The sequence below is a fragment of the Nelumbo lutea genome, chromosome 1 (genome assembly GCF_056320005.1).
Source record: "Nelumbo lutea isolate HS-2025 chromosome 1, American lotus-T2T, whole genome shotgun sequence".
NCBI lineage: Eukaryota > Viridiplantae > Streptophyta > Magnoliopsida > Proteales > Nelumbonaceae > Nelumbo > Nelumbo lutea.
In genome coordinates this window covers 65,995,397-66,112,456 of record NC_142684.1, presented here as the reverse complement: position 1 = coordinate 66,112,456, position 117,060 = coordinate 65,995,397, and the positions used below count along the sequence as shown (strand labels likewise).

Sequence of the window (117,060 nt, the reverse complement as noted above, 5' to 3'; positions counted from 1 at the left end):
ACTAGCATGCTATTACTAGACTATTGAAATGTCTTAAAGGAACTATGGATATGGTTAATTTTATGGTGGCTATTCTTATGTGTTAAAAGGATACAGCGATGCAAATTTGATTTCTGATTATAATCAAATTCTACCAATGGTTATATTTTTATACTTGGTGGGGATGTTGTGTCATGGAATTCTTCTAAATAAACATGCACAATCAAATCCACCATGGAATTTGAATTTATAACCTCGAAAAAGGCTAAGCTTCAACTAAATAGCTAAGAAATCTCTTAGTTGATATTCCTTTATGTGAAAAGCCAATTCCCTATATTTTACTACATTGTGATTGATAGGTTGTTATTGCTCAAACAAAGAATAAGACCTCTAATGGTAAAAAAAAATATATCAAATTGAGACATTATGTAGTTAAAAGATTAATTTCCAATGGTTCATAGGCATAATCCACCAAGCTTTTGTATGCTCTAATTTGCATATCCTAAATGTATGTTCATAGTCTAAAAGACACATACATTGGGGATTGTTGTAGTTTTATGTGTGTGATTCAAAAGTTTAGGAATGTTAGTTTTGTCTTTTTCCATTCAATTGCACACCCACACATGTCTCATGCTCACATAATCCAATTGACTTTTGCCAAAATTCAAATTTTGTTTCCCTCCACTCTTTGAACACATTTTTTCTCTCCCAGTTTTGCTTGAATCCCACATGGAAAAGTTACAAGAAAAACGTTGAGTTTATTACTAGGTGATGGCCTTTCCCTTATGGGGACCCATATGGGGTGCATATACATATGGTCTCTCATGGCTTGGTGGGAAGATGGAAATGTTGTGCAAGAACAAGGATTCTACTGTGTTTTAACATAAGTCTTCTAACTCTATTTTTTTCTATTTTTGGCATCATTCAAGCGACGAATGGATTAGTGAAATTCTGTTAATTAACCATAAATGTAATTAATAGTAAGTTTTAGTGTAAATACATAATTTCACTGATTGATCCTTAAATGATGTTAATATACATATGGTCTCTCATGGCTTGGTGGGAAGATGGAAATGTTGTGCAAGAACAAGGATTCTACTGTGTTTTAACATAAGTCTTCTAACTCTATTTTTTTCTATTTTTGGCATCATTCAAGCGACGAATGGATTAGTGAAATTCTGTTAATTAACCATAAATGTAATTAATAGTAAGTTTTAGTGTAAATACATAATTTCACTGATTGATCCTTAAATGATGTTAATTGTTGATAATTTCTAGATTTAGTGAAATTTACATTTGATCCTATTTAGTTACTAATATATGATTAGATGTATTATAATAGTGGTGTGAATGAAAATACTATTATAAATTAAAATGATGTGTATTAGTTTAATCCCAAAAATAATAATAAATCAATATATTATTATATGTATTAGAATTTGAAAATAAGTAAACAATTATATCAATAAATTGATTTATGGAAGGGTTAAAACAACTAAAGTTAAGCTATAATATTAATATAAATAAATTTAAAGCATTTGTTCTCTCCAAATTTCAGTATTGTTGATTCAATACTAAGTATTTTTAACTATTGAATCCAAGTTTCAAAATACCGATATGCCTGATACACTGGTATGGGCATATCGGGCGAATCAATTCTGTTTCTTTTTTAGTTTTTTCTATTTTCTTCTAAAACCTATTTAGGGGGGCCGGTTAGGTCTCCTCCACCCCCTGAACCATTCAGACCTCTGATACGCTGTATCGAAGGGGTCCCGGAATTATACGTATCGACCAATATGGGCCGATACATGTCGACACTTTGAACCTTGATTGAATCTAATAATTGATTAAAAATGTAATAATTTGAGAAAATATTGAATAGCATAAAGCACTAAATAAATCAACTAATTTCAAATATATGAAAGCGAAAGTATAAAAATACTTCACATTATTGGATATACTAATTAAATAGTCCACTTATTAGATTAGAAAATTTATTCTACTAAAAACATATAATAACTAGGAAAATACAAACCACCTGATGGTGGCTCAATTAGATTCTCTAGATATCGGTGGCAGCAAATACTGGCTCAGTGTGGAAGCAGTACAAATGCAAATATATATAGATATAACGTTTTGCACTCTACATATTTGCATTTGTACTCTTTCCAAACTCAGCTTAGGATCAAATCCTATAGCCATAAGGATTGCGCCCTCCCCTCCAATGTAACGGTTTCCATTTCCGTTTAACCCCTTTTATCGCCATACTAAATATCAGGTTTTTGCCCATACATTGCACAGGGCCCCACTAAATTCCTTATTTTTTTAAAGATTCGTAGACTGCACTCCACCTCAGAATTCTGTATTCCACTACAGACCTACAACCATTCAAAATATGAAACCTCCACCAAAATCCCAATAACCACCCGTGTATTAGCATCAATTCCAAACTAACACCTACCCCAACTGTACGATAGAGCTAAGATTTGTGGGATGCACTTAACAGTAAAAAAAAAAACCCTATTTTTTTACACCGTTTCGCAAGACAGGAAGCACACATCTGAGTGGAATTAATGCAAAATGCCCTGTAAAAAGCTAGTAATCTGATGGCTGCTGCGTACCGGCAACACAAATCGAGTTTATTCAAGTGCTTGATGGAGACTTTAGTAATAGAAGCTTCAAGACGTGATACAAATTAAAATTAACCAGGTTCGACTTGATGAAGGACCTTGGTTATAGTGAAAAAGTAACGCACATAAAAACACTCTTCAATCTCAAAATACATATAGAAAAAGTGCAAAAACATACGAAATAAATACAATGGGCCGTGTAACCAGTCTTAATTCCTCGGGAACAGTCTTAATTCAAGAACTACAGAAGGACAAGCCGGAAGGCCCGAAACATCCGCGTCCGTTGCGAAAAACGTGCAAAACTTGACCTCGTTTGGCATCATCCATTCGCCCCGTACCTTTCTCTGAATAAGGAAAGAGCCAATCCCCCTCACGATCTCACGAGTCTCACCTTTTATTTTCAAATAAGCGTTCCCCATTTTAAAGAATAGAGAATTTTCTTATTTTTATCAATGTTCCAACTTGCAAACACCAAAAAGACCAAAGAGAAATTGTAGATAGGGGGGATCATAGAAATAAAAGCACTCTTCTTCCGGCCATATTGCGGAGTTTTGTCCGTTCAATGCAAGACATGACAAGCTGCCAAGCAAGGTTCAAAATTTCCATAGGCTGGCATGGGCAGGCGTATCGGGCAAAAATCGATAGAATTTTTTTTGGTTTTTCTAGATTTTTCCGAAACCAATTCAGGGACCAGTTTAAGTCTCCTCCACCCACTTTAACAAGTCAGAACCCCGATATACCCACCATATGAGCATATTGGAGGGGTCCCAGAATGATACATATCGATACATATTGCTGTTGTCCCTCAATTAATTATCATTGATACCGTCGATGACTCAGGTGGAAGAATTTTGTCAGGTGTCGCTGATCATTCCGATGGTTTGTGAAAAATACGTGGATGGAGTATAAAGATGTTTTAAGTTATTTAGTGAATTCCTTTTGATATAATAATCAAAAACATTAGATGGTGGAAGGACAGAGGCATATGGATAAAGATTGCGAAACTGCATCATCAATTTCAAACTTGCCAAATGTATGGGCATTGGTCTAATAAAAAGTTAGTGGGTCAGGAAGTTCAAAATATAGGATGATGACCACGAGAAGATGGAAGGACATGACCTTGAGTGACAAACCAATGTTACAACCGAATTTGACATACGGCCCAAACCAAAAAGCTTTCAGGGAAAAATAAAAACCACTCCATAGCAAGGTTCAAAATATCACGCTCGATACGGCAATAGAGGTATTTCGGGTGAATCGATACACATTGAAATGTTTTTTTAATTTTTTTGCTACCAGTTCAAACGTACCGATTTAGGTCTCATTTACCCCTAAGCCGGTCACACCTCCAATACACCCACTGTAGGAGAATATCAGAGGGGTCCCACATATCAACCGATACAGGCGGACAAATGTCAATACTTTGAACCTTGCCTCCATAGAGACCCAATGATAAAAAAAAAGTGTAGATAAAATTATGCAAATGTATCCAAAATTGGCTTAAGCTTGAACGATAACCGAATATCGACAGATCACAAATCAGATTTCAATATAGGTAAGGTACATCTTAATTAACAGATAGTAAGAGAAACAAAACAAGCGAATTGAATATATATATATATATATGATCTTTATCCAATGCACTAGAGACGAGAATATAGCCACTATAGCTATGGCGCTATGTATTATGCTAAAACCTGATTATAATTTATTATTAGTCATGAAATGGGACTCATGAGGAAGGGGAATGAATGGTTTTAAACCCCACCCAGATCAGGGGCTTCCGTCTGTTTAGACTTGCAGAGTCCTACACCTCGGTGAGTCACATACCCCTCCAACCACAGAACGAATTTGAAATTTACAAGTTATACAAGTCCCGATCAAATACACCTCTGCAGTCAGCTCTCTAAACGTTAATCACCACCGCCAGAGGGTGGATGGTTGGTTAGGCAATAATTGAATGTATGGAGAGAGGTTGGGAAGTCGTTAAGACGAACCAGCGCCTCTGGAGCCTGGATAATTCTGGCTGTATTAATTATTAGATGCAGCACACTTCCTTAGGCCTTGGCACACCTAGAAAGCAGAAGAAACGAACACGTAACTCGCTACCATACTAATTAGCAATGAGGTGCAACTCCTGCCATGTCCTGGTCCTGAGCTTTCATAAAATACCACAGCCCACTTGCCAATGCAAAGCATTAGCAAGTCCTAGTGCTTGCAATGATAAAAATATTCCTTTGCTACAGCTAATTGTAAAAGAAAATATATCTATCTAGTATTCTCGTCTACATTTCGTCTACATCAAGCTAAACCCACAAATTTATCTAACATGTCTAACAAGCAGACACAAATCACTAAATAGAAGACAGTCTAAAATGGTGGTCTAAGTCATACAGCACAAGCCTCTATCGAGCCATAAGAGAGATGAAGAAAAATATCTAACAATACTTCCTCTGATCTTCTAGACCTTTCCTTTTAATTGAAGACACTTCTAGCACCTGCAAGCCTCTATCGAGCCATAAGAGAAGAATTATGCTGAAATCTAGAGATACCCGTGCGGAACCGCTAAAATGAAGCTTAAGCACTTGCAACAAGATGCATCTCTTTCTACCTTGCATAAGGATGGTATCGACTACTGCCACTATAGCCTGCCCTACTTCCATAAAAACCACCTGCACCACCATAGCTGGCACCGGGGCCAGAATCGTAACTACCTCCGTAGTCTGAACCTCCATAACTTCCATAGCCTTCACCTCCTCGGCCGTAGCCACCTAGTCCGCTTCCACCATAACCTCCTCCAAATCCTCCACTGTATGGTCCAAGACGACTAGAATAACCAAGGGATGACTCTCCTCGGTAACCACCTAGGCCATTGCTGCCAAAACCACCCCCATAACCACCACCAAAATCACTAGCACCACCATAACCACCATACCCACCAAGCCTACCACCAAGACCTCCAGGATTCCTATATGAAGCAGCACCAAACCCACCGCCACCAAAACCACTATAAGAGTCACCAAATCCACCAAGACCGTCACCAAATGGACGGCCCCTAGAATCACTACCAAATGCAGGAGCAGGTGGTGGATTTGAGGGCTTCTTTGGTTCAGCTTTCTTGATCTCAACCTACAACAAAGCAAGCAAGTTAACCTAAATTCTGGGACCTGTAAAAATTTATCTTGGCAACATGGCCTTGAAAGACCTATGGCATCTGTCTCGATATCTGCCTAAGGTGAAACAAAACCACTGGATTTGTGATAAGTACAATAGAAAGAGGCAAAAGTTATTACACCAAAAATCCGATAATATATGCCATCGAAAATAATTAGAAGCCACATGTTGCAATATGAAGTAAAACCATATAGGTGTACATAACAATTTCCTGAATAACTGTTTCATTAAACTCACCTTGGTGCCTGCCATATCAATCATATTACCGTTGGATAATATATCATCTACAACTTGTTCATTGTCAAATATTATGAATCCAAAGCCTCGAGAACGATTGGTTGCATGATCTCGAATGATCTGATGATCCACCACCTTCCCATACTTGGAGAAGAAATTTTTGAACTCATCTAATATAATTGAAAATGCAAAAAAAATAACTAAATTAATATATTATTGCCATCTAAATAAAGAAACTACATGCATATGCAAGACAGATGCATTTAAAATGCAAAAAAATAACAAATGATTGGCGTATAGATGAGAAGAAACTATACCTTCAGTAACAGTTGTTGGCACCCCACCAACAAAGATCTTCTTTGTTTTAAAATCCTTGGATTGTACAGAGCCCTTAGGTATGGTTCTTTTAATTTCAACCTGTCAGCTCCAAAAACAATAGCATAAGTTAACATTTTTCATTGTTTATCCATGTAAGTTGACAACTATGAAATACTCGAGTCTTCTCAGGTATGTACTTTTCATTCAGCATGAAGTTTCAGCCGTAACATAGAAAAAAAACACCGTCGAAATAATAATTCCAAGCTATAAAACGTTAGGTAAAACAAACAACATACAGGTTACATTTCCAAAAGCACTTAAAATTCAGAAAGCATCAGGCTTGCAAGTAGTTAATATATTTTCTTACCAAAAGGAGACCTGTTTAAGTTATTAATCTCATGGGTAAAGAGAACCCCACTTTTAATGGTCCATCTAACAGAATTCCCATGTTATTTCACCATCTCCCAGAATAACGAACCCATAACCATACTAACGTGAATATAACACATTAACATAAAATATAAAACAATAACAAAATGAAGAAAAAGAAGCATAACAAGATACTTACTTGTTTTCCATTGATAACATGGGTCTCTTCGATAACCTTGTCAACAACTGATGGATCAGCATAGGTAATAAACCCAAAACCCCTTGGTTGCCCGGTGTATCGATCTTTCATTATAACTGAATCGGTTATCTCTCCATATTTTCCGAAATACTTTGTGAATGTAGCTAATTTCATCACAAAAACAAGTCGAAAAGCAACGGAGGTTAAGACGAATGGTGGGCAAGTATAAAATAACCTTATCAGATCAATCCCTAGCCCTCAAAATTAACTCTCTAGCCAAATTCACTAAGCATTAGAAGATGACAGAAATAAATACTACTAAGATTGCAGAAACTAATAGCAGCAATAAGGACATATTCACTACAGCTAATGAGCTGAGAAACAACTTGTTTTTTAAATAAGCAACGACATTCAAATTATTTAAAGAGACAAAACCCAAGTGAGAAGAAAAATAACCAAAAAAAAAAAACCACGAGACAAGAAATAGCAATTTGAAAGCTCACCTAAGCTCGTGTCTTTCGCTAATCCACCGATAAAAATCTTTCTGTGGTGGATATGACATACAACTCAAAATCAGAAAAGACACATTTAAATAGCAAAGAAAAAAATAGATCCAACTATGAAAGAAAAATGAATATCAATGAAAACATCATCAAAACAAACCCAGGACTCGCTCCCTCTCCCGTGTGCTGGCCGTCGGAGGGCTTTGAATCGTTTTCCAATGATGCACCCTTAGATTTCGAACCCATAACCTTTTACCTTTCCGGAATATCTAACGACCCAGAGATTTGATAGAGAACAAAGATCAGGAAATTAAGTTAAGTAAAATGGGGTTTAGGACTTGCGAAGACTTTGCGACCGCAGAGAAACGATAAAACTAGGGTTAGGGTTTCGCAGATGCAGAATAGAAGGGGGAGGCAACAATAAGAGAATCACGGATATATATAGATGGCACGGCACGAGAGGGAAAGGAACAAAGAAAGAAATAAAAAGATAAAAAATAAAATAAAAAACTAAAAAAAAGTCACGTGCTTAGCGAGATCGAGATGTTTTCGGAACAGAGAGAATTCGAGTTGCAACTTGGACTGGTCCAACCCAAATTCTAATGGGCCAAAACATGGTCCAGACTCCCATCTTTTGGCGTGCTAATTTTAACCCGGCCCGGGTCATCATCACCCCTACAGTTTTGCACCGGAATTCCAGGCTAGGTTGAACATTGAACATGCTCTAACCTATGTTTCCGGAACTGAGAAAGCAATTTGGACTGGCCCAGCCTAAATTCCAATGGACCAAAACCAGATGCTTTTGCCCTTGAATTCATTTCAAGCTGCTGGGTATGAATATTGAATATGCTATGTCCTATCTGAAATCTGACCTGATTTAATTAACATGGTGTTTGGAAGTGTAGGTGCTTTTTGGCACCAATTTTTAAGAAAAAATGTTGATGCTTCTAAGACTTGTTTTTTACAAAAAAAAAAAAAAAAAGCTTCTAGTGAGTAACACTATGTTGTTTAGTAAGGTGATTTTCATCATTGTTTTTTATGTATGTGCTAACAGGTAAGCACCACATAGGATATACATCAGTCAATCGTTGGGAAAACGGTTCATCGATGCATGAAATGTCAAATTTTTTGGGCATGAAACGCCTCAATGGGATCCCGATTTTTGACGCATGTCCGATTTTTTAATAATCGGTTGAACCAAACAATGAGATACATGGGTGTTTGTTGAAACACCTATGTGGATTTGACATGGCACCTTTTTTTTGAAAAACGGGCATGGTTCCAAATATCTCCTATAATTTTGGGTCATTTTGGTTTGCAGTTGGAATCGGAATCAAAATCATAATGGTTTATTTCTCTTACCTGTCCGATTCACACGGGAATTGGAATTGGAGTCCGAATCAATTCAAATGGCTTCTCATTCCCAAGTGAGGGGGAGGGAATCGTCATTTCTTCGAATCAGAATCAAGTGTAATTCCACCATAAATGGGAATGGGACTTCGATACCACCAAACCAAATGGTTAGAATATAATTGGACATTTTCATATATTCTATATTTATATCTATATATCTCTACAAAGTGTATATTTAACTTGGTTTTTGTGCAGATCATAAAATTAAATTTGAATATATAATGTGAATTTGTATCTTTATGCTTTCCTTGAACATGTATATAGCATAACGTTTTAAAAAATGACCCGGACGGTCTATTCTGATAGCAAAATTAAAAAAATAATAAAAATGGTCAAAATTGTTGAACGAGTCAATGGGTTGACTTTTTCAACGTTTTTTTACCAGATTCTGGGTTTATGGTAAAATGGAACCAATTGCCAGGACAGTTTCCGAGCCAAACAACCCAACCGTCCGGATCAATGGCGGTTCAAAAATGTTGATATAGCACATACCCATATATGTAAGTATAAAAATGAAAACTATTAGCATGAATATTATTTTAATTTTCAAGAAAAAAACCTTGACCACAAGTGTAGACACCCCATTTTTGCATCCATTCATACTTTCTACAGCACTTCAAGCTTCAGGCATGCTTTAACTAACCTCTCAATCGACTTGGGGTATTTGGGGAATTTTATAAAAGTTGGGGCCCCAAGGATCCAAGAACATGGGTACGTAACTAAACCCCACAACACTAAATCGATTCTAATCGTCCGATCTAGTCATTTTGATCCTAAAACTCATTTAACGTCAAATCAGAAATCTAAGACCATAAGTATGTAAAGCCCAGAAAGCCAAACCCAATGGCACCAAGATCACCCGAATCCGACACCGTCTATCCCTTCATCTTAACACCCAGAGCCGAAACTGGTTCCAGTTGTCCAATCGAAATCATTTTGATCCTAAACATCATTTCACATCAAATAAAAAATCAGATACCATAGGTACGTAAATCCAAACATTTATCTCAAGCTTTAGAACCTAAGGCATTCTACGACCAAAACTTTCTCCCAAGCTTTAGAACCATCTTAAAATCCAAGACTTGGCCAACTAAGAGCATCCAATCAATCAAGCCAATCACCTAAATTTGGAAAGTCCAATTTAAGGTAAATTGGTGAAATCTTCCGTTTATTGTCTTAATTGATTGAGATGATCTATCCTAAAGCTGTCTTGATAACCCATCAATCTCCCTTCAAAAACCCTTTCAATCTCATCCATTGATCTCCCTTGTCTCCTATCTCAGCCCTCTATACCCCTCTCAAAAAATCTATAAATACCCCCCCCCCTTCTCACATTCTAGACAAATAAAGTAACTTAGGAAGAGAACTCTATTCCCATTAACCTATAGAAAAACCACCTTCAGCACGCCCTACACTCTTTCCCCACCATCTCTCACATCATCAAAGTCCCCCATACCCATATTACAGTAAAAGAATTCGTAAGTCATGATTACATCCAATGTAGTGGTTACGAAGCACTCTCGAAGTCAATATGTTGCAACAGAAAAATTACCATCATCCAGCACGTTTCTCAACACTTGGATTACATATCAAACACCGCGAGTAGCTTATAAGCAGAAGAAGAAGTTGTTCAAGACATCAAGAACACACCGGCAAAGGGACAAGATCATTTAGGTTAATTAAACAGTAGTGTTAAAGCCTTCAATAAGAATTCAAGCGTTGTTGAATGTATCGAGGAAGGAATAAGGCATTATAAATCCATCATGAAGTCGTCTTTGGTGAGTTATTAGTTTGTTTTTATCTCAAATTCAATTGGCAAATAGTTGGCCCCACCATTCTCTTATTCAGTTTTGACTGTTTTGATTTTGTTGTTTTTTGTACTAGTTGTGTTATTTGACCTTTCTTAACTATATAGTATAATTACTCCATGGATACATTAATCCATTCTACTTAACTTTTTGGTATACTTTAAATTCTATCTTTTTTGTGCCTTTACATTTCAACATCCAAAAGCATGTTGTTTTTTGAAAGAAAATTTCTTTTTCAGTTAGTTTTTTTAGTCTAAGTAACACCGATGTAACCAGTAGTCAAACATCTTTCTCATCCCACTTTTTATTTGCATCCCTAATTCAATAAACAAATTCATGACTTAGGATGTGATTAATCTTTATTTATTTTTTTATAACCTTTCGGGTTTACTTTCTCAGATATCATCCCTCACTGGTTATGCTTTAAATAAATCTATCACACCACCAAACCATCTTCTATTAGATTCTCCGTAGCACCTTTCATCAACTCCAAGCTCGGCTCATACCCCAACCACCTAGGCATTGGCCAATCTTTAGATCGCACCGTTTTAGTTATTTTTTTCCTTTTTCTATTTTAATTTGCATTCTCAATTTAGTTAAATTATTAATCATCATGAGTGTTATTAGTTAGTGGGTCACTTAATTTATTTATTGTTTCAGCTTTTTAGTTGCATTAATCATTGCCTTAAATCCCTTTAATATAATGTTTGACTATTCTAGTCTCTCTTTGATTTTCTATTTTTAATCCTTGATCTTTCTTGGAAGTTTCATTTAGAAATCAATTTATTCTTTTATTTAGCTATGCATTTTTCTTTTCGTCTTTAATGATTTATCTTGCCTAGTTGTTAATTAAATACTTAGATTTTTTTTCTCTTGTTATTAGTGTGGTATTTATCTCTTTTGAGCCAAAAAAAAAATACTAAATGTTCCTGAGAATATTGGTGAAGTAGAGGTCGGTTTAACCGGGCATGTGTAAGGTGCCTAAAACCTTCCCACACTGTACCTTGGTCCTCATACCTTAAGAATTTCTATCCCATTGGGAAACGAGTCACCAAGAAAACAAATTATATTTTCCTAAAAATTCTTGGGTTTTCCTAAATTCCCATTTCCCAAAAATTTAGGTGGCGACTCCAATCCATTCCGTCCTCCCTTTAAGTCGAGTAGCCACGGATAACAACTCCAATGGGGATTTTCTAAGAGGACCAAACTCAAAAAACTGAGTTCCAAGGATATTTAATTAATTTTGGGCATATACACATTTTGCACACACCTCACTCATGTTGCATTGCATTTTGTCCTTCCGACTCAACTATACTACTATATGCGATCATTGGTATAATTGCTTAGTGATAACCGTCCTAAAAAGAGGATGACCCTTCTCTCTTATCTCCGGTATATCCAGCCACTGCTTGAATAAGGTTGGTGGCTCTGAATTGATAAGGTGAGGCCTCAACAACATACCCAAAACTTGTTTTAAGGTATATGGACAGTCCGACCCGACTGAGTTTCTCCTACACCCCTTAAGAGCTTATAGAAACAAAGCCAAGCCCTTGCATCTAGAGCCTTAACAACTATCCTTAAGAGTCCCAATTAGGCATTTTAGAGCATTGTTACTTGTTTGCATTTGTCTTTTACTTGCACTTACTAATCTTATTGTCTTGCATCTCTTTTTGTTTGCATTTGTATTCTTGTTTTTGCCTTTGCTTAAGCAAGCAGGTAGGAGTAGTTGCGGGTCCATGTAGGTACAATTCTTCATTTCTTTTAAATAAAAGTCTATATAACTGAAACCCATGGTTACAGCCCAAGGTCAACCTAACCCAAGTATGGACTTCTTCCAATACATAAGGGTTATCGAGCAAATGTGCCATAACCAAATGGATAAATTCCAAAATCAAATAGATTTGTTCAAGAGTCAAGTCAAATAGCTCTGACCCAATGACCAAACCCAACCCAACCAGGGGCAATACAACCAAGCCCAAACTTCATGATTCACATGCTTGTCAATTCAACCTAGCTAGGGGGCAAATCACTCAAGCCCAACCTTCATGGGCTTTATCTATGCCAATCCAGCCAGGCCCAGCCATCATAGGCCACATCTATGCTTGTCCAGCCCAACCAAGGGCAATACAACCAGGCCCAACCATTATGGGCCACATCTATGCTAGTTCAATCCAACCAAGGACAAAATACACAGGTTCAACCATCATGGACCTAAGTTTAGCCAAACCGAGGGCAATACACCCAAGTCCAAATTTCATGGACCATAACCATGCCAACTCAGCCCAACCAGGGGCAATATAATCAAGTTCAACCTTCATAAGCCCCTCATATGCTAGTGCAATCCATTCAAGGCCATCCAAGGTAGGCCTAAGTATCAAGGGCCACAGTTCCAATGCGACCCATCCAATGGTGTTCTTGCCCAAACCAACCCTCACCAGTGCTAGTCTAGTCAAACCAATCTCAGTTCAATCAAGCTTAGGTCCCTATGCAAGGAGCAACAATAGCCCAACCAATACAAACCCAAACACCTTGGTCCTCTACACTGACACACCCATCAACCCAAAAATTCCATGCAAGGGGCAATGTTCTTGCCCGTAACCCCAATTGATCCAAGGTTTAACCAACAGTTAGAACACCTAGAGCAAAGACATAGCAAATTGCAAGGCAAAAACTTGAACTTAGCAAACCTTAACTCGACTATTGGACATAGGTTACCCCAGGCTTCAAGTTGCTTGACATGGATAAATACGATGAGACAAGATGTCCAAGGGCCCAAATCATGATGTATCAACAAATACTAAGGCCCATGGGCTTAACTAATGAGATTTTAGCTCAGTTGTTCTTAAAAAACCCAATTGGACATGTTGCGACTTGGTTAATGAACACCGGCTCTAGCCGAGTGCAGACTTGGCCAATTCTAGTTGACGTATTTGTAATCACTATTCATATAACACAGACATCTTATTGTTAAGGCGTAAATCCTTAAGAGGCCTAGTGAGGAAGACCAGAAGAATCATTCACAGACTTCACAACTAGGTGGAGGGACCAAGTAGCCCAAATCCTTAAGAGGCCTAGTGAGGAAAACCAAATTTCAGTGGTCTTAAAGAGAATGAATATAGAACATGCAAGCAGATTGGCATTACCTTATTATCCTACTTTTCAAGCCCTAGTTTGTGCAAGTTGCTAAGTGAAAGACTCCTTGATAATTGGTAATGCATTCACCCTCGAAGTACCATCAACAACAAACATCTCATCTAATAACAAACACATTACAGGGGTTGAATCTTTAGAAATCGAGGTGGACCAACTAGGAAATTAGCTTCAAATATAAGCAATGATCTACAATGCAATCAATCAAACAATAAGAACTTTGTGAGAATTAGTCTACCCAAGCTCTATAAGAGCAACATCAAATCAATCCTTAAGGCTCTGAGAAAGAGAAACAAGCCCTACCAAATTATCAAGTCAACACCATGCAACAAAAAAACCAGCCATTTAGCCCCACTAAGTACATTAAGCCCATCCAATCTATGAAGGTATTATCAACAACTAAGGAAGATAAAGCTTTTGATCCGATTCGACTCACTAAGTCGATCCAAAGGTCAGGAAAGGAGCCCCCAAAATGGAAACGCACATTATCACTATGGTAGCCGAAGACTGAAGAAGATTAGCCATTCGGTCCAACTCAGTTCATCAAGCCCATAAAGAAAATACACATTAATGAACTGGTTCAAAAAGAAGATCATAATGTGCAAACCAAGCATCTAGACTTAAAACGGGATTCTATTTCCTCAAGTCAAGTGATTCCCTTAAACCAAGGGCAAGAAAACCCTAGTATAGGTCTAGACTAGGGACAAAGTTAGGGGTGTAAATGGTATTCAAAAATTTGAAATCGAAATTCACATAATCTAATCGAATCGAATCGAATTCGAATTATTCGAATGCCATTGGCGGTCGAATTCGAATGAAGTGCTTTTACTGATTAATTAATCGAATCGAATTCGAATAGGAGTCGATCCGATTAATATATTATTTTGTTGGAGTACAATGAATGATGACTTTTGAAGTTTTCTTTTATAATATTATTTTAACAATAAAGAATTGAATGAAGAAAGAGACACTATGATTATTTTCGATCAAATAAAGTAATATTTTAATACTTGTTATATTTGAATAACAAAAAGTTGAACAAATACAGATGTCATGATGATTTTTGGAACAAACAAAATAATATTTTAATGTTTTTTATCAAAAGGCCTACATTTCATTAATTATTTTGTACTTTTCATTTATTATTCATCTTTTCTTTCTCGATTCTTATCTGCAACATTTCTTCTTCGCAAGTTCTCTTGTTTTGGTCTGCAACTTGTAAGTTTTAACGTTAATCTCGCTTTCTTCATTCCATTTTTTTAATTTTTTACATACAAGTGTTTTTTTATTCTCTGTTCCTTAGTCGCTTTCTCTCTCTTCATTTCTCCCTATCTCTTACTCTCTTTCTCTCTTGATGTTGCAGAGCACATGAACATGGTGGACAATCTCTTCGTTGCAGACCACACTAATGACGACGCTTGTTGCAGTGACACCAAATAGATGGCTATGATTCAACAAAATTTTTAATTTCTTCTTTTTTTTTTTTTTTTGAATATTAGATGACAGAGAATGAAAAAAACAACTTCAAATCAGGTTTCTTCTTCTTCCCCTGGTGAAGAGGTTGGTGTTAAAAATGTATTTTGAATTCGAATATTTGATTATTTAGATGAATTCAAATTCGATATATTGCTTTAAGAATCCCCATATATCAAACCGAATTCGAATATTCATCTATTTAATCGGTTTCGAATTCGAACCAAGCATGATTCGATTCTAATTTGCTCCCCTTATAGCCCTAGGCAAAGTTATACCCTAGAATTTCTACAACCCACCTATGGATTTCACTAAGACTGACATGGTACATGGTAGGAAAAACTAGAGCCTAAGCAAGTTGACCTAGAGCTCATCTTAAACACATGAACAGAAGACTGGCATGACATAAGGCAGTTAAAACAAGAGCATTGACATAACAATCTAGAGCCAACCCCATCATTGGTATAGAACAAAAAAATAAGCAACATCAAGAGCAAATTAACTAAGACTTTGGTCGACCCAACTTAGGGGTAACGTTCAACTAGAGTCTATGGATGCATCATGGAACCTATCGGGATGCATAACGGGTTAGCCAAGACTTGAATTGGCCCAATGTCGAGCCCATTTATGACTCAAATGTAGAAGAAATGACCCCAGATCTTCTACAAGAAGTTAAGCATATCAAGCTTCTCCTAGGTTGGACCGATTCAAGTCTTGTCATAAACTTGGACATCAAGGTAGAACTCTTAAACCTCCAACAAGGTATGCCTCTCGAACCTCCTGACCCACTATGGGTGATTCCTAAGTTCATCTTTGATTAAAGCCCAAATCTGAGACCTCAAAACTCTTTACAATTATTTGAGCAAGACCCAACTTTGGGTAACCTTTCATTAAGCACCAATCTACAATGGGCTAGTCTTAAGCTCACATTTGGCATTTGCTCAATCAAAAGGCTTCACAATATTTCACAATTGCTTGACCCACCATGGCTAATCTTCAGCCCATCTCTGGCATAGGCCCAAATCCAAGGCTACGTAGCTTTCAATTACATCAAACTTCAAACTATACTCATTTTGTTCAAACATGAAGCAGTCCAACCAAAGGCCCGTTACTAACTTAGGCCCAAGCTTGGAGCCTTTACACTTTTTACAAGATGAAAACACTACCAATCAAAGAGAAGATCATGGTCTAACGAGATTAGCATCACCCAATAAAAACATATCAACACTTTCAATCAATCAAAATACAAAATCATGTATGAATCTTTTTTTTTTTTTTGTGGTTGTTTCTCATCTTTACTTTCATCCCTTTATGTGGCCTAGTCAACAACTTTCATATTCAACTTGTTTTTGCATTTCTTTACTTTTTTTTCTCTATCCCCTATGCATTTATGTCAACATTGACCCCCATTGGATGTAATGAGTCAATTATTCCTCCAACTACATTCATCTTCAACCATAGAGACTCATTTCTTAATTCAAAGTGCCTAAATTTTCTCAAGCATCCCCCAACAGGATTCTTTATCTTAATCTTTGATCCAAGTGGTTACCATGTTTCAAAAGGGCATAGCTTTTCTTAGCATTAGTTTTTTCTTATTCAAAAAATCAAATATTTTTCTTAAAAACAAAACAAAATAAAAGTTTCATAATACAAAAATATCAGAAATTTTCAAAATACAAAAAAATCCTAAGAAACAAAAAATAAAAAACTCCATAAATTAAAAAAAAAAAGGAGTTTTCATTCATGCATCTATTTTCAAAAAAGAAGTTGGCATTTCATTGTTTATAGAAGCAAGGTTCAAGTAAGGTTATGTTTGATTTAAAGGAAAAGGTAGATAAAGGAAGGGAAAGATATGGAAACTTTTACAACCCTTGTATTGGTTTCCCTATCTTTCCCTTCTTTTCCCTACATTTTCCTTCAAACCAAACATAGCTTAAAGGAATTCATTAGCATTGAAATACATTGAAAAGGATTCAACCTATTGACATGGGAAGATAAACTATACAATAAGATCAAAGGGATCCTAGAAATGTTGAACTCTATGACTCTCTATCATGGAAAGTTGGTCAAGTGTTGGAATCATGACAAGAACAAAAGTGCATCATCGTCAATCACCCTTAGCACACTCATCATCTGATCAACACTTGACATATTGTCAATCATTAGTCTAGACCACAACATGGCAAGTCACTAGCATGACAAGGCACCATGATCCGCATCATGCCAAGACATTTGATCAGAATGACAAAATCAACATCGTGAGATCTTTAACGTGACAAGTCAACCTATCAACTCTTAGTGTAACTGCTCAGCATGACATCTGAATAGAGCCATATCCAACAAGTGCTAAGCGTGTTATCAATTGTGGTATAAATAGACTTCCTAAGCTCAAAGTGCCTTAAAAAAAGAAAAAAAAAAGTAAAAAGAGCAAAAAAAAAAGAAGAATGGAACATGTCCTTTCCATCCATTCCCAACTCTTTTGAGACTAGGAGCAAAGTTGTTGATTAAGGTTCATCAGAAGACCACATTTGGCCAATTGTCACCCCACTGAGCCACTTATGTTCACACATTCATCACTTGAAACCCACAAATGGACCACGAAATTTGACCCCTAAACCCTTTCCTAAGTGAATAGCTCACATTTTCAATTTCTTTGAGCAATATGAAAAAAAAATAAAAATAAAAAAAACAAAAATTAAGTGAGACAAGGATTCTTTAAGCTAACCACCTATCTCTAGACAATGGGCAATGAAAGCCCCAAGGGATCCATAAAAAAAGGAGGCCATCTTTGCACAACACTTACTCCAAACCACCCATGATCACGTCTTAACCCCTTGCAAGTCACTTTGGACCTCACTTTCATTTCTAGAACCTCAAAATTTTCAAAAGAAAATCCAAAAAATATTTCCCTTTCTACACCCTTCCTTAGGGTCCTTTTGAGGATTATTCACCCACCTCCATCCAAAATAGGGGAAACATGGTCATGAAAAAAAAAAATTGACAACAATTTACTAAAAAAAGGTAAACATTCAAAGAAAAATCCAAGCAAAAAGCTAAATCAAAAGTTGTAATCCATCATGACCCCAACCATCCAGTCACTCAAGTGAGGTAATACAATTTGCTCATAACCCCTCAACAGGCCCTTAGGTGACACATTCAATTATAACCATTTATCCATTCCTTTCTTCACCCAATATTTGAGCCACATTTCACCCTAAGGAAAAGTCCTCCTCAGTCCCATAGGCGATAAAAGCCTCAAATCAAAGGAGATAGGTGGTACAACTTTGAAAAACTCCTTTACTCGAAAAAAAATTGGCCCTACAATTTTCAACAAGAAGGTGACTCTTGAACACTTATACTCTATCGTCATTTTCACAAATCTACAAACCATCAAAGCAAACTTATGTCCCCTATTCTTGAGACCTTTTATCCTTCATTTTCCTATTCTAATTGCCAAACCAAATTTTGTCCCAAACAAAGTCCTCTCTGAATCTTAAAAAGCTACCAAACACCTATTATTATAATCAACTTCCTAGAACTATGCTGACTTGATCCCACATTGGGTATGTAAGCAATATAGACCCTTGATCTATATGCAACCATTTTAAATGAAGGACATATCCCTAGCCCGTTAAGTTGAAAACCTGAATGGGTGATTCAGGCAAAAAATAGGGCACAAAAATTAACAAAAAGAAGCAATGAAAAAGAAAAATATTTCTACTAGATGAACATCTAAAGGGCATTTAGAAAAAATCAAAAAATAAATGGCATGAGCAATGAATCCCATATCCTTTCAAGTTGAGCTTACAAACTGCACATATATGAGAATAAAGGAAATTCAAGCCAAGGGCGTGACTTATGTTGAGTTTTGCTACAAGACCCAAAATTGGAGAGATCTTGAGAAAATGGCTAAGCATTTAAGTCAGTAGTTTGGATCAATTGTTTATGTACAATGTGTCGATAACAACTCAATAACTCAAGTAATGCTTTTAAGGCAAGAAAGTTTCAACAACAAAAAAAGTGTTTTCACCAAATTATGTATTAACATTTCTCTAAACAAAAAATGTGTTCTCATAATCTCATATAGTCCATTACCACTTTCTACTCCATCATACATCTCCAAGGCATATCGGCTATAGTCAACAACATTAACACCAACCATTGATCTTCAACACAGGTAAGCACTAGGTATGTAATCATCAACTCAAGCATTTCCTCATTGCAATCACGCTGTTTCATCTTACATCATCATCATCAACATCATTATCATTATAGCAATGCATCCACTAGGGGAGCTCTGAGTCCCATACGATCATAATCCTCATATTAGGTGGCTAACCCAACTCCCAACATTAGAGCATATTTTGGACTTCAAATCCAAATGCCCAAAGAGCCATACATATTGACTTGCCCACACTAGAATGACCTATTGGATATCTTTCAATTGTTCTTAACAAGGAAATACACTAGAATGACTTTCCCACACTCAACATTTTTTTGCAAAAAAGATTTTCTCATTGACAAATGTTATCTTTCTTTTTTTCATCACCTATTTATCAAATCATACATCTCGAAAAATTTTAGGGAATTGGCCAACAAGAGATTCCACAATTCCTCTGTTGCAGGGCCGACCATAGTCCTAGATAGCCATACAAATGTTGTGGGTGAGAGATTTCATTTCAAAAACCCCTTCGGGAAGATCCGGGGATTGGCCTATGTATGAAAATCCTTTTGTCAACAATCAAACGAGTGCTAGACAGCTATGTGAGCATACCATAGGAGGAAATTCTAGAATAATCATTTTTAGTAAAAAACAATCACCTTTTTTCAATCATAGCACTTTTGTTGTGAAAAAGTTTTTCAAGTAGCATTCTTTTGAACATGACAGTCATTCCATCGCATTTCTGCACAAAAATGGATTGTCTCCTCAAGCTTTTTTGTTCGAGTTATCATCTTCGAACAAAGAGGAGCAATATGTAGACACCCCGTTTTTGTGCCTCTTCATACTTTTTGTAGCACATCGAGCTTCAGGCATTGTTCAACTAACCTCTCAACCAACTTGGGGGTATTTTTGGAATTTTATACAAATTGAGGCCTCAAGGATCCAAGACCATGGGTATGTAGAACCCAGAAAATCAAACCCAATGACACTAAAATCACTCAAATCTAACATTGTTTACCCATTCATCCTAAGACCCAAAGTCAGAACCGATTTCGATCGTTCAGTTGGAGTCATTTTGATCCTAAAGTTCATTTGACATCAAATCAAAAATCTAAACCATAGGTATGTAGAGCCTAGAAAACCAAACCCAATGACACCAAGATCACTCGAATTCGACACCGTTTACCCCTTCGACCTGAAGCCGGAACCGATTCTAATTGTTCGGTTGAAGTCATTTTGATCATAAACCCCATTTCACATCAAATCAAAAATTTGAGACTAGAGGTGGCCACGAGCCAAGCTTCTCATGAGTTATTCAATCTTGGCTCGACTCTATTTAAATTAAGATTATATAGGTTCGTTTTCTAATCGAGCCGAGTTCGAGCCCAATGAAGCTCGACTCATGAGGCTCAGGAGACTAGTATAATAAATAGATAATTTTTTATTATATACATAAATACATGCATACATATACATATGCATATAAATATATAATAAATATTTTTATTATATATAATAATATTTTTATTTTTTATGTATAATAGTAAATAATTTGTATAACTCTTATTATTTGTATGTAAAATAAAACATTTTTATATGTATGTTTTTTTATTTTTTATATGCATAATATTAAATACTTTTTATAATTCATAATTTTTATATATAAAATAAAAAACTATTTTTATATGTATACTTTTTTATTTTTTAGAAAACAACTTGGCTTGTAGTCAAGCTCAAGTCTCTAGCTAGAATCGAGCTCGAGCTAGAGCCTAACACAGTTTCGTCGAGCCGAGCTCGAATAGTCAAGTATACGGCTCAGCTCGGCTCGAATCCACCCCTAACCGAGACCATAGGTACATAGATCCCAAAAATCCAAATCCGATGACACCAATATAAATATAACCCAAATCTGACACCATCTAACACTTCATCTTATCACTCAAAGTTGGAACCGATTCCGAACGTCTATTCAAGTTATTTTGATCCTGAATCTCATTTCACATCAAATCAGAAATCCAACACCATAGGTATGAAAAACCCAAAAATCCAAGTCTAAGGACACAAAGATCACCCGAATCCAACACCATTACCCCATTCATCTCAAGACTTGAAAACATAACTAATTCCAATCGTCTGATTAGGATCACTTTTGATCTTGAACCATATACCATATGAAATCTGAAATCCAATGTCATATATGGATAGAGCTCAAAATTCCAAGTCTAACGATACAAAGATTGTCCAATTCCGATACCGTTAACCCCTTCATCTTGAGACCCGAAGCTTGACTCAATCTGGGCTTTCCATTTGGGATCCTTTTCACTACAACTTCAAATCTAGGGCATCCCACGACCAAACATTTCTCCCATGCTCTAGAACCATCTTAAAATCCAAGATTTGACCACCTATTTTATTTAAAAAAAATGAAAAAAAAAACTTAAAATTTTAATTTTATATGATATTTGATGTATGCAATTGCTTATGTATACAATAATTAAATAAATTAGTATAATAAAATTGAAAGCAATTGTTTATTTTATTAATATATTATATACTATATTATTATATAATTATAATTTATTTAATATATTATATGCTATATATATATATATATATATATATATATATATATATATATAAATTATATATATGGGTCGTGTTGCAGGCCATGGACGGCATGGCCCGCTAGTGACACGGCTTGATTTACACCTCTAGAACCCATCGTAGGAACGTTTCCAAGGAGAAGAAGTTATTAGTTTGTTTTAATTTCAAATTCAATTAGCAAATAGTTGTCCCCACCATTCTCTTATTCGTTTTTGAATGTTTTGATTTTTTTTTTTTTTTTTTTTGTACTAGTTGTGTTCTTTGATTTTTTGTATTACTTGGGCCAGGGTGAGCCAGGGGAGCCATAGCCCCCCCTATGGTTAAGAAAATATTTGCAGTAAAACAACTTTTTATGTAAATTTTCACCTCCCCTCCACTTCAATAGTTGGCTCCCCCTATGGGTCCATCTGTAATAAAAAATTTTCAAGCTCTGCCCCTATAGTAGTCTTTTCGTTTTTTTTTTCTTACACTCATTAGATTAGGAGATGGCCGCGTGTATGCATAATAAGATACTTAGCTTTTTTTGGTATACTTGTAAGATTTCCTCCAACAGAGCTTTAATCAACACTAAGGAATCCCCTTCAACTTGCAGCCTGCATGTCATTGATTTCTAAACATTGGGCAAATTTCAGTCCCTCAAGGAAAGCAAGAAATTACGTCCCAATTGAGAATACGTCCAAAGCAAAAGGCTCGAGAAGAATTGCAAAATACAATCCTTATACTTGACGTGGCACCATCGAAGTTAAGTTTTAACGTATCGCCCAAAGGTCTTGACTACCGCACCCTTCTAGCCTACGTATCCTCTCCATTACTTCTTAACAGACCCCACCTTCTATTCGTAGATACAAAATGTTGTATTTCCTCTATTTAATTTTGAGAGCTTTCCAGATGTGCTATAAAATTATAGCTCTTGCTACTTCTGGGTTGTAATTGCAAATAGGACAAATATTTTCTATCTTTTTGGATCTTTTGGCAAGGGCCTCCCTTGTAGGGAGCATGTTATGGATGCACTGCCAAATTAACATGTGGGTTATTGGTGGTAAACGATAAATTCGCCAGAATTTGCTCCAAGACATTGATAAAAAAGCATTACCCACTGAAAGAAGATTGAGATTTAGCAAGTCTTAATGCCATATAAGCCCCGATTGTCGTTAAAATTCCTCTAGGGGAAGCTGTCCAAACGAGCTTGTCTTTTCAGCTATTTTCATAGGATAGGATCCGAATACGACGATTGGCTTCACAATCTAGTTCACCTCCTTATTTCAATGCCCATTCGGTAAATCCATTAATTATGCCACTTTCAAATGACAATTTTGTTCATTTTCTTCCGGAAATGAAGAAACACCATCTAAGGTGGCGCTTGATAAATCTAAAAATCCAAATCTGAAAGGTAAAAAATATATTAAAATTGTCTGAAATATGAAAAGAGATATAAATGCTTTTTTACTTTTTAAAGGCTTTGAATCCATAAGCTTGTTTGTGTTGGATCAACCCTTTACCATATGAGATTTATTGATTTTACTATTCTACCCCTATATCATACTATTTGTAAATGTTGAGTTTAATTTGCATTATCTCATGAAAAATAATTTTCAACCTCAAAATAACATTGAAACAATACAAATAAATAATTAATAATTAATAATTAAAACAATTAAAATTAAAAAATAATTAATAATTTACACAAAAAAATAAAATAATTTTTAAAAATTAATGAAACAATTAAAATTACTATTTAATAAAAAATAATTATTAAATATTAATAATTTATGTAATAAAAATAATTTATAATTAATAATAATAATATTATTTCTACTCACCGAATTGTCGCCCAAGAGAGATAGAAGGAACTACCACTGACGGGAAGACAAGGGGAGAGAGAGAGAGAGAGAGAGAGAGCGAGAGAGAACCACCACCGCTGCAACTTGTAGTGACGGTGACAGGAAGATAGGAGGGGGAGAGAGAGAGAAAGCGAAAGAGAAGGAACCGCTACCGCTACAACTGATAGGGGGGAGAGAGAGCGAGAGCGAGAGAGATAGAAGGAATTGCCCCTGTTGCAACTTGCAGCAGCGGAGATGGAAATACGGGGGAGAGAGCGAGAGAGAAGGACCCGTTGCACTGCAACTTGCAACGACAATGGCGAGAATATAGGAGAGAGAGGAAAGACAGAGAGAGTGCAACGGAAGTGGTGATGGCGGAGCTTCGTAGGTCGCAATGAGGGTTCGTTTCGAGTTACATGAAGGATAAAAACATGTAATAGTAAAATTTCTTTGAGGGCATTTATGTCTTTTATACACCTCTCAATTACGTCTGAACGCATAAGTGCCAGGCTACTAACTTAAAATTTCATATTTGAAAAAAGATTTCAGATCGATTTTCTAACGCAACACCAAATGAGTCTGGTGTCTAAAAAGCAATTTTTTTCAGACACCAAACCTCTGAAAAGTGTTATCAAACGAAGCCTAAGAGTCATTCCCTTATCACATGTGTTTACATGTTAAATATTATAAATTCTTCATACTATTTCCTACCCAACATTTTTACTACCATATTTATGATGCATGTATATTTAATAATTGAATTTTACAATTTTTTTTTAATGTAGTAAGTGCATCAACAACAAAATGGGGCCAAAGAAAATGGATAAACATCATTAAAGTTTGAGTTATTTTATGTAATAAATGTTTGAAAATGAACTCACTTAATAAATGACGGTGAGTCCTAATTTTTATGTAACCATCATGTGTCATATGCACTTATATCTGAAAAGTACTTTTAATGTCATTATATATTTTCATATAATACTTGATACTTATTTATTTTCAATGGCATTGCATTGTTGGTATATAATGGCAATATTTGCCTTGGGCCTCATGTCCAAACCATCAATTTAAACATTTAAACCCCCTCCTCTCTCCCTCTCTCTCTCTCTCTACGTGTGTGTAGATAGCTATGCTCTTGATTATTTTGTTATAAATAATTATTTTTATCCACTAAAAGATGAAACAATGAGTTTTTCATAGCAACATTAGATGTTATCAAATGGCCCCTGAAAATTTCAATGTGACAATGTTGTATTTACAACCCAAAATGACACAACGCATTCATTTCATAATTTTCATTAATATTCAGAGTTATAGTCACGTGTTAAGCCTTTATAAATGTCTGTAATTCCATAATTAAAACCATGAAATAATATCACATCAATAAAAAAGCTCTCAACACAATGTTGGTTGAAAGTGAATGTAATAATAAAGACTGAAGATATCTGTAATTAATCTAAACATATCTCACTTTAATATATGATTGGGACAAAACAGGTAAAACATCATTCCACCTAAAATTTAATAAGGTAGGTTAACGATGAAAGTTGGTATACCATTTTTTGATATTAATTATCGGGGAAAATTTATGATGTGAGAAAGATATGGTATGAAAAGAGTTTTGATCAATCAAAATCCATTCATGAATTTTGATAAATAACACCTCATTGGCTATCCCGTTTATAGTTCTAATTGACTAATCATAAGTTTTTTAGATATTATATCTTTTCCATATCTGAGTCGAACCCAAAACATCAAGCTCAGTTTTAAAAGGGCACAAATGCAATTATATACAATATAATTACATATAAAATAATATGAAATATACGATTTTACACTCTACAAAGATATGGTATGAAAAGAGTTTTGATCAATCAAAATCCATTCATGAATTTTGATAAATAACACCTGATTGGTTATCCCGTTTATGATTCTAATTGATTAGTCAGAGGTTTTTAAGATATTATATCTTTCCCATATTTTAGTCGAACCCAAAAAATCAAGTTCAGTTTGAAAAGAGCACAAATGCAATTATGTAAAATATAAATACATATAAAATAATACGAAATATACGGTTTTACACTCTACATCCTCCCAAACTGAGCCGAAATGCTTTTAATACAAAGGCAACTATTTGGTAAAGAGATTTAAAAGTAGAAATATGGTATATAAAATTAAATTGAAAAAATAAAAAGGCAATATATAGTTTCGCAGGCCTTAGGAAGAGCCGAAGAGGATCCGACGGCGGTGCGAGTCCCATAAAATCGTGATCTGGGTAGCACGAATCGCCCATGATCCCCGTTTAATTGGACTAGTTCCACGTTTATTCCAATCCTAGGGCCAATGATCTGACATCGTATTTATGCATGTATATATAAGAATAATATAATAATAATATTAACATAGTACTTGTACTTCATACTATCAAGAGCTGACTAAGGAAAATGTGAAATAAATATTAGTGATCACTATTTTGCAACTCTCTTCCATGTCTATTTGTATTTTTTTTTTCCTTTCCTTTTTTATTTTGATCCTTCTTCTTCCTTATTGCTTCCTTTACTTTCCACAAATCAATTCAAAGCCCCAAGCTTTATTTCTCTTTCATCTCCCTTATATTTCATCTTTGTCTGTGTGCGTCTGAATTCTTGTTGTTCGGTCGTGCTACCTTCTCCCCCTCTCCCTTGCTTCATCTGTATCTGTACCTCTGTCTCTCTATAAACATGAGTGGCGGTTCTAGGGTTTCAATCCCTAACAATGTGCGCAAAACAATCCAGAATATCAAAGAGATCGCGGGGAACCACAGCGAGGAGGAGGTATATGCAATGCTCAAGGAGTGCTCGATGGATCCCAATGAAACTGCACAGAAGCTCTTGTTTCAAGGTATTTCTGTACTCTGTTGCCTGCGGTGAGCTCGTCTATTTCTTTATTGGGTTATTTATGTTTCGTCTCGATTTCATTTATCTGGCTTGCGATCATGCTCCTTGGGGGTTTGATTTGGTGTCGGTGTCGTCGCTCTTCTGGAGACATAGGACCGTTTGGGTTGTGAAATTTGAGGTGTTTTTTTTTTATGGGCTTCAATTGGTTCTAAGTGTTCATGTAATTTTGCAAGGATGAGCTAGTTCATGTTGGTTATTGTAATATCTTTCTTCAGAAGAAAAGCTGGGATTATGACCACTTAAGTTTTACCGGCGTTGAGAACTTACTTTTTAGTATAAAGGTTTTTAATGCAAACCTGTTTCCTAATCCATGTTTCCGTGGGGGAATTGTGTTCTAGGTGTGAACAGGAAGTCATATTGTCTTAAGAGTCGAGACTCATTTCCCATCATTGACATACGGTTCCTTTTTTTGGTTTTAAGTAAATTTTCTTCGTATTTTTTTTCCCTTTTAATTGCTTTTCGCATGAGTGAGCTATGGAATTGGGATACCAGGGCGTCGGAATTCTCCCTGTCCCTGCCATTTCTTTCTTTCTTTCTTTATTTATTTTTTCTCAATGATAAAATCATGGAACAGGATATTGACTAGGGGGACTGCGATAAGATTGATCAATAATTCTTACCGTGGATCTGTTTATATTCATTTCACAGTGTGGTTCCAGTTGATACAGTGACGATAATCAAGTGCTACTAACAAACTTTTGGTTATTGGTTCTGGGGTAGTTATTGACTTTCAGTATCCATAAGAGGTTTCTGGAGTTGACTTTGAAAAATTGATGAAGTTGTTGAACCACGTGATTCATTACTGACTAAAAGTTACATGTTATTTATGATCATCTCTCCGTCTTTCAATAATGTGGTGTTATGCAATAACAGTGACATTGAGCTTGGTTCCTTCAAATTTATGGAGTTTGTAATCAAAGACTAGTCAACCTTCATTTTCGTTTTGGTAAAAAGTTAAAGGGTTGTTATCAGTTGTTAATATTGAAGCCTATGAATTATACCTACATACAACAAGTGCTTCTTTTCCGCTTATGGTGGTTGGCAAAAGAAAATTTTTAGGATGTCTGGGACCGTTAGGTGGTTGAGCATTTTTTTACAATGAATTAGCCATTTGCTGGTATTTACTCCTAGTCCTTTGTAGGCTGTTAGTTTTCAAAATGGGGTTTCTTTATACACATTTAGTAATGATACTTGTTCTCACTAGTCAAGCAATTGATATGAAGTTAACATTATGACTTAGCTTGCAAAACAGTAAGTTATATGACATACCTCAATAAGTTGTTACATTTTTACATGAATCATCATTTGTGTTTAAAGTGAAATATCATGTTGTTTTGTCTATGAGTTTCCTTAATTTTATTCCTCGCTCTTCCTTTTTCCTCTTCTTTCTTTTCATGAATAAGGTATTCTATTAATGCCATTGGATTGTTTATTATTTCTGATATTCTGACTGGCCTTGTTGTTCTACAAAGTGATGCAAGTATTTGTTTTTATAACAGATACATTTCATGAAGTCAGAAGGAAACGTGACAAGAGAAAAGAGGTAAACTTTTTTTATCAAGTTACTAATAAACCCTTAAAATGCTTATCCCTTTTCTTTTTTTCTTCATTTTCTTTGCTATTTCAAACACAAATAATAACCACAAGACTATTACAGTTTTTTAAAAGTTTCTACGACTTTTATTCCAATGCTATCTTGCCAGTTTTTTTTTTTTTAAATGATATATATTTTGCTGGACATGAATGGTGTAGACATCACTTATTTCCTTTATTTCAGATATGATTGGTGTAAAGTATAAACATAGTGTATGCTTTATGAAAAAGTACACAAAACATGGAAGACTGATTAATTTTGAGTTAGTTTTGTTTGATGAATGGGGTTAAAATTTACCATTTGAATGGGGATGTGGAGCTGTGATAATCAATGTCTTTCTTTTCTTTTCTCTTCTCAAAACCCTTGTGTAAGTACAAAACATAGGGTGTACGTGTATCAACACACATACTAATAGGATGCAGCCATGTCAATAATACTACAATTAGGTGACTGCCTTGTGATTTTTGTTGCGTAGGTGGGTGTTTAGTTGCCTAGATGAACACCTTTGGTCACAAGTCAGGGTTTTTAGCTTTGGTGCCCTGCCAAGGATGCCTAGGTGATGCCATGACAACTATGGCGGAATACAATTCCTACTTACTACTTTGTAAGTTGTAACAGTTGTGAAAGATAATAGTTTTTGCTCTTCCTTCTCTTTCTTTCCTTTTTTCTTTTGATAGGACACAGTAACTTTCATTTATGATTTAAAAAAATGTGTACAGTTTTCACCACCCACAAGATGGCTGGAAAAACCCAGAACAAGAAAGCCTTACAAACAAGCCCAAAACAAAGCCTCCCTAATAACTCCTTGCTTAGCTAAAGCATCAGCCATTCCATTTGTGTCCTTCTTACCCATTTAAATTGCACCCGAAGCTCCCTTTCTAAGCTAATAGTCTCTCTTAGAGGCTGTCTAAGTGACCATACTCCCAGGTTTCTAAATTGCATCCACCCCATTGTTTCACCAATCTCAGGCCTTGGAGTAAAGCCATGACTTCTGCCCTTAAGGAATCTCCCACTCCAATCGGGCCCGAGTAAAGGGATAAAACTCTTCCTTCCTCATTTCTGAAGACGCCCGCAACTCCAGACGGACCTGGATTACCTAAGGAGCTTCCATCAAAATTTAATTTCACCCTGAACTGAGGTGGTGGTGACCAACTCTCTTGAACTACAGGGGAGTAGAGAGAGGAAATAACTATAGAACTCCAATTACAAGGGAGTAGGCGGTGGTGATCAACTCTCTTTGTTTCCTTTTTTCTTTAACCAGCTTTTGCCTGTGAATATTATTATTGATCCCCATGACCTTTACTCATGGGTATGAGGCTTTCTTTCATGATTTAATATAAATTTCCATGTGCCTCTAGTTAAAAAAATGGGGCTGGAAACTGAGAGGTTTGAGTCAAAGACGAAGGGTGGGTGACACCCTTAGCTGTGATTTGGACCATGTGGTCTGAAAGGAATTCAAGACTTTCTGAAAACAAATATGACTCAGAAGATTCAGTTATGAAGTTTGTTTTGGGAACAATTCATTCTTGGGAAGTCATTAATATTCCATGCGCACAAGTTTATTGTGCTGGGCATTGTAAATGTTTTGACTATACTTAATGCAATACCTTACTTTTTCTCAAAAAAAAAAAAAAAAGAAAGATTTAATTATGGTAACAAATTTCTGAAGAAACGAATGTAAACAAGGTTAGAGAAATAAGTAAGATTTGGTAAACTTTTTCAGAACGCTTTTTACTTGATTCATTTGTGATTTTGATAGTTCTGTGTCTCAAATCTGGTGTCATTATTGAAGATTGTTTTATGTGTTTTTTACTATTCAATTTTTTGGAATTTGTTATGTGGCTTTGTGCATAATTTGATGTTTTTTCCCAAATAAGCACATCAAGGAAATTAGGGATCTTTGTTGTCCTTGAATCTGCTTTTCCATTTCTCAAAATTGTTATTTAATTTGATACTCCACTGGTTGTTTTAATTATATTTTATTTGTGTGTAATTTTGCAGAATGTGAATAGAGAGCCTGCTTATTCTAGATGGAGACCAAGCATGCAAGGGCGAGGGGGTAGGGGGGTTGGTCGGGGGAATTATTCTCCTCGTTACATCTCACATGGTATACATTTTATAATTAGGATTTCATATTTGTTCAGGAAATCATCCATGATGGACTGATCTTGTGGTATTTGATTTCCTGGTTTCTTTAACATGATTATATGTATGTTTGTAACATCCTGGAAATGTGCACCCAACTATCCATATCATAGATTCATTGCATTAAATATTGTGAGCCTTGATAACAATGCCATTGTTGTGTTTCTTTGGCACAATGCCATAACTGCTTTGCTGTCCACTTGGGGGGGGTGCTAGCCATTACCTTTTGCTAGTCTTTAGTTTCCAATACAGAAAATTTTCCCCAGAACATCTGGATTTTATCCTTTACTAAAAAAAGGATCTGGTTGATGATGGGGGGAAGACCGGTATTTCTCTCTGTAGTGACTTATTCATGGTGCATGATGGATATCATTCACTTATGTTTTGTTTAACCATTTTGTCAGATGCTGGTGGTGGGAAGAGCACTATTACTGGGAAGGAAAATGGTGTCAATCAAGGCACAGAGAGAGGTTTAGGTGTTACATCCTCTTCAGTGCCTCCATCTCAGGAGACAGAAAGCAAAACAGTAACTCCTGGGTCAAGGTAGCCATCATCAATTGAGTTCTGTTAAATCTTGATTGCTAACATCTGTAGAATTCAGTCATGTTATCAAAATTATCAAATTTATTCATATGTCAACTTTGATAATTTGGGTTTTGTGTATTGTTGTCTGTCACTGTATATGTGGGGTGGGTATATATTTAAAGTTTCTATTTTTGTTCTGCAGCTCTGTGAATATCATGGCAAATGGCTCTGCCGATATAACTGTCAGGGATCCCAGTCATGGCCATGCCTCCCAATTGCCCCCAGGCAGTGGAATCAACTCACCTGAAGAAAGTTCAGTAATTGATGCTAATAAGTTAGTTAGTGCACCACCAGCACTGCATGGTGATTCAAAAATCATCCCTGTGTCTGGAATTGGAGTTGAATGTGTGCACCCTGCACCAAGTCCTGACATGTCTCTAGCATCTGGGTCAGTGGTATATTCCTCAGATTCAGATCCTGTACTGATTCCATCCTTTGAATCACGACTTCCTGGTGCACCGGGTACAATTAAATGTGAAGTAGGGAGTCAGTGTGCAGTAACCGAACAGAGTGCTAAAGATCCTGCTGAGAGCAAATCAAGTGCCTCTCAGGACTTCACCAACCATCTTCTGATGAACAAACTTGTATCTTGTGAGACGACTGACCCCGAGTTGTCTTCATCCATAGATGAAAAAACAACTTCAATTGGGAACACCATACCTGTAAAGATTTCAAGCAAGCACCAGGGAGCTGAAAGGAATCAACTACCGGAGTCATTGGAACCTTCATCTTCATCTACCTATTGTGGCTCTTCGTCTAGTAGGCCCTCTTCTAACTACAATAACCGGCCACAGCAACTTATTGGGTCTCAGAAAGGTAATGCATCATCATTGCCTGTTTCTGTGGTTTGGTTTGTGTGAACCTAGATCAAGATACTAATGAGAATTGGAGTTTGAACTTTGATTCATATCTCAGTCTTCTATGATGCATAGAGTTTTTCTAATTAGCTTTTGGGCTATTAGTGAATTCTAATGCCATGTTTATCGAATTTGGTTCTTCTTCATTTAGAAACTGATTAACCATTGGATGATATGTAAAAAGAATTTTCAACCGAAACTTTAACATTCTGTGTCCTTTTTTGATATGTATGCATGAATATCATAGTCCAAAATTAAATATTCTGCAGGGATGTTTTTGTAGTCATATATATGGGGCAAGTTACTTGTCTAGGACTTGAACTGAACTTTATGATATATGTAGCTTGTACTTCCATTCATATGGCTTTACAATTTTCCATGTGTATGAGCTGTTTATGTATATCAAATTGATCACAAGAGGTAGTGTTTTAAAAGGTGTGCCTAGGAGCACAGGCAAAGCACATGAATGTGCCTTGCTTGAACCCAGGCATAGCCCATTTAAAGCACCTTATGCCTCAGCCGAAGGCCCCAAGCACACAAATCTTTTAAAATGCCTTTTTTGCCAACATTTCTTTGTGCGGACATTGCTCCTTAGCCTCGCTCTCTTATCTCCTCTTTGATAGTAACCCCCCTTTTAGTGGTGTTGTTTTCTCATCCTTCTTAATACAAGATATGCTTCATTGAATGGTATCTAATTCCTAATTCGAAAATGGAATAAACTGCAATTAAAATTACAAAACCATATATATGAGTCAATCTCTTTGCTTAGGAACTCCCCTTGCATGGACTTGTTTGGGCTTTGCCTCAAGGGGCCTATATAGAGGCAGAGGAACAATATTCTAGAATTAGGAATGCAAGATGTTTAACATCACACTAATTACTTGAAGCGGTGCTACCAAGAGATAAATAAAAAATAAACAAATTGAATGCTTTACATGCTTGAATTGTTGAGTGCTTGAAGCACTTTTGTACATTTCACATATATTTGGTCTTACTTCTATATTTTCATGTTGAATGCGTTTTACATGTTTATGTATTTTAATTTGAGCCAATAGTTTTTTTTAAATATTTAATTTCTTTTAAAATTGAACCTTTCATTTTTATCTATATATATTTGATTTTTTAATCATCATCATCATTCATTCATTCAAGCCTTATCTCAACTGTATGGGATTGGCTACATGAATCGTATGTTGCCATTCTGTTCTGTTTAATGTCATCCCCATAATTAATTTATGGGCATTTTAGTCATTTCTTACTACTTTAACCCATGCCCTTTTTGGTCTACGTCTAGCCCTTCTAGCCCCTTCAACTTGTAACAGATCATTTCTTCTTACGGGTGATGCTGATGGTCTTTTATGCATGTGACCAAACCATCTAATTTTTTGATTTTTTTGAATATTTTAAAAAAATTGCACTTTGCTCGGAAAAGGTGTGTGCCTTGGGTTCTAAAAGGCATTTGCCCTTTTTCATGTGCATTTTGCTCTTAAAACACTGAGAAGTGGTCTATTCCTTCCACAGCCTGCATTTTTTTTGATCAATAACTCTGAAAAATTTCATTAATTAAGAAGCTTTAATATATAACAAGAAGTTACAAAGAAATCAGCTTAGAAGCTGACCCAAGACAGAATTACAAAAGTGCCCAAAACATATCTGTTCTTTGAACCCCTTGCTTTTCTAAGCTATCAGCCAAGCTGTTGGCCGATCTCCTAATCCAACCCACCTGAATAGACATATTTCTTGGCATCACCTTCTGAAATCATTCTTCAGCTGCTAGGTCACTCCTTCCCCTTTTTGCAACCATTTTATCACAGTTTTTGAGTCTCCCTTGATGATCAGTCTATTAATCCCCAGCTCTTTGGCCTTCTCAACTCCATATACTGCAGCTAGAAACTCTGCCCTAGCTACATCACCCTCCTCTACAGGACCGGAGAACAAAGCAATAATGGAGCCATTTTGTTCCAGACCTATTTGTATATTTTTGTGAGCTGGTTAATTTCAACTGCTGCTGTCTGAAGAGAATAGTGGAATTGTTAGCTAGGTGGAGGTTGAGGGATCTAAACAAGAGAGCTGGGATCCTCTGAAGTGTCATATTGCTGCTGTTATATGGACTGTTTGGTGGAAGCCTTTTTTTATAGACACGAGGGGAATGGTGTAGGTTGATTTCACCGATGCGAATGAATCTTTTCTCATTATGTGGCTTCTTATTGTACATAAGCTATATTTGTACATGTTTATGAAGTTATTCTAATGCAATATCTTACCATAGTTGTCATGGCAATGCCTAGGCAAGGTGCCCACGGAGGATCACCCCCGTCTCATTTTTTTGTCCTCTATTTTTTTCATGAATATGTTGATTTTCAATATTTTAAATGAAGCTTATACATTTTTATGAAGATTTTGTTATTCTAATATGCATTATGAACATATATACATTTTTATGTATGTATGTATGTATGTATAAATTTATCACTCTGCTAGTAATTAAGCACATGCATTGCACATGGAAATTTTAAATTACAATAGTAGTAGTAGTAGCAGTAGTAGTAGTAGTTTCATCTGCATTATTTAAATAATTTTTTATTTTTTGTAAATATATAACAATAAATATGTGCCCAATTTTTTTATTTTTTATTTTTTGATTCTTTGTATCTTTATTTTTATTTGACTATGACATTATTTCATTTCTAGGTTGATTTTAAATTTGGCATTCCATTTTCATCATTAATATAATTACTTCTTAGAGGTATGCCCAATTTTTTTTTAATTTTTTGTATTATATATTTTATATATTTTAATTTTTATTATTTAATTATGGCATTATTTATTAACCCATTTGACCCCAAATGGTTGAATTTCTTACCTACCACCGGGAGGGGAGAAAATGATTTTATTTTCAAATTATTTATTTTTGTACTATTAAAATTAATGTTGTGGATTTAATTAGTAGAATTTAATGATGAGAAAATATATCTTAAATATAGGATTTAATGAGAGAATATACCTTAGATATGAGATTTAATGAGAGAGAATAGGAAAATAGTTTTATTTCCAATTGGTTTTAAATTTTAGATTCCATTTCTATCATTAATAAAAGCATTTCTATATTCAACATTTATAAAAAAAAAACATTTCTATATTCAAAGCACCCTTATTTATAGGCTGGCTTTTGCTACCTATCTTGACTAGATTTGCAATCCTTTACAACTGACCTGGAACATGTTAGCCCTTTCTGCTCCTTATTTCACTATTGTATTAGCCAATGCGTTAGCTTCTCTTTTTACGCATGAGTGATTAATTATCACATTGTTTTCCAGCTCTCTCCTCTCATAGTGTGTCTATATTCCAAAGCACATTCTTGACATTCTCACAGCCATCCAGATGTGACATGTTTGACATTTTCAAGTAGAAGATGACAATGGGTGGCTGACTCTGCTATAGCCAAAGTTTTCAATAGGGCCATTTAATGGTCCCACCTTAAACTGGTGCTTACAGGCTATATTTTGATCACTGCAGTTTGGTTTAATCCTGGTCTATGAGGCATTTGAGGAGTTATTAGAGACATCAATGGGTGTGTCAAAGCTATTTTCTCAGGAATGGTTGGCTCTGGAAACTCCACAATTGCAGAATTTGTAGCATTACTACATGGTATAAGATTGGGAAGATTACTGGGCACATTACTATGGTCATAGAAGGGAATTCTAGAGTACTAGTGGGATGGATAAGAAATGGCAGTAAAGGACCTTGGCATAATAGAAATTAAATCAATAGCAAGAACATTGAACACCACACGTTCCTGGGTTCATAGATCACTAAATGGTTTTGCTGATACCTTGGTCAAGGAAAATGTCAATAGAAATCAATTTTTTTTTTACTCATAAAAGAAAGAAACCCTTCTTTTATCGTAAATTTGCAATGAATGTATAAATTGGGATTAGGTTTACTGCCTACCCTTCTTGTAAAATGAAATGGTGATGCTATCACCTTCTGGGCTGTCTGGTAGTTGTCTCAACATGATAAAAACTTGCTGGCTAGAATTGTGAGCAAGACATAGTTATCTTTTGATAGTCTTAACTAAGTAAATATTTCCTATGGCAAAAGATTGCCCTTTATATATGCATCAGAACTGGATTTTCCTATGACCTTTCACACATTCATGTTACATGCTCTCTCTCATTAAAAAAATGAGAGATTCCTAAGCTACTTCTTTTTTTGATCAGCAAGAGAAATTCATTCATTAATAAACTTAGTACAACTGTTATTTGCAATCCCGCCAGTTCATATTACATCAGATAACAATTTTGCCCAAAATAAAAGAGGTTTATCAACTCCTTGTTTTGCTCATACATCTGCCATCCCATTTGCAGTCCTTAAGCTACTTCTTTTTCTTTACTATCCTTTTCTACAATCTCAGTTGAGCTTCTGTAAAATTATTTGACTCAATAATCAGTAAAATGTCTGCAATGAATAGCAGAAACATCACCATGTCATTGAAAACCTCAAATTCCTTGTTGTCTATTGTTTTGTTTGTGTTTTTTTCTTGGAAACAGCTTTATGTTGTCTTTGTGTTGGTATTCAACTCGTTAGTTCTGTTTCTTTGATTGTAAAAAGAATATTTGTTGAGTACACTTGCCATTGCCGACCTTTAGAGCAATCTAGTATACTTGTATCTATCTTGACTTTGAACTTTGAAGTCAACACACAGATGCTTTGAATGCATATATGCATAGAAATCTTGAGTTTGAAAAGATATATCTTCTTCCTTGTTAGCACTCTTGGACTTGGATAAGCAATTACTCTTATGTATAAATATGTATAATTAGTTTACTTGGTATTCTAACACCTCTTGTCCAGATTCATAGTATGCACATAATTTTATTGATGCTGATTACTACTATGCTGGAATTTTGTTTCTCATTACACATTAGACTACCTTTGGCGGTGTTTGGTATTGTGGTGTTCCATTTCCATTTCAACCACATGTAACTGCCACATAGGCCATTTATTATTATTATTATTATTATTATTATGGTTGTTGTTGTTGTTGTTGTTTTTGTGGTAAGATAGGCCATTCAACTTTAACATTAAAAAAACTTATTTGGTAGAACAGATTTAACTTGGAGCAAGAACACCACAGTTTGCATTGGTTTCCCACACAAGGGGCATTGGAAGAAATTCTGGAGGTGTTCCTACTTCACTTTCTTATGTGTTTGACACAATAATAAAACATTTTGCTCCATGTTCTGTGCCAAAATGTCTCTAGCTTGGAACACTTGAGCTTGAACACCATGGTACCAAAAAAATTATCTTTGTTTATGGGTTTGTGTTTGAAGCTATTATGTGTAACTTGACAAAATTAGCCAATGGAGATCATTTGGTAGTAACTGCTTTTTAATCTTTAGCAGTTGGCACCAATAAGGAGTGGAAACCAAAGCCTATAAATTCTGCTCAATCATCTGGAGCTGTTGGAACAAGTGAGATTCAGTCCATCACAGTTGAAGCTGTTTCTTGTTCACTGCCTGCAATGTGTTCCTCTGCCTCAGAGGATCAAACTTCAAAATTACAGCAGAAGATAGGAGAGTTGCATCTGTCAGATAGTCAACATGTTATCATTCCACACCATCTACAAGTCCCCGAAGATCAAAGAAGTGGGTTGAGTTTTGGAAGCTTTGGTGCTGGTTTTTGCCTGAGCACAAGCTATGCCAATGGCCCTGAGAGCAATAAAAGTTCCACACCTCCATCTGAATCCTCTCAGGGGATTGAGGAAACTGTTGAGGAGCCTTCCTCAAGGTCTGTGCGATGTGGCAGTAATTCTATTTATATCAAATAGGTCTTTCAATTCTTCCATCTTGTACAAGGTGGTTTTGGGTTTTCTTTATTTTATCTTCCATGGCTAGGAGGTTGCCCAAGTACCATTGTCTGCCAAATGGTAGTAATCCTTCAGTATTGGTTTTGGGTTTCTGTTCTTATTATTGTTTTTATCACTCTTATGTTCTTACTATAATTGTTATTATTTTTTGTTGTTAAGATTGATATGATGTTAATTTGATTATAAGGATGATGAAGTAATGGCTTAGTAGCATTTGTTATGGATCGACATGCAAGGGGATTGGGGTTTTTTCATTGTAATAGCCCTAATTGCAAAACTATGCAACTGTAGCCATCAATTTTGTTGCATTTTGTTAGATAACCAAAAAAAAGAAAAATTTCAAAGGGGAGGCAGTGAAAAAGGAGGTAAACGGGATGGTTAGGTCATCTGAGCTGCTCCATTCATAATGCTATGCATTCAAAATGTAACATACAAGGAGGGTCCACCATCCTATAAATTCCGCAAATGCTTTGCTAAGTTCTTCTTTGCACTCAAGGAAGGTCCACCATCCTATACATTTACTACTTGCTGAGGATGATATATGGAGGGTTCTGTTTTTCCTTTCTTTTTGTCTAGTTATTTACTAGTGTCTGTTAAAGTAACATGTTGATTGATGGTGTTTCTTGCTGAATCATTTATTGGGTGTTAATTCTGGTTGTGGATTAGGGTTCTCCTTGTATTTTGTTGCAGCTGAAGAAGTTAGGTTTTGGGGATTGGATTCATGAATGGATTGTTGGACTGTCTGGTTGGGTGTGGAGGGTGTTATTTGTATTTTTCTTTTTCCTTGGGGATTCCTTCTTACCTGTTTTGTGTTCTTTTTTAATGAAAATATGTCTTTATTATTAAAAAATGTTTCTGATTTTCAATGTCTTACATAATGAGGTCTTCTATTTGGCACGTTAACTTTCCTCCTTTACAATCTGAGATATTTATTAGTATTATTATAATTGGCTGCAGCAATCAGAATGCGTCTTCAACTGTTCAACAGGAAGATTATCTTGATAATCCACAGTCACCTAGACACATGCCAGAAAATCAATGTTCGCGGGAAGCTGAAGTATCATCTACTGCAGTCACAGAATATGATCAGTCAAAGCCAGAGACAGCTTTGCCATCTAGTGGTCCTCAATATTCAGTTGTTCACACTACCCCAACCTACAGCTTTGGGTTCATGCCATCCATGCTAGGGAACCAGCTTGCACCATTTGAAAGCTCTGAGTCTCAGGCATGTGATGTCCCTCAACTTCCAATCATTATTATAAGCTTTCAATTCTTTGGTTCTATATGTCCCTGTTAATTGAGATTCCAAATTACAGTCTTTTGCCCACCCATATATGCCATACATTCTTTATCCAGATATTAAATATACAGTTTCAATGTTTTTGAGATTCAGCTGCTTTGTCCCCCTTTTTTGACTTCTAGGCCTTCATTTCTTTTCCCATCATGTTTCTCCTTTGTTTTTTTGATCAATAAATGTTTCTCCTTTGTCTTTGCTACCCTTATGGAAAAATCCATCTGTTATTTTAATAAAGGTAAATCAGTAACAGTATGTTTATTGGCACTGAACATAGCAGAATGGCGGAGCAGGATTCACATAGCTGATCCCCTGTAGTTGTGATAAGGCTTAGTTGAGTTGAGTTGATGTTTGTTGGCATTAAAAGGCCACCATGTTGATGCTTTTGCCAACCCAAGCTCCTATTGTATGATTACTCTGTTGAATTGAGCATTGTGCTTTTTTGAATTTTTTTTTAGCTGAAAGATAACAGATTTCATTAAAAAAGAAAGGGGTACATGAGAGTATGTACAAAAAGAGGCGTGCTTTATTGAAAATTTCTCTTTCGTAATAGTTTTTTCCCACTACCAATTTGGGTTCAAATTGAAATACCTAGTTTTGAGATTAACCCCCATTAGATCTTGTTTTTAGTTCGTACTTTCATTTAAGAATTGTTTGGTAATAACAATTTTCCATTCAGGTTCAGCAGCCATTTGATCCGTCAACAAGCTATTATACCCAATTTTACCGGCCAGGTGCAGATATTGATGGCAGATTCTCTCCCTTTCTTGCACCTGGAGCTGTGACCAAGTACAATGGGAATATTACAGTGTTATCCCCGCAGACTGGTCAATGTCCACAAGAGGTTTGCTCTTTTGAAGAACCGTAACTTTTCCCCTAGTACATGTTAAAGTTTTGATACATATATATTTTTTTGAAAAGAAAATTACAACTTTGACATGCGTTGGAGGTGTATTTTAAAATTTTATTTGTAACTTATTTTATCAGGAACTGTGTTTATAACTCAAGGTGATTTGAAGCAGGCCATTGCCCATACTGATATGTAATAAACGGGGAAAAGTAATGTATATGTATACAGAACATTTTTTATTGATAAGTAAAACATGTGCACATAGCCATATATACATTTGAAAGTGCTGATCATGCCTGTCAAATATGTACACCAAGAATGGGTAATTGGGCATGATATGTTTCTATGGAGAAATAAGAATAGGTAACTGGGCATTGTTAGGAAGATAAACCATTTTAATCATCATTACTTGTGCTTGCAAAATACACATGGGACTCAAGCTAATAAATAATTGTATGAATCCTTTTGTTTTTGATGAACATAATTGTGCGAATCTTGTTGGACACATTATTTTTAGGAAATAGGACGAGATTTTTCTTAGAGTCAGAGGAAAACATAGAGGTCTCTAGCTTGTATGTATGGTGGACCCTTGCAAATATATCAAGTTTGGAAAAGGACTCCTATTTCTTGGAGTTTTTTTTTTTTTTTTTCTTTTTCTTTTCTTTGGGGGGGGGGTAGGGTTCCTTAATAGATGTGTGCATATGTACAGAAACTCTTTGTACAGAGGACCGTGTATACTTTTTGTTCTTTAGTACAACTAGTAAGTGCGCACGTGGTAATTCTAGATGATGGTAGTGATAGTAATAATGCATCCATAAACTTTGTATATTTTTATTTTTATTTTTTATATTTTTTGTTTTTTATTATTAATCAAATGTAGATTGAAAACCTAAATCTGATTACATAAACACCTCATCCATCGGATCGAGTTGTGAAGTTTCAAGTATCATTGCTAGGCATACTTGCTTTGCCAAGTTCTTCTTTCTTTTTTGTAATATTTAATATTATTGGTGTATCCTGTTTTTTGTTCATTTATCAAAAAAATGTAAGATTTGTATAGAGGGAATTGAATGGGGGTGAAAAGTAGTATTTAATTTACAATTTAAATCTCATAATTAAATAGGGATTAAATTCAAAAATGAGTATTTTAGTCAAAAGAAAGTTCCACAATCTTATTCATGTAGTGTAAATATAGAATTATAGATGTGTTTAATTTTTTCTGTAACTTTTTTGTATTTTTGTGTGTAAAAATAATTCTAATATGTTACACTTACTTTTTGTTTAATGTGATAAGTATATGATATTATACATGTCCCTAAATGTTTTTTTTTTGCAAAATTTATGTATTTTTATATTTTATTAACCTTTTTTATTTATTTATGACATTTTAACATGTTTGAACCAAAATTTGAACTATTGATCTTTGCCAAACAGTAAAATAATTTTATTTTTGGTCAATTTTAATTTATGTATTTCATTTTCAATACTAATAAAAATAATTCTTGTTTATTACACTTATTTTTTAATTTGATTAATAAAAATATCATAAATGTGTTTAATTTTTTCTACATTTTTTTTGTAAGTTTCTATATTTACTTCTATTTTAAAAAAATTATTACCTAACTATGACTTTGTAGGTTGTCATTTTGATTCGGATGGTTGAATTGCTTAGCCACCACTTGGATTAAAAATTGTTTTGTTTTTGAGTCAATTTTAAAATATATGGGTTTATATTGTTAAAAATATTGACAGATCTAATTTAATAAGAGAAAATGGGAGTTAATAATTTAAGTATAAGACTTAATGAGACAGGATTAAATGAGGTGGGAAGTAATAATTGAAGTTACATTTTCAACCTTACCATTAGAGATGGACTAAATACACAATTATGGGTATTTTAGTATCTATTAAAGTTGGCATTAAAGTTGTAATAAAATGGCTTTTATACCACTTTCTCAAACAAAGAAGTAGAGGATAATTTTAGTCCAAAAAAGTTTCACATTGCATTCACACTTTTATATATAGAATAGATTATACTTCACATTTTTTTATCAAAAAATGTTTAGAAAAGGACTTTGGGGATGGAAATTCACTTCTTTTCAATAATATTCTAGGCCCTGTTTGGTGCGTTCTTTCTGCGTGGTTTTCGGCTGTTTACAAGCTGGGCAGACTGCGCTGTGGTCTTTTTATGTTTGGTTCGTAATAGATCTAGCTGCCAAAAGTTGGTGCGCCAAAAAGGCGCGAGAAGCCCGTTTTGGGCCGATTTTGGGAAGCTCCAAATGGAGCTTTTCGCATCTTTCTCGCTTTATTCTCGTGTGGAATGACATGGAAAGACGCGCGCGCAGTTGCCAAACTAGCTCTGGGCTGTTCAGATCTTCATGCAAAAGCTCAATGTGTCTTTTGACTGTCAGAGCTACCAGAAGGTCTTCCCAAAAAGACTTGCCAAATGGCCCCTTAGATTTCCTATGTGTATACAAGCAACAAAGGCATAATATTTTCTTTAATCTCTCCTCTCTAAGATGCTTGGAGAGGAAGGCAAAATCATATCTCAATAGCAATTGGCTGATGGCCTCAACTAATCCAAAGCACAAAACAGATTACAGATGTCCCCCTGGGATCGGAACCTTCCATTCTAATTCTTTTTTTGTTAACCCTCAACCTGGCTAGACTATCTTCTAGTGCTAGGCAGTTAGCTGACTTGGGAATCTGAATGGATGAGATAGCCAATGCTTCTTGTTTGACATTTTAAGCACCGAGATCCTTCAGCCTTGGATAGAAACCATCTAATCACAACTTGACTATCTCCTTAAATAAAGGAGCTACTTCAATCTCTCACCCATGTAAATCTTAGTCCAGAATAAAGGGCAAACGTATCTGCCCTTGGAGAGCTAAAAGTCCAGCTGGACCCAAATAGCAATAGCTAAACAACATATTGTCATTGGTATCTGTGGAAACTCGTATGCCTGATTGGCCTGGGTTCCCAAGAGAGCTGCAATCAATATTCGGCTTAATTTCTCCTTGTTCAGGTCCATAGCATAGAATTAATCAGTCTTGTAGATGCTGCTGCTTCTTTCCATGTAGCTGACTCTGTGTGGTTGGCATAACCATAAGACTGTTGGGTTTATTATGTTATATGAATATGCTGAAAGGCATCATAAAACTTGTTTTTGGAGCCTATGATCTTTTTTTTATTTTTTTTTATTTTGAACCATAATCTTTTTCCGGATAATATAGCTTTATTTTTTATTAAATATAAAACAACTTGATGGGGCTAAAATCAATGACAAACAAATGATGGGGATGAAATTGCTACAACATAGCCACTATTGTTGGCATCAATTCAAATACTGTTTCCCTTTCTTTAGCACGTTTTTGGTTTAAAAAAGAATTTAGAACAAAATAATATTTATAATGATGTCATTATCAGTAATAATAGTTCTTGCAGCCGTGATTCTGAGATCCTCTTGTGTGTGCTAGTTACTCTGTCATGTTTGCTGGTATTGAATTACTGTTGGTGTCCTGTCTTTTCTTTAAAAAGCTTGCTATTTGTCTTTTCATTTTAAGGATTTCTAGGAAAGTTCTTAATTAGTAATTTTTCATAGCTCTGCCTTTGTATATTCACTGTTTGATTGTTTAACATTGTAAAAACATTTCTTATTTCTTTTTCTTTCCTCTAACACTTAAAAAATGTTTCTTATTTCAGAGCGGGAATTCTCTTGTATTGTCTACAGGGGGTCCTACCCCCATTGTGACACAAGCTGCAGGAGTTATGCAGAGCTCTATTTCTGTGACTCAGCAACCAGTTCCTGTTTTCCGGCAGCCTGCTGGGGTACACATATCCCATTATCCTCCTAGCTACCTGCCATACAGCCAGTACTTCTCTCCATTCTATGTACCACCTCCTATTCACCATTTTTTAAGCAACACTGCTTTCCCTCAACAGCCACCATCAGGAAATTTATATCCACCTCCTGCAGTGGCAGCAGCAGCTGCGACAAGTGTCAAATACTCCTTTTCACAATACAAGCCTGGAGCTAATACAGGCAACTCAATGCACATTGCAATGCCAACTGAATATGGACCATACAGCTCCTCCCCAGCTGGTTACAGTCCCAGTCCAGCTGTGACTACTGGAAACTCAACCGGAAATGAGGACCTTGGAGGCTCACAGTTCAAGGAAAATAGTGTCTACATGACTGGACAGCAGGTTTATTTTCCTCTTTTTTGAATCTCAGTCTAATAGGATGGCAAATATGGCCTTCTATAATGTCGCCCTATAATATTTACCATGATTTTTTTTCCGAAAGAAATATTTTAAGTTAAATCTGTGAAAAGAATGACAAGGAATTACTTAACGATCGGTAAACTGAAGAAAATAAGAGGATTTATAATAATCTTGGCGATGGTTATTATTGTTTTCTATGATCTGTGTATACAAGCATCACAAGCCCTCAAAATATAGAAACATGGACATGGCTATGCATATGCATATATGCATGTATATATCATAGAATGCATACTTGTGTGCTTCGTGTTTAGCCAACTATAAGGAAAGAATAAATGTAGGGGGTCGCAATTGTGCTGCAGATTTTTTTTTTGATAGGTAACAGAAAATATTTCATTATATAAACAAGAATGTACAATTGAGCTGCAGATAACACTTTTATTTACATTTTGTTTTAGAAGTAAATAAAGGTTGACAAGTTTATTTATGCCAGAATCCTACATATCTAGCTTATCCTCTTAGTTTTTATTTTATTTTATTTTTATTTTAGATCTTTCATTCCGCTCCTTCCTTAGCCCTTTCTTCCTTCCAACTTTTCCTGTATGCCACTATATGATCCTCTTTCTGCCCTCTGTAAACTTGATTGTTTTTTGGTTCCAGGTGTTGGTGTTGGATAATATATAAATATTCATTGAATGTTTTTTATGGTTTAGTGTGCTGTTTCAAGTAAACTCCCATCCTTATTTACTAATCCAGAAAGAAGTAAGCCCCCACTCTGGCACCCTCTGTGCATGTGTATGTGTAGGCTTTGCTATATTTCTGAATTTTCTGGTTATCCAAGTCCCAGATTAATGTCATTGAGCTTTCATCTGTTCAACTCTGTAATATTTGACCAAAGTTTGACAGTGGATGTGATTGCCATATGATAGCTTTGGTGTAAATATTGGAAACAGATAGAATTTGAATAGAACATTTTTTTGGCTAACATGTTTACATTTGAGCCTGTGGACTGGTGCTGCACTTATCACCTTGGGATTGTAGATTTAGTTTCATAGTGGGAATTTTATCTCCTAAAGAATTAGAGCATGAGGTTGATGCAGCAGGCTTCACCTCAGTGTTTTAAAAGTGAAAGGCACAAAAAAAGCGCAAGGGCCATTTTGTGCCCGAGGCGCAAGGCGAGGCACATGCCTTTTTAAAGCAACACGCAAAATGCAAAAAAAAAAAAAAATCCAGAAAATTCAAAAAATGCCAAACAGTTCAAAAAATGCAAATTATTAAAATATTAAACACATTATTTATTAAAATTATGAACTTAGATTTTAAAATAAATGCGTTACAAAACATATTATCTCAAATTAAAAGATAAACATAACAAGTAAAACATATTTAAAATAAAAATTTAAAAATAAAATCAAGCATAACATATAAAACATATTCAATCATGTGAACTCTTAATCTCTTTATCCTTTTCCCAATTGCATTACTTCAAATAGCTAATGTGATGTTAAACATTATGCATTCTTGATTCTACAAGCTATCTTTGTACCAAGCCCCCCGAGGCAAGCTCAAACAAGTCCATATTATGGTCTAAAATTCTTAATCCCTATAAAAAAAGAAAGGTTTTATAACTTTAAATGTCTTTTAAAAATATCTTTTATTAGGATAAATGAATGAGCAACATTAGCAAATATGGGGTTTTTAGAGCTCAGAGTGGATAGAACCCCATATATGCTAATGTTGCTCATTCATATATCCTAATAAAAGATAATTTTAGAAGACATTTAAAGTTATAAAACCTTTCTTTTGTACAGGGGTTAAGAATTTTAGACCCAAATATGGATTTGTTTGGGCTTGCCTTGGGGGGCTTGGTCGGGTACCCTAAAATGCACATTGCCTATGCGCCTGAGGCACACCTTTTAAATCATTGGTTCACCTTCCTCAAGTTGTTGAGTGGCTCAAGCCTGAAGAGTCCCACTTTTTGCCCATGAACCGTGGGATATATGTTAGGATCACAAGGCTATTTGATTGATCTATTTCTTTTTCTGAAGAGTTTAACCGTAACTAGCGAAATTTCCCCAGATATTTTGCATTTTAATTACTTTCAGAGTTTTGCTTTATTAGGTTATGCATTTTATAAGTTGGGTCTCTTTATTAGGCTTGTTGGATACATTTTCTAAAAAGGCATGGTCCTATTTCCTTTTAGCCACACATAAGCAATCTGCCCCCCAGACACAGACACCAACTAAAGTAGGGAAATTCTTGAGAACTTTGTTTACTTTCTTCAGGTAGTTGGATTCTTCCCATATTGGTGAAGAAACCATCATTCTCTTCCTTTGGGTTGGTATGACTCCATTCCAATTGAAGGGTGGCACAACTATACCAAGATTGTACTGGTAGTTTTTCTTTTTTATTGCCTTTCTTTTCTTTTGCAAATACAGATTAGAACTATGACTTTAAAACCTTGCAACCCTGGTACAGAAGCTGCTCTCCCTTTCCCCTCACTTCTCTTCTAGTTTTTGCCTTCCTCTTGCTTATTTTTTGTGTAAAACAAAGTTAGGCTTTATATCCTAAGTACAATATTCCATCTTTTCCTTAGGCTCTGTTTGGAAAGAGTACATATACAAATATGTACAGTACAAATACATACAAAATACAAGGTTTTGCACTCTACATATTTGTATGTGTACTCCTTCCATACTGAGCCTTAGTTTGGGAAGAGCGCAAATGCAAATATGTACGTGCAAATACAAGGTTTAGAAGTACTGTATGCAAGGTTTTGCATTCAACAATTTTGTATTTGAACTCTTCCCAAACTGAGCCTTACTGTTGGGTTATCTTTGCATCGGGTACCTTTTCTACCTTGTTTTTATTGAAAAGCCTACAGAGGTTCTTTGTGGCCTTTATAAACATGTATATTCTGTTATTTTATGGGCATTTAACATCTTATGCTACCCAGTGTTTAAAAAGCGCAAGGCGCAATGTGCAAAGCGAATTGCACGCCTTTTTCAAAAGGGCGCACAAAATTTTCAGGAAATTCAAAAAAATTGAAAAAGTATATAAAAATTTTAAAAAATCAGAAAAATACAAAAATAATACAACATAAATTTCTAAGAGTTAAGAGTTAAGAGTTAAGAAATGAATATGACAATGCAATCTAAAGTTCTATTCATAAAAAATGCAATCTAAAGTTCTAATTTCTATTCTAAAGTCTAAAGTTTTAAACAATTAAATAATTAAAATAGCATACTAAGTTACTAACATAGTATCAATTATCAATGATTCAAATACTGAAATAATCATATTATAAAAAGATGTTAAAGCAATGCCACCAATGTGCTTATAAATTACAAAGAATTTAAATATCATGAGTAAGATAAGATACAAAAATACAAATATAAAAGAAGTTAAAAAGACACTTACCTCTCTAAGTCTCCAATATCCATGGCTCACACATATGAGTTATGTCATATAATAAAAATTAATCATTTACAATGAACAAGAAAATGAGGATTGGCAAAGTATTTAATATCATAATTTCATAAATAATGAACAAGAATACAAACATAAAAGAAGTTATTAAAAGAAAACTTACCTCTCCAAGTCCAAGTCTCCACTCTCCATGGTGTTAAAGTTAAACAATTAAACCTCAATAGTCAATACCACTTATGACTTAGGGCCTATTCGTTTCCTCTTAACTCTTATCTTTTAAGAGGAATCTTTTAACTTTAAGAGAAAAATGGTTGTTCGTTTCCTCTTATCACTTATCTCTTAAAGTGCAATCATACAACTTTTTGTTTTCTAATGATACCCCCAAAAAGACAAACAAAAACTCTAATATATGGTGTCAAAATGGATATTTGATAATTTTTGGAATTCAGAATTCAGAACGTTCTCTGCATTCAGAGTTAAGAGGAAAGAAAAGTTCACCAATACTAATATACCTCTTAATGTAGTTATTGCACTTTCAGATGTCAGATTTCAGAGCAAATGAACATGCCCTTAGTGACTTACCACAATCACTAAATCTGAAATCACTACATCTAATATCTAGTAAGTGGTATTCAATAAATTCACACATGACCCAAAATTCACATTCACATCATTGATGATTGGTCAAGATTCAAGATCAATAGTCAATATTAACAAAAAACAAGTATGGCGTGATGTGACCGGCGTCAAAAAAAAAAAAACACAAGTTAGTCTTAAACAAAACAAGCAAAAAAAGAATAGATCTTCATTCTTCAAGCCTTCAAAACAATCTGGCTGAAATAAATTACTCTCCAAGTGTCACCCATTCACTCTTCATTTCCATAATTTTCTTCCTCATCATCTTTTTCATTTGGAAGTTCAACTTCATCCTCCTCATCAGAATTATAGTATCCCAATGCCTCTTCCGATTCTTCTTCCTTGAACTCTTCATCTTCCAAACGAAGTTGAGAAACTGAACCCCCTCTAGACCTTCTTGCATTGGCTGATGTTGCTGCTCTTGCATGAGAAGTTGAAGCTACACTTGAACCTCTATTTCTTGTGCTCCTTATTGGCTCTTTGACTCCCGAAGCAAGAGCCACATCTCCCCATGTTAAAGAATCATCATTGAATACCAAATCATTTTCAGCTCCACCATCTTCACATGCCATCTCCCCTAATAACCATTCGTTACTTTATCTTCCAAAGATATATGGTCAGCGACACTACGTGAATCAAAGTTCTCTTTAAGCAATTGGTTAAACTTATGAAGACTAAAGTCATTCAAGTGCTTTTGATCCAACTGATTCCTTTTTTAGGTTTGGATTTGCATAAACTCGTAAAACATAAGATTGATTAATAAAATAAAAAGTTTAAAACTAAAAGTATTAACATATAATGGATTATAAAATGTATAAATATAATGTTAAAATCTTAAGTGGAGTTTCAATTACATGCTCAAATACATTCTAGTTTCTCTCACATCCAGATGCACTGCATGTCAAACTAAGAACTTTAATTGCAATCTTTTGTAAATTTGGAGCCAAAACACCATATGAAACCCACCAATCAGCTGTAAAAAAATTAAATAATAACAAAATATTAATTAAAATTTTATTTAAATACTTAAAAAATATACTAAATAATTAAATAAACAAACTATGAAGTCAATGTTACTTACCTACTGCTTTCACCTTTCTTTGCCAAATAGCCATATCAAGACTAAAAATACCCTTTGCATTTTTATATTTGTTTATCTCATCAGTGATTACATTGATCTTGTTTTTGTCATTCTCAAACAATTCAATTGCTTTATAGAGCTCAGTGATGACTTCTTCATCTGAATCAATCCTTTCAGCATCATCATAGTAAAACTCCGGATTTAAATAGAAGCTTGCTGCGTGCAATGGTTGGTGGAGTTGACACTCCCACCTCTTATCAATGATTTCAAGAATGTGTTTGTATTTTCCTCATGTCCACTAAATGCACTTGCAATGGCTTCCTTTGCCCTATCCATGGCTTCATAAATGTAACCTATTGAAGGCTTGTTCCCATGGTTCACCAATCTCAAGACCCGCACAAGTGGACTACACACCTTAAGTGTGAAGATGATGCTGTTCCAAAAAGTGGGCATCATCACCGTCTCCCCTACCCTTTTCCCCTTTTTTTCCTTCACCCACTTGCTTTCATTCCAATCCTTTGAATTAAAAAGATCTCTCAAGTTCTTCTGTTTATAAATGCTTTGTAGAGTGAGAAAGGAAGTGGCAAAGCAGGTCTTTACTGGCTGGAGTAATTCTCTTTGGTTTGTGTACTTCCTCATTAAATTTAACAACCCCGGGTGATTATAAATATATCTTGTTAGTGCAATAGCCCTTTCAATTGTTTTCCTTATAACCGACAACTTTCCAATATCTTCCAAAATCAAATCCAAATAGTGGGTAGCAAACGGGGTCCAAGTTAAATGAGGGTGTTTTTCCATAAAAAAATTCCCTAAAAGGCAATGGCACAATAAAATAATCAAACATGTATAAATTGAAAAGATAAAGACTACAAAAAATAATAACAAATAACAATAAAGAAATTATAAAAGTAAAAAAAATTACTAGCTAAAACATAGTTTGAAGCATTGTTTGTGATCACTTGAAGAACATTCTTTGCCCCTATTTTCTCCACCATCTTGCCAAGTAATAAAAGCAATCTTTTAGTTGTTTTCACCTCATTTGAAGCATCAATTCTTTCTATAAACATGGTCCTGGCACGACTATGGACCAAAAAGTTTATGAGGGTCCTGTCTTTTTTGTTCATCCACCCATCAGACATTAAAGAACAGCCCCACTTTTCCCATGCCTCCTTGTAGTGCTGCAGTAATGTCTCTGTGTGTTCCACTTCTTTTTTCAAAAGAGGAACTCACATCTCATAATAGCTTGGGGCTTCGTATCCTGGCCCATATTGTCCAACTGCCTCTAACATTGCCTCAAAACTTTTTAAACAAATGGTATTCAGAGAAATACCTGCTTGGTAGAACCATCTAGCAATGCATATAGAAACTTGTTCTCTTGCTTCTTTGTTATATGAATCGCTAATGGTTGTTTGCTTCAATCTTTTCTGTTCCATTCTCATTTTCATAACTTGTTCTGGGCTAGGTGTAGAAATAAATTTATCTCTGGGGCCCCTTTGTCGTTTTATGGGTAGTGGCCTATTGGGTTTAGAACTTGATTCCTTAGTCATAGACCCCAAAGGCCTAGTCTTTGAAGGTGCATTTACACTACTAGATCTCCTTTGGCCAATAACTCTAAGTATGTGAACATCATCTCCCAAATCATCTTCATCTTCAACCATATTTTCGAAGTTATCAAAATCTAAAATGCGAGTGCCCTCTTCTTCCCCATTCATACTTTCTTTCACATGTTTCTTTTTGTTCATATAAGCCAAGATCTCTTCCCTCACATCTTTAGGACATTTAGAACAAGTTTTTGTATTCCTCCTATCACCAATGATCTGCTCCTTGTCTATAAATTCCTCAATTAGTAATTTTTCCACAAAAATTACATGCCCCTGCATTGGTGTTCTTGAGATCTTGCAAGTGACAATATTTCCAAGCTGGATCCCTTCTATTTCCTTGAGTTCCTTGGCTTTCTTCCTGATTAGCACTCATATCAGCTGTTTTTTTATTAAATATTCTTGCACGGAACTATGGAAGCACCTTAACCCTAAATCAATGAAAACAATTAAATTAACTATTAAGTTACAACTATGACTGAATTGAAAAATATATAAAAAAATAAAAACTAAACAAAGATACAACAGAACTATAGAAGCTGAGTGTGTTTACCTGAACTGAATGTGATGTCAAGATCACAAGATTCACAACAAAACACTGATAATAAAACTAAAATAAATCAGTAGAAGAAATAAATAAATAATGTGTAAAATGATAAAATCAGTGGAAACCAGTGAAAAGAAAAAAAAAAAAAAACAAGAAAGAAAGAAATAAAGCAGAGAGGAAGAAGAAGAAGGGGACTGGGGGCGGAGCCCCTGTTTTCCGTGCAATTGTGCAAACTAGTGAGGAAAAAAAAAAAAACAGAACAGGGAAGAAGAGGGAAGAAGGAGGAGGATGGGCGGAGCTCCTGTTTTCGATGCAAATACAGTGAAGAAGGGGCGGAGCCCCTGTTTTTGGTGCAAACCAGTGATGAAAGAAAAGAAATGAATAAGGAAGGAGGAGGGGTGGAGCTCCTGTTTTCAGTGCAAAACAGTGAGCCGAAAGAAAAAAAAAAGTATACAGTGTAGAAGAAGGGGCGGAGCCCCTGTTTTCGGTGCAAATGAGTCCACATCTGTGCCCCACAAAAGGGGTGCCCTACAACATCCCACAGCACATCCCCGCCGTGCATTGGGAACATCTCCCAATGATAATACCAGTCCTGATGATGTCATCATCTGGAGATGTTCTCAATACACGACAGAGATGTGCTGTGGGACACTGTGGAGTGCCCCCTTGTGGGGCGCAGATCTGAACTCCAAACCAGTGAGGAAAAAAACAGAAACGAACTAGGGTGGAGCCCCTGTTTCACATTTCAAAACAGTTTTGGAAGAAGAGTCTGAATCTGCTGCTGTTCCTCTTGGAGTTCGAATGAAGAAGGGTTTGCAATTGTTGTTGTTCCTTCCTCTTCCAGCCTTGAGTTGAGTTTGAAGACAACTGTTCGTCTCCCTCTTTTGCTTCTTTACTTGTTTAGGAAGTTTTTGATATTTTCCCACTACATTTCTTTTTTCTATTATTTTTACTATATGGTATGCAATAAGTGTAAAAAAATAAAAGAGAAACACCTTTTATATATGATAACAGTTATCTATAAACTAAAAATACAAAATTAACCCAAAAATTTCGAAAACATTCATTCATAAGGCGCTCATCTGGACCACCTGGCACCTGGCCTGAGGCGCATGCCTTGGCGCCGAGACGAGTGCCTATGCGCCTCGGCCCCTAGGCGTGCCTGAGGCGTGACTTTTAAAACACTGATACTACCCTTGTTTAAACAGATTATCAAGAGAGCCTCTATTTTACTTTTTTATTATTAACTGCATAACTTTATTAATATGTGAAAAAGAATGCGTACAAGTACAAAAAAAAGGTTAGGTGAGCATTGCCACCTAGCCCAGTAGTTCCCATCTTGCATTCAAGTATTCCAACTCTCTAGTTTGACAACTCCCCAATACAACTGATTTCTTCTTACCCCTTGCCTTTTCAGTGCTTTGCAGTTACAACTAGGTTGTGAACTTGTTTGAGCTTACAGTTTGGCCAATTGGTTTACCCACTCTATTTAGTCAATTGTCTGGGTTGATATATGCCTGTTCATTTTCTAGTCTAGAGTCTCTATGCAGTTCCAAGTGGGACATATTAGATGCTCTTTTACTGTCTTTATTTGGGAAAAATGCTTGCATTAGGTTTTTGGTGGTTATTTGTTTCCTAAACAAATTCTTTTGGGGACCACATTAATGTCTCTTTTGGTTGTACATGTGTAAAGAACATATGCAAAGACAAGATGACATGTCCATATTTTGTATAATAGATTCCTGTCTTCTACTTGGGAGTTCCTCACTTAATTTTGTGGATCACTTGTATAATAGTTTGTAATGCATTTTTTTTGGTATGTGGATCTTATTCTATATTTGTTCCTTGCAATATGTTAGATACAAAATACCGAAAAGTTTGTGGATGGAGGGGTAGTATTAGCAATCTTACCAATTTACCATGTTGCAAAATGGATATTATTACAGAATAAAGGAATCTTTCACGTTAATCAAGTTTAATGTGATACATATGTCTAAACCCAATTAATCAAGTTTAAACATATTACAGGCACTCGGGTATCTTTCACTAAATGCAAGATGATTGAGTATGCTGTTACATGCATGAAAGATACTGTGTTATGTGGATGAATTTAGTTGCACTGTCATATATGGTTGGAATTGATCCCTTCAAAATGTTTTTACATGTCATTTGCCTTGTCATTTTCTGTTTTTTTTTTTTGTTTTTTTTTTGTTTTTTTTTTTTTGGGTGTGTACTCACTGTTATTGTCAAATGGGTACAATTTTCACACCCCAAAAATAATAACTTATAAGCTTTGAGCATATTGGAAAAGGATTTTTTAAATGACAAGGTGGCTTTGTTTTTACAGAGTGAAGGTTCGGCTGTCTGGATTCCTGCACCAGGTAGAGACATTCCCAGCTTGCAGCCAAGTTCTTTCTACAACCTTCCTCCTCAGGGGCAGCATGTGACATTTGCTCCCACACAGGGAGGCCATGGTGCTTTTGCTGGAATGTTTCATGCTGCACCGGCAGTGGCCACCGCAACTGTTCACCCACTGTTACAACAGTCTCAGACAATGGCTGGAGCTGTGGAAATGGTAGGACCCCCAACTGGTGTTTATCAACCTCAACGTGCACAGATCAATTGGACCAATAATTACTGAGATTAGAGAAACTCCTATTGGCGGCTGATAAAACAAAAATATAAATCAATCTCAGGATATTTTTGAGAGAGCTCTGATGGAGGTAATCGGGAAGAATGTAGGACTCACCCTAATTTGAGTGTACATATATATATGAAATGTGGTTATGGAATTATGGGCAATTGTTGTGCTGGAGGATTGGATGGTGATTTTCACTTGACTGATATTGACCATTTAAAGCTAGTTCTGGGAGGTTATGTGTAGGTCCTTGCGTTGTTGGTATTCTTTTCCTTGTCTTGCCCCTTCGTTTTTGGCTTATTATCTTCCTAAATTAGGTGAAAAGTTCACTTAGGCTCTTTTTTTGTTCTCTTTTTTCTTTGAGGTGATCTCTTAGGATATTGGAAGGTAAGATACATATTTTTTCTTTTTTGTTGTCCACTTTCTTACCTGTAAAGTAAATTTTGATAGTAAGGAGTGATCAACGATGTATTTTATTACACTGTTGTAATGGGTATTAGAGAAAGTAGCACTTGCATTTCTTTCAACTCATTGATCCAGTTTCATTATTCTGATACCTGGAAAAAGGTTTTTAGGAAAAAATTGATTGTTGGACTGTTGCAGTCCCAAATGTGTACTTACCGTTCATACATACATACATACATATATGTATTTATGTACGTTTCTGTGTGTATATGTTAAGCTTTGGTCAATATTGAAGAGAGAACTTTAGAATTTTGTTTTTTCCGGTGATATTTTTCTTACATATAATCTTCTTAAGGTTCAAAATATCGTTGCACCTTGATGTAGCCGAAGGGGTGTATCATTACTTTGAACCCTGTACAACCTTATATTTTAGTCTTTTTTTTAGAAATGGGTTAGGGGGTAGGGCTTAGGCCTTCTACCCCCTGGAATAGATCAAAACTCCATAGTTTATTATTTGACGTATTGTTGATCCACCAACATGATACAGCCGATATGTAACAAAATTTTGAACCTTTAAATGTAGTTTATAAAAGACTAGCAAAAGGTATTCGGGTAAAAGCAAGGTTCTAAATATTGATACAGGTAGGGCGTATCGGCTACTCGTATTGTGCTTTTTTATAGTTTATTTATTTATTTTTAAATCGGTACACCCCATGTAAGGGTGTATCGGAAAGGCCCCGATATGATACGTATAGATTGATACTGATGAATACATAACGATATTTTGAATCTTGGATAAACGTAATGAAAAATGATTTAAGTACTTGCATTCTAACAATGGATATGGAACTAGATAGAACAAATGATAAACGGGATTGATGGAGCGCGATCCGACCGGTCTTAGCTATCCGCTGCCTTGCTTCCGAACGGGGTAGTAGGGAACCTGAAACGGAGGAGATGGGAAAGTTCCGGGGGGAACCCGGTGTAGAGGCTCCGAAGCTCAAGTTAGAATCTTTCAAAAGCAATGTAATACCAGATAGCGCAAAGTTTGCATACCTCCGTTGTCGGGGGGCAGGGGGCTCTTATAGTCACTTCGTGTACTCGTCCCGAGGCCCTTGTCAGATCGGGTATGATTACCCTTGCGCTTGTCAACTCGGCCGTCGTCCCTTCTGCTGAGATAGAACCGTCACTGCCTAACCGTCTAACTGGAGATGGCGGCGTCAGTGGCGGTGGCAGGTGGCAGGTGGCCGTTTAGAGTGCTGCTACCAAACGTCAGATCCCAAGTCAGTCAGGCGTAGCGCCTTCGGGCACGGACTTCTCTGGTGTCAGGCATGGTACGACTTGTTTGGCTTTGGTGCCTAGAAGATGATGCGAAGTGCTGAGCGAGGCGGTCTTGAGCTCGGAGGTATTCCGAGCTGTTACAAGGTGGGTCAGTTCGGCGAAGTGTATCCCGATCTGTCGTTTCTGCCACGTGTCACATAATGAAGAGGTCGGGCCAAATCTTCCTTCATCAGGGATTAATGTAGCTAACTTCATATGGTTGGGACGAGGCTTAGATGAGATGATAAAACCAAATGATCAAATGTTAAGAAACTTAGAACCGCTACATGACACCGTTATGGCAACCAAGAATGGTTTATTTGTTGCCTGGTTTTTAAAATGTTGACTTCGCCGAATTTACTGCATTTGCATGTGCTTATGGGCCATAATTTTTATTGTTCTATCTTGTATTGTTATATATTGACGTGGAATAGTTAAAAAATCTATAATTGTTTCAATGTTTTAATATTCTTTTTATCAAAAAGGTTTTGTTCTGTCCGAATCCTGAACATTCTATAGAATAATGTTAATATATATTTCTTCTCATGGGATGCCATTAAAAATTTAAAATGCATAGCTGATGCTAACACGTTTGGGAGGGCTTTCTTACCTTTCACCATTCTTTTTAGACATGGAAAGGTGCAAAGCAATGTGTCGCTGTTTGGTGAGGCAATGGTCGTTTGTTAAGGCTATGTTTGGCTTGAAGGAAAAGATAGGGAAAGGTAGGGAAACCTGTACAACCTTGTATAGGTTTTTCTACCTTTCTCTTCCTTTCCTTGCATTTTCCTTCAAACCAAACATAGCTTTATATTGAAGTACCTAAATGCATGCTCTCCGATGCAGCAATGCTTGACTCTTTTCAGCTGCTGTTATGAAGCCGCTTTAACTCAATCTCTGATTCCAAATGGTTAATTGCCTTGGTTCATTCAAGTCTGGGTGATACTCGGTGCTTATAGAGAAATGGTCTGAGGTCTATATATTAAGGCTCCGTTTGGTTCGTGGGAATAGGGGTCTGGAATCGTAATTGGAATGGGATATTCTGATTCCAACTGTTTGGTTGGGTGGAATCGGAATCCCATTTTCATTCCTGCTGGAATGACATTTCCCCATTTAAAGGAATGGCAATTCCTTGCCCCTCCTTTGGAAATAAAATCCCATTTCTTTTGATTTTAATTCCCATTCTCATTCTTGTCTGAACCAAACAGATTATAAGAATGGGCCATTCCGATTTCAATTCTGAAGATTTCGAATTCGAACTAAATGGGACCTAAATATTAAATTCTACCATGGAATTCAGCTAGTGCCAACTAATTGAAATCGGATGGCCAATATGATGGCAATAATATGGTTTTGAAAACCGGACCGGACCGGTTGACCCAGAAATCAGTCAGATAACCAGTTCTGTTTTACTTTAAAATCACTTTTTGGTCAAAAACTGTTGATTTAATCAGTGATCTGTTGACATGTGCTGTCCAATCTGATTTTTTTAGCTGTTTTTTATTTTATTTATTTTTTAAGTAGAATGGGCCATCTGTTCGAACCAGATGGTCAGACCATTCAACCCAGAAACGGATCCCCAAAATGGTTCCGTGTCTGGTTTGATTTTTAAAACCATGGGTAGAATGCATGAGGGAGGGTCAGCTTACATGATTCTTAACCTGTTATCCTGTAACCCTTGTTGCTCACGAGTGGCTTGAGGTGTTTGAGTGGGCAAAGACGGGGAGAACGTTGGCTGTCCACATCCAGACAGCTTGGGCTGTCAACAAGGCTTTCCCTGTTAATTCAGTACTGATTCTGTTTGGAAAGAATCTGTGTGAACTAATCTACACTTCAGGGAGAGCCCTATTGACAGTCCAGGCTGTCGAACTTACAGCAGCCGCATGGCAGCCATGGTGGTCAGTGGTCACAATCTCTCTCTGAGTTCTTAATGAATTGTACTCTCCATAATAATCCAAATATTGACAAAAATGAAGAACATCAAAGTTGATTTCCAAAAAATTGTGGACAGTCACGTCTGTACATGATTCTTTTTCTATCCAGAAGCCAACAAAATAATACTACGGAGTAACTAATAGCTAGGAAAATGACAAAAAATTTTACAAGCCTCAGTTTCCTCCCCCCTTTCGAGAGTCTCAGCTTACAATCTTAGACAGTACTCATGGTAGTGCTTTTTACATCTGGTTTCTCAGTGGAGCCTCCAATACTGGTCTTGGGTTTTGAAGACGATGAATCCAGCTGTTTTGCCAGTTGCTTACTACTACTCTCCTTTGACTCCCGCAAGTTGAGTGAGGTGTAGACTGCCATTCCACAGAGTGCAACAGTAGCCCCACAAGTGCTCATCAATCCTGGGTCCGAATTGAAGATTAGGTAGCCTCCGAGCATGATCACACAAGTCTTGAACTGGCCCAAAACAACATGAGAGGTTGCAGATGTTGCACTGGATACACATTACAGTAATAGTTAGAGTTCATGACATGATGCAGAGCTGTTTGTATTAATGTTTAAAATAAGAAAGTGATCGATTAATAGGCTAAAAAGTAGAAAAACGTCTATGCTTCTTTTCAGATTTCAGATTTATTGAACACCACCAACAGAACAGAGTCTCACCCAAGTGCCAAAGCTCCAGACCATTGAAGGAGAAAACCAAGGCCAGCAGATATAATGATAACAGATGTATTAGTGAGATCCCAATTGAAAGACAAAACTCCTGGTGGGTCAAGCCACGGCATTAACACCAACAAGAAGAAAATAGTCACAGGTGTCGTCTTCCACATCAACCTACACTTAAAGATATGCCACTTCATTTACTACTACATAGATGATGTATAATCCTTATATATCCTACTGTAAACAATGGGAATGGAGATATTATTCACTCACGCTAGGGCTGTCCAGTTGCCTTTTTGTTGCATATTAGACCATAGAATTTTGTTCATAGCACTGGGGATTATCCATGCTAACGAAATACAAGCGCCAAAGAAATTGAATTCTAAATCCGTTACGGTTGCCACTGCTACACCTACTGAGACAATGGAAAGAGCAATAACCTGCAACATTGAGTGCAGAAGTAATTTATACCTCTATATGTATGTATTAATGGTTTATTTGATTTATGTTTTTAGACTCTCTCCCTCTCTCTCTCTCTCTCTCAACTAAGATAAAGTCTAGGCAAAACAAAAATCCATACCCACCTTATTGAAAGAAACCATTTTTCTAAAGAGAAGGAACTCTGCCAAAACAATGGTTGGAGTAACAGATATCTTGGCCATTTGATAGAAACCAACACTGCATGCAAACACGTGATAATAAGAAAGTTTAGTGATGGAATAAAAAAAACATAAAAAAAGGAAAAGTAATGCGGTTTAATTTCATTAGGAAGCTGCAAAAGAGAGGCATTTCTAATATATATCTTGCCTGTTATGCTTCAAGCTGACATTGGCAAGGCCAGTGGACAGTGCCATGACTGTGCCCAAGGAAAAGAGAGAAGAGAATGGTGTGGATTTGGCAGGAGGAGAGGTCGGAAGTAATGAAAGTGCTTTGAAGATGGCCAGTAGAACCCATGAAGAAAAGTAGTGGATTAGTGTGAGAAAGATTGGGAAATTAAATCCAATCTTCCCCATCACCTACAAACAGAATTTTAACAAATAATTCGATCAGAACAAGCCAAAACAGAAAGAGATCTTGAATCTTGATCTACATGGGACGATGGAGTAGTTAATTATTAAGAACCACTGGTCGTCCCAGAGTCCCCCTTCTTTATTAAGCTATGTTTGGTTTGAAGGAAAAGGTAAGGAAAGGAAGAGAAATGTATGAAAACCTATATAAAGTTTGTAAAGATTTTCCTACCTTTCCTTTCCTTTCCCTAAAAAGAATGATCAGAAATAGAAATCAATGAAAATAAAATATACAAACCAATTTGTTAGCCATGATTATCCCAACAGCAACCAAAAAATTGAAGGTCATTGCCACAGTGGGTCCACAAAGCCGTTGTTGTTGTCGCTTGGCCCCTTCTGATGTTCGAAGCTCATTGTAGAGGGAGCTTCGCAGTTCCTCCATTGCTCGACCTGGAATATCGGATTTTTGTCCAACAAAATCAAATTTAGAATTCCAAGACATCAAAAGAATCAATGTAAGGCGTATATGATATTAGAAATATAGTTATAGTTATAGAAAACTGGTCTGAGACATGTCTAAAGAAAATCCAAGTGAGACATGGCTATTGCCTTGATATGGAGATAGAAGAAATGGCATATAAATGTAAGTTAAGTTAGAAAACAAAAGAAAAGAAAATCATATACAGATCATTTTATAAGATTCCACACAGCCTTCCTATATTTTTTGATAGATAAAATCAAATGAAAAGATGAAGCTGGGGTATTAAATGGTTTAACATTATTCCATGCAATTAAGTAAGAAAATCAATGGTGATTTGAAGCAACCCAGAACAAGAAGATAAATGGAAATGAAGATAATGAGTCCTACAAAGAATCAGTATATTGGTAGCAAATAGTATATATCAATTAATTAAACCATAGTTCATCAATAGCCATCAATAGCTCAATCATACATTAATTGCATCAAAGCAGAGTAAAAGGAAACAACGACAAACCAGGTACACGATGAACTTCCATGGAGAAGAAGTACAACACAACATTATTAAAACTAAATCATCAAAGAAGATTTCGTGAACATGTCTGTCTGTCTGTCTTGAAGAAACATTAAATGTGCCAACAACGAACATGAACACAAAACAATATTAAATCTGGAAACTAGATCACCATAAAAAATTCGTCTATTTCAATGAATAATAAAACATTAAATATGATAACCAGCAGCATGAATAGCCCAACTGAGTATAAATAATAACCAAATGGAATCATCAAAAAGGAGAAAAAAAAATTGAAACTCAAATACCCACATAGAAAATTGAAATTGAATCTATAATAGTAAATAAGTAGTAATTATATGGAAAAAAAAGTCGTAATAAATTCCAGCCGAAGGTCGAATAAAAACCTGCTTCGCCTGCATCACTGTCTTTCCGTTTGATGAACTTTCTTGCATCTCTCCCGATCAAAAAATCCAAAATCCCCATATCCATAAAAGCTAAGCGTCAGCTTGACAAATATATATATATATATCAATTAGCAACGACGTACTCAAAACACTAAACTAGAAATAAATATAAATAATAAAAAAGAAACAAAAGAAGAGAAGAAGAAGCTTTGTGGATTTGTTTTTATCTCGATCAGTCATTAATGATGAACGTGAATCATATCACACAGTAATTAAACAGTAACAAAACAAAGAGAGATAGATAGAAACTCTAACCTACCTATAACGTTAATTATATGAAATAAAATTAATGGGAGTTCAAATTAATTTATACATTAATTATACGCAAGGATTAAGTGGACCTATGTTGGCCGTAGATTTATCAATATCTTTGATCTTTCATAATATAATATAAACTATAGCCGTGGGTGGGGCTTGACCTGAAACCAATGATATCTGAACCATCATTAAAATGGACCCCTTGATAGACTTGGATAGGATGATTGATATAATATCAATATCCAGTCACATTGAACACTTGATAGTGTTTCACCTTTTTAATTCTGAATGAATGAATGAATGAACGAAATACTATTAATCCTCATAGCAATCTTCGTATTGTAGATTTGGATTAATTCAAATTTTGAAAGAGGAGGCGAGATATGAGGAGGAGATTGAGCTCAAAGATAGTACGAATCGAACAATTAATGCAAGTTTAATCGGAAAATTTAGTTAAGAGAGAATACATCATTCATTGGATCAGTGGAAATTGACTCATCATCATGAATTTGTCAAAATATCAATAGAAGATTCAGTCATGGTAGGGGTGCAAATGGATCCGATCCGATCCAATCCTATTTGGTTGAATTTAGATCACTCCTGATTTGATCGGATCTTCGGATAAGATAATAGGATTTGATTAGAAATCCGATCAGATTTGGATTACCCCTATCAAATCCGATATATATTATATATTTATAAATATATATAATATGCTATTTATTGATTTATAAATTTGTTATATTATTTACTTATAATAATTTAAATTAGTAAATAATAGGATTGGATATTTTATTTACTTATAAATTGATTATATTTTATTTAAATTAGTATATTTTATTTTTATTTTAATAATTTATTAAATTTTAAAGAAAAGAAGTTGGATTGGATCAGATCCGAAGATCAACTTACCAATAGGATTCAAATTCAAATTGAGTCCTATCAGATTAGATCGGACCGGATCCAACATGAAAGTGTCAGATCGGATTCGAATATACCCTAATTTGAATCCAATCCAATCCGTTTGCATCCTTAAGTCATCGTGTTATTGTTGCAACTAGTGAATGACCCCATACTTAGTAATGTTAAATTTACATTATGGAATCAATAATGTTAAATTTATATTTATCAATATTTTAAATAATTATTAATATTTTAAGAAATATTTATTTCAAAAAATAGTTTTTCAATCATTATTAGAATATGGATAGTTTTCTTTTGTTATGATAAGTAGAGGGTTAATGATTAATTGAGATTGATAAAATGTAGTCAGAAATGATTGTGGATAATCACTTTTGCATTTTCTTCATTTTTTTTTAGGAATGAATTTAAAATAGTGGTAGTGAGTTGAGGATTTTAATTGCAATTTCTGAGAAAATGCCACATGTGACATGTCTATTTTTTCAGAAAATAAAATACCACTTGTCTGAATGGTAATAGTGGATTGTGGACTTTAAAACAACTTCTCAAAAAATGACGTGTCTAAATTTGAAAAAACCATGTGTCTGAATTGTGAGAGGGTTGTAGCCTGAAAACCTTCCTTTAATATGTATACTAGCGGGGACCCGTATGATGCACGGTATTTGTTAAGCGAAAGGTGAAACACTATCAAGTGTTTTATATCATAAAAAGTTTTATATCATAAATTTAATTTTTAAATTTCTTTTGGACCAACTGACCAAACCAAAAAATCGACCCAAATTGATACAACTTGAGCGGGTCGGTTTTCACAAATGGTCAGTCAGTTTCAACTGACCAGGTCAATTTGGTTGGCAAAACAACCTGCAACTAAATTGAACCAACTCATGAACACTCATAGTTTCAAATAAATTAATAGTCCCATCATTGATAAATAACAATATTTTAATGTCCAACAATTGTTGAAAATTTATAGCGAAAATATACAATTATTGAATAATATATTGATAATAAAAAATACAATAAGTACTAAAAATATATTAAATTATTTAATAAATAGTATAATCTCTAATAAATATTAATCAATAAATTATATAAAAATACAATAAATACAATAAGTACAACAAGCAAAATTTAAAAATTTCAGTAATGGTAGTTTAATCTCTAATAATTATTGAAAGTTTTTTGATAAATAACAAAACAAAAATAAATTTATACATAATTATATTGAAAATAAATTTATCACAAAAAATAATAAATAATTACTGAAATACAATAAATATTAATATTAGAATATATAATTATATAATAAATATATATTAAGAGTTTAAAATTATTATTAATAAATATTAATTTTTATGACTGCTATTTTCTTGAATTATTAATTGATATAAGTGAAATTAGTTACTTACAATATTATGTAAAAATATTAAATTATTGTTAAAGTTGTTTAATTATTAATTTTGTAAAATATTAAATTATTATTAATTTCAATATTATGTTATAATAATTTTTCTACTTTTCATATATATATTTTTAAATTTATTACATAACTTCTTTATTTTAACTAATTTAAAATCTAGTTATGTTAAATATTTTGTCATTTAAAATATTTAGTTACTTAACTACATAAATAATATGTACAATATTTAAATTTTAAAATATGAATAAATTATTTAATTTAATAATCCATAAAATTATAATTTATATTATTATTACATAATTTTATTATTTAGTTTGTAATATATTGAATATTATTAATTTCAATAATATGCTATAATTAGGTTTTTACTTTTAATTTTTTTTTTAAATTTATTACATAATTTTGTTAGTTTAACTATTTAAAATCTAGTTATGTTAAATATTTAGTTATTTAAATATTTAAATAATATGTAAATTATTTAAAGTTTTTTGTTATTTACTGAATTTAATAATCCATTAAATTATAATTTATACTATTAATACATAATTTCATTGTTACTTTGAAATATATTAAATTATTCTTAATTTCAACATTTTGTTATAATTATTTTTCTACTTTTATGATTTTTTTTTAAATTTATTACATATTTTCGTTATTTTAACTATTTAAAGTCTAGTTATTTAAATATTCATTTAAATATTTAAGTAATAATTAAAATTTTTAATTTTTTTTGTTACTTGAATTTTATTTATTTAAAGCTATTAGAAATTACTAAATATTTTAATACATAGTTATTTATATATTTATAGTATTTATTATTTATGATATTTATTTATTGAAATATTTAAATAATATTTTTTTTAATGTTATGCTTTTATTATTTGAATAACATTTAAATTGATAATCCAGAAAAACAGAATTTAAATTTTTAGTATATAATTTCGTGATATATTTTGAAAAAATATAAAAATATTTTTTTATATTTTTAATAAATATTTTAAAGCTATTATATAATTTTATTAGAATATTTAAATAATTCTTAAATTTTTTAATCCAAACTTTCTTTAGATAGATATAGATAAAAAGTTGGAGAGAGGATAAATAGGAATTAGAGATAATTTAGGATAGAAACGCTCTACTGAATTAGAGATAATTCTTGAGATAAATAGGAATTAGAGATAATTTAGAAGATAAATAAGAATTAGGGATAATTTTGGAGAAAGTGGGGGAGGTAGTTTAGGAGAAATTTTAGGAGAAGAGATTATTTAGGTTATTGGGAAAGTGCATCTCATTGGTTGTTTCAAAAATGACATGGAATAAAAAATAAAAAATTCAAAAAAAGGAGAAAATTTCTTGACCACTTTGTTTTAATATATAATAGCAGGGACCCGTGTGATGCACGGTAAAATCTGAAAGATTTAATAATTTTATTTTTCATTTAATGTTGATTTATGAAAAATAATTATTGTTAATTGAATATGAACAAATATTTTTTTAATAAATTTATTTTTATTAATAATTTGTAGTAATTTTAATAAATTAAAATAAATTAAAATAATTATAAAAGCTAACATTTTTATTAACTCCATTATTAATTAACAATTATATAGGAATGACAACGGGGTGGGTTCAGGGCATGACACCCCATCCCTTCCCCTGCCCCATTGTCAAGACACTCTACCCCATTCTTGCTCCGTCCCCAGTGACATGTGAGTTCAGAGCAAGGTAACCATTCAATGTCGGGCGAGTTCAGGGGCAAGGCATCCCACACCTCATCAAGGATGGAGAATCCTTGAATTTCCCTACCCAATTCCTAGTATTGGGTAGGTTCGAAAGATGTGTAAATTGGGTCATGCTGGGTCGACACTACACGATTTGTATGTGGCCCGCACAAAGTGCAAGTCATGCTGTGCTGGCCCATGAGGTGTCCCGGGCCATGCCTCCCTTCTCTAGGATAATTTGGGGGGTCGGTTCGATACGGCCCATGACTTGAGTCTGCACGAGCTCGTGCCATGTCGTGGGTCGGGCTGGTACATGGGCTAGACCATGCCACACACCTAGCCAAGCTCAAGACAAGGCACCCACTCCCCATCCAAGGTTTTTAAAATTGGATTAGATAGAGAACCGTTATGGGGTCGAATGGTCTGTCTATCGAATGGATGATCTGCTTTGACAAAAAAAAAAAAAAGAAAAACAAAAAAAAGGCCAAAAACTGTTGTCCGAGTTGACAGTTCAACTGCCCATGTCAGCGGTTCACTAACCAACTAAATGGTTTTTGGACAAAAAGCGGTTTTGAGGTGAAATGGTGTCTGATTCCTAATTTTTTGGTCTAACCATCTGGTTTGGTCAAGTTTTGAAAACACTGTCCCCGTTAACCCAATATTCAATTTGAAGATAGAAATGATCAAAATGATATATTGAGTATCAACCACATGGTAAATTTCTAAAATTACACTATTGTCTTTAATATTGAAAAATGTAATTTTATGAAAATTTTGAAAAATTTATTGTACTTGTGCAATTTTGAAAATTTATTCAAATTTATTTAAATTTTATTAAATGATTTATTTTCTTTTTAAATGGTTTACTTACAGAATTATACTAATTTATCTTATAATTTCTAATATAAACTAACCAATAATTTCCTTTTTCCAATATTATACTAATTTATCTTAATAATTTGTGTAATTATTTGTTCAAATTATAGTTTTCCATTTCCCATAGTCATTTATCTTTAATAATTTTCAATAATTTGCAATGAAAATTACATAATTTTTCAATGGTTTTCCAAAATCTATCAAATGTAATAAATTTTCCTAAAATTTCCAGAATATTCTAATAATTTTCAATAATTATTTAATGCATTTTAAATAAACTTTCAAGTACTTTATATCTTTTAATTTCAAAAATGTTATTTTACAAAAATGTAGTTTTATGAAAATTTTATTACATTTTGATAATTGTTAAATATAATTCTCAATTTTATAGAAATTTGTTAAAGAACTTTCAATTTCTATAAATGTTGTTAATGAGTTAATTAATAACAATATTTATTAACTTTTGGTAATTTACTAACCGTATTTATTAACTTTTGTTTGCCAAATAGCCTATGACATGTCCAAACCAACTTATAAACACTTATAGTTTTAGCTAAATTAATAGTCATATACTCAATAAATAACAATAGTTTAATCTCCAATAATTATTAAAAATTTATAGCGAAAACACACTAATTGAAAATATATTGATAACGAAAAATACAATAATTCCAAAAATTACAAAAATACAATAAGTACTAAAAGTATATTAACTTATTTAATAAATAGTATAATCTCAAATAATAGTTTAATCTCTAATAAATATTAATTAATGAATAAATTATAACAAAAATACAATAAATACAATAAGTACAATAAGTACAATAAATTAAATTAAAAAAATCCAATTTTAGTAGTTTAATCTCCAATAATTATTGAAAGTTTTCTATTAAATCAAAACAAAATAATTTTATACATAATCATTGAAAATACATTTATCACAAAGAAACAATAAATAATTACTGGAATACAATAAGTATTAATTTTAGTATATATAATTATATTATAAATACAGATTAAGAGTTAAAATTATTATTAATAAATATTAATGTTTTTGAAAGTTATTTTCTTGAATTATTAGTTGATATAAGTGAAATTAGTTATTTACAATATTAAGTAAAAAAATTAAATAAATAATTTCAATATTATGCTATAATTATTTTTTTTACTTTTCAGAATGTTTTTAAATTTATTACATAATTTATTTATTTTAACTATTTAGATTTTAGTTATGTTAAATATTTTTTTATTTAAATATTTAAATAATATGTAAAATATTTAAATAAATTTTATAATATCATTCATTTATTGAATTTAATTATCCACCAAATCATAATTTATACTATTATTACATAATTTCATATTAATTTTGTAATATATTAAATTGTTATTAATTTCAATCTTATGTTATAATTATTTTTCTACTTTGAAGAAATTTTTTAAATTTATTACAAAATTCTGTTATTTTAACTATTTAAAATCTAGTTATGATAAATATTTAAATAATCTAAAAAATATTTAAATTTTTTTGTTATTTGAATTTTATTTATTTAAAGCTATTACATATTATTAAATATTTGAATAACATTTAAATTGAAAATCCAGAAAAAACATAATTTAAATTGTTAGTACATAATTTTGTGATATATTTTGTAAAAATATAAAATTAATTTTTGTGTTTTCAATAAATATTTTAGAGTTATTATATAATTTTGTTAGAATATTTAAATAATTCTTCAAATTTTTAATCCAAAATTTCTTTAGATAGATATAGATAAAAAGTAGAGGAGAGGATAAATAGGAATTAGAGATAATTTAGGAGAGAAACTCTCTACTAAATTAGAGATAATTTTGGAGATAAATAGGATTTTGAGATAATTTTGGAGAAAGTGGGGTAGGTAGTTTAGGAGAAATTTTAGGAAAAGAGATTATTTAAGTTGTGGGAAAGTGCATCTCATTGGTTGTTTAATCTAATCATGATAAGCAATGATTATTGTTTTATATTTTTAGAACAAAAGAAAATAAGAAAATATATAAAATAGAAAAATAGATAAATAGTTTCTTTCATAACCACGGATACATTATAACAGTGGCTATAAATATCTTTTAGCCACGGACAAATAACTTTTAACCACGGACAAATTGTTTGTAGCTAAAGCTAATTTTTTTTGCCACAGACATCAAATTGTCCATGGTTATATCCCATGTTTTAGCTACGGTTTTTTGACCGTAACTATAGCCCCATTTTATTGTAGTATACCCTTGCTGTCATCTTCGGTAGCATCAACTTCTTTTTAAGAATCTCCATATGAACATTCTTCAATGTTGGTGGAAACATTTTGAGATCTCTCTGGTTCTCAATGAGTCATTAAATTCTCACTTTGTTGATAAGAAATTTAAATGTTTTGCATTTTTTGGTAGCTTCTAGCATTGGTTCATGTTCCTTTGGAAATTTTGGAATTCAGGCTAGATTTCTATTAAATCTGAGAATCAGAGGAAGCCGAAAATAGATACGGAAAGTCGAGAATACTTACTTGTGTTTGGAAGAAAGCATGACCAGCCATAGAAGCTACAAAGTGGTGAAAGATTCAAGTTAAGCAAGGTTGAAACAAAGATAGAGGGTAAGTTGCAAAGGGGATTCTAAAAATGGCAACATTGTAAGAGATTCAAAGGATTTTCTTCAGGAGAAGTCTCAAATGGTAGAAACAAAACTATTGTAATGAACAGTTTCGCCTGGTATGACTAATGAAAAGGGAGTCTAGAAGAATAGTAGATTTGTAGTGAGCTCTTGAGGCATCACAATTCATGAGCTCTAGTAGAGGAAGAGTAATTGGCTGTTGGAAAATTCTTCTCTTATAGATAACTTTAATCATAAGGGAACAATTGTTAACCAACTAAAGTGTGATATGGAAAAGTCAAGGAGGAAATTAAGACCCATCTATTGGAACTTGAGTTTTTAAGTTGGTCGTCTTCTTGTGAGCTTTTGTGCTGCTATTAACGAGTTCTTTTTGATTGCATGATATGGGAAAAGTTGGGATTTATAATAAAGGGAAAATTTAGAATAGTAACCTATACTTTAGGGGTAGTGTCAAGTTAGTACCCCAACTTCAAATGGTGTCGTTGCAGTACCTAAACTTTCAAAAACTGTCAAATTGGTTCAAACCATTATTGGAGTCAAGTATCATATAAAAGTACAAAAATGTCCTTCCCCTATCATCTAATTTTCTTTTGATTTTCCGCTGGTGGCACCTCCGAATTTGAGAATGACCTACTCACCATGGAGATGTACAACCTCAATTCACGCAAGTGGGAGATATACCAATTCATGCCTGGCATCCTCATGGGCTTTGCCGCCACCACTTGGCTCTCGATCATCGTCTCCAAGGGAAAACTCTTTGTGTTGGAGAAGACCTCTAGCATCATTCACACTTTTGACCCGAAGAAGAAAATGTGGGGAGGTTTGTTCAATTTACACTTTCGACACGGAGAAGAAGCAGAAGTCACTTGAAGGTTTGGTCTCACCATATGAAAGACTGGTTGTTGGGCTTATTATTAGAGATTGTAATGAAGAAATCCTCCCTCCATTTTTTCTATCTTAGGGCTTATTATTAGAGTCTGATAAGAAAGAGAATGAATAAGTGATGAAAGTGTTAGTGATGCTCCAAGTACATGCAGAGGCGAACGACTGAGATCTTTATAAGTCAAACCTGCATGTAAAGAGAATAGTAGCAGCTGCACAGTATAGGATCTGAGACACCAACCTCTCAAACAAGGTGTAAGAGAGAACTGCTTAATCCGATCAGAGTTGAGGCTGAGAGGATATTTTTCCTTTCTCAATAAAGAACTTATTTCATGTTTTTGAAGCACTTGGGAGTGATCCCTTATATAGTTGCTTCTCCAATGTGAAGTTCCTTGATATTAGGAACAAACAATTACCAGAATAACCAATTGAGATAAGTGTTCCTTAACATTAGAATTCATGCTCCATCAGATTTGAGACAAGTGTCTCATGTTGACCAAGGATCTAACCACTTGGTCATCCAATCTACACTTGGTCAAATGGATATCCATTGACCCAATAAGAACTGGAATATGGATCCAAATAATCCAACAACATCGGTATCTCCATGTATGAAAATATTTTCAAATAAACAATCAAATAATTTTGTTTTTATAGAAAATAAATAAATAGGTAATTATTTAAAATGAATGATTGTGTGTGAGAGTGTTGCATGGAGATAACCATAAAACAATCATCAACCATCAACATGTGGCTTGTCACATGGCCATTGGATATTCCAACATGTTGGAGATTAAACGAGGGCCTATGGCCACTCTACCATCATCTCCCACTTGGCCAGTTAGGCCTGAGATGAATAGGTGCCAACCAACCCCATCACTTTAACGTGCCTTACATAATCTATAATTGCAATGGGTTTAGTCAAAGGGTCAGCAGTCATATTTTTTATAGGCACATATTCTACTAGGATCTCATTCCGTTGGTAAACATCATATAAATACCGGTAATGGAGACCTATGTGTTTCCCTTTAGGGCCGATCTCACCCTTTTTAATTGTCTTAATGGTAGCTTGGTTGTCATTGAAGATCTTCATAGGTCCTATTGACACATCAGGAATTCGGAGTTCTTCCAAGAATCTCCTAATCCAGATTACTTTAGATGTTGCAGAGCTACAAGAGATAAACTCAACTTCCATGGTGAATTTAGTTACACAACTTTGTTTATTGCTTGTCCATGAGACAACACCTCCTCATAAGAGAAATAAGTACCCGGTTGTGGATTTCTTATCATCTGCATCACAATAACCCAGTAACTCTAAATCGTTTGCATGGTAGGTTAATTTGAAGTGTTTTGTTAACTGCAAATATCTAAATACTCTTTTAACAGTCTTCCAATATATTTTACATGGGTTACTTTGATATCTACTAACGAGACCTAATGCATATGAGATATCTGATCTTGTGCAAAGCATGACATACATCAAGCTACCAATAGCTTGAGCATAGGGTCTATACTTCATTTTCTATATTTCTTCATCATTAGTGGGGGCCATATCTCTACTTATTTTGGTTCCTTTACAAATTGGAGTTTCAAATCCATTACACTCTTTTATATTGAATTTTCTTAGGATTTTTTCCAAGTAATGCTATTGTGAAAGAGTTAAGGTTTTAGTGTTCCTATCTCTTTCTATTTTAATTCTAAGTACATGACTTGCATCACCCATGACCTTCATTTCAAAATTGGTTTTTTAACCAATCTTTAGTTTCATTAATCATATGCACATCATTTACAACAACAAGAATATCATCTACATATAATGAAAGAACAACAAAACTGCTCCCACTATTCAAAGAGTAAACACAATGATCAAACGGATTAGGTATAAATCCAAGTTTAGAGATTGCTTCATGGAAGGTATGGTACCACATCCTAGAGGACTGCTTTAAACCATATAATGATTTCTTTAATTTATACACTTTATTTTCTTGTCCCTTTATTACATAACCTTTGGGTTGAGTCATGTATATTTCTTCATTCAGCTTTCCATTCAGAAAAGTAGTTTTGACATCTAATTGGCACAATTCTAAGTCCAAAAAGGCAACTAAGGACATTAGGATTCTAATAGAGGTAAACTTGGCAACTAGAGAGTAAGTCTCCTCATAATCAATCCCTTCTACTTGGGTGTACCCTTTTGCTACTAATCTTGCCTTATGCTTTTCTATAGATCCATCAACATTGAATTTTTTCTTTAATATCCATTTACACCTTATAGGTTACCTATTCTTGGGTAAACCAACTAATTCCCAAACCTGATTTTTATTTATTAAGTCTAACTCTTCTTGTATGGCTTCACACCACTTTTCTTTATCAGGTGCATCCATAACATCTTCAAAGTCAATTGGATCATCAAGAGACTCTTCACTCAAGTAGGTATAATAATCTTTTAATTTTGATGAAGGGAATCCTTCTCTTTGAATTCTACCTAAGGTGTCATTATTAGGTGAAGCTTGTCTATTAGGTGCAGTCTCGACTTCTATAATTTCTTTATTTAATTCAAATAAGCTAGGTAAATATTTATTATCCTCAATTTGATCTTCTAGAAAAACATCCTTGCTTTTTATTAATTCAACTGTTCCATCAGATAACTATACCCTTTGCTATTATCACTATACCCTATAAGGGTACACCTTAGACTCTTGTTATCTAACTTGCTTCTTTGCTGATTTGGCACTCTTACATAGGCACTAGCCCCCCAAATTTTGATGTTAGTCAGGTCTGGTTTTCTACCAGTCCACATTTCATGGGGTGTTAAGCTATTAACTTTAGTTGGAATCTTATTTAGGATATACACAACAATACCTAAAGCCTCTCCCCAAAAGTGTGTTTCTAGACTTGAGTGAGATAACATTGATCTCACCATATCCAACAAAGTCCTATTTCTCTGTTTAGCCACTCCATTCTGTTGTGGTGTGAAGGACATGGTTAATTGGTGTATGATTCCATTTTGTGTACAAAAGTCACTAAATAGGTTAGAGATATATTCTCCACCTCTATCACTCCTAAGAGTTTTTATTTTTCTACCAAATTAGTTTTTTACAAGTGTTTTATATTCTTTAAATTTCTCTAAGACTTTTAATTTTCTTTTAATCAGATACACAAAACCAAATCTGGAGAAATCATCTATAAAAGTTACAAAATATTCCATACCCCTACGTGTTTTTACGTTCAAAGGGCCACAAACATCAGAGTGTATTATAGTCAATAATTTTTCTGATTTTTTCCTTTCTTAAAAGGGGGCCTAGTCATTTTTCCACTTAGGCATGGTTCACAATAATTGAAATTCATTTATATTTTTGGAATTAAGCAATTGGTGCTCATTCTCATCATTTTATCTTTGTTTATGTGACAAAGTCTCATGTGCCATATATATGCATTTTCATTCACATGATAAGCATAATCATAATTAGAAAGAGCATCAACTTTATTGATAGTCAAACGATACAATCCATCAGACTTATTCCCAAACATTAAAACTCTACCATGTTTTCTTATGGTTAATTTTTCCCCCTGAAACGTACATCAAAACCCTTATCATCTAATAGAGGTGCAGACAACAAATTTCTCCTAAAATTTGGTGCATACAATACATTATTAAGGATTAAATTTGTGTTCTCATTTATGGGGATCTTCACTTTTTTGGTTTCAAGTACATCAACATAGGTGTTGTTTCCCATAAAAATTTTGTGTTCTCCTATCTTCATTTCCTTCAATTCCAAGAACATCTCTTTAGTTTTGCAAATATGCTTAGAGGAGCCAAAATCTATGCACCAGTCAGAAAAAACAGAATCAGTAAAGTAGGATTCAGAGACCACACAGACTATGTCTTTCTTTTCAGTTTTTCCTTTTTCATTATTTGATTTATTCTTCTTGCATTCAGGGCAATTATAATTTGTATAGCATTGTTTTTTGCAATTAAAGCAATGTTTACCCTTAGTCTTCTTGAATCCTTTTGAGAATTTACATTTCTTGTTAAATTTTTTCCCATTAGTATTTTTGAAAAACTTGCCCTTAGGCTTTTCAGCCATTTGGGAAGTTTCGGTTGGTGTGGGAGTAACCATTAAGGATGAAGGTTGGGATTTCTTCCTCTTCCTCTCAGCCTCTAACCCTAACAAGGTGGGTAAGTTTTGTATGCTAACTTCTCTTTTAGATAGGTTTAAAGTTGTTACTCCAGAATTCCAAGAAGATGGGAGGCTATTAAGAATGGTGGAGACCTGAGCTTTCTCAGGAATATGATTCCCAGTGGCTGCCAACTCTTTGGAAATCACATTCATTTTACTAACATGATCTACTACAAAATCCTCTTTTCTCATTTCATAGCCATAATATTTTTCAATTAACAATTGAACATAGGTTTCGGTTATTTTTCCATATGTTCTTTAATGGCTTCAAACATTTCTTTAGCATTATTGTATTCTTCAAACACAACTTCTATGTCAAGCTCCACAAAAGTTAATAAACAATTTCTTGCCTTCCTATTATCCCTTTCCCATTTTTGATATTCACGAATTATAGTCAAAGAATCATCATCAGTAGGTTTAGCAGGAATAAATTTATCTAAAACATAATCAACATTTTCTTCATCAAGTATCCTTTTAATCCTACATTTCCAGAGAGCAAAATTGGTGCCATTCAGTTTCTCAGTTTTACTGAGTTCTTGGGATAAGGCAGTAGCAGACATGATTAAAAAAATTGCAATAGTATTCTAGAAATAAATAAAGCAAGTGCAATATCAGTTGATTGTATTTTACGAGACTGTCATTCAAGTTCGGAGGCCCAAAAAAATAAATGAAGAGAGAGCACTTAGCTGTATACGCAAAAAAAAATTGCTAATATGCAGCTCAAGTGGTCAGTTATCAGATTTAATCTGCCCAACTCCCACTGCTCCTATTAGTTCAGGAGCAGATCATGCATTCGGCAATGATGCTTCTATGTGGCTTGGAGCCCGATTAGAAATATCCCGATTTGAAATGCTTGGTTTCAGCTCACTGGTCAAAAACAGTAAAAAGCCCTAAATTTATTTAGGGCTTCTTGCCTCAAACTTCAGATCTGAGCACTTACTCGGCGGACAATGATGGATGAGGGGAGCTCTTACTCGTAATCCTTCCACCGATGGGAGAGAGAGAGGTCATCGCTGCTCTATAAAGTTCTGAAGATCTGAAAATCTGAAGGTTTCGAGTTCATCGAGCAACATATTTGTTTGAGAAAACTTGGAATAAGAGTCTGCCGCCACAAAAGAAAGTCATTGGATCCTATATTCGTTCAAAAAAATTCGAATAGGTGCTTTGGAGGTTGCAGGAATGTTGGAAACTGAGGCTAACATCGATTTCAAACAGCTTTTGAATGTCACAGGGTTCTTCTTGTAGTGGAGGGTGCGCAGATGGGAGAGACGAGCAGAGAGGCAGAGATGTAGAGATGAGAGGAAACCCTCGAAGTGGGTTTGTTTTCTCTCTCCTCTCCTTTTCTGAATCTTAAAAGATGAGGTAAGATTCGGTGTGGCGCGACTATGCTTTAAACACTATGCCAGTCAATGCTGGGCTCTGATACCATTGATGCTCCAAGTACATGCAGAGGCGAACAACTGAGATCTTTATGTGTCAAACCTGCATGCAAAGAGAATAATAGCAACTGCGCAGTATAGGATCCGAGACACCAACCTCTCAAACAAGGTGTAAGAGATAACTGCTTAATCCGATCAGAGTTGAGGCTAAGAGGATATTTTTCCTTTCTCAGTAAAGAACTTATGTCATGTTTTTGAATCACTTGGGAGTGATCCCTTATATTGTTGCTTCTCCAATGTTAAGTGTTCCTTAACATTAGAATTCATGCTCCATCAGATTTGAGACAAGTGTCTCATGTTGACCAAGGATCTATCCACTTGGTCATCCAGTCTACACTGGGTCAAATGGATATCCATTGACCCAATAAGAGCTGGAATATGGACCCAAATAATCCAACAACATCGGTATCTCCATGCATGAAATGCTTTCAAATAAACAATCAAATAAATTTGTTTTTATAGAAAATAAATAAATAGGTAATTATTTAAAATGAATGATTGTGTGTGAGAGTGTTGCATGGAGATAACCATAAAACAATCATCAACCATCAACATGTGGCTTGTCACATGGCCATTGGATATTCCAACATGTTGAGGATTAAACGAGGGCCTATGGCCACTCTACCACCAGTTAGAAACCCTAAAACAAGCTTTAAATAATCTTAAGAAGAGGTTGAGTTTGGGAAAATATGCATTTGCCATTAAATCTCTACTAGAGCTTGAAGCCGATGCCGATAACATCCTATCTAATGATCCAAATCTGTGAAGGCTCTCCTCTCATTTCTCCAACCTCAAAACCCTTGTCGACAATCTCCAATGACCACAAGATTATAGTCTTCGGTCTTTCCTCTACCACCGAGTCTCCAACCATGAAATCTCTTGGATTGTTGGCTCCATCGAGAATGAGATACAGGATTTCTCCAACCTCAAAACCCTCATCGACAATCTCCAATGACCAAGTGTTCAATAGAGATTTACAGGGCTCGCTACTTAAATTGAAGGTTTTCTCGAAGCTAGCTTGAATGTGTTCTCTATGACTCCAAGTGTTCAAAGCAGATTCGAGAGCAATTGTCTCTTGCTATGTCTACTCTGGTTCACTTCAACAAAGACGTTTTCATGGGTCTAAGTGTTGATGGGTCCGACCTTATGCACATTGGTGTTCATGGGTTCAAACTCATCAATTCATATCCTTTGTTCTCTTATCAAGTCAATCCGATTGTGGCTCAATGTCTATTATGGTTCAGTCTTAAGGTACAAAACAATGAACAATGTTTTATTTTCAAGGGTAGTTTTCATATTTTCAAAAATTTTATGTTGCGCATGTCATCACGTGATAAGATCACTCACAAACTGTTAACGATAGGGACTAAATTGACAATTTTTAAAAGTTTAGGTACTACAATGACATGATTTAAAGTTCGGGTACTAACTTGACACTACCCCTAAAGTACAAGGTACTAATATGAAATTTTCAATATAATAAAATTTACAAACACATGATGTTATATGTAAATGGTGCCATTTAATTAGTTTTAGAATCCAAAAGATATATTTAAGTAGTTTAATGAAATCTCAAGTGATTTTTAATTGAACAAATATACATTTAGCATGTGGCTCACTAAGTGAACCTATCATCATTTAGATAGGAACCCATGGAGGTACATGCTGGTAAGAGAAAGAAAACAATGAGAGTACCCTGAATGTTATCCCATACTAACACTAGTCTCTTACTATCCAAAGTTGCATATTAAAACATTGATATTAAAGATATGTATAAGCTTGTTACCCAAATTGTCTCTCGCATCTAATAGTGGATTCCAAGTTTTCAATCCCTATATCACTAGTCATTGAAGCTAATTATAATACATTTTGTAGGGATTTTTGGCTCTAACAACTCCTGTACTTTGTAAAAAGGCCACTTTTGTGGTTGTACAGTCGGAGGGGTTAATTTAGACCTCAAACTTAAAAAAGGCCATTGTTAGTTCCAAAGCACACAATATTAGTGAAGTGACGACATTCACAATCCGTTAAATAATGAAGACTATAATAGGAAATGCTAACATGACGCTATTCAACTCTAGAAATTGATAAATTGCAAGTGGGTCTCATTGAATAAAATAAAACTACTTAATGTATAATTAATAAATGTTGAAAATAATATACAAGCGGGTCTCACTTGAACTTTCCTCCCTTAAAGCTTAGCCTATATTTGATTAAATATTTAACCTGTTTTATCTATTATATTTACAGTTTAACTAAATTTAAAGTATTTGCATGAGACAGTTCTGTCTTTTCTGGCCAACGAACCAAAGCAATAAACTAGGAACTTTACACTGTGGTTTTTAAAAACAACCCGGAGACCGAACTGGTCAGGGGTCTGGTTATTGGGTCAAACGATCGTTCAAACATTTGGCCTGTTCTGACAAAAAATAAAAATAAAAAAACGGTCAAAACCGTTCAAACGATTAACCACCCAAGTCAACGGTTTACTGATCAAAATCAGCAGTTTTGGACAAATTTCCAATTTTGGAGAAAACCAAAATTGATCACCTGACCAATTTCCAATTTTCCGGTCCAGTCCGCTTTTGAAAACCATGTTTTACACCATCCTAAGCTATTCAACCTGATTCACCTAGAGAGAAACTGGCGCTGAAAGAGTTCTTTGATGGTAGCTCTATCTTGAAAACACCCAAGATATACAAGAAGCATAGGGATTTCATCATTAACAACTACAGGGAAGATCCTTTGCACGTGAAGGCTCACATTCACATAGGTATGCAGGTACTCGATTGATGATATATGTTTGATTCACATGGTGTTTGGGTTACTGGAAAAATGAGGATTGATTAGTTTTGGAGTGCCAATAGAGGATTCGTCTGGTCTGGTGATGAGAAATTGAAGGGTAAAACGAAGGACTCCCTAGCGGAGTTCTAATGGTCTTTGTTCACAATCCCAACAAAGAAGGTTGTGCTTTCGCACGCTATATATGTCTTTTATTGGGGGATTTGTAATGTCTAAGGCCATGTTTGGTTCACTTTGGGCCTCATTTTTTTTTAATTCTTGTTCATTCTAGGCAAGAATGAATAAGAATTAATAACATAAGGTATTTGGTTACAAAATTTTTTGCCATGGGTCTCATTCTCTTTAGAATGAAAAATCAACGCATAGCACAAAATTTGAGACAGCTTGTAACATGAAAAATAAGCATGTCCTATCTTTCCTATCTTTTTCATTTTCATTTGTTAAAGAGATTCTATACCAGTGGACATAAACCACCAGCCTAGGTTTATAAAACTACCACCATAAATGTTTATTAGCGGACTGCCTTGGAAACTTATGCCAACGGGCATTGACTACTGGCCATCCACTAGTAAACATCTATAATTCTGGAGACCTAGGCTGACGGTTTATGACCGCCAACACAATTATTTTTAAGAATGAAAATGAGAAACTAAGGGCACTTGTCAATTTGAAAAAAAAATCATTTTTTAGGAAAAAAAATGTTTGATTCATAGCAATATTTTTTCATTCTACTTATTTTATGCATCGTTGTTCATTATAGAATTTCATCTTGGATAAGAATGAGAGTTGAACCAAGCATGACCTTAATGCTTAAAAATGAAAATTATGGGGAAATAAAGACATCATGTATAAATTGCTCCCTATATTTTCAAAACTTATCTATTGGAATTAGACTTGTTCATGGGCCGGGTAGCCTAATGGCCTGGCCCAACTGCAGTCAGGCTTGGACAACATTATTAGGCCCATGGGCCCAAGCCTTATTATCTAAGCCTGACTCAATTTCGGGCCGAACATGGGATTTCACATAAAATCCTGGCCCAACAATATTATATATATATATATATATATATATATATATATATAATAATTAATAATATATATTATCAAAAATATAATAATATACATATTATTTCCTAACCCTAATTCTTCTCCTTCTCCCTCTCTCAACCTATTCAAACCTGCAAGAACTTGAAAGTTTCTTCTCTTCCATATCAGCATCAGCGGAACCTATTGGATCATCTCTTTGGCGATTGGCAACTAGTGAGCGGTGAGGTCTCATTCTCTGTCTCTTTGATTCTCCCTGATCTCTATATATTCAGACCATAGGCGACGTCCCTAATCCCCATTCCACAACAACTTCGACAACATCTACAGTGACAATTCGACAACCACACAATTCTAGGTTTATCCCTCGCATCATCCTCGACAACATCTACAATAGCATTCTGGCAACCGCAAACAACTCCAGGTTTCTCCCTCGCAACAGCTCCGATAGCATCTACAATGGCACTCCGACAACCACAAATAACTCTAGCTCTTTCTCTCTCCGATAGCATCATCCTCGAGCTTTGGGCTTGGGCTTGAGCTTCAGGGTTTTATGAGGGCGGGCTCAGGCCTCAATATATTATGTTGATAATAGGTGAAAGCAGCCCGACCCATGAACAATAAATTGATAAATTCCCTATGCAGCTGTAGGCTGTGATTGGTTGCTTATCTCTAAAGAAAGGTCTTGCTCCTTGCAGAACTTGGATTATGATTCGTAATGTGGGGTTTACATGTTGACCAAACATGCCCTCCATGTTTGTGCATGTGTTGGTTATAGTATTAAGGCCCCATTTGGCATGTTTTTTCATGTTTTGGTCTTTTCCTGCTTGGTTGGGAAAGGATCTAGCCACCGAAAGCCGCAACCTTGAAAAGACACAAAATGCCCATTTTGGACTATTTTTGAAAAGCTCAAAATGGAGATTTTTGCATTTTTTTTTAATTTGTCTTTGCATGAAAAGACGTACAAACAGATGTGCCTTAACCAAACGATTTTCAAGCTATTAAGATCTTAATGTAAAAACTCACATTGTTTTTTGACTGTTAGAGCTTCCAAAAAAGACTTATCAAACGACCCCTTTGTTAAATTAGATCTTATGCTGTTTTTCTGTTGATTGCGCATCTATCAATCAAGAAGAAACATGGATTCAGATTTCATAACCCACCATTTTTTTTCTTCATTGTTTCAACACTAGCCGTATGCCTTGAAAACAAGAACTCCAAATCATTCCAGCAAAAAACTGCTTTTATCCCCAATGGTGGTGTCAGTATTGGCGGAGGTAGCAGTGGGTTCGGGGATGGAACTGTTTGGGTTGGTGGAGGAATCAACCCTCGCACCCCATTTGGGTCTTCAAATTCCAGGCCAAACAACGCTTACACAGACCTTCAAGCTTGGAAATCTGCAATAACAGATGATCCACTTGGCACTCTACACGGTTGGGTAGGAAACAATGTCTGTTCTTATAAAGGGGTTTTCTATGTAGATCCTTAGGAAGAAATATCCAGAGCACTGAAATTATGAACAGATTTGAAGGTTTATTTCTCAAATCTAAAGGATCAATTCAGTAGTTGGGGTTTTTAGGCAAAAATATGGACAGATTGGAAGGAAAATTTGGTAGGGTAGGGTGGATTGGGCCTGGTCGACAAAACCTATTCCTCCCAGTTTTTCATTTTTCAATGTTACCGTTTACAGCAATATCCACTGTGCACAAGAAACTGAACATGGTTAATCGTAATAACATTTAATCTTGCAGAGTACAATAAGCAGCAGTTTCCAACTTTTCAACATCAAGTACAATGCTTTTGTTACGAAAAGATCGTCTCAAGTTCAAAATCTAGAGTTTACAATCTCCGTCTCTTAACTTGATTATGGAACTACTTCATGTATTTCTGCAAGAATTTCCGATGAAAGTCATTTCTGATGGTGTCATTGATGAAACGCTTAGGCGTCTTGGTTTCTCCACGAGTCTGGTTCTTAAACACCACATCATCATCCCACCTTCTTTTGACATTGAAGGAAGTTGCATTAAGTAGAGGATTTCCTCGAATCAATTCTGCCTCTTTAGCTTTCAGCTCCTCTTCTTGTTTTAGTCGTTCCTGAGGAAGACGGGCATCACAGTTTTAGTTCATTTATTTTTCTGGTAATAGTTTTAGTTTGTTTATGACATCATAATATATTTTGAAGAGAACTTATAATGTATACACAAGATTCAGATCCATGTATCAAATATAGGTATTTATCCAATGGGGCATACTCAAGAATGTATGCTGTGCTCAAAAACCAATAGAGCACCCCACCGGCCCATCCTTCACTGAGAATTGTCAAAAGACTTAGGTTAAATTCATAGGGAACAAAATATGACAAGCTTATAGAAAGGCAAACCAGGATGGGTAATCCCTGAGGTCAAGAAAACTAACCATCCTAAGCTTCTCTTCAGCTCTCTCCTTCTTTATTCTTTCAAGCTCAGCCAGAAGAGCTTCTGTGTCATCCTCATCATCGTCATCATCATCACTAGCAACACAATACATATCATTTCAACAAATATTATAAGAAAAGAAAATTTACCAAAGATTTTAAAACCCTGAAAAAAAGTGCATGTGAAAATTATAGCATTAAAGGGTGATTGCGTTGATGTTTACTGCAAACAATCATAGTTAGTCTTTTCCAAAAAATAAAAGATACATCAGAAATCAATAAATGGAGCAAACGTGTGGCAAGCATTTATTAATTGATGTTAGTTTTATCTGTTTCTGTGAGAAATATTTGTTTAATGTAAAAGGAAAACAAAACCCCACCTTCCATCATCACTTTTAACATCACCATCAGAATCATCAGCATCCACATTGCGAGGAACAATGCGGTCTTCAGTATCCCGCTTTGTACCTGCACAATTGTGTACTGTAATTAGTCAAGTTGGTTAAAAAACCTATACAAAGGTTTATTTAACAAACGAAATAACAGAAAAAAAAAAAAACCTTCCAAGAGAAGCTGGCTTCCTTTTCTTCGATCTCTGTTCTCTGCGAAATATGGTCAAAGATTAAAATAGAAATAAATTCTGGAAAAATTGAGCAAAATTAAAATATAACTAGAAGTGAACAACTCAATGGAATTAGAGAAAACAATATTAGCATTATAAAGAATAACACAAAGGATGTGGCGTTTGAATTTTCAAATACCAATATAAGACTTGTCCTTTGAAGAAAAATGCTTTCTTTCATGCTCTTCTAGCTCCTCCCGGAGGTTCCTCTTCTTCAGTTCTTCTTGGGTATCTTGTCCTTCTTTCCTATTAGCAGATGTTACAAAAACCAGCCATTAACAAAGAATTATGGAGGCAATTAGAACTTATGAGCAGGCTTCAGGTCAACAGGTGAATTTGAATAAATCTGAAGCAACTTTTAGCAAAAATGTTCATTGTAAGATTCAAAAGCTACTGGCTAAGAGTATGCATATCAAGAGAGCAGAGAAGCCCTCCTTTTATCTGGGGCTTCCATCCTATATTAGTAAATCCAAATCTAGAATATTTGAATTCTTAACTATGAGATCATAGAAGAAAGCCTCAAGCTGGAAGAACAATTGGTTGAGAAAAGCTGGAAAGGAGGTGATGATCAAGGCTGTTCTAAATGCTTTTAGCATGTCTTGCTTTAGGTTGCCTTTAGGGGTGTGTGAGAAATTAAAGAAATCTCAGAGGGATTTCTGGTGGGGAAAAGGTAAGGAGAAAAAAGGGGTAAACTGGATTAGTTGGAGCAACCTCAGTCCAGACAAACTTGCTGGTGGTCTGGGGTTCAGGGATCCAAATTGTTTCAATGAGGCTTTACTGGCTAAGCTAACTTGGAGGCTAGGTAATGGAGAGGACAGTTTGTGGGCTAATGTGATAAGGGCCGGGTATATAAAAGATAGATCCTTCTTGAATGATAAACTCCCTGAATCAGGTTCGTGGGGATGGAGAAGTATACTAGTGGGTAGGAAAATTATTAAGGAAGGGGTGTGTGCTGGTCTTTAGGAACAGGAAGAAACATAGCAATATGGGAGGATCCTTGGATCCCAGGAATTCCAAGTTTTCGAATTATGGGCCCAAAGCCTTGTAATTCAAATTTATTCAGAGTCAGAGATTTGTTCCTTCCTAATAGAAAAGAGTGGAATGCTGACTTAATAACAAACAATTTTATTACCCCAGTGGCTAAAAGAATCCTTGAGATTAGACCCCCTCTCACTGACTGGGAAGAAAGACTAACTTGAGTTTTTGACAAAAAATGAGTTTTCTCAGTAAAGTCAGCATATTTTGTAGCCAAAAGCCTAGCAAAACCCACTTGCAATCAACACAGTTGTAACAAACTTATAAACTTCTCTGGGCATCTATTTGGAACCTGAAAATGGCCCCAAAAATAAAATACTTCCTTTGGCACAGTAGCATCAATGCTGTGGCTGTCAAAGCATACCTAGTGAGAAAACGATCCTTCCTGATCCCATCTGTCCTGTCTGTTCAAGGAGGGAAGAAACGGTACTGCATTCCCTTTGTGATTGTGAATTGGCCAAAGCTTGTTGGTTTGGAAGTCCTTTGGGGTTGAGGGTTCACTCACTCCCTTCTGCATCCACCTTTAAGAACTGGCTTTTGAGTTGGTTCCTTTTGTGTAATAAACTAAAAGACAGGAGGAACTAAAGACAACTACAGCTCTGCTAATTTGGAATATTTGGGTACATCATAATGATATAATTTTCAATGGAACAGTGCCTAATCCAAAGGTGGTTGTTGACAGGGTGCAGACTCAACTCCAAGAGCTTCAGATGATTGCAGCTACATCATCACAAATACAGCCCCCTTTTGAAAGAGAGGCTGACTATACAGTTTTTTGGTCTCCCCCCCCCCCCCCGAATGGAAGGAAATTAACGTTGATGGAGCTTTTTTTGAATGAGAATACGGCAGCTTTTGGATTGGTAGTTAGGGATCATGAAGGGTGTTTTGTGGCTTCAAAGTGCGGTAGATCTAAGGCTGTCTCAGACTCTCGGTGCTTCAAGTGGAGGCTTTAGCAGTCCTAGAAGGTTTGCTGCTTGCTACTGAAGAACTTAGTAATTGAGAATGACAATAAGTCACTGGTTGGCTGGCTCCAGAAAAAGGGCATTGATTACCCAACTGAAATATTCTCAGTAGTTCAAGACTGCCTAAGTTTAGCAAGCTCTTCAAATGTATCCTTTTCTTTCTTTTGTGAAGTGTTCACCAAATAGAGTGGCCCATGCAGCTGTCCAGAAAGGTTTGCATGGATCTGAATTCTTTTTAATGAATGACTGTTTTATTACTCAAAAAAAAAAAAAAAAAAAAAAAAACTATGATGCAACTATCTATCTACTCACAGCTTTGGGCATCAATGCTAACAACAATTTGGGAAAACACCACACACACACACACACACACACACACACGAATATCATGTACATATGAATATCTTTACATGTATGCAACAAGCACAATTATGCACACATAAATCTAAAAATTTTTGGGAAAGGGGGAAGGAAGGATTTACGCAGAATACTGATCAACGACAATTCAAGAAAAAAGAATAATTAAATCTTACAAGCATGGTATTACTAATCCATCCTATTCTACGACCCTCTCATTATATCTAGCTATTTTAACTTCTCTGATTACTTTGATTAGAAGAAGTTGATAGGGTATCCCCAAAAAATGTATAATAGTAACAAATGGTAAATAATAAAAAGTAACATAAATTAAAAAGAAACAACAAAAAAGGCAATAATTTTTTTTGAAGATTGAAGATTGGGAGGAGTTGTGGAGGAACTTAACACTGAAAGCCCTTCCTAGAGTAGCATCGGACCTCTGCCCCTAAGTCTCTACCAAGAAAACTTTATTGGAGGCCCTACACCCTTTAGATTTGAGAATATGTGATTGGAAGTTCCAAACTTTATGCAAAAGATAAAAGATTGGTGGTCAGAAGGTGGAATAAGGGCTAGATAGAGAGTGGTGAGATTCTCCAAGAAGTTGAAAAGATTTCAGGAAAAGGTCAAGGAGGAACAAAAAGGAATTTGGAAAACTCAAGGTCATAAAGGAGAAATTATCTAGGAAAATAGAGAAATTGGACCAAAAGGAAGCACGTAAAGAGTGCGGGCCAGAGAATAGAATTGAAAGATGGAACTTAAAAGTGCAACTAGAGGAGATCTTGAGGAAGGAAGAAATTTCTTGGAGACAAAAATCAAGGTGTAAATGGCTTCTGGAGGGGGATGGAAACACCAGCTTTTTCCACTCCCTAGCAAACAGGAGAAGAAGGAAAAACCAAATCTCTAGTATAGAGGTGCAGGGAGGGAGTAGTAAACTCAAAGGAGGAAATTGAAAGGTGCTTTGTGGATCATTTCAAGTCAATCCTTGGCTCCTCTGTTGAAAGCAATTTGGAATTGGGAGAATTACAATGGGATAGAGTGCCAGAATCCGAAGCTACCCTCTTAGAAAGAGCCTTCAGTGTAGAGGAGGTCTATGAAGCAATTTTCTTGATGGATAGATCTAAAGCTCCAGAGCTGAACGGTTTTTCAATAGCTTTCTATCAAGATTGTTGGGAAATCTTGAAAGATGATTTACTAGATGTCTTTGTTGAGTTCTATCAAAAAGGGAAATTCTCTCCAGGAGCAAATGCAACCTTTATTGCTCTAGTGCCAAAAAAGAAAGAGGCCAAAACCCCTAAGGATTATAGACCGATAAGTCTTGCTGGTAGCATGTATAAGATCATTGCTATAGTTTTGGTTGGCTGGTTGAAGATAGTCTTGCCCTTTGTTATTTCTCAAAACGAAGGAGCTTTTGTAGAAGGGAGACAAATGATGCATCAAAGATGGAGATGGATTTAGGTAACTGTGGATCAAAGGATGTATTAGCTCGGCACATTTCTCTATCCTTTTAAATGGAGTAGAAAATGACTTCTTGGCTAAAAGAGGACTAAGATAGGGTGATCCCTTATCCCCATTTTTATTTACCTTTGTGGTTGAGGTTCCAAGTAGACAAATCATCAAGGTTGACCAAGAAAATCAGTTTAAAGGTTGGAGAATTGGTAGTTCAGAAGTGGTGGTGCCTCACTTGCAATTTGTAGATGATGCAGTCATTTTCTGTGAGAGTTGTAATGAATCTACACAGTCATTTTCTGTGTAGCTGGAATAAACATAGGGGAGGGGGACATCCAAGCCATGGCAAATTTGTTAGGCCGTGAAGTGAAAAGCTGGCCTTTAGAATACCTACGTATGCCCTTGGGGGGAAACCCGGAAGCTGAAAGCTTTTGGAAGCTAGTTTTAGAGAGATTCACAAAGAAGTTGGCAATGTGGAAGAGAAATTATATTTCCTTGGGGGAAGAATCACCTTGATAAAATCCACCCTAGCAAACCTACCCACCTATTTCCTCTTCACCTTTAAGGTCCCAGTGAAAATAGCAAGGAAGTTGGAGAAGATAATGAAGGATTTTTTGTGGGAAAGTGATCATTTAGTGAAGTGAGAGCAAGTCTGTAAACCTAAGGAGCAAGGTGGCCTAGGAATTGGGAACATCTTATAGAAAAATAAGGCCCTCCTAGGGGAATGGTTGTGGAGACTCCCTTGTGAAGAAGATAGGTTGTGGCACAAGGTCATTAAGAGCATTTATGGTGAAGCAAAAAACAACTGGGATGCAAAACTAACTTCCAATGCAGCTCCAAATTCCCCTTGGAAGGCAATCTTTGAGGTACTACCAACCTCTCTTCAATTTATCCGTTTTGATGTTGGGCGTGGCAATAAAGTTTTATTCTGGGAAGACCTTTGGGTAGAAGATTTGCCTTTTAAGGTTAAATTCCCAGACCTCTACTCCTTATCAAACCTTAAAAACAAACTTGTTGCTAGGGTAGGCATACTTTCATACTTGGATATCTCTTGAGACTTTGGCTTTAGAAGGGGGCTGAGGGAAAATGAATGTGAGTCCCTATTGCTTTTGCTCTCAACCCTTGAGAAGGTCTATTTAGACCAAACTACAATTGATAGTAGAGTCTAGTCCCCAACTCCTGATGGTTTATTTTCTTGTGCCTCTTTCTTTGGTTTGCTCACTTGCTCTGATCCTTTGGGGATGAACTTCCCAGTGAGAAATCTGGTGTAAACCGATTCCTCCTAAACTACAAGCCTTATGTTGGGAAGTGTTCCTAGGGAAGGTAAACACTTGTGATGTGGTACAAAAAGGAAGGACAAACAAATGCCTCTCTCCTCATGTGTGTGTCCTTTGTAAGGATTGTGGTGAAACCCTACCCCACTTACTCTTATCTTGCTCTTTTGTTTCTTGTACTTGTGAAAGTGCTTGTTCTCTCTTTGGATGCAAACGGGCTCCCCCACAGGATGTGGTAAGTCTATTCAGCCCCTCTTTCCTAAGGCAACAAAAGAAAAGAGGAAAGTGCTTATGGAAGGCATGGTATGGACTATATGGGAGGAAAGAAACCAAAGACTCTTCTTTGAAAAAAGTAAATCAAAGGAGGAAGTCGTTGAAGCCATAAAAATCAAAACTGCACATTGGGTGATGACCATGGAACTATTCAAAAACTTCTCCACGAATGAGATTCTAAGAAGCTGGACTGAAGTAGCACAAACAGATGTACCCAAAGAAGTTGTGAGAGCAGAGTGGAAGTCACCTGCATTGAACAAGTTAAAACTAAACTTTGATGGGAGTTCCTTTGGTAACCCGGGAAAGGCAGGTATAGGGAGTGTGGTTAGAAATCATCTAGGTAAAGTTGTGGCACTCTTCTCAGGACCAATAGGTATTAGTGACTCAATACATGTTGAATCTCTGGCTCTACTTCAAGGTTTAAAGATGGCTGAGTAGATTGGAACAACAGATTTAGAAATAGGAGACTCACTACTGGTCATTTCTTGGGCTAAAAACATCACATTAGCACCTTGGAAGCTCAAATTTATCTACAGAGAAATTGACATAATTGCAAGGAGGTTCAACTCTCAGTTTGGTTGGGTGAAAAGGACTGCAAATGGGTTGGCGGATACCCTAGCAAAACAAGGGGCAAATAGATCTACCTTGTACTAGGCAGAACTGTAACTGTTTATGTGTTTGCAGATTGGGTTAATGCATTACTGCAGCCTATAACTATTGTAATTCAATATTTCTCTGTTATTAATAAAAGTCTCTTGCTGATAAAAAAATAAAAAATAAAAATTAATAATAATAATAATCAAGATTTCAATCTCTCAATAATAGCCTTAATAGACTCACGCACGGACATTAATTGCATTAGAGAAGGAATTGTGCCTTCTAGATATTTTGAAAAGACAACCCAACAAGTTCATGTAGTGTATGGAAGGAAACTGGAGATAAGGTATAAAATCCCTATAACCCATATCTGCAATCAAGGAACCTGGAGATAAGGTATAAGCTATTTCAAACTTGTTCGGGTCCCGAAAATAATGCTGAATCCTGGCGAACCCAGTGTGGAGGAGAATTTCTTCATAGTATTTCTGATCTTTGTTTTGATCGCATACTGTGAAATGATGTCTGTCTAAGATGGATAGGGCAAGATGATGAAGGGCTCCTTCTTGGTTGACATGGTTGGAGACAGAGGCGGCTTCTTCTCTTGAGATTGTGGTTACAAAATCTGATGAATTAAGTAGATATTGGCTAGAATTAGCCTCTTCCATAGTAGGAGTTGGTTCCCTAATTAAGGGAGACATTATTGGGGACTGATTAGTCCTTGAACTTGCTCCGGTCTCATAATTAGACCTAGGAATGGACTCATTAGTCCTTTTTGATCGCCTGGAATTAGGACTAAAGGGAAGACGAAGTCTTTTGTCGGCCATCTTTCTTTAATTAGATAACCTTGTAAGAATTCCTTGTTTAAGAAATCTGGCAAAGCATTATCAGATCCTTTAATATCTTTAATATCAAAATCAAATACTGATAAAATAGCTTACCATCTAGCAAAAATCTGTTTTGAAACTAGGTTTTTTACATCTTTTTCCAAAATTTCTTTGGTGGATTTGCAATCAATTTAAGAGTAAAATGTTGGTTTATCAAATCACTTTGAAATTTAGTGACGCAGAGGACGATACTGAGCATTTCTTTTTTGACAGTGGAGTATTTTTTCTGGGTGTTATTCCTGGTTCTTGAGGCAAACCGGATTATCTCATTCTTCCTGTCTCTCCTTTGTTTTAGGATTCCTCTGTATCCTATCTCACTGGCATCAGTTTCCACTATTTTAGGATACCCTGGATGAGGGATGTTAAGGCAGGGGAGATATTTTACCCTTTGTTTAATCTTCCTAACTGTTTGGGAAAACTGCTCACTCCATTCTGGAGGATTATTTTTCAGTCTCTTCTCAAGCAATTGTCGGTCATGGGTTATTTCTTTATAGTAGTCTACTACGTAATTTAGACTACCTAAAAATCTTGAGCTTAGTTTTATCTCTAATCTCGTCAGGGAATTTGTCAGCAAAATCTATTACTCTCTGGATAGGTGCTATTGTTCCTTTAGATATCTGAAATCCTAGAAATTATCTCTGTTTGAAAGAGTTTCATTTTTTTAGCAGAAACTACCAACCCGTTTTCTTTCATCACTCTAAGAAATATGTTCAGGTGTTTCCAGTGGGCTTTTAATGAAGAAGAGTAGATTAATACATCATCAATATATACTATCATAAATTGAGTATAGGGTGTGAATATTGCATTCATGATTCTTTAGAATTCAGAAAGGGGCGTCTTTTAGCCCGAAAGGCATTACATTCCAATCGTAGTGACCAAAGGGCACTGTGAATGCAGTCTTATACCTATCCTTTTCTTTTATTATAATTTGCCAATATCCTAATTTTAGGTCAAATTTTGAAAATATTTCTGCATCATATAGACGATTTATTAGATCCTACTTATTAGGAATGGGGCATCTAATCCATCTTAGTGCTTTATTAAGAGGTTTGTAGTTTATAACAAGCCTCGGTACCCCTCTTTCTATTTCAGCTGCATTTTCTACGTAAAACGCAGGACAACTCCAAGGGGATTTACTTGGTCTAATTAGACCCTTTTTCAATAAATCTTGGATTTCCTTTTTACAGATTTCTAATAATCTGTTATTCATTTGGATTGGTCTGGCTTTCGTAGGGATTTTGGATTCTCTAAAATCCTCTTCATACGGTAGTTCTACCATATGCTTTTTCCCATGCCAGAACGCGTTGGGTGTTTCAACACAAATTTCCTGTGTTATTCTTTTTTGAAAAATTTCAATTTCTAATTTCATTTTAGGTTCTTCTAATTTCATTTTAGGTTCTTCAAGCTGCTTAATTAGCTACTTTTCTTTTATTTCAGATTGTAATTTTGCTATAAGCTTTACTTTGCCTTTTGCATTTTCTTTGAGGGTGTTGATGGTTGAGGTTTTGGGTTTTTGGTAAAACTTATAGGTTACCGTAATTTCCCCTATTGTGGTTGTGATTTCGTTAGGGTCAATTTGGCAAGGAAGGATGGATAACAAGAATGGAGTTCCCAAAATAACCTCTTGCCTTAAGTCTTTTACCATAAGGAAAGTAGACTTTAACAGGTCCCTTAATTGCAGATATGGGCTATAGAGATTTTATACTTTATCTCCAATTTCCTTCCATCCGCTACATTAACTTGTTGGGTTGTCTTTTCAAAATATCTGGAAGGCACAATTCCTTCTCTAATGCAATTAATGGCCGAGCCTGAGTCTATTAAGGCTATTACTGAGAGATTGAAATCTTTAATTCTAATGGTGATCTTGGAGTACCATTTTTGGTATCTAACTTCCTCTATAGAGTATATAAATTCTTCATCATTTCCTGCAAACTCGGCAGAAACCTGTTCTGGTGATTTATCTGATTGGTTTTCCCAAAATTTTTCAGCTTCTAGTTGATCAACCCTTAATTTGAGGTTTTTTAGTTCTCTTTTTAGCAGATTAACCTCTTCCCGCAAATCCTGAGCTGTAGGAGGTCAAGAGGCCTCTGATTGAGATCTTCTAATTAATTCTCTATAAGAGATTATGTTCTTATCGTCGATTAGCTGTTTTGGTTTTTCTTTATTGACCTTTTCAGTTTGACTTTGTAGGGTTGTTATTAAATATTTTTTCTTTAATTCCTCATTAGGAATTTCATTGAGTATTTCTAAAAAAGATTCTTCATCTAGGGTTAATACGTTGACTTCTCCTGATTCTTCTTCCAAAGTATCTGATTTGCTTTTGCAGGTACATATTTCCTTAGTACAACCTTCTTCTGAAGAGGTAGAGGATTCTCTTGTTGAGACCTCTGTCTCACTTCCTTCTTCTTCCAACTCATTTAGTTTTTTAGTGGTGGTTTTATTTTTAAAACATTTATTAGCATAATGACCTGTTTTTCCACATTTAAAATAGGTTGGGGGTGCTGGTTTCCTAACTTTAGAAAGTCTTTTAGGATTCTTATGGGGCTTCTTTTCCTTTTTTGTAAAAATTTATTTTCATTTTCTTGTGAACCATTCGTGGAGCCAAAGGTTCCGGAGCCATTCCAAATTGGTAACAAAAGTCTCCTATTTCTCTTTTAGAATTAAGTTTTTCTTTTTTAATTTCATGTCACTGCATACTTCTAATCCTATTTGATTTACTATCTGGATTAGATATCCGTAAGAATAATTAGAATACAAGATCCTACCACCTCCTATTTGCCTGAGGTAGTTTCTAACATTTTCCGCAAACACTGGCGGAAATCCTAAGATAAATTGTTCTTTCTAGAAGTCTTGTCTAGAATTAATTAATCTATGTACTTTGGATAGAAATACATCTTTGTACAATCTAAAATCAGATAGAGTTTTACATCTAAGATTTATCAATTGCTCCCTTAATCTCTCTTTACCGCATCAGATAAGGGAGATTTTACATCTAAGATTTCAGATGGCATCAGATACTGGGGATCCTTGAATTAGGATTCTTTCTCCATCTTCATCTCTCTTTACCGCATTAAGGATGTAGTCTCTTTCTCCTTCTGTAAGGTAATTATTCCACCATCATTTCAATTGTCCTATGAAGGACTCAATGATAATAGTGGCTATCACCTTCTCATCATTACCAGCTAATTTACTGGCGCAAGCATACATAGTCATATGTGCGATCATATCATGAATCTGATATTCAGATTTTCCATCAATGTTCCATTCATAGAGCGTGCTCCAATTATATCCAACTTGAGGTTTTGTTGGCTCCTCAAATAAGAGATCCACTGGGTATGCCTAGGGTAATAAGGCTTTTTAATTTGATAGGATAGTTTGTTTATTTCCAAATTTTTCATGGATTCATTTGATATTATGGATTTGTCATTTGAATCCTCTCCTAAGAGGTTTATTGATTTAGAATCCGATAAATCATCTTTCTTGGTTTTATTTGATCTAGAAGTTTCTCCTTTTTCCAAAATTGAGGGAGATATCAATTTGGCTGTTAATTCTTGGTAACTTACCTTCGATAGATCTAGTGGATTTGTTTTGATCTTCATATTCCCAAGAAGACTTGGCATGATTGCCATTGGTCTTTCTTTGATTATTGTTTTAGATTTAGAGATTTCTAATGAACTTAATAGAGACTCTATTCTATTGGTTTGTTTGCCTAATACATTTGAATAAATATTTGTATGATTATTCGGTTCTATTATTTGAAAACAGTGTTTTGGTTCTATTTTTTCAGATTCTTTTATTATTGTTGAATTTTTTATAGGGCTGGCTATGAGCTCATCTTTCCCTATTTTTACCGCTTCTAGAGGTGGATGTATTGACTCCACAAATTTCCCTATGGTTGATGTATGAATTGGTTTTGTTTCACAAACCAATCCCATAAAGGAATATTTTCTTTTACTTGCATCATGTCATTATACTATGTTTCCCTGATGCAATCCCTTTCTTTCTTGGTGAATTTCTTGAAAAACCATTTTCTCTTTAAGGGTTGTGAATTGAAATCTAACCTAACAAGGTCTTTGTCTATTTGGAATTCTTCCTCTGTTTCTAAGATATTGATTTCAAATCTGCCTCTGTAGGCTCATAGGATTTTGTCGAGGGTTTTCCCTTCGGGCTAAAAGGTAGTCCGATGGTGAATTATTGGTTGTCGGCGTCTCATAAGTAGCGTAAATAATTCTTGGAGGAGGTCTAGTCAAGTCTACCGATCTCCTGGAACTGGCTTCCATTAAATCAGCGTCTCTTCTGAACCTAGTTTCCATTGATTCGGCATACGACAACCGCGAGGATGTTGAAGCCCTTCTAAACATGAGTGCTATAGTTCCATCTTGTTCATTGATAATTGAGGCTAGTTTAGTAGATTCAATAGGACTTGGAGGCTCTACTTTAGCAAGTGACCAACTTTTCGGCATCTTCACTTCATTCCAAGTGATCTGCCTAGGAATTGTAACATTATTCCTAGCGTTGGTCAAGAAGAGGGTAAGTATACTCTGTATACTAGTGCTATATTCTCAAATCCTGGTTTCATGTCGAAACCTTGGGTTTGAATCCTAAGAGTTAAGGCTTCATGGATACCCGAATCTGTTAGCGAAACCGAGAAATTTGGATAGGCATTAAAATAAATTGGCCCTTGGTGGAGGCTACCTTCGATTACTCCTAATAAGGAGTCACTGAATTTATTATGTCTTGAATCGGTTAGACAGGCTAATGCTGTTGTCTGTAACCCGATTCTGGTTAATGGTTTAATGGCGACTTGTATTAAGCCAAAGTGTATAAAATTACAGTCACTCTTTTTTTTACAGGTTTCTATTACCTTCTTGTCAACTAAGGAAAAGCTTTCTGCTTCGTTTCCTAGTGCAATGGTTCTTTCTACGGTTCTAACACTTAGATCTGTTTTTAAACTAAATATTCCTATTTTGTATATTTCTGAAGGTGCAATCTTTGGGATGGTCTAGTTATGCAAGGATTTTTCTATATTATCATAATTTACTACTTCTATATTCTTTATAGACATGGACTTGGTTAGGGACGTGCTACTACTAGACTCACCAGAGTCTTCTGAGGTACTAGAGGAGGACCTAAATAACTTCTTCATCTTATCTTCTTACTTTACCAAATACGGTTAGTCAACTTTCACGGCCTTCACTCTCTTCGGCCTTCAACACGACTTCGACCTTGGCTCAAGGGTTCTAGCCTTGGTAAAACTGGCAGGTGTCTAGACTGTTCGACTAGGGTTCTAGCCCAATGATATCTCCGAAGAAGCTACAGTCTTTGGGTTCTAGCCAAAGGTTCTAGGTTACCTACTAGCAACTAGAGGTTCCGGCAAGGTAGCGACAGGTAATGATGTAATGAAGAGTAAAAGGGATCGAAATGAAAAGAATAGAGAAGAACAATTTTGAATTTGAACAAAGAAATTAGGGTTAATGGCTCTGATACCAAACGGGTGAGAGTGATACGGAGTAGGGAGTTGGGGTAGGATGCTAGTGAATAGTGATGAACATGGCGGAGAATAGTGAGATATGCAGATAAATAGTGAATGAATAGTGATTTTTCAGAAAGTAAAGCACAATAAAACACTTTGAAGAAATTTATAGATAATATTCAAAGAAAGCTTAAAATCAATACTTTAAATCTTAACGATACTTATAGAGGTATAGTAACACACAGCACAATAATAGATGCCTTAGATTGGCAATCTCTTACAAACGCTCAGAAAACTGAAAGGACAATAAAACACTTTGAAGAAAGTTATAGATAATATTCAAAGAAAGCTTCAAAATCAATACTTTAAATCTTAACGATACTTACAGAGGTATAGTAACACACAGCACAATAATAGATGCCTTAGATTGGCAATCTCTTACAAACGCTCATAAAACAATATTCACAAACACTCACAAAATCTTGAACTTTTAATGAAGAAGAGTAGATTAATACATCATCAATATATACTATCATAAATTGAGTATAGGGTGTGAATATTGCATTCATAATTCTCTGGAGTTCAGAAGGGGCGTTTTTTAGCCCAAAAGGCATTACATTCCATTCGTAGTGACCAAAGGGCACTGTGAATGCAGTCTTATACATATCCTTTTCTTCTATTATAATTTGCCAATATCCTGATTTTAGGTCAAATTTTGAAAATATTTCTGCATCATATAGACGATTTATTAGATCCTAATAACGATAATAATAATAAAAAACGAATATTTCTACCTGGGCTTTAAAGTTGTGTGAGAAGCAAGATCTCTGGAAGAGTATTTCTGTGAAGGGCCAAAAATTCGAGTACCACCTTGTTCTTGACCACCCTTTGCAGGTGCCCACGTAGGGCGAGCTGCTGTCGTCATAATTCCTTGCTACTCCCTACAACACCAAAGAACATACTTTGTCAACAAGAATTTGCAGATAATAGAAAATAACAATTCAAACTCAATTACTCAAATAAAAAAACGAATAGAACCGTCCAACACTTTTGCTGTTTTAATCTCCAATAGTCACTTGAAATAAATATCAGATATTAAAAGAAAAATAGAATGAGGTTTCAAAAGATAACAGCAAGAAACTATAAAACCGCGCTTAACTATTTTCAGAATCATGTAATTTATGTGAGTAGACGAGTTGTCGTTCTCTAATTTATGCGCTAAAGTCAAGCACCAAGTAGAGAAAGAATAAGCTAAAATGTAGCATGCACGAAAATTTGAGGCGTTCCTGGTGTAGTAAAAGGTCAGAAGAAGATTATATTTTGCGGCAGAAATAGAAGAGAAATAATAAGAGAAAATGCAAATGTAACGATGGAAATGCGAGGAGACAAGGCGAAGAATAAAAAGAGGAAGATGATTAGGGTTTTCTTGCACAAAGACCGATGAATCAAAAGCCCTAATATTCTATTCTATCAGAAAAGAAGACAATAACCAGGACTTACCTTAAGACTTGCTAAAAAATCCACTTGACAGAGAGAGACGAAGGCTTCTGTCAGAGGCTTCCGCTGGCTTCTTCGATTCGAGTAAGGAAGATGTTTTGCACTCCCTCTTCCTCTGTTCTACACCAAAGAGGTAAAGGGGGTTTTGCTTTCCTTCTTGCTCTTTTCGTCGCGGTGGACGGGTGGTTCGAGTCCGACAATCGACAGGCGGTAGATAAAGGTTGCGGTCTGGGGCCTTATAACTTGCCACGTGGCAAAGATCAGGGTCCATTATTGCTATTATTGGATCGGATCGGGTTGGTGTGTGTTCGGGCTATTTGGCTCAACCTTATCCAGATTAGGGATTTGATTTTGATAAACCAGCGGTCGTTATCGGAGAAAATTATCTCTTTTAATAATAGATTTTTATGTCTAAAATGATCATTGTTTTATTTATCGGAAAAATAAAAGAACATGAATAAATACACTTACCTGGGTAAGTGTTTCACAAGAAAAACTTACCCAGGTAATAGCATTTACCTGGATAAATAACTTATCAAAAAACGAACCAGGCCTTGTAGTGAATAATGGGTTGGGGAGATTTTAGACTGACTTGCTATTACTGTTTATTATATATGGATGGATGGATAGAAAAAAGGTGATCATTAAGAATTTGAATAAATTTGGATAAATCTATTTTTTTGGGTGCTAATTTTTCTGTTTGGTTGGCCGATTTTGGTGAGCTTTAGGAAATTAGTCAAAAATCAATTCTTGAAATCAACTCTTTTCGGGGACTACCTTTTTTTGGTGATTCATAATTTCTAGCTAATTCTGATTTTTTGAGGCATTCAATATGGCATTGAATAGTAATTCTAATACAAAAATAATTAACCATGGAGAATCAATGCCAAATAAACTGAAAACCGATTTCTTTAAAATCGACTTACATTGCAGAAATGATACCAATTAACAAAATTTACTGATTTTTGAAAAAAAAAAACACTGATTTAAAAAATCATTGATTTTTGAAAAATCAATAAGGAAGAATCAACATTGATGCCAAACATTACCTAAATTAACTAGCCAGATGCATTTCAGTGAAAATGAGAAGCAATTAATTTAAGTCAATGGAATCAAATCCTTGAAACAACAGGATTGGGTACCTCCATGAATGAATATATATCCTCCATGAAGCCTTTACTTGAAAATCACCTACTTGTCATTAGTCTTTTCTTGAAACCCCCGAGGGTGTGGTGTGAATAATTTTAGAATGTCGCTTACAAAATCATATCCAAAATTTTAGACAAATTAATGACAATATAATCATTGCCCATAAGATGATGCATACCATGAAAAGGAAAAAATGAAACTCTAGAATTATGGCTTATAAGGTTGATACAGAAAGTGTATGACAAACTTGAATTGGATTTCATTGAAAAAGTTCTCACTAAATTTGAGTTCCATAAAAAATGGATTGTTTGGGTGATGACATGCATAAAATTTGTGCCTTAAAAAACTTTGATTAATGGTTCTCCATCAAGAAAGATTGAGCCAACCAGGGGTATCATACAGGGTGATCCCCTCTCCCCTTGTATTTTTGTTTTATGTGCTAAGGCTCTCGCCAGGAATTTCATGGAGGAAGCTTACCTTCCTAGAAGCCCAATTGGGTTGCTTCAAAAGAGGGACTTTGTATTCCTATTTTTCAATTTGTAAATGATTGCTTAATTTTCACTAAGACTTCTATTCCAACATGTCTAAAGATCAAAGAAATTTTAGCGAATTTTGCAAAAGTTTTTGGTCAAGGACCAAATTTTAGCAATTCAACCTTAATTTTCTAAAAAAAGAAACTTCCATAGACTTTAGAAGATTTTGTCCAAAATTATGAAAACCCCTTTGGAGAGGAGAACATAGATAAGTCTTATCTGGGAGCTCTAATATTGAATGGAAGGGTGTGAAAGGAAAGCGTGAACTCAGAGAGAAAATCAATAACAAGTTGGGGGTTGGAAAAAGAAAGCTTTCTCCCTAGCGAGTGGAGTCACTCTTCTAAATTCCACTATCAGCTCAATGCCTCATTTCATTATGAGGTCAAAGGAGAATGAAAAAAAAAAAAAAACCTCCATTTAATGAGCTAGAAAAGTGTTTGTTTGCCCAAAAGTTGGGGGTGGGCTCGGTTTAAAAAAATCTCTTTTGGTTCAATGAGGCAAGGCATGTCTTGCAAAATTCGATTAGAAGATCCTTAAAGAAAAGTAGAGCCTTTGGGTCACTGGCAATGGAAGTGGAAAGATAATTGGACCAATGAGGGTGCCATCAAGGAAAAACTAGGTAGTAATGTTTCTAATGCGAATAGTGAGTATTGGGTTTGGGATTTCATTGATGATGAAAAAAAGGTATGGAAAGAAGATAAGATCTACAACCATGTCCCTATTCACATTTGGAAGAGCATTAGACCAAGTTTAATCCTATCAGAGGAAAGAGAAGATTCCTTAGTTTGGAGGTTTGATCCTAAGGGAGAGTTGTTCATTAGGAGGCTATGGCTAGGGATGGGGGTGGAGAGAAGGGTCCAAACATGATCCTTAGTAGGATTTGGGGTCTCAAAATCCCCCCACCCCCCAAAATTAAAACTTTTTTTGTTTGTATTTGGCTTTAAATAATTGTCTCCCCACTAAAGGCCTACTCATTTCTAGGGGCCTATCTATTGATGGTTGATGCGGTTTATGTGCAAATCATGAAGAAAATGGGCATATTTTTATCAAATGCTCATTTGCCAAGCAGGTTTGGGACATAATTGATCCAATTTTGGTGAGCCAAGTCAATGGAAGCACTTTACTTCAAACTTGGTGGAGAGATTTAGATAAATTTGGAAATTTGGGGAACCACATCTATGAATAATACATTTTCCTGCTTTGGCTTTGTGGAAAAACAGAAATAGTAAAGCTTTTGAAAATAAAAGTTTAGCCCCTTGGAGCTAATAGATAGAGAGCTATAAGCTCTTTTAGAGAGACAAATATAAATCTTGCTAAAGATGCCTCTAGAAATTGCTTAAACAATTTGAGATCGGTCTTTTGGAAATCCCCAAATATAATTCCATTAAAATTAATTTTGATGCTTCAAGAAACAGTAATGGGAATGTTCTATAGTCTGCATTGCTAAGAATCACTGTGGAGAAATTTTGGATGCTAAAGCCTATTATATTGACGTTACCACCATAAATGTTGCTGAAACCTAGGTGGCTTTGGAAGCTCTTAATGTAGCCTAGAATTTCAGGGGTTTCCCCTATATGTTTTGAGGGTAACTCTCTTGTTTGGAGAAGCAGTCCGAGACTTTATGGAGGTTAAAGACAAATCATCGAGGAGTGTTCGAAGCTAGTAGACAACCTAGTTCATGGGATTTCTTTTGTCTATGCTTTTAGGGAGGTGAACCAAGCGGTGGATTGGATAGTGTGTCAACCTCTTATTTTTTTTTTCGGATAGTCCTTTGTCCTTCTATTTTTCTTCTCTTCTTAATGTTTTATTGTATATTTGTTGGAGTGATGCTTGGGGGCGAGCCACCTCCTCTTGTGTAGTTCTTCTTGTTTTAGCCAAAATAAATAAATAAATAAATAAATAATGTCTATTTTCATTCTATACCAAGAGTTCTAGAGAATGAAATAAGACAACATTTATAAGGCCTTCAGTTTGTTAAGGAACCGGGAATTTATTATGTTGTGGTGTGATATTACGATCTGATTCTCTATTTTCTGTTTTAACTCTAAATGGCTTTTGTTCAGCAAGTTCTAGCGAGTAGTAGGGTATTTTGGACCAAATAAAGTTTCTTTCTGCTTAGTCTGTTTATGTAAAATTTGTTTATATAATAAACAAAAGTTTGAATAGGGTTGCCCAAAAGGTGAAAGGCTTTTCCCCAAAGTTGTTTTGGAGGGGAGATCAACTTTTTTTTTTTTGTATTCTGCTATTAATTTCTTGTAGTCTTTTTGGGTAAAAGATTTAAACCTCCCTTGAGATTTCTCGTAAATATTTACATTTCCTTCTTTTTCCTAACACCTCTCCGCTATTATAGTGAAAAGACTATTTTACCCCTTAATTTTCATTTAAAATTTCAAAGAGAAACTATGAATTTGTGCCTATTGTTCTTGTAGGCAGCTTTGCCATCAAATCAAATACCACCCACTTCTGGTTCATCAACATTAATTACTCTTGGTTGAAGAAACCAGAAATTTTCAATCATTGTCTGAAATTAAATGACAGTATCAGTCTCGTGGCAGATTGAATAAGCTAGGATTGACATGTGAAAGAACGTATTGATATATCAAGATATGGGCAAAATTTGAGGCTTAGTTTGGAAGGAGTACAAATACAAATATGTGGAGTGTGGAACCTTATATTTTGTATTATTTTGAATGTATTTGTACTATACATATTTGTATTTGTACTCTTTCCAAATTGAGTCTAAGTGTTCCCTTGCTTCCATATGGAGGATGGGAATTTTTGTCACCAAACGTTAGCAAGATATTCCATTGGTGTTGGCTTCAACTTTTATTAGTCACTACATATGTGACATTGTCCCTTGCAAGACTTGTTTAGAGGATTATGGTGACTTCAATAATGATCCTGTCAGAACCAAAAATCTGCTCTTAGTATTTTCTATAGATTGGCATTGGCTAAAGAGTTATTTTTTATGGAGAAAGCGGGGAGTGGAATGTCATCTATTGTGAGAGAGGTAAATTATGAGTGTTGCTTATATGATTTTGGCATGGTTTCAATCAAAAGGTTCTTTATGATATCTATTCAAAATGCATTAGTGGCAACCTCTTTGATGGCTTAAATGATCATTTGAAGAGTACATTAGTGCCTCAATGCCATACTAAGGATGACTAAGGGGCTGTTTAGTACTCTGGCCATTTATTTTAAGGGCAAATTTCTTAAACTCTACCCTTATTATTTACATATTGTCTTAAAGTACCCTCAAGTTTTTTGACAATTAACATCATTGTTAAGTGCCAACGGAAAAAATGAAATATTGAATTTTCCCTCCACTATTCTTTAAATTTTCAAAATAAAACCCAAGATAAAAAATTTCAAGAACCATTAAGATAGTCTTGGTCCATTGGAAGGAGCCCATCCAGAACTTTAAAACCACTTTAATGGAGGAAAACAAAGAACATGTAGAGTTTTCTCTACAAATGAAAAGATGGGATTTCAAATCCTTCACCCTCTCCGCCCTCTTTGCCCCGACAAGGGATTTGAAAATAATCACACATTCACCTACAAGATTTTTAATATAGAGAAAAGATCATTTAAGTTGTTGAAGCTCGGAGACTCAAATCCAAAAGGGGTTGTACAATTACAGGTAAACATGAAACCAAAGCCAGATTGACTTACAGGCAATATCTCAAATCCAAGGAGCAACAAAGGCTAACAAACCTAGAACCCAAGTCACCATCAACACAATCTAGATAGCTTCAAGTTAAGGTACCCAAGATTAAACTCAAGAACCGATGAAATTTCCATATAAAAAGGAAATCCCATACCAATTTATAGATTACAAGTCAAAAAGAATAGATTTTGAAGTTTTAGCCAAAAAGTTGGCTCTAAAATGGAACTTGAAAGGAAAGGATTCTCTTTTCTTATAACGATTGAGTTTTCTTTTGGGTTTGGAATTGTGTTTGGGAGAAAATGGAGAAAACATAGGAGATAAAAATAAGAACGGGTGGGGGTGGGGGAGGTGAGAATTAAGCATTGAGACACGAGTGAACTGAAAAAGATTTGGGGGTTTCTCATATTTTTGATATTTTTCTGGCATACACGTAACTATAGGTTGTCTAGATGTTCTATCTAGATCACATGTGCCTCTCACTGTAGACTTGTAGTCATGTGTATGTCTTAGAAGCTTTACACAAAACATGACTCTTTCTTCCTCACATGAGGTATGAATTATAAGGAAACTCCACCAATACAAAGCACTTGTGTACTGCACAAACTCTCTCTCTCTCTCTCTCTCATACACACACACATTTCTATATATACTCTCCTTGAAGAAGGACATTAGGTTTAAAAGACGAAAAATGATAACCAACTAATTGATTTTTCAAGGTGAAACCAACACTTGTGGGAACCCAACAATCTCCTTGCTTCTCTAGTATTTCTGGGTTCTTTTTGGGTTGTGTTTTTTATATTTCTTTGGTATTTCTGGGTTAGTGGTTTCAATTCCGATTGTTTTAATAGATTTGCTCTCTCCCATCTTGACAAAACTTAGAATTCTTTCGATGATCAGACAATTCCAGACTAGCAGAGCTCCTTCTCTTTCATCTTTTCCTTTTCAAGGCCAGTAGAGCACCCATCTTTCTGGCTTTTCATTCTCTGATGTCTCCTTTTCAATTTTCATTGCCAATCAAACTTGAAAATTGGTTCGTTTGTGAGTCAAAATGTGTGTTTTGGGAGATATTGTTTTTGGGAAGAAACACAAAATAGATACCTTGGCGATGATAAAAACACCTTGGGGGAAAAGAACTGACATCCTCTACTTCCAAAATACTAGTTCTGGTAAATGTTCTTAAGATTGACGACAACCACATCAGTGTTTCTGTGAACCTGAAGCCTCTCCTTGGCAATGTTAACGACAATCACTCGGGTGCTGCAACCCATCTTGTGAGGATTAGAGTCTTGGACCCACATGCAATTTAGCCACGTGGCCCACTTGCAATCTAGTTGGTTAGTTGGGTTGTTACACCACAAAAGACCATCTTTGTAATTTTAAATACCACTATCTTTCAATAAGAATTTACAAAAGTTTCACATTTCCAATACCACCTTACATGGTATCAGAGCCATATCTCATCACAGTCCTTCTCATTACAACCTCCTCTCCCATTTTCTTCATCGCACGCCTACGGTGTTTTATCATTCATCTTTTTCATCATAGAGGCTTTACTTCGTCGCAGTCAATATCTCATCACACGCTCGGGGGGTACAATTAACTTTGTCCATCACTCATATTCCCTAAAGTCTTCTTTCAAGAAACCATGTTCTTGGATTCGTCATGGCATCATAAACCATCGATAGCTCCACGGCATCCTTGTTCTTGGATCCTAATTCCCCGTATTTTCTGCATGCCTCGGACAATCCGCGAATGGTCTTGGTGTCCTATCTACTCACCAGAGAAAATTACCTAGTGTGGTAGCAGGCGATGAGAACAACACTTCGAGTAAAGAACAATTTATGCTTTGTCGATGGATCACTGCCCCGACCAGCAAGATTGTCATTGAAAGAAAGTGCTTGGTCTAAATGCAACACAATGGTTGCTTCTTGGATTTTCAACTTCATCTCAAAGGAACTTTACGGTAGTGTTGCCTTCATTGAGTCTGCATCAGAAATTTGGTCGGAATTGCAGGAGCGGTTCTCTCAGAAAACATTCCTAGAATACACCAACTCAAGTAAGATTTGGCAATGCTCAAACAAGCGGACCTTACAGTCGTTCTTCACCAAATTAAAGATAATTTGGGATGAATTGACCACACTCACTAGCTTGCCTAAGTGTTCTTGCAGAAGCGTAACCAAGATTCATTATTGAATAAGAAAAAGAACGACTCCAACAATTTTGATGGGACTTAATAAGTTGTATAACACCATCCACTCAAACATACTTGGATCAGAACCCTTACCATCCTTGAATAAGGCCTATGCTTTAGTTCTTCAAGAAGAATGCCACCTAGCAATGTACACTTTGCAAGGACCCGCACCAGAAGCAGCAACCATGTCTATTTCCTCCTGACAAGGGCAATGTTTAAATGTCGTGAAACCCAATCAACAATCAAGACCAAAGTATTAGTGTGAGCACTACAAACGCAATGACCACACCAAGGACCATTACTATGAACTGGTAGGGTATCCACCCAGCTGGGATAAATCCCATTAAAAACGGCAGAATGAAAAAGGGAACCAACGATCAAGCTCCTGTGTAGTTTCAAAAACCACAGATCTGATTCCTAGCAAGACTCCTTCAAGCAATCCTTCATTATTTGGTCTTTCTCCTCAGCAATATGATCAGCTTCTATCCCTACTGAACAAAGAATCAGCCAATGTCGTATCTACCAATGTTGCTGGTAAGACCATCTCTAATGTCGAGTTGATACTTGATAGTGGTGCTTCAGACCATATGATCTCGTCACCATGTCATTTTATTGATCACATCTCCACGGATATTGCTAAACCAATTTGACTACCAAATAGACTATTGGTTCTACCCATGATGCAGGGATCAATATCCTTAGGATCTTTGATTATCCCCGATGTGCTATGCATACTGGATTTTTCTTGCAATCTCTGTCTATTAGTCAACTAACACAATAGTTCAATTGTGTTGTGATTTTTTTTTCTTCATCTTGCATCATCCAAGACTTAGCCTCCAAGATAGTGATTGGGGTGGGGAGTTTGCATGATGGACTCTACCGATTCTCATTCGCAATGACTCAACACGCATATGCTCACACTACTTCCACCACAAATTCAGCAACATGGCACCACCACTTGGGACATGCATCTCACAAGCACTTGTCACTCATTTCTGGGATACCTTTTGTCCCTTCAGAGCACTATTGTGGCGCTTGCCATAGAGCGAAGCAAACTCAGCTACTGTTCCCTATCAGCCAGTCCAAGTCCTGTCAACCATTTCAATTAGTCCATTGTGACATTTGGGGAGGCTACAAGACACCATCTCATAGTGGAACTCGATATTTCCTTACATTGATCAATGATTTTAGCAAATGTACTTGGGTTTATCTCCTTCATAATGAATTAAATGTTGTATACTTTCTTTTTTTATTTTGTGCAATGGTGCCTTGGCAGTTTGGATACACACTATAAGTTCTTCGATCAGATAATGGGTCTGAATTTTGTTCACGCCCCTTGCAAGAATTCCTTGTTGTGCAAGGGATTGAATTTCAACGCAGTTGTGTTGACACGCCTCAACAAAATGGCGTTGCTGAAAGGAAGAACCACCACTTACTAGAAGTTGCTAGAGCCCTCCGCTTCCATGCCCACATGCCTATATCATTTTGGGGTGAGTGCTTACAAACCATAGTTTACATTATCAACTGCTTATCGACTCCTTTACTCTCAAACAAGTCACCCTATGAAGTCTTGCTTCAAAAACCACTTTGTTATGATCATATGAAATCCTTTGGGTGTCTATGCTATGCGCGGGTTCACCCCAAACCTCATGATAAATTTTCTAGTAGATCCATTCGATGTGCCTTGGTTGGATATCCTTATGGCCAAAAAGGATATAAATTATATAACATTGAGTCACACCAACTCTTTACTACATGAGATGCCATTTTCTATGAGTCTCAATTCCCTTTCAAGAACCAACAATATCCCACCACCATTCTTGAACCATGCCTTTTTCCATCCCCAACCTCACATTTGATGACACAACTGTCCCACCACCTCCATAAACTAAACTCTAGCCCGCAATTGACCAAACACAACCCATTTCATCACCCAACTCATCATTTGTTGATCCCCAACCCATAACCAGCACACAACTGTCTGTTACATCACCTAACACTGATAGCATTCAACACAATACCCAGCCCAATGGCTCAACAAGGACCCCCACTCACCTTCAAGACTATGTCATCAACCTACCACCTTTGGCACATCAGACCCAGACTATCTCTCTATAGATAGAATCTGAACCAACCACTTTCACTCAAGACAACAGGGATCCCCAATGGCGCCAAGTCAAGATAGATGAAATCTCAGCCCTAGAACACAACAATACTTGGATTCTTGTGGACTTACCCCTAGGAAAGCGACCAATTGGGTCAAAATGGGTCTATAAAATCAAATACAAAGCAGATGACTCTATCAAGCGATTCAAAGCTCGTCTTGTAGGTAAGGGTTATACCCAGGTTGTAGGAAAATTAGTCACAGTGCGGTGTTTATTGGAAATGGCTGCAATGAGAAATTGAGAAATTCACCAATGCGATGTTAATAATGCCTTTCTATATGGTGATCTTCATGAGGAAGAATACATGACCATTCCTCAAGAATATGCTCGTGAAGGAGAACACAGAGTCTGCAAATTGCAAAAATCCCTCTATGGCCTTAAACAAGCCTCTCGCATGTGGTTTGAAAAGTTTACTCAAGCCCTTCTATCTTTGGGCTTCAAACAATCACATGCTGGCTATTCTCTCTTTACATTGACATCGGGAGACTCCTTCATTGTTGCACTAGTCTATGTCGATGATGTCCTCCTTGCTAGAAACGATTCTATACGAATCACATCTCTCAAGAAGTTCATGGACGACAAGTTTAAAATCAAAAACCTTGGCCCCCTAAATATTTTTTTGGGCCTTGAAGTCTACCATTTTGTTGAGGGCGTATTTCTCAGTCAACACAAATACACAACTAATATTCTTCTTGATATTAGGATGCAAGACTACAAACCTTCCCCGACACACATGGAGGCCCAATGCCATTTTGATGACACTTCTAGCCCCATCTTGTCAGATCCATCATCATATCGAAGATTGGTGGACCGATTAGTTTACCTCACAATCACCAGGCCCAACCTCCCCTTTGTTGTAAATTGCCTTAGTCAACATATACATGAACCTCGTCAAGAGCACCTTGATCCTACCTTACGTGTTGTTCGGTATCTCAAAAGCACTTCATTGCATGGCATATCTCTCCCAAGCAATAGCAGCATTGTTCTTATTGGTTACTCTAATTTTGACTGGGCTAGTTGTCCCGTCACTCGATGATCAACCATTGGCTACATCACCTTACTTGGCTCGTCTCCTCTATCTTGGAAAACCAAAAAATAGCTGATTGTTTCTCACTCCTCGATAGAAGCAAAATACTGAGCAATGGCCTCAATCACAGCCAAATTAGTTTGGCTTCAACGTCTCTTAGCTAATCTCACCATTCAACTTTCGTCACCTATGCAAATGCATTGTTACAACAAGGCAGCACTTCACATAGTAGCCAATCTGGTTTTTCACAAAAGAACGAAAGACATTGAAATTGACTGTCATTTCGTTCATGAACAAGTGCGAAATGGCTCCTTATAGACTCATCACTTATCGAGCTCCTCTCAGCTAGTTGATCTTCTCACAAAGGCTCTTCCTGTAGAAAAGTTTCATCATCTCCACTCCAAGTTGGGCGTTTTGTTGCTTTCTGAAGCTCTAACTTGAAGGGGGTGTTAGGATTAGAGTCTTGGGCCCATGGGTAGTTGCAATATGGTTGGTCAGCTAAGTTATTACACTACAACCGCCCATCTTTGTAATTATAAATACCATTGTCTTTCAATAAGAACTTACAGAAGTTTTACATTTCCAATACCGCCTTACACTTCTCCTTGGCAAGATCTTCAATCCAAAAAGAATTCATAAGAAGCTTCCCCAGCTTGGTCCTCTGCAAATGGGTTCATAAGAAGTAACAAAAAGTCATTGTACTGACCCTCCTCTGTCCTCTCTGCAAATGGGTTCATACAAAGCTTCCCCAACTCGATCCTCTCTACAAATGGGTTCATATGAAGCAACAACGGTAATTGCAATGGTCCTCAAATGGGTCCATATGAAGCTTCCCTAGCTTGGAATTAAAACCCTTGTCGGTTCCTACTCGCTCTAGTACAGGCCATTGATAGAGAAGATGCCCCGTTTGAATCACCCGAAGGTCATCTCTTCCATGACTCTTGTTGTCTCCAACGTCGCACAAGCCCAATCTATCCTCCAAACCTTAAGGACTGTCACGACGAAGACGGAGCAGTGATTTGCTTCCTATTTTCTTGAAATTTATGTTTTATTTTGAAAATTTAAGGTATAATGGAGGGCAAATTTTACATTTCATTTTTGTTAGAAATAGTAGGGGTGGTGCAAAACAATAGTTAAACAATAAGGGTATAGTTAGTCAACTAGCTAAACAGTAGGGGTAGTTTAAGAAATTTGCCCATAACTTAACTCTATAAATTTGTTAGATGGAGTGAAGTTTAGAAGGACAATTTTAAATTGTCCAAAGATGCCCTATTAAATAGTGAGGGAAATTTCATAATTTCCAAGTCTTCATTATTGGGGTAATGACGGAAGGGAGGTAATTGTAGATTTTTTTAAAACTACAAATGAGTTATTGTTAAAGTAAAACTTCAGGAAGGTTTTTATAATTGTCAGAAACTTAAGCATTTTATATTTGACTCTATTTAGTGTTGTTTGACAGGTAGGTGCCATTAGACGCCATTAGGCACCATATAAACTCAACAATAAATAAACGGCTTTGGTGTTGGGAGAAACATTAAAAATGATGTTTTCCCCAACAGCCGACTATCACACAAACCAAGAAAATATTTATTTAATAAATGATCACACCAAATAATGGTATTTTTACCCATTGAAACTTTGATCCATACTCTCACGACAAAAGAGCAAATTTGGATTTTTCAAAAAAAAAAAAAAATCATCTACATATAATATTACAAGAAAACAGAGGAAGATTGTTTGAGAGATCAGATGGGCTCCCCACTGTGTGCCCCACAGGCGCTTCACAGCCCATCTCCCCCGTGCATTAGGAACATCTCTTCCATTCCTGTCATGGGGAGATGTTCCTAATTCACGGAGGGGATGAGCTGTGGGGAGACATCCCGTCTCCAATAAAGGGGGGGGGGGGGTGGCCTTTTGTCGATGATGATGATGCCATACAAGGGAGGTCTGTGAAAAGAGAGAAAGTTCTAGTATCATTTAAGTCTTTTATCCTTTTGTTTTGTTAATATTTATTTACCTAAAAAAAAAGAAATAGAAGTTGGTCGTAAACCAAGGTTGAGCCAGGCAACAACTAAAACCCAGAGACTTATATAAATATTCAGCCATTGCCCAACAAGAATGCTAGCATAACTTGGGATTTGAGAACGATTTGCTTCAGGTAGGTTTAATAGGACCCTGCCCAAGTTAAACTACCATTAAATTCTGGGTAGAAAGTATGTGGATAAATAAATAGTAGATGCTGCATTGAAAAAGGTCTTACAATGACAAAATTGCATGCCATGAATTGGTAAATGAGAATCAGCTGCAAGAATACAAAGAAGGGAGTGAATAGAAATTATCTAATTACAAGAGATCATGCGCCACTTTATTTCCCACCCGTCTTCCATTTTTTGACTGGGAAAAGGGTTAATTTTGTACTTGAGATGTTAGGCCCAGCATCTGTTGGTCGTAATCTTGAAATGGCAACCTGGTTCTGATCATTGTTGCCCTTGTCGTCAGTAAAAGGTTTCACCTCAAATGCGCCTCTTGTGAAGCCTCTAGCAACCTGATACTCAAAAAGCCTAAAAGTGAATAGCTTTTTTACAAGATATAATTGTTGTAAACAAAAATTTCAAGGATGATTTGGGGAATAAATCAGCATACACATCCATAGTCACTCAAGTAAATAAACACAGAAATGTCATGAACTCCAACTGTATTCTGTGTGATTTTCAATCTGTAGCATCCAGCACTGAAGAAATAGTTTCATCCATTTAACATGAGATTGGAATCAATACTCCAAAAAGGAAAGTGAATCATGCCAAAAAACATGCAGGCCGGACACAACCACAAAAAGACCCTTACATATTAAAAAACCAAGGATTGAATCTATAGCCATGGTTTATTATACAACCCATAAATTATAACATGTAAAACAAGATGGTAGTTAAAAAAGGATAATAAAACACATGACGGTGTTCTGACTTTTGAGTCACACTACAATAATCAGTGCAGCAAGATATCAAAATTCAAAGTTATGATATCAAACATGATCAAATAAATGTACCACTCCATCTATTGCTTTCTTTTGGGTGTTTAAACAAAACATAAAAGTCAAAAACAAAGTAAGAAACGGGTACAATTGTTATCATTTGTCTGATCAAGTCCATGCTTGGCCAAGAACGTATCCCAGGCAGGACATGCTAAAAGGTGGACCAAATCTGCCAACTTGGAACATCCACCAATTAGCCTAATATTCTGTTTATAGGCTTCATGAGTTATGCTTAAGTTAGATATCCCATAATGTATTAGTTGGTGCCAAGATATAAACATGATTATGTATATGCATTTCAACTATCCTTCCGGACTAGCCTAGTATTACTTGGTTCAACGGATATACCAAACATTTCTCTAATATTACTTCATTTCAATTATCCATGCTAAGTACCAGTGAAGCATATAACTATGAATGAAATAGCAAAACAGAGTTACTGTCCAACATTGCTTATTGTGTACTTCCCATTTGCTTCCATTGAATGGAAACCGGGGGAAAAGAATTCAGTCTGGCATACCTTAAGAAGAATCCACACTTTGAGAGAACTACTCAGGATTGCAAGCCTTGTCCTTTTTCCTGAAGTCAAGTAGTTACACATGTAGCGGTCTACCCTCAGCACAAACCTTGGCCAGGACTTTGGGTTTTCAAGGTCTGCCTTTTTATCTGATTTCGCCTGATACAAACAATAGAATGTCTATTTAACACCACTAAGAACAAAAATAAAATAGAGAATAAAAATTAATCAAGACTACCATTCCAAAAGTTGAATCTCCTGCCATATGCCAAAAAAAAAAAGATAGTACAGAAAAGGCGCCAGATATGCAAAATTCCATGAAAAGAATGATGGAAGGATATCAGACATTTATATGTAATTGGACATATAGTCACACAGATTAGAAAACATCCCACTTTTTTTTCTTCATTGCTTGTTCGTAGGCCATTAAGCACAGGTGGATTCCCTTATGAATATCATCAAATCATGGAATAACAAAACTGTAATAAAGATAAAATTTCCCTAATAACAGAATGACTTCACTCACAAGCAACCGACAAATTTCATGCTCAATTTTTGAAAATGAAGTCTCTAGAGCTTCAACTCTCCCAGTAGCATGACAGCAGGTACAAGGTTCACTGATCATAAATGTCACACTAGGACGGACCTGTAGACCATTGAGCTACCATTTAATCAGATCAAACAATAACTACCAATCTGGAATACTTGTAACACAATACACATTGAACACTAAAAATATGCATGCAAGAAGAAACATTTATATTTACAAGAAAGAAGCATACCCTTTTTCTGGTTATTTCCATCAGCCCATGCCTAGACAGTTCAGAAACCCTCACCATTGACCGATCTCTCTCAACAGCCTTCTTCATTTCTTCATAGACCAATCTCTTATTTGCTGGAGATCAGTAAACCAAAAAATAAACAATATAAAGAAAATAAAACCAGTTAAAATTGTGACATGATTTAGGAACTAACTACTGGGTGCATTCCAGAAGTTCCAAATTTTCTTTGGCCATAATTTCGTAGAAACAAGTTCAGTACAACCAAGATTCAAAGTAACAATATGATACACCCCATATCAGGCATATCATATCGTTTCAGCTGGTCATCAATACACCTTTTCAAAGGCTTTTCCAAAAAGTTGTGTTTTCAAATGTTAAATAACATTATCATCGTCCACCTGTGAAAATATGAAAGTAAAAAAAATAAAATAAAAAAAAGTTTTTCATTCACCTGAAACACCTGATACGCAAGTTCATGCATATTGGGTGTATCGATGCTTTGAACCTTGAGTACAACAAAAATAATTTTTATCTTTGATAAAAGAGGCACTCAATAAAATTAGCATGCATATAAATCGAAAAATCAGCAATACACTTTACTAATAATACTAATTTGCCTTTCAGAACATATCGACTCATTGATCTAAAAGACAATAGCATTTTAAATCAATTAATTTCAATATTTCAAACACAATATTATATCATAATAAGTATTTAATACAGCAATTGCATGTTAAAAGAATTATTAACTAAAGGTCATAATTTTATACTAATAATATAGTTTTTAAGAGAGAGAGCAATGAAAAGAGAAAAAGAACAAGGGGCAAAACCCCTTTTGCTATTTAACATGAGAGAGAGAGAGAGAGTACTAACAAAACCTCCTAATCCTTATCTTCTTAAAGTCAGTCCTGATTGATAAGTTTTTGAGGAAGCTGAGTAGAGTTGGTTGTAGGGCTGCTGTCACGAAGTGCTTCAAGAACACATCTTTCTGGGAGTTTTTTAATGGTACAAGTCTGTTTAGAGGCTGATGGGGAGAGGCACCTAGTGCCTGTGTTGTTTGTATGTAACTTTCTTGGTTCTTCTTAGGGGTCTTTTACAATCCCTCACTGCATGCTGTCATCAACCTTGTATGGTTTTGGTCTAATATTTTATGAGCATAGTAATAATATCTCACTTTAATAAACACAACTCTGATTTTCTACTGGGGGGGGGGGGAGAGAACATAACTGTGGATTATTCTCTAGCTAGCATCAAATATGTTGTTTGTGGAACCTAATAAATGATAAAATTGCACAAATGCTACAATATAAGAAAGAGAACGTTATATTTTCAACTTGATTAGCATGCAGTGTGAATCAGGAATGATTTCACTCACAGACACATAAATGCATACATAATATAAGAAAGTTATATCTTGCATCAAAATTCAAATATGTTGTTCGTGGGACCTAATAAATGATAAATATGCACAAAAGTATACAGTCAGACAGATGTATGTTCAGATTCATAAACTTTTAATGCATGCTAGTTAATCATGTCAATGAAATCTACCAGGATTATCCTGTGTATTAGACAGCTGACACCAGCCAAATTATCTAAGATTTTACAAGACTTTTTTACTTACATTCATCAACCATATCAATAAAATCTACCACGATGATGCCACCAATATCCCTCAGCCGTAACTCCCTTGAAATCTGAAAAAGTAGTTACAACCTCAGGAAATTCTTCATTGCACAGAAACACTCTACAACTCGAATAAATAGGCACTTAGATTAGATTTTATGCTTAAAACTTTCAAATATTTCAATAATCTTTGTTCTTTTTTATCCTTTCACTCTTTCCTTCTTTTCTGATGAATATAACATTCAATACAGTTATCCACCTATAACCATTAAGAAACTGTCTGACCAAATATTCTAGAGACACTTACAACCAGATTAATGGCAAGAATTTACCTAGTTCTATTACTATTAAGGGCAACTACCATCTATAATTTAAATAGAAAGAGACACTAAAAGGAAGGTGATTTCATTGCCAAATCTCAACCCCTGTTGAAGCCAGTCCAAGACCTATCTTTGCTGCATACTTTGGTGCATTAGAGTCATAAAAAAGAAGGTGACTTCAGTGCTAAATCATTGTTATACTCGGGAGGATAAAGCTAGGAGCAAGATTGAGATTGCACCATCTTCAATCACTTGCCGCCATCATGAGAGACTCGGGATCTTGGGCATGAACTACCATAGTAGATCACTGCACTTGTGATTTTTCTTTCAGGTTTAAGGTATGTCTTACTTGTGTTTTGGGTCTGATTTTCCGTGGTCCAAATCCCTTGTTTGATCCCATAGAGAAAAAACTGTTTCTCTTAATGAGATTTTCAGCTTTGAGCAGTTTTCATATATTGAGCTTTTGAACTTGATCCTTTGATTGGGCTGCAAGACTTCGCCTTTCTGCTGCATTCATGGTTTTCAAACCGCCGTTGACCCAGATGGTCGAACCGTTCGGCCTGGGAACCATCCAGGCAACCGGTTCCATTTTACCCCAAACCTGGTCCCTAGCCAAAAACCATTGAATCGGTCAACGACCTGTTGACCCGGGCGGTTGATCCATCAACCCATTCGACCTGTTCAACAGTTTTTGGCCGTTTTTTATTTTCATTAAATTTTTAAAGATTTTTTGTCAGAACGGGCCATCCATTCGGACCGGACGGTCGAACTATCGACCCGGAAACCAGTGGCCAGAATAGTTCCGGTTCCAGACGTTTTTTAAAACATTGGCTGCACTATTACTTTCAGCCTTCACTATCTAAAACAAAACCTGCAATTCCTGAGAGCCCCGGTGATGTAAAAGCCAGAGAGTCAAAATCAGATTTTTTTATGTATCTTCTCTATTTTTTTTGGGAAGTAGGAGTATTCTGGTCATTTTACATGTTATATGTGAGACTCAACCCATTAATCTGATTTTTCTATCACAAATTATTAAAAAAAATTTATATCATCGGTTAAGTAGTTTGGAAGTTATTTAGGTGGCATTTGGCTCATTAGTAGATTTATGAGAATTTACTTATCCAAAGGTAACTTATTACATAAGTTACTTATCGTCAATTATAAGTTTTCTTTTTCTTTTTCCTTAGCCTGATTTACTTAAATTTACTTATCAAAGCTATTCCATAATTTGGTCTCCGAACATAATTTGCTTATCTGCAATGAACCAAATGCTCCCTTTGTTTTCTCTGTGTTGGAGTATGAATAGTAAAACCATAACTTTGAGTTTTCTTAGTTTAGGAAGGATTTCAACTGACCCAGACAGTCACTCTCATGTGCATGTGCACACACACATTACAAAAACGTGATTAATGAATTTTGAATATTGTTTCTTACTTGTGTGACTTTTGGTAAGCGATTCCCAAATCCCAGAATGATTATAGGTACCCTAGTAATAATTACTAGGTTTTTCTTCTTTCTCTCTCTTTTCTCTTATCTTCTCTTCCAAGTTTTTTCAGTTTAGACATTAACAGCCATCAAAGAATTGGAAAATCTATCAAATCCATCATTCAATACCAAATAAAGGACTGAATTGGTTCCAATAAGTCTTTTAATTTTCTTCAGTAATCAACTTTCACACATTTTCTCTAGAGAGGTAAACTTCTCTCTTGAAATCATTCTAATCAAAGCTTGGTAAAACCCAGTTTTCGTTCTGCCATCCTCCATAATCCATATTTTAGGTCTCCTTTCATCCAATGAAATGGCTTTAAAAAATTTCCACCACAAACCCAAATCTTGCATCCTCGAAAAGATAATTTCCTCAAATTTATTATCAGTCCATCCCTAGACCTACATTAATTGATATCAAAGTACCTACTCCTACATCACCCAAGTAGCCCAATTATCTAAGTAAATCTCCTCCCCGAAGAAATCACCACAAGCCACTACCGAGAAGACAAACACTGCTGTGTAACCAGAAGGTTCCAACATATTTCTTACAATAAATGCCCCTGAATTCCTCTCGGACTGAAGCCTAAAGAGACCACCAAAAGGATGAATTTTTCCTAAATAAGCATAAGCAGGGCTGATGTGTTCTGAAACATTTATCTATTACACCCCCTTGAATCCTCACTGTCAAAGGAATCTTTCTCTTAACTCACATCTCTGTGGTCTCAAAGTATGGACTAGTTCCATTGTGTCATGAGTACAATCCCACTCTTACCCAGAGTTTCTCAGGTACATAATATTCTATTGGAAAAACTGCACAATATACCATTGTTTTTCTTCTCCAACTATTTAACTATCAAAGTTGATCAAAGCAATAAAATATTTAATTCATCTTATGTTCAATTTGGAGATAGTGACCAATGAACTACATCTTCAGATACTAAATAAAAATACCATACTCATACCAAGATAGCATCATTGCCAGCTGCTTTACAGGCTTAGTTGAAATTATGATGCATTGGTGTTATATGATTGTATGGACATTGACAACATCATGGTACCAGCTTAGTACAAGAAATATGAGTTAGTTCATGTCATTTTCCATGTTATGTGCAAGATTTGTGTCCTCACAAATTCGGATAAAGTCCTCCGTGTACATGGTCCAATAGGAGATGGGACATACAGTATCAGGGGTAGCCCTAGTCCATGAAGTACAAGTCCATGGAAACAAGAAAGAGTACCAAGGTTAGCCCTAGTCCAATAAGGAACTCCCTTTTGAAAAATAAAGTATTTAACAGACTGCTTCAGAATACAGCATTTCAATCTGAACATTGATGCTGACACAAACATATTTAGATTATATTCCACAGAATTCATTTCCCCAGCATAGTTGTCAAGGCGACACCTAGACGACAAGGTGCCATTGGAGGCTTGCCTCACCTAATCGCCAAGCAGTTTTCTATAGTGTGTTAGACAAAACTTTTATATTCTTAATTTTTTGAGGTTATAATTTTAAAATAACATTTTTAAACTAAAATATTCATTTTGTGTGTTTATATACTAATTTCTTTTTATTATTTTCTTATTTGTTAAGATTTAATCAACACAAACATTGCTAAATGCTGTATTGAACCGTAAAAGACTTCAAAACCTGAACCAATAAGTAAGGAAGAACTTAAAATGTTGCCTAACCAACACATTTACTTCTTTTTCTTTACTAATTTTGTGTCTATACTATATACCAATTTTCTTCTTCCACCTTTTCTTTTCTTCTTTTCCTATAACAGAAATAGGGGTTCAGCCCTTATATTTTTTTGAAATTTCTTTTCTTTCTTCTTTTTTCTCATGAGTATGTTGGAATATGTTGATTTTCTATACTTTAATATGAAGTTTATACTTTTCTCATGAAAATTATGGATAATTATTAAGGAAATATGATTATGGAACCTAGGGAACTACCCTAGGATACATATTTATACTTGAAAAAATCCATCGCCTAGGTGATGAGGTGACAAGGCACCCCCTTGTCGCCTAGCCTCGCCTTGGCGCCTTGAAAACTATGTTCCCCAGTATCTTACATGTAAGTCTAAGGAAATAACCAAAATTTGGCTTCTAACATACTTGTTTTGCAGCTGCAAGGTTAACCTCAAGAATAGCTTTCTCTTGTGAAGTCCCTTGACCAAGCATCCCATGCCCTCCATTCACATCAATAGAGACTAAAGCCTCTGTTTGTTCAATCACAAGAGAACCTCCATTAGCAAGTGGGACCCTGCAAAGTGAGAAAATAGTAAGCATCATATTAGTTGGCAATCAAAGCTGTAAAGCAGAGTAAAAACAGCAAAGGAAAAGGGGGCAAGAAAGGTTCTGTAGCAAGCTTTCTGGATTTTGTTTTTGTCACTCTTTGGTTCTGTATTATTTCTACTCCAAACCTTAGTATCAATCTCTTTCTCTCTCAATAATATGCTATGATACCCAGATACCTGTATCATGTCAGAACCTTCAATAAGTTTTGTACCTGATACTGCATCCAGTTGTATCCTTGTCATATCTGGGTAACATGGACAATATGCCTTTTTTCAATTGCTGATCAAAAGAAAAGATCTAAGCACCCTCACCACCTTACACTTTATC

At 35.4% G+C, this 117,060-nt stretch overlaps 5 protein-coding genes across 14 annotated transcripts in view; 1 reads left to right on the top strand and 4 right to left on the bottom strand.

Annotated features, from left to right (window-relative positions):
• Positions 1 to 4,859: 4,859 nt before the first annotated feature.
• On the bottom strand, positions 4,860 to 7,881 carry LOC148875011 (RNA-binding (RRM/RBD/RNP motifs) family protein). The gene is made up of 6 exons (XM_088964002.1): positions 7,570 to 7,881; positions 7,410 to 7,450; positions 6,907 to 7,070; positions 6,338 to 6,437; positions 6,021 to 6,190; positions 4,860 to 5,738 (listed from the first exon to the last, which is right to left on the bottom strand). The coding sequence occupies exons 1-6, from the start codon at positions 7,653 to 7,655 to the stop codon at positions 5,217 to 5,219; spliced, it is 1,083 nt and encodes a 360-aa protein (XP_088820128.1). The 5' UTR covers positions 7,656 to 7,881; the 3' UTR covers positions 4,860 to 5,216.
• An 18,363-nt stretch (positions 7,882 to 26,244) lies between these two features.
• On the top strand, positions 26,245 to 54,653 carry LOC148875010 (uncharacterized). 4 transcript variants are annotated; one of them, XM_088966213.1, is made up of 10 exons: positions 26,245 to 26,722; positions 28,278 to 28,321; positions 30,374 to 30,479; positions 30,922 to 31,060; positions 31,245 to 31,918; positions 37,365 to 37,749; positions 38,786 to 39,053; positions 39,802 to 39,966; positions 43,676 to 44,179; positions 53,836 to 54,653. In XM_088966213.1, the coding sequence occupies exons 1-10, from the start codon at positions 26,563 to 26,565 to the stop codon at positions 54,127 to 54,129; spliced, it is 2,739 nt and encodes a 912-aa protein (XP_088822339.1). In that variant the 5' UTR covers positions 26,245 to 26,562; the 3' UTR covers positions 54,130 to 54,653. The 4 variants fall into 4 exon arrangements, with proteins under 4 accessions (XP_088822339.1, XP_088822338.1, XP_088822341.1 ...); XM_088966212.1 differs by having other exon boundaries at positions 26,280 to 26,722; positions 37,362 to 37,749; XM_088966215.1 differs by having other exon boundaries at positions 26,323 to 26,722; positions 39,808 to 39,966.
• Positions 54,654 to 57,809: 3,156 nt separating this feature from the next.
• LOC148875009 (Nucleotide/sugar transporter family protein) lies at positions 57,810 to 61,201 on the bottom strand. Of its 4 annotated transcripts, none has more exons than XR_016105021.1 (7): positions 60,865 to 61,086; positions 59,764 to 59,915; positions 59,266 to 59,474; positions 59,043 to 59,136; positions 58,732 to 58,898; positions 58,459 to 58,634; positions 57,810 to 58,288 (listed from the first exon to the last, which is right to left on the bottom strand). XR_016105021.1 is itself a non-coding variant. In XM_088964658.1 (7 exons), exons 1-7 carry the CDS (start codon positions 60,947 to 60,949, stop codon positions 57,997 to 57,999), a joined length of 1,170 nt encoding a protein of 389 aa, XP_088820784.1. In that variant the 5' UTR covers positions 60,950 to 61,201; the 3' UTR covers positions 57,810 to 57,996. The 4 variants fall into 4 exon arrangements, 3 of the variants coding, with proteins under 3 accessions (XP_088820784.1, XP_088820787.1, XP_088820785.1); XM_088964658.1 differs by having other exon boundaries at positions 58,459 to 58,629; positions 60,865 to 61,201; XM_088964661.1 differs by lacking the exon at positions 59,266 to 59,474 and having other exon boundaries at positions 58,459 to 58,629; positions 60,865 to 61,062.
• Positions 61,202 to 80,817: 19,616 nt separating this feature from the next.
• Positions 80,818 to 96,145, bottom strand: LOC148875008 (uncharacterized). Its single transcript, XM_088964001.1, has 7 exons — positions 95,940 to 96,145; positions 95,234 to 95,380; positions 82,278 to 82,384; positions 82,077 to 82,118; positions 81,897 to 81,984; positions 81,519 to 81,612; positions 80,818 to 81,197 (listed from the first exon to the last, which is right to left on the bottom strand). The coding sequence occupies exons 2-7, from the start codon at positions 95,362 to 95,364 to the stop codon at positions 80,976 to 80,978; spliced, it is 684 nt and encodes a 227-aa protein (XP_088820127.1). The 5' UTR covers positions 95,365 to 95,380; positions 95,940 to 96,145; the 3' UTR covers positions 80,818 to 80,975.
• A 12,741-nt stretch (positions 96,146 to 108,886) lies between these two features.
• The window catches only part of RNEE/G (RNAse E/G-like protein), a 16,642-nt gene continuing 8,468 nt past the window's right edge, over positions 108,887 to 117,060 (bottom strand). For all 4 annotated transcript variants that reach the window (XM_088966855.1, XM_088966852.1, XM_088966851.1 and 1 more), the window contains 6 exons: positions 116,551 to 116,698; positions 112,623 to 112,695; positions 110,999 to 111,111; positions 110,743 to 110,862; positions 110,220 to 110,375; positions 108,887 to 109,213 (listed from right to left, as the gene is read on the bottom strand). In XM_088966855.1, coding sequence (XP_088822981.1) covers positions 109,034 to 109,213; positions 110,220 to 110,375; positions 110,743 to 110,862; positions 110,999 to 111,111; positions 112,623 to 112,695; positions 116,551 to 116,698 — 790 coding nt within the window. In that variant the 3' untranslated portion in view covers positions 108,887 to 109,033. The remainder of the gene's footprint in view (positions 109,214 to 110,219; positions 110,376 to 110,742; positions 110,863 to 110,998; positions 111,112 to 112,622; positions 112,696 to 116,550; positions 116,699 to 117,060) is intronic.

What these genes read in the sequence shown, in the direction of transcription:
- LOC148875011 (XM_088964002.1), bottom strand. Translation starts at nt 7,655, where the DNA reads ATGGGTTCGAAATCTAAGGGTGCATCATTGGAAAACGATTCAAAGCCC. An exon ending in ATGTTATCAATGGAAAACAA is followed by an intron (nt 6,438 to 6,906) that starts GTAAGTATCTTG and finishes TGGAGCTGACAG; the next exon opens with GTTGAAATTAAAAGAACCAT. An exon ending in GCCAACAACTGTTACTGAAG is followed by an intron (nt 6,191 to 6,337) that starts GTATAGTTTCTT and finishes CAATTATATTAG; the next exon opens with ATGAGTTCAAAAATTTCTTC.
- LOC148875010 (XM_088966212.1), top strand. Translation starts at nt 26,563, where the DNA reads ATGAGTGGCGGTTCTAGGGTTTCAATCCCTAACAATGTGCGCAAAACA. An exon ending in ACAGAAGCTCTTGTTTCAAG is followed by an intron (nt 26,723 to 28,277) that starts GTATTTCTGTAC and finishes TTTTTATAACAG; the next exon opens with ATACATTTCATGAAGTCAGA. An exon ending in AACGTGACAAGAGAAAAGAG is followed by an intron (nt 28,322 to 30,373) that starts GTAAACTTTTTT and finishes GTAATTTTGCAG; the next exon opens with AATGTGAATAGAGAGCCTGC.
- LOC148875009 (XM_088964658.1), bottom strand. Translation starts at nt 60,949, where the DNA reads ATGGATATGGGGATTTTGGATTTTTTGATCGGGAGAGATGCAAGAAAG. An exon ending in AAATGGTTTCTTTCAATAAG is followed by an intron (nt 58,899 to 59,042) that starts GTGGGTATGGAT and finishes TCAATGTTGCAG; the next exon opens with GTTATTGCTCTTTCCATTGT. An exon ending in GGCAACTGGACAGCCCTAGC is followed by an intron (nt 58,630 to 58,731) that starts GTGAGTGAATAA and finishes CTTTAAGTGTAG; the next exon opens with GTTGATGTGGAAGACGACAC.
- LOC148875008 (XM_088964001.1), bottom strand. Translation starts at nt 95,364, where the DNA reads ATGACGACAGCAGCTCGCCCTACGTGGGCACCTGCAAAGGGTGGTCAA. An exon ending in AAGCCAGCTTCTCTTGGAAG is followed by an intron (nt 81,985 to 82,076) that starts GTTTTTTTTTTT and finishes ACAATTGTGCAG; the next exon opens with GTACAAAGCGGGATACTGAA. An exon ending in GTTAAAAGTGATGATGGAAG is followed by an intron (nt 81,613 to 81,896) that starts GTGGGGTTTTGT and finishes TTGTGTTGCTAG; the next exon opens with TGATGATGATGACGATGATG.